The sequence below is a fragment of the Notolepis coatsorum genome (assembly GCF_963971535.1).
Source record: "Notolepis coatsorum genome assembly, chromosome: 8".
Classification (NCBI taxonomy): domain Eukaryota; kingdom Metazoa; phylum Chordata; class Actinopteri; order Aulopiformes; family Paralepididae; genus Notolepis; species Notolepis coatsorum.
The window spans coordinates 130,950,948-131,095,126 of NC_140172.1; the positions used below are offsets into that span (position 1 = coordinate 130,950,948).

The 144,179-nt window shown below is 42.9% G+C and overlaps 2 protein-coding genes across 2 annotated transcripts; one reads left to right on the plus strand and one right to left on the minus strand.

Moving 5' to 3' along the window:
- The first annotated feature begins 38,640 nt into the window (after positions 1–38,640).
- Positions 38,641–108,436, plus strand: LOC311233107 (solute carrier organic anion transporter family member 2B1-like). Its single transcript, XM_084319992.1, has 15 exons — positions 38,641–38,711; positions 52,965–53,088; positions 55,223–55,360; positions 56,675–56,837; positions 56,981–57,193; positions 69,631–69,729; positions 83,024–83,154; positions 85,304–85,403; positions 86,680–86,844; positions 89,042–89,231; positions 89,582–89,729; positions 96,259–96,431; positions 101,790–101,854; positions 104,963–105,083; positions 107,117–108,436. The coding sequence occupies exons 2-15, from the start codon at positions 53,002–53,004 to the stop codon at positions 107,304–107,306; spliced, it is 1,983 nt and encodes a 660-aa protein (XP_084176118.1). The 5' UTR covers positions 38,641–38,711; positions 52,965–53,001; the 3' UTR covers positions 107,307–108,436.
- A 24,841-nt stretch (positions 108,437–133,277) lies between these two features.
- Positions 133,278–134,222, minus strand: LOC311233566 (olfactory receptor 52K1-like; the record flags this gene model as incomplete). The annotated part of the gene is made up of 1 exon (XM_084320532.1): positions 133,278–134,222. The coding sequence occupies one exon, from the start codon at positions 134,220–134,222 to the stop codon at positions 133,278–133,280; it is 945 nt and encodes a 314-aa protein (XP_084176658.1).
- Between the last annotated feature and the right edge of the window lie 9,957 nt (positions 134,223–144,179).

The following is a 144,179-nucleotide window of genomic DNA, read 5'->3' on the forward strand; positions in this document are numbered from 1 at the left end:
AACATAGTCTGGTGGAAACGCACCTCATCGTCCATAATCATCATCCATATAATCCATTTAGTCTTTTTCATAATATCCAATAGTTTGCTCTAGAGCAGGGGTCAGGAACCTTTTTGACTGGGAGAGCCATAAAAGCCAAATATTTCTAAATATATTTCATTGAGAGCCATATAGTATTTTTAACGTATAATAAATTAAATATGTCTTACTTTTAATGCGACTTCTGGTGCTGCATGGTTTTGCTGATGGCCTTGTAATCTGGTTCATACGTGCTGAGGTTGAGCTTCATGCAGGCGTTGAGGCTTCCATCAGTTAAACGTGAGCGTAGGTTGGTCTTAATGTTCCTCATATGCGAGAATGACTGCCCATATGCATATGTAGAGCCAAACATGGTCAATACGGCAATACTCACGCTGCATTGTGTGGTATGTCACAGGAAGCTCGTTCCAAGTTTTAAGAATCAGCTGGTCTTCAGGTTGAAGATTTTAAATGTCTGTCCACTTGTGTTCCCTCGCCAGCTCTGCTCGCTATATCTTCAGCTACAGATACTATTAGCTGTATCTTCAAAACAAATTTCTGTTTACTTTAAAATGACACAGTATTATTAAGAAATATCACAAGTATTAAAAAAAAATTAATTTTTTTTTTTTTTTTTTTTTACTCAAAAATTTCTGGGAGCCATATGCTGTCACCAGAAGAGCCATATATGGCTCGCGAGCCATACGTTCCCGACCCCTGCTCTAGAGCGATCGCCATTGTCGAACGTGTCCTGCTCACTGCTGCTCGCAACCTACTAGTAGAGTCCCTAGTTGTTTGGGGGCTGTGGGGCCACCCACACTAAGCTGGCCCATGCATGTTCATAAGGTAGGCGATATTGCCACCTGGCGGGATGCAATCGTCATTGCAGGTCCAATCCACACTCACAAGGCCCGCGTGAGTGCTTAGTATGAGAAAATCGGGGAAAAAAAGGAAAAGGAAACTAAAAACTAGATATCTCGTGTTTGGCACTCAACGCTTGTATTTGAAACACGAGAAATCTCGTGTTTGGCGCTGAATGAGTTAATACAGTTTCAAAATAAGTTTCCTCTTGTCACCTGGGCCCCAACCCATCATGTCTTCCTGCCCCCTCTCTCCGTCTCTCTGTTTGTCCACTCACCCTTCTTCTCTCCTTCCCGTCAGTTCCTCCTGGGCAGCCTCCAGGCTCTCTTAAATGACGTTTACAGTATGTTCCTTCCTTCGCTCAACAAAGGGTTTAACAAAGGGTGATTCCTGTAGACTAACATGGAAAATGGAATGGAATTTTCACTTTCACACATTGTTTTGATGTTTTATGGCAGCTGCTATCATGATTATAACGGCCAACATGACTAATATCTGTCTATAGATGTAAGTTATCATGCTGTCCTCCCAATATGATTTCTACACTTTGAACCCTTCAAACTGTACATTGAGTACAAGACTGTACCAGTAGCGGCCGGTGTGAATTACACTTGGGTGGTCGCGGGTGGGGGGGGGGGGGGGGGGTGAAGGGGGGCAAGCGGACAGCTCACAGCTGACCAAGTGGACAGCTGACGACATAACGTTACCAGCGTTAAGTCGAGTTACTACACTAGTACACGTATGATCAATGCAATAATGAACACATATATATATATATCTTGTCATTTTAAACAAGTTACCATTCATTCATTCAGCCATTATGCGTCAAATTAACAACAACAGAGAGAGAGCGAGAGAGAGAGAGAGAGAGAGAGAGACCGAATTAACTCACTGTTTACGTGGTCGAGGAGGGCTTGATAAAGTGTATAATTATGTCCACTGTTGTCCCACAGTCCCAGACCGTTGATGTATATCCACTCTGTCCAGACTGCATCCAGCTATTAGCTTGTTAGCACAACACAACAGTACTGTGATGAATGAATGAATGAGTCTGTCTTTGCCCATTTCCGCGTCGAACAGCCTGCAAACTACCTGGCGTTCTATCGCCCTGTTCTAAGACAAACTCTAACCTTAACCAACTTTGAAAGAGTGCCTAAGCTTAACCGTCGAAAGAACTTGCCGTCACGCTCTAAGACAAACTCTAACGTTACCAAACCTACTTCGAACGAAGAGTGGCTAGGCTTTCCCAGTGTAGAAACTGATGTCGGCCAATCAGAGAGCGTCTCCGAGAAATGCGGCTACGGAAATTATTGACGCTGCTTGCTTAGAATGATATAGACCGCTTCAAAACGCGCCCGGTTTCCATCAAAGAACACACAGAGAGAGTTGGAGAACCTTGACCGGCAAATCCATGGTGGACGTGAGTAGAGGGAACATTAACGTTCTGTGTATGATCTGTTTTGGAAGGAGGAACCTGCTGTGTGATACCCCTGCCTGTCTGAGAACCCCCTCAGTGTATGACCCTTGCCTGTCTGACTACCCTCCGCCATGCCTGTACCTGGAATGTCTAATAACCCGTCTCCTGGTCCTCGACCATTCTACGGGTCATCTACGGTTCAGCATGCCCTCAAGGTATGGGACAGGCCCACACACACACACACTGAACAAGACATGGCCACACAAGGAATGTGCAGAGCACAGATAACACAAAGAAGAGATGTACACAGACACACAGACAATACACATATAAAAATGAATACATTTAACCCCTATACACATGCTGCACAAGCACTGAACCACTGTACTAACCTAACACCTCCAGTCACTCACACGTTCGCATCTCACACCTGCTTTGTCCAGTTGTGCTCAGGTATCCAAAATACTTACTGTAGCACCACAAAGCCTCATGATCAAAATCCTCCACACATACTGTACATTCATTCAAATGTTGAACAAATGTTGACCCCCCCCCCCCCCCCCTTTGTTCTGCTACAACAGGATGAAATTTATTTTATTTTATTTTTTGGTCCACTTTTTCTCCTTATTCTCTATTTTTCTCCCATCCCAATTTCATATCGCCAATTCTCCCCTCCCCTGTCTTGAACGTTGCTAGACTATGCCTCCCACTGGTCGGCTGTAGTGAGGATAGAAGCCTTGCATCACGTGTCCCCTCCGATATACGAGGAGGCAGCCTGTCGCATCTTTTCACCAGACAGCGCAGACTCTCAGTGGCGAGGAGTAACGCATGGGAGGCTCACGCTGCCCCCGATACTTCCTGTCTCTGCTGTACAGGCGTCACTCAACCGACCTGTAGGAGTCACTGTCCACAACGTCCAATCCCCACCCATCGACTTTCCACCCGCTACCTCTGCCAATTCAGATAGTATAGTATTCAGATAGACGACTGGCCCAAGCCGCAGGCAATGTTGACTCGGGGAGTCAAGACCGGAGTCTCTTGCATTGGTGACAAGCGCAATCTCCGCTCCACCACCCAGCCGCCACATGAAAAAAATACTTTGAAGTCCAAAGTGAGTGACGCCAATTTGTGGTGGAACCAAACTCATCAATGTCATAGACAGATCTTCACGATCAATACAGGTTTAAGAGTGAAACACATATACAACAGTAACAGTGTATTGCACTACCAAAGCTACCTAGCATGTCCTATACTATATGCTCTGTAAATAACTATGTACAGATACCGAGATGTCACACCATGTTACCTGTTACCTGTTTATTGCACAATGTTGTTTTTATTGGATTCTATTATATGTTGTACCACTGTATTGCACATCGTTGCGGGCAAGACCACCCGCATTTCATTGTTTACTTGTATGCCGTGACAAATAAAACTCTTGACTTGACTTGACTTCTGTCACAACCCGACTCCTTCCCTTTGCCCTGAGACTTGTTGAATATATATTGTAAGGTTTGGCTCTTTCCCCACCACGGGCTTCTTGAAGTACTGTGATGATTGGTCCGCTGCTCTCCCACTCGCTCTGTTCCTTTAAACCACCTCGCTCTGTTTTCATTTGTTTCTGTTAATCATTCAATTCCCCCATTCACACGCTTCTTCCCAGTGACGTCGTCAGAGACGTCGTTGATTGGTTCTCTCCCGTCCGCACGCTTTTCAATCACATTCCCCAGCTGTCACTGCTTGTCAATCAATCAATCCCGTATTATTTATACCCCGTTTCTCCACTCTAGTTTTGTTGGATCGTTTTGATATTTCTCTGTTTGCTCTCTGTGCTTTACCTCCAGGATATTTCCAAGAAGCCTTCCTCTTGGACACCTTTTCCCCGTGGCGACGCGCTCGCTCCGCTGCTGTTCCAGCACTCATTACGCACTACGTCTGGGTGAGTTTTTTACTGACTGTCTTGATCAAATTCCGTTTTCGTGTGTTTCTATAACACTGAAGATTACCACCTTTCACCCAGCGATCGCCTTTTTGTTGTTCTCACTGGGATAATATTTTTGGGACTTTACATCTCCCACTGTGTGTTGTTCACACCGAAGATATTATTCACATTGGATTGTTTTTTGGACTTCACTCTCAGTGTCTATTTTTGCACCGAAGATTCACTTGGGATTGTGTTTTGGAACAGTGCTCACTGTGCGTATTTACACGAAGATATTCACTTGGGATTGTGTTGTGGAACTTTGCTCACTGTGTGTATTTACACGAAGATTTGTTCACTTGGATAACTTTTGTATTTGGGTACAAGTCACCTCTCCTGTTCTCCTGCTCGTTCCACCTGCACCCTTGTTGACTCGCTCCCTCTCTCTCTCTCTCGGTCCCGCAACACTTCGGAGATTCTGCCGAGAGAAGTCTGCAGAGCGGCTCAGACGTCAGCATCTGCTACCCCCTACTACCACCACGGGAGAAGCTGCAGAGCAGCAGAACATTTTCCCCCTTGCTTGTGTACCTGTCTTGTTTGACTTGCCTATTCTGTGCTCATTAATTAGTCTCAATAAACAAGCCCTTGTTTTTGGCAACTCTGAATTCCTACTCTCTTGTGTCGTGCGTTTGGGGTCGGTGTCAAACCATAACATATATAGATACACAAATGTTCTAGAATGTTTGATTATGACAGCATACTGTGACATCACGAATGCTCTAGAATGTTCCATTATGACAGCATACTGTGACATCACAAATGTTCTAGAATGGCTGACTATGACATCATACTGTGACATCACGAATGTTCTAGAAGGTACTATTATGACAAATAATACGGTTCAATGACTTTATCTAAATCCAATCAATATTCCTAATGCCGTTTCAATGTAAGGTTATAAAAATAAACATATAAACATTCATATAATACAATAACCTAAATATATAGCTTTGGCTCCTCTACAATACACTTACCTAGGATTTGACTTGATTCAACAACAAAGCAGTCGGGGCAATGGCAAGCCGAAAACGGTGGAAAGTGTAGTTATTTGAAGTTTGGATTTTTTTTTCTTCGACTGAGGTAGGTAGATTACATTTTTAGAGACTAAAGTACCGAAAAAGGGTACCGTTGGGTACCGGTATCGATTCACAGGTACCGGTACCGTATCGGTTCAAATGTGAACGATAAATAAAGATCAAATCAAATCTAACTGAAGAAGTTATCCCTCTTCTAACAAGAGAGAAAAACGTATAGTTTAGCTTTAAACTATAACGTCATTGCTTATTAGGGATGGGTACCGAATTCGGTACTTTTAAAGGTACTTACCGAAACACATCGGTACTACCGAGTATCGATTCACGTAAGATACCGTAAAAGAAAGACATTTTTTATTTTTTTTTTTTGCACTTTTTTATATTTTTTTTAACCTTTTTTCTTTTCATGTCAACGTTCACACACACAATATACGTATCAGGGCCTACGTTCCACTCTATTGGTTAAAGTTGCTTACTCGTGAGTAGTACGTTCGTTGATAAAGAAAAATAAGGTCCACAGCCGCTCCAGTGTAAAACAAAGATATCCAAATGGTTTATTTCTCTTCCACAGCGAAGTCTTTCTTTACAGAAGTGATCCTAAAGCTATTTTCCTAAATATTCACGTCACTACAAGGTAAGAAAACTGTATTTTCCCCATCTCCAAAATCACAGCCGACTCGACACATGAAAATTCCTCCTCACCTGAAAGCCGTAAATCAACTTGCCGGCTCTTTCCACAGCAAAACGGTTGGCAAGGCACCTTGGTTGAGAGATGCAGGCTTCAATCTATGTTGTTTAGTCTATCTGTTCAGTACTGCTCAGCACTGTTTCAAGATGCACTTCTTCTTCTTCTTATTTGAATTTCCGGCAGTGTAGACGCATCGTGGCGTATTACTGCCCTCCACAATTCTTGCTTCGCCCACACTTGAGAAAGTTTACACTCCTCTTCTTCTTCTTCTCATCTTCAAAACACATTTCTATCGTCTCTGTCTCCTTCTTCTCTGCTCCTCTTGTCATACAATCACTCTCTTGGAGGGCCCCCCCAAGAGGGGGAGCTCTTGAATATATATAGATACACAAATGTTCTAGAATGTTTGATTATGACAGCATACTGTGACACGAATGCTCTAGAATGTTCCATTATGACAGCATACTGTGACATCACAAATGTTCTAGAATGGTTGACTATGACATCATACTGTGACATCACGAATGTTCTAGAAGGTACTATTATGACAAATAATACGGTTCAATGACTTTATCTAAATCCAATCAATATTCCTAATGCCGTTTCAATGTAAGGTTATAAAAATAAACATATAAACATTCATATAATACAATAACCTAAATATATAGCTTTGGCTCCTCTACAATACACTTACCTAGGATTTGACTTGATTCAACAACAAAGCAGTCGGGGCAATGGCAAGCCGAAAACGGTCGAAAGTGTAGTTATTTGAAGTTTGGATATTTTTTTTCCGACTGAGGTAGGTAGATTACATTTTTAGAGACTAAAGTACAGAAAAAGGGTACCGTTGGGTACCGGTATCGATGTACCGGTACCGTGTCGGTTCAAATGTGAACGGTACCCATCCCTATTGCTTATGTCCAGAGATTCCAGCTTTGATAACTAAAGTAATGACACTTGACTTACCTGTTATATTATGTTTAGCCTTTTTAAACATGTCCCTTATCACGCTGTCCACGACCGCGGGACCTTTTATGAAACATTCTGATATTTTCGCGGCACGAGACCACTGCACAAGACCCGCGAAAATATCTCCATAACAGTTAAATACGCCTATACGGGCTAAAGAGTTATGATAATAATAATAAATGTAACGAGTGATCCTAATAAAATGTCTATTCGATTCATGCATGTCTGACTGTTAAACAAGTAACAAATTATGTAAATATGTTGTTAGAATGGTACAAATATTCATCTGGTGACATTCTTCATAGCATTAACACATTTATTGACCCAGAAAATGTATAGTTTGACACCAAAATTGATCTTCTATGTTCAACATTCTAACAACAAACCCTAACCCAACATTCACATTTTTGGCAGTTGTTAGAATGTTCGACACATTTGTACCACATGCACAAACCTGCTTGATTATTGCCCCAAATAGCATGCAAGTTGGACAAAGTGGGTATGTCTGGAAAGAAGAGGCTTGTGGGTACCTATAAAACCAATGTGCACTCTGATATATTCATGTGAATATCCAAGGGACCTTTTGGAAGATGAGCATGGCAGTTTTTTCTAGGCGAAAATTTTACATAATTTTGAATCATTGCCTATTGAAACCCCCTTCCCAACAGTTGGGCTTAATGAAAATGATACCAATAGAAAGCTTAGCTTCTCTAGTTTACAGGGATACCAATACCTTTGTGTTCGCTCAAATATTGAGCCCGCTATGGACCAAGATATTTATTAATGGGCAGAACCTTGATTTTACATGGCGGCCATCTTGAAATCCATCATGATGACGTGGCCCCTACCCCAAAATGAAAGCTATGATGATGAGGAACACGTGGGGAAAATTTGGTGCTTTTGTGCGGCGTGTCCACATCCTTCTCAAATCTGGTGCTAAGCCACCGCACTAATAGTACAAAGTATATGTATGTAGGTTAAATGAGCTTTGACGGGGAGGAGTGCGTCCATCCTGGCCGGACATTCGTTCTCTACAGTAGGTGTGAGATTTAAGCTATTGTTGGGACAGACAAAGGGATTCCTCCACAACACCTATGTTCATTTATTTATTTCTTGAGTCCAGTTCGATGCCTGTCGTGACTCGTGTTTATGGTAAATGAAAACCTGAATGAAAAGGAAGTGCAGCATTTACACAAGAGCGAGTCTCTGATGACAGCAATGACGAGAATATAGACTTGAGCCTGGATGTAGGCCTGTCCCATGATGTCACACACACACACACACACACACGCACACACACACACACACACACACGCACGCACGCACGCACGCACGCACGCACGCACGCACGCACGCACGCACGCACGCACGCACGCACGCACGCACGCACGCACACACACACACACACACACACACACACACACACACACACACACACACACACACACACACACACACACACACACACACACACACACACACACACACACACACACACACACACACACACACACACACACACACACACACACACACAATAATAGTCAGAAAGAAGGACCTTTACATTGGCTACCATCTAGACACATTAGGAAGAAATTAACTTCAGTGTTGAGAAAAGCCAAGTAGGATCATTATTTAGAGCAAATAAATAGCTCATTCTCAAACCCAGGCAGGAAGGCAGTAAACTCAAACCAAATCAAAACCACAAATTCACTGCCTGCCCACCCATATTCATTTTTAATCTTATAATTGCTTAATAAAATCCTGTGCGCTTGCAGAACACTCAGGTATTTGTTTGAGCATGCCTCCACACAAAGCCTTCATGCCCCATTAAAGCCAACCCTTCAAACAAGACAGTCGGGTTAGGGTTAGGGTTTGATCGTGTCACTGTTGTTCTCAGGATTGTACGGTTCTCTGCACCAAACTATAAGAGCACGGGGAACAAATTCAGCTGCATGTCCGTGAAAATAATAGACAATGCTCCAAATGCTACAGTCTCAACTAGTTTTGGTTTTTCAGTAGTTTAAAAGTAGCAAGAGGCATGCAACTAACTTTTCTGTCAGACAACCAGTCAGTGGCGTTGCGTGGGTAAAATAATAGGGGATGCCAAAAAAAAAGTAATAAAAAAAATATATGTTATTAATATGTAATATACTTAAGCCAAGCAGTCACCATGTACAGTATGGCTCGGCGGCCACTGCCAGTCAAACCAAGCAGTCACCATGTACAGTATGGCTCGGCGGCCACTGCCAGTCAAACCAAGCAGTCACCATGTACAGCAGGGGTCAGCAACCTTTTTGACATGGAGTGCCTGTTTGAAATATAGTTGTAACTAGTGTGCCTCAACAATATTCCATGCATCGTAATTTTTTTCTTCTCATAATCAGGTCTTTTTAATGATAATTTTTACATCATTACATCATTATTGTTATTGTTATTATTAACAATATTATTATGATGGTTGTATCAACCCTATATCTGAGTTGGGGGGGGGGGAATGCAATGCAGACAAACAGCTGCATACAGTGCGACCATTTCACTCACATTTGCCCATTCATTTTTGGACACATCACACACCATCGGTGTGTGTACTGTACGTGTGCTGTCATAGCTCCACCTACAGGCCTAATGGAGAACACCAGGAGAACACCAGGATGTGAATGGAGGGTGAATGTGAGGTATATCATGTAAATAAGTTTTGATTGATCGCAAGACTACACTGTAAAAAAATAAATAATAATAAGTTACCAGAACTTAAAAATATTGAGTTCAGTTACTGTGCATTAAGGTTTTCAGTTTTCAATCCATAATAAGTTAACAGAAAAATAAGTACACAACCACATTATTTCAACCTAATAAAACTATGTTTATTGTCATTGTTTTAAGAACACAAGTTGACTTGGTAATACTCACATTTTGAGTAAAAAAATGGCTTTTAACATGTTTAACTATGCAGGCACGCGTGCCTAGGGTTGCCTACCCCTGATGTACAGTATGGCTCGGCGGCGTTACTACTATGAACAAAACAAAGCCAAGAGAACAGTTTTGACTCTTCAAATAAAGTGACTATATTTATTTTTCCAAATAAATATAATTTGAGTCAATCACAAAATTCACAATCCGTCAATGTCATTAACAATGTGTTTCCCTGAACAATGAGTGAACTAAAAACCAACAGGTATTGTGCTTTGTCAGCAGATAAAACATTTGACGCTATAGGAGAGGAGACTGTTGTGGTCTTGGTCCATGAAACAACTATTACTTGGCATTTATAAGACAGCACGCCTCAAAAAGAATTAAATAAACCAAACAAACATCACAGGTACATGTCCAAATTAACCTGGCTACTATGGAGGAATAAGTGACTGCGTATTCGAGCCCCTGGCCCCAAATGTACAGTCTCCTCACCACCGGATGTATATTTCTCTCCCACCCACCCACCCCCTCCTAATGTACAGTCCCCTCCCCATCATATCATATGTATATACTCTGTCAGGATCTATGAGTAACAGTACTGTATATTTGGATACCGCATATGTCACAAATGTATCAGTACTAAATACCTATATGTCCCTATGCCATAAATGTCATGTATATTGTGTATGTCATAAATGTCAATATGAATTGAAAATGGGGGATCCTGATGTAAACAAGACAAACGTATTTCTCTGGTCTGCATCCCCTTAACAATTGTGTCTATTGAGCTGTACTGTATTGTACCCATTCTGCAATCTGTTAATAAAGTTTTCAATCAATCAATTAATCACGTTAGTTAGCATCCAAGCTAGCCATAACGTTAGTAACTTAGCATCCAATCCATGATGGGTTGCAGTAATAAACCATGACCATTCTCCTGATGAATTGAAAATGGGGGACCCTGATGTAAACAAGATGAAAGTCTTTCTCTGGTCTGCATCCCCTTAACAATTGTGTGTATTGAGCTGTACTGTATTGTACCCATTCTGCAATCTGTTAATAAAGTTTTCAATCAATCAATCAATCACGTTAGTTAGCATCCAAGCTAGCCATAATGTTAGTAACTTAGCATCCAAGCTAGAAACTGCTTCTTACCTGGCCAATAAACTGGTCCTCCTTGCTCCTCCTGGACAGATAGATTTGTTAAATCATAATATCCACAGTGTGCTGGTCCTCAGTAAATGTCCCGCCGGCAAAAAATAAGTGGCTAATAAAGTGCTAAATGTTTGATAATAGAATAGAGGATTCTAACGTGCCTGCTCTGTTAATAAAATGTTCAATCAATCAATCAATCCCGCAAGGGGATGACGTTCAGACCTATGGTTCAGACGTTGTCACATGACTCACGTTAGATGCCAGTAATCCCAGTATGTGGATTCTAGAGTACTTTTTCTGCCAGAGGGACCAGTGTTATCATGTGGAAAGTGCTTTAGTAAGCTCGAATCCTATTGGCTAATAATTGGTTTTGGATGCATCACGTGGTGGAAGCTAGGGAAAGACACCCCCCTCCTCCCCTCCTGCCTGAGCTGCAGTGACTGACTGAGCACAGTGACTGCCAGCCTGCCTCAGTGAGTTTGACAGTGTAGAGCAGGGGTGTCAAACTCATTTTCACAGAGGGCCACATCAGCATTATGGTTGCCCTCAAAGGGCCAAAGACCGTATAAATGTTAATGTAATGTAAAATAAATGTAGCTACACATTTACATATTGTTAAACATGGTGTTTCTGTATTTATTACTTATTCAAGTTATACATATTGCATATTCATTTGCATAAATGTAAAAATATATGTTAGCTTATGTTATTTTAACAAATAATTTTAGTTTATCAGAACCCCATATTACTCCACCAATCAATGATCAAACCATTCAAGTAAATAACAAAGAAGAATATCATCAAATACAAGCTATGACATTAAGTTTGTTCAAAACCTTTTTGTCACAGTCAAGAGGGGCAGAACTAACAACTGTGAGCTGCAAAGAACACGTGGGACAGATGTAGCAGATGTTACAAAAACAAATGGCTGCACACAACCTTGCAGAGGCCATACATCCAACTAATGGAAGATAGTTTAATTAACTTTAATTAACAGATTGCAGAATGGGTACAGTACAGTACAGCTCAATACACACAATTGTTAAGGGGATGCAGACCAGAGAAAGACTTTCGACTTGTTTACATCAGGGTCCCCCATTTTCAATTCGTAATGAAATTGCTATTATGTGTCTGCATGAACACACAACTGTAACTGTACTCAAAAATAACAAAATAAGGGTTGTCTCAGTTCACAACTATATTGGTCAAGTTTTGGGTGGGACTTGTTTGCGTCCCTACAGCTTCTTATTCAATTGAGCGAGATGCTCGGTTATGTCACACAGCCAGTTTGCATCTGACAGTTCAGACAATATTTCTTCAACCCTTTGTTACCTATTCCGCCTGGATCTTTTTTGTATTTTGGGCTGTAAAATTGTCAAAGAATGTCTGAGGAGTAAGTGCTTTTGGCTTTTTTCCTTTGTTACCTCAGATGTTCAACATACATGTATGTGTAAGAATGTGTAATAATTAAGGCTGTCAAAGTTAAAGCTTTATTAACGCATTAACCCACAATTATTTTAACACTGCTATTTTTTAACCCAATATTAATGTAAAAAATAAAATATTTTTTTTTCTTTTTTTACCTGAGCTCTTGGGGGGCCACATCAAATGACGTGGCGGGCCGGATTTGGCCCGCGGGCCGTGAGTTTGACACCTATGGTGTAGAGTGAGAAAATTCAAAAAGAAAAAAATTATAACACAGAGATGAAAAATAATGATGTTTGATTATGATTGTAAACTATATATACAAATACATTTTTTGTGTTTTTTTGTTTTCATATTTAATATTTCATATTCATATTTTAATGGGGAAGCCTGGCTTCCCTTGGCTTCCAGGAGGATTCGCCACTGCAACCAGTGGCTTTTAGTTCCAGATTGTCAAAAGCTAATTAGCAGGTAAGTTGAATGCAAGGACTAATTGAACACATAGTGGCTGCTAGTATAACTGACAGACCTTCCAGCCATAGCATATTCACATTTAGCTGTTGCCTAGGTGTTCCTTTGAAACCATGTAAGCATGGATGTATTTTAAGAACATACAGTACTTACTTGTATTGATCTTATTTTTTTTTGATCAAATCTTTTAATTTTTTCCAACATAAAACAAAACATATCACAATACAATAATAACAATAATACACAAAAAGACATCCCAGGACAATAACTTAATACAACAATGACAAGACAATTTCATTTCATTTCAACCTTTATTTAAAATCGTAAGCATCTGAGGTTTCCCTCATTTACAGAAACGACGATTGTACAGTACATAATAAAAACAATATTCACAGAAATTTAAACACCAGAGTAAAACAAATTAAACACGTTTAAAAAATTATTTTAAAATATCAACTAAAACAGTTACAGGTAGTCACACAATGGTCTGAAATCATACATTTAAACATTCCAAGGGAAGGGAGAACCTCCAAAATACTCTCACAATAATTGAGACAGATTGTACAGTGATCATCCTGAGCAGGCACGTGCATACATAGGGGTGAAGGGGTGCCCGGGCACCTGCCTTTTTCATTTCTCATTAGAAAGTGCCCTTTTTATGCCACCCTCTTTTTTTTTCTTTTTTACAGTTGCACATATATATATATACTGCCCTGCCCTTCCAAATGAAAGATGTCACGATAGAATCTAAATATTAGGTAAAGAAAGTGAGAGAAATGCCACCCCTCTCGTAAATAATAGGTCCTTCCAGCCAACATGTAAACCGCGCAGGGCCAGCAGTGCACTGAACAGGAAATTGATATCCAGCTGTTGTTGAGCTCACAGTGCCCTCACACTCGAGTCGAGACCTCTTTTTTTACAGTTACTATTTCAACTAAAACAAAGCAAGAGTACACATCAGGTAAGGTATTTGCCCAACAAAATAAAATGTCGGGTTTGCAGTGCACTGTATATTTTCGTGAAACACGTCGCCAGCCCCTCCCTGTCTGCTGCTGCTAGTGCAGGAAAATCACGCAGCTCTCTCTCTCTCTCTCTCTCTCTCTCTCTCTCTCTCTCTCTCTCTCTCTCTCTCTCTCTCTCTCTCTCTCTCTCTCTCTCTCTCTCTCTCTCTCTCTCTCTCTCTCGCAGCTGTTGGTCTGGAGCGCATATTGTGTTATTAAAGGGACACTATGTAGTTTTGGTGACATCTATCGGTGAAACTGAATGTACCATGATATACTTGTATTCAGTGGTGCGTTATTGAAATCATCTGGGGTGACACGCACCACGTGCACGCGCGCTCCCTGCGCGTGCGCGCGCTCCCGCGAATGCGCATTTAATGTCCCCTCGCTTGGGCACAGACTAAAGACAGTGCCTAATTGCCTCTACGAATGGAATGTAACACGTCTTCACAACAAGGTTAGGTGTGAATGTGTCTGAGAACGTATTTAACACACCTGACGACCGGAGCTATTGATATGCAAATAGCGAGTGAGGTCCCACACCGTGCTACCCCGTGCCATGAACAACGCATGCCTGCTTGTATTAACCCCAAAAATCGGGCTTGCGCGCTGCGCGCGCTCGCATTACATTTACTAATTAATGCCCTTTTATGATTCCGGGCACCTGCCTTTCTAAAGTCTTGTGCACGTCCCTGATCCTGAGCCCCCTCCAACACCACACACAGCAGCCACGATCCCCAACCCTCGAGGACCCCGAGTTCGGCACCCCAGCGAGTCAAAGCATCATGCCTCTTTGACACCACAACCCGCAGAGGCCCCGAACCAGGGCCCACCCCCCACCCCGAGCCCGCGACCATCCGACCCAAAGCCAAAAGGGCCCTTGTATTGATCTTATGAAATTAATAAAGTGTGTGAAATTCTATTTGAAATGTATCTGGCAGTAGCGGCTCGTGGATGCTTCGCCACTAGGGGCGCTATACCAAACATTTTGCAAACATGTACAGTACCACGCAACCGACTCATGGCAAGACGTGAGCGATTCGACTCACGCTCACGGCAATGAATCGGCTCTTATGAACGAGTCGCTCAGCTGTTACTACAACACACAACCAGTCAAATAAAGTATAGTCTAATTCACAACTTGAAACACAATATATAAATAGAAAAGTTAGAAACAAAACTTGCTCTGTCTCCAAACACACGCAGATCTCTCCCTCTCTCCTTCTCTCTCTCACACACAGCGCGACGTGGAATCGATTCGTTACACAATCAGACCTATTATATACCAAGAATAACTTCAGTATGAGTACAGGGCTGTACACATATTTTGCATATTGTTAAACGAGCCAAGGCTAGCTATTAAACTATCGATATGAATCGAAAATCTGGGACCCTGATGTAAACAAGACAAACGTCTTTCTCTGGTCTGCATCCCCTTAACAATTGTGTGTATTGAGCCGTACTGTATTGTACCCATTCTGCAATCTGTTAATAAAGTTCTCATTCATTCATTCATTCAAACATAGACGATATTGAACAAGCCATAATCCACGTATTTTCAATCCAAAAGCGAGAGAGAGAGAGAGACTCACTGTTTAGTTGACACGTCCAGGGCAGGAGGGCTTGCCTTGATAAAGTAGTGTATAATCCACTGTTGATGTATTCCAGACCATTGTCCACTGTGTCCAGACTGCATCCGCCATATAGCTTGTTAGCCAAGTGTTAGCTTGTTAGCAGTTAGCAGCACCACACAACACAAGTACTTCATTCCTTTGTCCATTTCCGCTCGAACAGACTGCAAACTACCTGGCGTTCTATCGCCATGCTCTAAGACAAACTCTAACCTTAACCAACTTTGAAAGAGTGCCTAAGCTTAACAGTCTAAAGAACTTGCAGTCACGGCACGCTCTAAGACAAACAGCTGCCTGCATCTCACAACAACACAACTATCTCTACCACCAACGGACCAACCTAGGAATAAGCTAGAATTGGAACATTAGAAATTGGATTCGGCCAATCAGAGATCGTCTCTGTGAAATTCTGCTACGGAAAAAAATACTGGCGTTGGCCAATCAGAGAGCGTCTCCGCGAAATGCGGCTACAGAAATTCTTGACGCTACTGGCTAGACCGCTTCAAATCGCGCCCGGATTCCAACATAATAGTCATTTTTTTTCCTTTTTTTTTTTTTGATCCACTTTTTTCTCCCATTTTCTATATTTTCTCCCATCCCAATTTCGTATCATCCAATTCAACCCTCCCCTGTCACGAACGCTGTTTCTTGCCTCCCACAAGCCGGCTGCAATGTGGACTAAGTCATACATAGCACAAGTCCCCTCCGGTACTTGAGGTAACAGCAGTCGCATCTTTTCACCTGCGCAGCTCGATCTCTCAGTGTCGAGGAGTAACGCGTGGGAGGCTCACGCTGCCCCCGACACTTCCTGATTCTACTGCGCAGGCGCACCAACCGACTTGTAGGAGTCGCTTGTTCACAACGCCCGATCCCCACCCTTCAGTTTCCCTCCCCGTAATACGGCCAATGTGTATTACTGCGGACGACCAGCTAAACTGAAAACAATGTGGAGAGCTGGATTCGAACACGCGAATCATAATAGTCATATTTCAACGCACAACGCGTTATGCACTGATTGGCTGTGACGGATACAGCGATCAAACTGTGACGCGCACTCAGAGCGCTATCGCGTCTAGCCCGGGCCGAGAAATACGAAAAAATAAAAAAATTTAAAAAACGTGAGTCACTTCCTGCTCAGGAAAACAAGTGTTTTTTTATTTTAGATAATAATGTTATATTGTGCATTGGAAATACAAACATACTTAAAATGAGTAAATATTATTCATTTTAAACATGTTTATATTATTTATAGGGCTATAAAACAAAAAACTAAAAAGTTTTATTTTCTTCTTCTCTGATTTAACAGCAGGTGGGGCGGCGCCCGTGCGCCCCTAGTGGCAGAGCCGCCACTGGTATCTGGTAAAAAACTATGTAAATGCTTGCGCTGAAGCCACATTATGTGGCTGAAACTGCTGTGTTTTAATGTGTAATCTTTGTACATTAATTTGTTTTGTTTCTGCTACTTGTTGTAATGGAGATACATTTCTGACATGGTGTGAACTGTATGTATTTTATTGTCTTTTTTGTATTATGTATAGTGGCTCAAAACTATTTTTAGGGTGGTCTACAAAGTTGTTGTTTTATCTGTATTTGTCAGTTATTTCTTTAATACATGTTTCTAACTCTATATCACTTTTACTATAATACTGTACATGTTTCTAACTCTATATATTACTATTATATAACTCAATATGTCAGTATTACTATAATATATATACATCTATTACTATAATATATATATATTTTTAACCTTTATTTACCCAGGGTAAGTTCGGTGAGCATGGATGATCTTTTTCAGCTACGCCCTGCTTCACATTCACACAGTTCCATTCACACCTGGGAGTTGCCCAGTACAACCACAGTCTGACACCGTTGGCCACTGAGCAACTCCACTGGAGCAGTTGGGGGTTAAGTGCCTTGCTCAAGAACACTTCAGCGGTTGGTGTTAAGGGTATGGGAGAGAGTTATTAATTCACTTCCCCAGCCCAGATTTTTCCTGCCGGTCCGGGGGATCGAACCAGCGACCTTCCGGTCACAAACCCGCTTCTCTAACCTTTAAGCCACCACTGCCCCTGAATATAAAATAATAATAAAACAGTGGAGGGGGCAAACTAGGGGGAAGGAGATCTGAGGAACAATTACTGTAAGTAGAAAGAAAAGAAAAGAAAGAATCAGGCAGTCATTAACTCATTCACTGCCACTAGCTTTCGCCATCTGTGCTGTTTGGGCCCGGGGCCAGCGTTAATGACCATTTTAGCTATGTTTGCAGACCCATTGTGTGTTCTGTATAGCTATGGAGACAATAGTATGGCTCATTTTACAGGCATTGTTCATAGTCCATTACTGCCTAATCAGCTCATTTCTACACACTGTAGTTTGTTACACACTACACGCTAAACAGCGCCCCATTTCCGGAATAATCCAGTCTTTTTCCATAGATCGCGAGATAGGAAGCATTATATACAATAAGCCTGAATCGTTCTGGTTGGTTCCCTGAAACCCCAAATACTCCCAAATCAAAGGTCTATAACATGTACATATGTACCTTCACAAAATCATCATGGGGGGGGGGGGGGGTTGCATTATACCGGTTGCATTCTACCCTCTTTTTCCAATGAGGTTCATTATGGCGAGGGACATTATGGAATGTTTTTGGTGCCACATAGAGCCTGTTGTTGGCTAGTATTACGTCTGCTCTTCATTAATGAGGATAACAGAGACGGAATGTAAGCACAGTCATCATGTTCCACACAGCTTGCTCAGTTTCAGTTACCGGGGAAATCTTAAAGAAAACCCCCTCCCAGGCAATGCCCCCTACTGGAACTTAGGCAGTGTGGCGAAAGTTACCACTTAACTTTGATTAGAAAATACGGGGTCTAATGAGTTGAGGTTGAAATGAAGATGTTCAAACAAATAAATTATTTATCAAGTTTTTCTGAGAATATTGCAATATCAATGATACAATAGTACAAAGGAATTGAGTACAAAGTTTTCCAGTCAAAGAATCTATACTAGCTGATGCATGAGCAGATCTGATTTATCTCTCAATGAACAGAATCTCTTTTCACCTTAAATAACTTAACTCATTGGCTGCCAGCTATTAACCTTATCCTGTGGTAGCTACTGCCACGCTGTAAACGATGTGAGTTAGTCACCTTGTTTGTAGAGCTAAATCTATATTCTATATTATAGCCATGGATACAATACTATAGTCATTTGACATTGAGTTTCTTCCGGTCAAGATGCAAAAAATAGATCATTTTTCCATCCATAAGTTCCCGTGTTATACTGTGGTGAATATAAGTATGGTTTTAGAGCGGTCTAGGGTAATTCATGAAATGCTTAGTTATGGCAATATTCGCCGATTCCATTGTACACGTTGCCATGTCTTGCCTGTATACGCTATTATCCCAAAATCAAATCTAGATCATAGCTATTGTATATGTTCCATCATGAATGCATGAAAGGGGGGCGGGTCGTTTCTGATTATTTGATTGTCAGTAACGGAATTCGCATTGAGCACTAAAAACGGTTATCAGCCGGATCGGTGTAAAAACATTGCAGGATCAAGCTAAAATTGACGTCAAATCGCCCTTACCGGGGAGTAATCCGAAATTAATATTCCAATAGTTTGATCGCCATCTGGTATATCCAATGTCCATTTGCTCTATGGCATAATCCACCATAACATATGGATCGGGCATATTTGACAGGCTTCAATGTAACCGGCAGAACCGTTCGTCTTGCCCCAACAAGGAAAAATGTAACCCGAAACCCATGGCCATCCCACAGCCCAGGATACAATGTTAGAAAGGGTGCTCAATACCGCCGTCTAGCGTGATGCGGCCGGTATTGCACCTAAGCATTCTCAATGCGATTCCCAATATTAACCCTGAGTCAGTGGGCCTGTAATGAATAGAAATATCGAATAAAATAAATAATTATCAAATAACGAGTATACTCGTTGTTGGTGTTCAACGATTGGCGGCCAATAACGAGTATAATCGTTGTTGGCAGTGAATGAGTTAAGATAGATGGTTTGAAAGATAAACAATCTTGTGTAGGATATTCCTTAGGGACTCCTAGGAATGCTTACTGTGTGTATTGTCGTGCACTCTACTTTGCACTCGGCGTGTGTGCTCTTGTCATTTCAGTGTGCCTCTATTTTGGATTCTAAATGTCTATGTATGTGCTTGTTCTGTATCGTTAGTGGCTTAGCTTGGCATCGCCTTCTGCACTATCTCGCGTACGTGCACGCGTACTGAATAAACCACAAATGTACCTCTAATACCAGTATTAGTCTGACCACACCCCTCATCAGCTTACCTTCATAAGCAGGTGTGTGGTCACCTGCTCTCCTCCTTCTCGCTTTCACCACAAGGAAGAGGTGCCTCGGTAGATCCCCACACTTGACACCATGATGGAAGAAATTGGATTAGGAACAGCTTGGGAAACAAGGATACGTTGACATCATATCTTTATTTTCTCTCTCACTATTTTCGAGAAAATACGGCGATATTGTCTTCGTACTGGAGTGTCTAGAAGATGATGATCATTCTACAAACCCTCCACCGGTTTTCGTATTGGGAGCACGCCGCTGCATGCTTCTCAACTGCAGTTCCTTGCTGTGTTTGTTGGGGTGAAACCTGTCAGGCCACAGCTGAACTGTCGGACATGCCGCTGTTGTGAGGAGCGGTGCGTTCCAGGTTGGGTGAGTAGTGTTTGCTGGCGGGCTCCACTTGTCTGTTAGTGCTATGGGGGCTACTAGACAAAGTTTATGGAAACCGGCCCCAGGCTAGGGTCCTTTGTTTAGCCGTCTAGGCGACAGAAGGCCTTGGTCTGGCGACCATTATAGTTTTAACTAGTGGGCCGCGACCATTGACACTGGTGATCCCTGTGTGTTCTGGACGAGTGGATTCTCTCTGTCACCGTGTTAAGACCCCATCTTTCATATCCAAATGAGAGTATTCCTTCACGAGGGGATATGTGCATGTAATGTGCGATAGCGGCAGATTCATGTTCAAAGTCAGCTATACAGGCCAGTTGGTACTGTGCTGATTCCGCCGGACGTGGTAATATCACCGTTGTGAAGCGGTGTTGACGTCTTGTTTTCTCTTTTTTCTTAAAAAGTGAGGAGGGTTCAGAACGGCGGCCTGTCTGGGTGAGTGTTATGTCATTGTTTACATGTTCATAGCTTACGGTTAGCCGGTCGGTGGCCTGGCGCGGGGTAGCTTGGCTTCTCGCGCGCCGCCGGGAGCTCGCTCCTGATCGCGTGCGTCGTAGATCGGCGTCTCGCGAGCGGAAGCAATAGCACCCGAACGGTTGGAGCAGCCGTTAGCTTGATGCTATTCTGTTGAACGTGCTTTGATTTTTAACATGTTTTACACTCTTGACCACGACGTCATCCTTGACAGGGGATGTTCGTCGACCCTGCCTGAGCCTAGACGGGGATTGCGTCAACAAAGAGGACTGTAGCGACTGGTGGAGCGGCGACGCTGCCCGGATCGAACAACACGGGACGGCTGTGTTCTACGGTGGCTTGTGACTGCACTTCGCTGATCTGCGTTCCGGGCAGGTACGGGGTTGGCCAGACCCCATAACACGTCTTCTGGTTTTACCTTGCTAAATGTATTGTGAATAACGGTGTTTTTTTCCCAAAACGTGTGTTGTTGCAATGCATTTGAGATACGTTGCGGGTTGTGTGTGAGCTGTTTTTGTCACTGGCAGTTAGCTTCTCCGTGCAGGTCGTGATGTATTGATCTGGTTGTTGTGTGAGAAACATCATGGTGTTTATGTGTACCGTGTACTCACTACTAAGGCAACTAACCTATGAAGCTATGCTTGGTGACGAGTGAGTAAAAGAATGTTCTTTCTCAGACTGTAATGACAATGAACAGTGAGTTCACACATTAACAGGTTTTCCTGTTTTAACTGGCCGTATTGAGGGTAAAATAGGAGGATTGTGTTTCCCCCCCCGGTTCCTTGGGGACTTTATCACCTCCTATCAGACATGTTGTGCATTAATTGTGTCTTTTGTGTGGTAGGGATACGATGTAACTCTCAGCTTGATTGCTGAGGTTGTGCTAAATCTGCTGGAGAAACTTATTTCCTAAAGGGAAATTGGTTTGGTTGCTGTCATGTGTGCTTAGCAAGGCCTGTGGTCGATACTAATCAAGAATGATGTATTCTCTCATTGTGAAAAAAACGGCGTTCCTCTGTTGAGTGTTTTTGCCATTTTTTGTAGGTGATGATGGGTTGTGTGTGTCATGTGACCTACAACTGGGTTGTACTGGCCACAGAAGCACATGTGTATGTTGGACCGGGGTTCTTAGAGCCCTCTCTATTCTGTGTTTTTCCTTAGTAAAAATCAGATAGCAGGTTAGCTCGTGCGCTGTGTGGAGCTGTGAAACGCTTCATAGAGCTGACTATGACTGTGTCATATTCTCTTTTTGTCGTTACGTCGTATCATGGGTGTGGGGTCGTAAAGGGGTGAACTGGTAACCTTTCCTCTCCCCATTGTTCTGTCGGTCAGGGGTACACCCCCTGTCCTTCAAGGTTCCCGTCACGTGGCGGTTCGGCACGTTACGGGGGGGGGGGGGGGGGGGGGGGGGAGGGAGTTCCTGGTCCCACGGCCTGGTATATTGGGCGTGTGCACCGCAGGAATTCCCCCGCCATAGAGTACGTCACCGTGCGCGTCTCTGTTGGTAGGACTTCCGTGTGCTGTTCAGGTCCATGTGATGGATCTGTTTTCAGGGGGGGTGGTCAGGGCTCCTCCTCACCAAGCGCCTACTCAGGCCTTCTGTGAGTTCGGACTCCTTCTTCCATGTGAGGAAGCCTCCATCAGAGTACAGAGCCTTCCTCCTCAGATTGTCAAAGTGAGTGGACCCTCTAGAAGGGTCCTTTTCTATTGTATGTATATTCGATTCAATTCGTTTATTGAGTGTGTATGGGTTCGGTGCCTCTTCCCCGGAGGCCCTAAAACCAGTTTTTTACATGGCTCAAGGTGCAATATATTCTTTTCAATCTGTACAGCTCGCGTGGGAAGTCTCTCTGGGGATCCCCGTCTCTTTCCTATGGGAGGGTGGTGGGATGTAAAAATGTGAACATTTTTTACCCCGGCTGTGTAGACTGGGATACATACTGTTGATGCTTCCTTCTTTCTATTCCAGAAGTGTTGGAGTTAGGGAGTGTCACACCCCTCTTGTCGTTCCCCTGGGCGCCTTGGGGATTCAATGACAGGTCTAAATAGCCTGTTCATTGATGGGGGTGTGTCCCGACGCACGTATAGTGCTAGCTCGCTGTAAACAGGCGATTGACTGGCACGCCTTAGTTGCTTGTGGTTGAAACAGCGTTTTTATAAAGCAACTGAGATGGGGGTTTTTCCTCTTCCGGCGACCACATCCCATGACCTGGGTGGGTTGTCGACGGATTCTCGTTCATGTCTGGGGGATGATGACGGGATGGATCTGAACATATGTAGTGGGGTCTCACGCCCTTGGGGTGGGCCGCCAGGCGCGGTTCGTCCCGACGTCTGGGTGGCGCCTTCTTTTCATGTTAAGATCAACACGCATATCTGCCCTTCTCCTGGAGTAGGCATGTCGGCGTGGTTAGGGCACGGGACTGGTTCTGGTCACGCTGGTCCAGATCAGTTGAACCCGTTGTCCGCCGGGGATGCAGATCTGCTGTTCTGGTACCCTGAGGGACTTGGGTTTTTTTCAGGGGGAAAAATGCCAGGTCGGTCTGGGTGTCACAGGGTTAAGCGCTATGGAGACCCTGGTTGGGTATGTTTTTACTCAGCACTGTCGTCATGGCTTACAGCCATGCCATTCTGTACGCGCTCAATCTCGTCGGATCTCGGCCGCTACACAGGTTGGTCCTGGTTAGTACTTGGTTGGGAGACCGCCGGGGAATACCGGGTACGGTGTGCTTAGGGGCTGGTTCTCCATTATTTTTCGCTCCTCTCTCACGCATGGCGAAGAGGGGCCTGTGGGGGTGGTTTTTTGACCTCCTCTGGTGACCCTGTGCTTCCCGTACCGCCAGGCCCGGTCCGAAGTGATGTTTGCGACCCGTAGGCCTGGGTTAACCCTTTTTGGAAACTGAAACACTTGTACTGCGGTATAGCCGGTGTATACCCGCAGGTGTGTTTTGGAGTTTTTTCTTGAGGGGTTATAGGAACAACCACCGCATTGGGTAACACCGAGGTGGTTGATTCCCTGGTGTGTTGGAGCAGTGTCAACTCCCGGGTTCACCGGTTGAGGGTGCCCCTGCACGTTCATGACGTCTGCCAATCGTGTCAGCCTTCTCTGCCTCGACCCCTCTGGGTGGGGGTTGTTAAATGGAGGCTTGGTCATGCAACACCGCCAGCTTACGCTCCTTCCGCCGGGGCGGCTGTGTTCAGCTGTCCCCTCTGGCGCCTGTCTCGTCCGCAGTCTCCAGGCTAGGGTTAACAGCCTGTTGCCTGGTTTTTCCCCGGTGCGCTGCCTGCTTCCGTTGGTTAACCTTTTTTGTGTGCTTACGGCCATGCTGACTGCCTATTCTGCAGGGTCAGTGTGCCAGGCGGTGTACTATTGGGGGGACGGGGCCCGCTCGGCTTACGGCCATACCGACCTGAACACGCCCGGTCTCGTCCGATCTCGGAAGCTGGGCAGGTTCTGGCCTGGTTGGTTCCGCCTGGGAATACCAGGTGCAGTAACTGAGGGGCCTTTGTCCGAATACGCTGGCGATGTGGGGGGCGGGGCACTACGTGCCCACCTGGTGGGGTCTTGATGCTGGCATCATGGACTTCTCCGGGCCCCCATTCCAGGGAGTCCAGTCCTTTTGGTGGGTCTGGGTCTTCCTTCGTGCTCCGCTGCTACGGCCTTGCCACGGGGTTGGGTTTGCCCTTGACCCCGTGATTCTGGGGGCAGTAACGAGGTTGTTCCTCCGTTCGTTCCCGGGTGGCATGCGGGTTGTGCGTGTGTGTAGTCGTGGGGTCAAGCCACGGTCTGCTCACCCTGTGCGTTGAGTTGCTTGAGTGCCTCTTCGCACGGTCGGGTCCGTCGCCCTCCCGTGACGTCCCTAATAGGGGGGCTACCCTCCATTAGGGGGGGTCGGGGGGGCTCGGCCCTCCCTGTTCTGATGGTTTTGGGGGGCTGTCAGCGGGGTGTATTTGTCAGCCAAGTGGCTCCGCTTGGCCTCCCTTGTGCAGAAGGCGATGCCAAGCTAAGCCACTAACGATACAGAACGTTAGGTTATGACTATAACCAAGTTCTGTTAGTTAGGGGCGATGCTTGGCATCGGACGCCGCTGCAGCCCTTGTCCTCACCTTGTGGTGAAAGCTTGGGAAGGAGGAGAGCAGGTGACCACACACCTGCTTATGAAGGTAAGCTGATGAGGGGTGTGGTCAGACTAATACTGGTATTAGAGGTACATTTGTGGTTTATTCAGTACGCGTGCACGTACGCGAGATAGTGCAGAAGGCGATGCCAAGCATCGCCCCTAACTAACAGAACTTGGTTATAGTCATAACCTAACGTTCTCGTTCTGTGAGTGTGCGTCCGGCACCTGCAGTTTAGTGTGTAAGGGCAAAGGTCAAGGCAAAGGGTCCTAGAAGGGGCTAAATGTCAACCCTAGGAGAGGGACCATAATGTGAGTGTGTAGATTGTGAAAATAAACGTGTTCATGTGTATGAGCAAATTGTGAATATAATAGAATAGAATAGAAGTACTTTATTGATCCCGAGGAAAATTCAGCACTACAGATCACTCACAGTAAAAATCTAAAATCACGAATAAGAATAAATATAAAATACAGTCATGGATATACATTCTGAGATATGTATATCAATCTAGCCGGTAAAGAGAAAAACATAACTCAGATTACCTGGCCTTTCTCAACCATTTTTGCAAACAGTATTTTAATGAATCATCTTCAGCAGCCAATACAATCGAATCCTTGTACTAGTAAACAAGAACATTAAATACACAACAAAAATACAAGGGGGTTCCATACCATTGTTTTATGTGATTAAAGAACAGCTATCTTTATTAATTATTAATAATGATAATGATAATAATAACAATAACAAGAATTGCAGCCCAAAGTGCTTCACATCAGTGATGCAGAATTCAGAGAATTTACATTAAAATCTAAGCAATGCATATAAAATAGACAGAATAGTTCAGGTTCAGGAAGAGGATTTTCTTCAACATTAAAAAAAAAAAAAGAAAAAAAAAAAAAAAGTGCCTAGCATGAGAAGGTTGCCCTGTCAGACCCGCTGACAAATATTTGCCATGTTGAATCATCAGCAAATAAAGCAGCATTTGTATTGGAAGTGACCACAGCCCTGAGTCTGACACATACACAAGTGGGCGTGCATGTTGGTGTAGAGATGATGGTGTTGCATGTTGGTGTAGAGATGATGGTGTTGCATGTTGGTGTAGAGATGATGGTGTTGCATGTTGGTGTAAGTGGTGTAGAGAGGATGGTGTTGCATGTTGGTGTAGGTGGTGTAGAGAGGATGGTGTTGCATGTTGGTGTAGGTGGTGTAGAGAGGAGGGTGTTGCATGTTGGTGTAGGTGGTGTAGAGAGGAGGGTGTTGCATGTTGGTGTAGGTGGTGTAGAGAGGATGGTGTCTCATGTTAGTGTAGGTGGTGTAGAGAGGATGGTGTTGCATGTTGGTGTAGGTGGTGTAGAGAGGATGGTGTCTCATGTTAGTGTAGGTGGTGTAGAGAGGATGGTGTTGCATGTTGGTGTAGGTGGTGTAGAGAGGATGGTGTCTCATGTTAGTGTAGGTGGTGTAGAGAGGATGGTGTTGCATGTTGGTGTAGGTGTAGAGAGGATGGTGTTGCATGTTGGTGTAGGTGGTGTAGAGAGGAGGGTGTTGCATGTTGGTGTGTAGGTGGTATAGAGAGGATGGTGTTGCATGTTGGTGTAGGTGGTGTAGAGAGGAGGGTGTTGGTGTAGATGTAGAGAGGATGGTGTTGCATGTTGGTGTGTAGGTGGTGTAGAGAGGATGGTGTTGGTGTAGATGGTGTAGAGAGGATGGTGTTGCATGTTGGTGTAGGTGGTGTGTAGAGAGGATGGTGTTGGTGTAGGTGGTGTAGAGAGGATGGTGTCTCATGTTCACATATGTTTCATGTTCATGCCTCTGCTGTGCCTCCAGGATGTGTGTCAGTCACCACCTCTTTGATGCAGTCCCTGGCTTTCACTGAGATTGATGCTCCTTCACCAAACACTAGAGCTCTGTTTCCATCCTCACTGCTCTGCAGAAACAACCAAGGCAGTTCAAGTTGTGTAAATATCGGCTTAGCAGAATTGCAGTGGCTCAGGAAGTATAGCAGTTGTCTGGTAATCGGATGGTTCCTGGTCTGATTCCGACTCAAGCCAGTTTGATATGCAGAATTATATGGATATTCTGAGGGCGACAGAAAAAAGCCCAACAGGAAGATTTGTATCTTCCAGTTGTTTTCCGGGACCAGCAGGGAAAGGGAGTCGACTGCAAAGCTCCCACACCGCGTGCATCCAATTACAGGCTGATCTGCCTGGGAGTAATAAGATATACTAGGAGCGCGCACACACACACACACACACACACACACACACACACACACACACACACACACACACACACACACACACACACACACACACACACACACACACACACACACACACACACACACACACTGACCCGACCAGAAATATCCATGGCTCATGCCACCTGGCGGATATAACCAACGCATACACACACACACACACACACAAACACAGACATATACACAAACACACACACATACACACAAAAACACACGCACACACACGTACACACACAAACACAGACACACAGACACAAATACACAGACACAAACAACACACACAAACACACACACATACATATGTATACACACACGTTTGCATTACTATACCTCTGACGACATATGTTCTGTCTCACATTAATTCACTAACCTCTACATCGAGCCTCAACCTCCCTTACTCAGCCCTAATTATGCAAAGATACTTGTGTAATTCCACAAACGTGAAGACAAGACCAGGCACCTCCTGACCAGCCCTGGTTGCAATTTTCCAATTTAAAAGTTGGTTAGGCCCATAATTACTCCAGGTGCAAATACATGTGGGGAAACCTCTTTGCGTGCAATAAACTAAAATCCAACAACATCCCGCTCACATTTGACCACCACCGAAACATAGGCCTGTTATCAGGAGCCAGCCAGCTATGGTATGTCCCAGGTATGACCAGGTATGTCCCGCAGTGGTCTGATGACGTTGAAGAGGAGCTGGAGCCTGGAGGAGTGTTTCAGAACAACATACTGGGACCTGTTTGAGAGGGTTCACGTGAGGACATGGATCATGGATGGACTGGGACCTGTTTGAGAGGGTTCACGGTGAGGACATGGATGGACTGGGACCTGTTTGAGAGGGTTCACGGTGAGGACATGGATGGACTCTCCCATTGTATTAATTAAGGATTGACTACATCAGGTTCTGTGAGGACTGACTTGGCCAACGGCTGAAGAAATAACATCTGGAAAACTTTAGAACTGTTGGACTCTTTTGGTATCCGTAATCGTACAATCTAATACTCCATGCAAATATGTTACACATTGGTCAGATACAGACCTTGAGTAGAATTAGTTGGGAAAGCCCTGAAGGACGGATCAGTTTGTCTAAAGTAAACAGGACACTCACTTTAGAAACTTAGAGAAGATACTAAAGCAGATTGTGAACCACTTTGGATTGGTTCTGTCGGCCTGACCGCGATAGATGGTGATTGATAAGTTAGGTTGCCATAGGAACCTACTGGGAAGAGGGGTTTATGACCAGCCTCAAACGAGAATCTAAAAAACAGACTCGCTGCTAAAAGCCACATGTAGATTTTCCCTCCATTTTTGGGAGACAAAGAGAAAGGGTGGATATTGGATCAAACGCTGGCATACCCACTAAAAAACATTAATAAAATAGGAGAACCATATCATTGTTAAAGAAATAAGATTCTAGTTAATTTAGAACTAATATTTAAGACTATTACTAGCGGGAAAACCAAGTTAAACAAAATAGTGTGTTTAGAACTTAAAACAGACTGCAAAAGTAGTTTAGCCTACACCTAGAAAAAGGACAAATAAAGTAAGCAATAGATTGGAATATTCAAATACTTCTTATATTAAATTAAGGACTCAATTAGGATAAATCATGTTTAGAACGTACTAGGAACATTTTGTAAAGGCTGAAATAGGAGATTTGGATAAACTAGAAAGTATTATGTAGTTTTTAAGATACCAAAAAGGCTTTAATTAGAAAACTATAATATTAGAGAAATTACTAGAGGGAGGATCTTCTTTCGGACAGAGGTGGCCTCAGGAGTGTTTTGATTGGTTGAGGGTGGGTGTCCTTCATGCAGGGGGGCGCAGGTCTGAAAAGGTTTAAATGTCTGTGCCCGGGGGAACACACACACACACAACAGACACAAGGCAGATGAGGCCAGATGGAGATGATGAAGATGAAGATGACGAGGAGAAATGACCAGAATTGAACGCTGATGAAGGCCCTCTCTGCTCTGCCATGCCAATGATGACTACGACTATGCAAAATGCCAAACGAAGACCAAACCTGCTGAAATAATGATTTTGTAAATATTGGAAACCATCCAGAGAGAGTGTGTATTATGATATTTCAGAGAGCTTCAAGATTACCACCTTCAGGGACTCTTTTTAAATAAAAGCTCTAGTATACCACTCCAACTGGCTTGTGTGGACTCAGATTCTTCTGCACTACACCTGCACCAGACCGGTGGTCGAACCAGACACGTAGCCACTAGCCATAGAAGAAGCAGAGTACTGACCCAAAATATACGACACTCTTAACACATTGGCGACCACGGTTTGCAGTGTAATATGGTTCTGGACGACCAGGGTTTGTCAACAAACCGATGTACTTTCTAACAGCTATATCTATACTTTATAGTATTGCTATCTGTCCATTCTCATTGTCACTTGAGTGCATAAACCATGCCTTCATAATGGCTTAAAGAAAATAAAAATCCATCGGTTGGTTGTCATTTTATAGCGTTGTGAATATAAGCTTTATCGCAGTTTTCGTCTCGTCTTTTTTCTGGGAAGCTAGATATGAGGCTGTTGTATATATACGAATGAAATAAAACAAACTGCTTAGCATCCGGACTATTACAGAGCATCTATGGATGAAATGGGGGAGGCGGGGGACGCCGATTAATATTATTGATTAGCAATACAGTGTGCGTTCAAGTAGCCACATTCAACTGATCGATCGCTTGCGTGTTACAACAATGTCCAATCCGGCTGTAATTTGGGTGAATAGTATCCTACCGTCAGCCCATGTGATCGCCGGCAGCATTTCGTCATTATTCATCGGAATCTGGTAGATCGATATGTCCATTGGCTGATCATAAATCCCATTATTCCAGGCTGAAATCTGCGTTCGGTAACGTGATCAAAGATGGAGGATGTTCGGCTGGGATCCAGGCTCATATGAAACGCCCCTAGACAATAAAAAAAAAAATTCCCATTCGGCCTCAATGATACTGCAGTGGAGCGATGGCGCCCCTAAGAGGATCTGGCCGGTATTGCATGTTTCGGAAATCAAATATGCGGGTAGATCCTGCAAGTCGATCGGGGACGTTAATACCGTTATTAATATGGAATAAAACAATAACAACTTTCCACGAGTTAACTCATGGCTCTGGTCCTCAACGGGTGGAATCAAAACACGAGTTAACTCGTGGCTGGTCCTTAAAGTGTTAATAACTACTGAACACAGACTCAGTGTTATTATTATTGTTTACAATATAGAGCACCGGCATGTCATTTATCCAATCAGGTGCATTCCACGTGGGGGAAATGGGAAATAGGGAGGGGATACATGCCTGCAATATTTAAACAACAACATTCATTTTGGATCTGCAAACATTTAAAAAATTATAACTGAATTAATCAATATTTATTAACTTTTTATTTAAGTAAATAAAATCTCTGTGGATTTACTGTTTTTCTTTTTAATGAATGTTTAAAATGTTATCAATAGCACCTATAATTTTGTTCCATTGTTTATGTTACAATTATTATTATAATTATTTTAGGTAATTTGTGTTAGTGGCAGGTGGGATGGCTGCAAGTGGGAACAATTAAAACACCATTATATAATGCCTTCCAATTCAAGAATAAGACAAATAATTAAAAGGAAAAACAATGAGTGGGATTCTGCCATTTGAGTGGTGTCTTGCAAGCAGAGACCACACTGAGAAGATTGGAATGCTGTGAATGTCTGCTCCTTCTGCGATAATGGCTAAGCCCCTCGCAGGGGCACAGTGTGGGGTGAGAGTGCTACCTCAGCAAGGCTCCTATTATCTTGCAGACTGCAGATGCACAGATGCATTATTTTCTACTCATATTTTATTTTGTCCTGTACCTTCTATCTGATGTGTTTATTCTCTATATTTTCTTTGTCTCTTCTTTTTTTTTTATTATCTTTTTCATCCTTCTTTTTCCGTTTTTCTCTCATCCCAATGTTAGTCGTTATGCCAATTCCCAATCCCCTTCCTGGTCGTTGCGCACTCTACCCCCTACCGTCGTTCCGCAGCCATTTACCATTTACCCAGCCCACCACTTCTTTTCACCTGGCAGCGCGGACTCTCACTGGGAGAGTGTAACGTGTGGAAGGTCACACTACCTCTCTTAGATCCTTCCCTTGCTGTGCAGTCGCCCCGACCGAACTGTAGGAGTCGCTGTTTACAACGACCAGGACCCACCCTCGCCGGGTTTCCCACCCTCTAACACTGTCAATTGTGTTAGTATGGACGGTCGGCCAACCCGGAAGCACCACAGCTGGATTCAATCCCACTGTCTCTGTGGTGGTAGACAGACGCTTAGTCCGCTGCACTACCCGGCCGCCCTTCTTTGTCTCTTCTATTACCCTGCCAGTACCTCCCTTCCCCCGTGCTGCTATGACACCTGAATTTCCCCAAGGGGATCAATAAAGGAAAATCTTATGTTATGTTATGTTATGTTATGTTAGTTATGTTATGTTATGTTATGTTATGTTATGTTATGTTATGTTATGTTATGTTATGTTATCTCATGTTCCAGGAGGCTGTCAATATGGATGTCATACTAGTCCAGCCTGGAGTCTTGGTGTCTATGGTCTCTGATATGTCATAATTTTGTCAATTCACTACAAGCTATGACAAGCTACGACACGCTGTGACCTATCTTGCCTGCAGTTCCTCCCTCTCCTTTAATACCCCGTCTAACCGTGCTCCCTGTTTTGAATATCTGTCATTTCTCAAGTTACCAATGGGTGTTACATGTCAGGTTCACCCCTGTTCCAACTGCAGAGAAGTTTGCAATATACCACACATGCAAAAACAATGCGCACAGACAAACAAATTAATGTTTCTATTGCTGGTCATCTATTTGAAAAATTGCCCCATTTTAGTGATAACAATGAATATGTATATGATATGAACCTTCTCAGTTTGATTTATATCCCTTCTCTCATGGGGTGGTGCACCACCGGAGATGATGGGTTGGATACTTTATTTTTTTTTTTATAAAATTGTCCGCCGAGATTTTAACATGTATTTCATCTTTCTATTTAAATGGGAGAATTCCCTTATGCTTGGAAATCGGCCCACGTCACTCACCTTCATAGGGGATCATTGATAGGGGTGACTTAAATAATTACCGCCCAATATCCAAACTACCTCGTCTGGCAAAAATTATGGAATCCTTGGTAAACAACCAACTCAAGTCTTATCCTTTCAACTCACTCAGTTTTAAACTCGCAACTATCTGGTTTTAGAGCAATTCATAGCACTATTTCAGCTGTTACATTAATTACAAATTACATTATATCTGCATTAGATAATAAGAAGTATTGTGCTGCTCCTTTTGTAAATCTGTCTAAAGTATTTGATCATCCTTTGCTCCTACAAAAATTATGTAATAAGCCCTACTCAGCAAATTAGCACCTTATATCTCAGCTATGTTTCAATGAAATACTGGTCTGCGTGTGACGCGCTCCAGTGGCTGGTTCTTCAGGCCCTATGCCAGGACTGAACTTGGAAAGTTGGAATGTTGATGCAGCTGTTGTCATGGAAACTCTTACAAACGGACCTAAACTATAGAACTTTTGTCTCACTAGGGTGCTTTAGATCTTTAATCAACAACAGAACATTGTCAACTTGTAATTGTTTTCCTTGACATATGTCCCATTGTCTTGTTTATTTGTACTATACTGTTGTGCTTTTGATTGTACAACTGCTTGCCCTTGTTTTACTGTTTACTTTAAATTATTGAATGTTTTGTAATATATGATGCTATCAAGTACCCTCGTCATTGAAAATGAGGGTACCTCTCGATTGACTCCTGAGGTAAAATAAATTAAACACACACACACTCTGAGTTTACAGAGTCACAGTGAAGGTGAGGTTATCTTTCACCGTCGACTAAAGTCACACTTCTTCAATCAATATCTGAAATAAAAATATATATATATAAAAAACACTAACCTACTGTCTTCTATCATGCACTCTTCCTAATATACTAATATGTCTCTACTATGCACTCAACACTGCAGCACTGAAGTTTCAACACTTTGACGAACATTGTTACTCAGCTGAAAGAGTTGTACCCTTCCTGCTGTCTTGGCGTACATAACTTGTAAGTCGCTTTGGATAAAAGCGTTCAGCTAAATTACTAAATGTAATGTAAATGTAAATGTTATGGATTGGTGGTTTGGTGTAAACAGCAAGTAGTACAACAGGAGAGAGTGAAACAGCAGGGCTGGTATCCATCCCTGAGGGGGTTCATGTGTAACCACAGTGTTTAGTGATGTCATGTGGCCTACTGTACTGTGTGGATTCGTTTTCATGTGTGACAAGGGTGCTATAGATCAGTGGTTCTACGGGTCGTGACCCAAAGTGGGGTGGCGGGTAGGTGACAGTGGGATTGCACATTGGCAAATTTTTTTTTTAATAATATAATCGAGGGAAAAACCGACGAGCCCAACTCAGATTGAGTTTTCCACTTGGAAGCTGTTTGTATTTGCCATGTCTCGCCCCTTCATCAACGGAGGCCGACACAGTATTCCAATACACATCTCACTACATCCTGCGCATATATAATCGCGGAGACCACGTCTCGTCTTTTGTGTGTAACTGTGACACTCTCAATGGATAGGTTTGTTGTCAGAAGTGTGGAGAGAGAGAAGAAGCGCGGATTTTCTATAGTAATGTACAGTTTCTTCGTCAAATGTATATACTCTCTTTTTTTAGACTCTTCTTGTATCAAAAACAGTACTTATTTGAAAATCTGGTATGTCATAAATGTATAGATGTAGCAGTACTGTCTATCTGTCATGTATGTCATATATTATGATGAATTGAAAATGGGGGACCCTGATGTAAACAAGACGAAAGGCTTTCTCTGGTCTGCATCCCCTTAACAATTGTGTGTATTGAGCTGTACTGTATTGTACCCATTCTGCAATCTTAATAACATTTTCAATCAATCAATCAATCAATAGATATTCAGCCACTAGATGTCACACTAGAGCACCATTTATCCAATCAGGTGATTTTTTTTTTATGATAAATTAATGAATCAATATATTTTTTTGGAAGGGAAACAATACTTTTATTCCGCACCTTTCTAAACATTTCTGGGGATGTATTTCTTTAAAAAAAATGATGGGATGGAATTGAGGTGGGATGGCTTTAGTCATTTGAGTGGTGTCTTGTAGCAGCTGAGTGGTTAAAACATCAAGACCTGATTTTCCTTGGTTACTGAAAAGATTCGAATGCTGTGATAACCTCGCAGGAGCATGAATGAATGAATGAATGAATGAATGAATGAATTAATGAAAACTTTATTTAACAGATTGCAGAATGGGTACAATACAGTACGGCTCAATACACACAATCGTTAAGGGGATGCAGACCAGAGAAAGACGTGTGTCTTGTTTACATGATCAGGGTCCCCCATTTTCAATTCATAGTGACATTTATGACATACACAACATACATGACATCATGACATTTATGACATAGGGACATACATGACATACAGGTATATAGTACTGTTACATTTGTGATATATACGATATGCAAATATACAGTACTGTTACCCATAGATCCTAACAGAGAATATATACATATGATGGGGAGGAGACTGTACATTAGGAGGGGGTGGGTGGGTGGGAGAAAATATATACATACGGTGGGGAGGAGACTGTCTATTAGGAGGGGGGGGGGGGGGGTTGGACATTTACGGTGGCCAGTTTAGAATTGCAGCCTCCCGTAGGTGCTTTTTAAGAGCGGTTTTGAATGTGGGTAGGGATTCACATCTTTTTACGGCTGTGGGTAGGGCGTTCCACATTGTTGTGGCATAATTGCGAAATGTGTTCAGTCCCTTGTTTGTGATGAATCTGGGTTGCACATGATTTGTGGAACTCCCTCTGGTGTTGTGGGCGTGGTATTCACTGACCTTTGGGAAGTATTTCGACATGTACATGGGTACCTGTGTGGTGCACATGTCAGAGTGTGGGGTGATAGTGCTACCTCAGCAAGTAGTACAATTATCTTGCAGACTGCAGAAACTGCTGTATCTGGTCTCATCCCCGCTAGGCTTGCTAGGTGTTACCAGTGTTACTCTGTGTTCAGGCCTCCACCAAGTACATTCATTGGCCACCGCCCCCACGATACAGTACGTCGCCTCAAGCTTTGCTCGTACAGAAGTATCACCTCAAATACTCATAAGGTCTAACACCTCACCGTTACTCTGACCACCTCCATCACATCTGTCTTCCATGTTTGTATTCACAGAGCGACTCCCGCCAGAGCATAGCGATGACGAATGTCAATCTGGAGTGACGTAAACGTCATGTGAATTCTGATGCGACTGTTCTGACTGACGTTGCATTGCAAAAAATCTGACCTGTACTGTATCTGATTATTTATATATACAATGGACAATAACACCTTTTGTGGCTAAACGTATTTAGGCTTCTGAATGTGCTCTGTATAAGGAATAACACATGACAGTCAATTTATTTTTGTTGACATTGGCGTTTATCAGTTCATAAAATAATTTATTTTTGTTTATTTGTAATTTCTTTCTTTTTTTCACACCCCACCTTCAGTACCTCCATGACCCACTAGGGGGTCACGCCCCACACTTTGGGAAGCACTGGCCCTGGGCTCTGTTACCCATACTGTATGACTCTTAAATCCAGTGGCGAATCCTTGTGGAAGCCAACGGAAGCCATGCCTCCCTATACATTTCATATCAAATTATGAAATATGAAATATGAAAAAAAAAAAAAATGTAAAATATAATTTTTTTTTAATATAGTTTACATTCATTTTCATCTGTGCATCTGTGTTTTTTTTTTTTTTTTTTTTTTTTTTTTTTTAATGTCTCCCTCTTCTCCTTCTCACTCCCTCTAACACACTGTCAGACTGTGCTCACTACTGCAGCTAGTATAGGAGAGAAGCAGTGGGTAGGTCTCTTTCTCCAGGCTTCCAGCATTATAGAGTGAGTCCAAACTCCAAATCCGATCCTAGCCAATCAGATTCGAGCTGACTGCCACTGGGCCACACCCTAAAAGTTTAAAACGGAGCTGGGAGGAAGACGTTCAGCATAATATTCCACCTGGAGGCGGGGCAGGTGCCATATTTTCCCCTCTGCACTCTGAACATTGTATTAACCCGTAACTGTTCCCACGGGCCGAATATTGCCCCGATCCTCGCGAGATTAAATCCACGGGGACCTCTCGGCGTGCCGAAGCTTTTCCTAAATCACTTCCATCATCGAAAACGAGGGGAAAAGGTCGGCTCGCGACCCTGAAAATGTCGCGTGATTTTAGAAACGCTGTATTAAGTGAGCCTATTATGGGATCCACGCGAGCTTTCTATCGTGGAAACATCTGGGCGTCCCGCAACTTTTACTGATTCACATGTAGCCCCTAAAATGCTTAGAAAAGGAAAACAGAAAGCGTGGAATAAACTCGCCGAAACGGAAAAGTGTCCCACGGGCGCGCCGTGATTCCGATCCGCGTGAAAATATTCACGGCCATAGAGGAGACCGTGGGACACCTTTTTGCAACCGAATATGTGTCTCGAATTTGCTCCCACGCGGCGCGCAAAATCGCGCAAGGAAAAATCGGACCAAAAATTAACCAATGCTCCAGCAGTATTAATGACCCTGATGTAAACAAGACAAACGTCTTTCTCTGGTCTGCATCCCCTTATACAATTGTGTGTGAATGAATGAATGAATGAAAACTTTATTAACAGATTGCAGAATGGGTACAGTACAGTACAGCTCAATACATACAATTGTTAAGGGGATGCAGACCAGAGAAAGACTTTCGTCTTGTTTACATCAGGGTCCCCCATTTTCAATTCATCGTAAATGTGTATTGAGCCGTACTGTATTGTACCCATTCTGCAATCTGTTAAATAAATAAAAATAACGTTTGACTGGCCGCCGAGCCATACTGTAGTGTACATGGTGACTGCTTGACTTAAAAAAAAAAAAAAAAATATTAATAAAAATATTGAATAATTTTTTTTTTAATAATTTTTTTTTGGCTTCCCCTGTTATTTTACCCACGCGACGCCACTGCTTAAATCTGTTGCCTATACTCAATTTATACCTACCTACTGCTTTCACTGTCCACAACTGCCCTACACTGTAATCATAGTAATAATAATACACTTAACTACCCACCTCATACTATAGTCTACCCATATATTCTGTATGATAGCATATACAACTGTGCTGTATATACTGCACATTTGCATTTATATATTTATATATATATATATCTGTCTGAATATACCTGCATATAATCCTTATATATACCTATGTATACACCTGCATATAACCCATATAACTCTGTATGATAGCATAATTATACAATAATGCTATATATATCGTGTATATGTAACGGTTGTGACAACGTCACCTCAAACTTTGATGCCCCGAGTGGGAGTCGAACCCCGGTCTCCCACACCGCAGGCAGCAACACAGACCGCTATACCAAGAGGTGAATCCACTTCTAAGTACTGGGTCTATGCGTCTTTTGAGGATGTGAGAGTGAGTTTAACCCATAGCACCGCTACTCACCCCAGCCCTTCTTGACTGCGCTTCATGATACCATCCGTTACACTCACCCTCTCAAACTCACTCCACTCCACCCAAGGCATCCGGGTCAATCTGCACCATTGTAACGGTTGTGACAACGTCACCTTAAACTTCGATGCCCCGAGTGGGAGTTGAACCCCGGTCTCCCACACCGCAGGCAACAACACAGACCCCTATACCAAGAGGTGAATTCACTTCTAAGTACTGGGTCTATGCGTCTTTTGAGGATGTGAGAGTGAGTTTAACCCATAGCACCGCTACTCACCCCAGCCCTTCTTGACTGCGCTTCACGATACCATCCGTTACATATATATATAATATATATTTATTCTCACCATATATATCTATCCACACCTATCTGTACATACCTGCACTGCACATAATCATTTTACATATCTGTAGATACTATATCTATATCTGTACATATCCCTTAACTATACTCTTACTAGTTACGCTGCTAGAGTACAATTTTAACTGTGTACTTCTTCCACTACTGGCTGTTTCACTCTGTCCTGTTGTACTAGTACTGAGTACTAACACTGACCTACTTTCCTTTTCCACAACCTCCATAATGTGTTTACACACCCCCACCACCAATTAAACCACCAATCCATAACCTCACTCTGCTCCTTCCCAGCCGAGTCCTCCCTGAGTCAAATTACTTCGCTGTGACTCCGTGAACTCTGTGTGTGTGTGTGTGTGTGTGTGTGTGTGTGTGTGTGTGTGTGTGTGTGTGTGTGTGCGTGTGTGTGCATGCGCACGTGGGTGCATATATATCCAAATTCCAGTGTTTTTAGGCCTGCCCCCTTCCTAGATCAGTTTATGATACCAGACGCTCACTTGGTGTAGTAAGAGGACTGCACATGGAGTGACTCCACAAGAAGAAATTCCACAACAGCACTGCTGCAGAGCAAGAACAGAGGGGGAGGCAACTAGCAGCTTCCTGTGTCTTGTTCAAGCTACATAGTAAGTCTAACTAAGCCGCTTCAGGTTAAGGGACCTGTTTTTATTTATTTTATATATTTATTTTTAATTTTTATTATTATAATTTTTTTATCAAAATAAATACCTGGACATTAGGAGAACATTTGTTTAAAAAAAACAAAAAAATAACAAACAAATATACAATATATATATATTTCGTATCATTTGGTGATAATACTCGATGTATGTATACAGTACTGAATGGATTGCTGGATGTATGTAAACAGTACTGAATGGATAACTGGATGTATGTATACAGTACTGAATGGATTATTGGATGTATGTATACAGTACTGAATGGATTATTGGATGTATGTATACAGTACGGAATGGATCACTGGATGTGTGTAAACAGTACTGAATGGATCACTGGATGTGTGTAAACAGTACTGAATGGTTTACTGGATGTATGTATACAGTACGGAATGGATCACTGGATGTGTGTAAACAGTACTGAATGGATCACTGGATGTGTGTAAACAGTACTGAATGGTTTACTGGATGTGTGTAAACAGTACTGAATGGATCACTGGATGTGTGTAAACAGTACTGAATGGATAACTGGATGTGTGTAAACAGTACTGAATGGATCACTGGATGTGTGTAAACAGTACTGAATGGATCACTGGATGTGTGTAAACAGTACTGAATGGATCAATGGATGTGTGTAAACAGTACTGAATGGATCACTGGATGTGTGTAAACAGTACTGAATGGATCACTGGATGTGTGTAAACAGTACTGAATGGATCAATGGATGTGTGTAAACAGTACTTCATTAGTCTGTTCATTATACTGTGTATACTGTAATGTTGTACTGCAAACACTTTTGAGTTGTATAAATGTACAAGTTTATGGACCTGTTTTTCAAAAAAAAATTACACCAGAATATTAGGATTGAACGAATTGTTAGTTCCTAATCAATACAACTTCAGATACACACACACACACACACACACACACACACACACACACTTCTCTAGTCAACTATGTGCCTCCTAGAACATTGCGATCATCTACTACTGGTCTATTGAAGGTTCCAAGCCACAGTCTAAGGAAAATCGGGGATGCAGCCTTTGCAAACTATGCACCAAAGTTATGGAACACACTACCTATGGACATTAGGGAAGCTAGATCTCTTAATATTAAAAAAAAAAATAAGCTAAAAACGTATCTCTTCTTCACCATAGCCTTCTAATACACTCTAGCACTATTTTATTCTGTCCATTCTATTGCATAATTTTTCTATATATTCTATTCTACTATTTTATTGCACTGTATTATTTTACTCTGTCTATTACTTTTTATTACAGGTTCAAAACTGTCAGGTATTAAACTGTGTGGGTATCAAACAAGAGGCTTTAAAACTGTAGGACTCAGGCCTAAAACTGCACCCTGAGAGAGGGAACTGCGCCCTGAGAGGGATAGGTTTGCCCTGAGTGGGAGGTTTGAAGGGTCAAAGTGGGTATAAAACAGGAGGGAAGACTGTCAAGTTTTAAACTGTGGATACCAAACAGAGAAGGTAAAGACGACTTTGAACAGTAATCCAGAACTATTTTATTGCACTGTAAAAAAATATATTTTATCTATTCTATTCTACTCTTTTTTTATTTATATATATTTATTTTTTTGCATTTTTACAGCTTTTTCTGGTCACGCAGGACCGATAGAGGAGAGGGAGAACGGGAGGAGATGTGGGGAAGAAATGCGACAAATATCGCCGGGAGCGGGAGGCGAACCCGGGACGCGTCTATTCGAATACCAACAGAGTTGCGCGTTTTGCTAATCTGATTGGCCACTGACGTTTCTGGTCATGTGACATGTGCGCCCAATCGCGTGACGAGCTGTGTCTTTGCCCATTTCCGTGTCGAACAGCCTGCAAACTACCTAACGCCTAGTTTATCACTGGTTAGGTAGTTTATCACTGGTTTGGAATCAGGGCTGGCGTTCTATCGCCATGCTCTAAGACAAACTCTAACCTTAACCAACTTCGAAAGAGTGCCTAAGCTTAACCGTCGAAAGAACTTGCCATCACACAATTGGTGCACATGTCACATGACCAGAAACGTCAGTGGCCAATCAGATTCGCAAAACGCACAACTCCGTTGGTATTCGAATATAGGCACCCGGCAGCGTCTATTCTTTTACCAACCGGTTTGTGCGTTTTGCTAATCTGATTGGCCACGCACGTTTCTGGTCATGTGACATGTGCGCCCAATCGCATGACGAGCAGTGTCTTAGCCCATTTCCGCGTGGAACAGCCTGCAAACGACCTATCGCCTAGTTTATCACTGGTTAAACTTAGGCGACTCTTTCGCAGTTGGTTAAGGTTAGAGTTTGGAATCAGGGCTGGCGTTCTATCGCCATGCTCTAAGACAAACTCTAACCTTAACCAACTTCGAAAGAGCGCTTAAGCTTAACCGTCCAAAGAACTTGCCGTCACACGATTGGGCGCACATGTCACATGACCAGAAACGTCAGTGGCCAATCAGATTCGCAAAACGCACGAACCGTTTGGTAAAAGTAATGACGCCACCCGGCGTGGGTGTGCGAGGCACTATGCGGTGCGCCATGAGGGCACCCAGTCTATTCTACTATTTTATTGCACTGCACTATTTTACTCTGTCTATTTTATCTTACTTTTTTTTTATCATTGTATATTTAAAACTGAATCAAACCATAAACAAGGTGGCCTGTTGGGATGTTAGATCCTAATGTGAAAAACTGTGATTTTATATGTCTGCACTCATTTTATCTTACTTTGAGCTGCAGTTTCTGTATGAAAGGTGCTATACAAATAAAATGTATTATTATTATTATTATTATTATTATTATTATTATTATTATTATTATTATTATTATTATTATTATTATTATTATTATTATTATTATTATTATTATTATTATTATTATTATTATTATTATTATTATTATTATTATTATTATTATTATTATTATTATTATTATTATTATTATTATTATTATTATTATTATTATTATTATTATTATTATTATTATTATTATTATTATTATTATTATTATTATGCTGATTAATGCTGGTGTGATGCTGGTGTGATGCTGGTTTAGTTGGTGGACCAGCATATGGTGACATAATATATATGCATGCTGCCTCTTCAATGCTAAAAAAGCTAGACAGTGTGTACCATGCTTCTCTGCGCTTCATCACTAGTGCCAAAGGGCTTACTCACCATTGTGTGCTTTACCAAATGGTAGGATGGAGGACCTCTCTGTACGTACGGAGAAATCCCACATGTTTGTTTTTATATATAAGGCCATCCTAGGGAAGCTTCCCCTATATATTTCCAATCTAATTAGCTTTGCCTCAGTCTAGCAGCTACCATACCAGGTCCACAAGATGTCTACTAAAAAAATTATAATAATAATAAATAAAAGAGAATACACACTGAACTAGGAAGAACAGCTTTTTCAAGCTTTGCACCTTGGGCATGGAATGGGCTACAGGACCATATCCACTTAGATACCCTGGTGTCTCTCTGCGAATTTAAATCTGTATTACATAACTTCCTACAAGAAGAATGTCGCTGCTTTCTGTAGTCAGGTCCCAACTGCAAAACTGCAAAATTACTGTATTAATCAAATCAAATCAAATCAAATTTATTTATAAGGCCCAACAACACACGTTAATGTCCCCATGGGCCGTACATGTCTTCTTTAAACAAGTCAAGAAGAAAACATAACAATAAGTCAAGAACAGAACAAGAACACCATAAGGTCCAACAAATTTTAAATAAATGCAAATAAATGAAAGAATAAATGAAAGAATGCAAGCACTCCCAGACATACCCCACGCGAAGGTAAGGAAAAACTCACTAAAACCTAACAATAGGGAAAAATGCTCCACAGGCAGTGTGGAGGAGAGAAACCTTAGAAGAGCCATTCAAGGGGGGATCTTCCTTCTTAGATGTCGGTGATAGTGTTGCAGACTAACAGTTGGTAAGCATGCACTCAAGTGTGTAGTGAAACACCGATGAGTGCATGCAATAGCAACTGAACATTTTGAAAGATTAAAGATAGAGCTGATAGCGATACCCTGTGTTACAAAGGATCAGATTAAACCGAATATATATATTTATTGATTGATATATATTGCATAATATTTGTATATCGTTTGATATCCCTTGTATATTCCTTGTACATATACACGGAATATCCCTTTAGCCTAGTACAGACCATAATATTTCATTCTCCTATTGGACAGCGGTCCACAGGCGCCAAGGCCATGCCTCCAAAGTCAGGTTCAAAGTCACCGCCGGGGACATGCCTGGACATGAATGGTATTGCGCAAGGATATGAGATAGGAATAAAGCTGGTACTAGTTTATTCATCTAAGCGTATAAATACGGCGCAGGTGAATACAGAAGTATGTTACCCAATAAGTTGAAGCCTCACCCACGATACTACTGTACGTGCGGTGAAGTATGGCCTGTTTGGCCCCAAATAGAGCATTGAGACCGCATGCGAATTAATAACTGAAGTGTCAGAGTTTGGCGCTATACCGTCGAGTGCAACATATTCTATTAAGTCAGTAATAGTCTATTGGTGTATAGTGTATCGTGCGGCTAAAGTTCTACAGTGACCAGCATCACCAACGTTTTCCTCGTATCAGCTAGAGTGCTTATCCAGGCTGGGCTGCTTTCATGGCGCTTTCACCCGAGGAGCCCTAGACGAGGACCGTGTGGACATGTACACTGGATTATCTACCCGACGACTGCATAGCCCTTTTCGGCTGGATTATATTTGCTTTTGGTCCTGTAATTAATGGAGCGGAGAATCGCCGACGCCCACCAGTGTGTGGGATTTACCCTGTGAGGAGCCACGTCGAGTCTGCCCCTCAGAAGCCTGAGGCAGGCTAGCTTTCTTCCCTGTGGAGCTACAGGCTACGGAGAACAGCTGTATTTGTCTGTGGATCAAGATCTTATTGCACCGTCTCCCGTACTCGGAGTCTCCTTATCATCGTTGACCCAGACTCTATTACCGACAGATCCTCTACCCCTGCTGGCTTACAACCGGGGGGACCCTTCCAGTATCTCCCGCTATATTACTAGTGTACCATAGATATAATTCCCTAAGATTCAGGTTGTATAATTACCTCCTGCGTAACCAGAGAATGGACATTCGTTATTGATTTGCCTACGCACATTCCTTTGCCTTATAAGCGCATTCAAAGTGAAATGGAGAAGTATATTATGTACCTTTTGCTACAATAAATACTTAATTACAACTTTGTGTGGAACCGATTTCATTGTGGGAAGTGTTCATCATTATATATATCATGTACTGTATGGCCAGTAATTAAAGTGCATAAGACGGTAGTGGTTTAATGATACCATACTTATCAATACAGTCAGGGAATTGTACCCCTCAGTTACAATTGGTCCTTCGAGCCGGAGGGTAACTAGCGTAATATTAATATAGTGGTATTAATATTGACATGGCCAATGATGAACACTCCACAAAACGGTTCTCCTAAAATAGATCGCCCGCAGCGTAGACGGCAGACACCTCAGTACTTAGAGGATTACGTTGCCAATATACTACCTAGCTTTCTACAGACGGTAAACGCGGAAAAAGTAGATAGTAAAATTATGTCCGACCCTATCGACCAGGCTACCCCGCCTATAGAGGCCCTAGTGGGTTCTAACGTAACTGACCAAGCTCACGGAGGGGACCAGGAGGGACCTGACATTACTTTACCCCCCGCCAAGACCGAAGAAGTAGTCCCCGGAGAGCTCCAGGATAAAGACAGCCCTCCAGGGATGGAACTCGACCCAATACAAGAAGAGGCGAGCACCCCGGAGATGGATCTCCTCGACTCGCCACAGGAGAACGGATCTCCAACGAGTACTACCAGGAGCGGATCACCTCAACCAGCGTCTTCCCCCAGCGAGGCGGACAAGATGCTGGCACAGGCCTTCCTCGCCAGCCTGGCAGCCTCAACAGAGCGCGATCGACTCCAAGCACAGACGCTTAGTGAGCGCGAACATTCTTCCATGGAAAGAGAACGCCTTCAAGCGCAGCAACGGAGCGACGAAGATCGTATACGTCTAGAGATTAGACGCCTTCAGATGGAAGAGAATATGGGAAGAGACCGGGCCAAAGCCCAGCGCGCCGCCGCCGAAGCCCAGCGCGCCGCTGCCGGTGCCCAAAGAGAAGCAGAGCGCGACCTCGCTCTCACCAAGCGCGAAGCCGAGCGCGACCGATTACAAGCGCAGATAATGGAGCAGCTGATCACCAGGGCAACACCCCCTCCCTCCGCACGGGGCTCCAGGGCCTCGTCAAGACAAGGGTCAAGGGCACCCTCCCCGACCCGATCAAGCGACCCTGAGCCCGACCACCAGAGAGAGCCTATACCCCCCTCCGAACCCCTTCCCCGTCCGGTCCAAGTGAGACCCAGCTACAAGGAAGAAACGGTCTACACCGCGGAGAGGCTAAATAGACGACTACAGGATCTAGATGACCTGCCAGAGGAAGAAGAAGAGGGAGAGGAGGAGAGTCAAGCCCAACAGCAGCACAGTACTCCACAGGACCAGGAGGTCCAGTACAGCCCAGGCTTTACCCCTGCGGCTCTGCGCTACAGACCCCCGACTCAATTCACGGGTGAGCTTGACGCACGACCAGCCCCGAGGAACAGCACCTGGGTACGCGGGCCATGGTATCCAGCAGGTACCAGCCCACCAAGAGGCGTAAGAGGAGACTCGCCTAGGAGGCCTCTCTTCCAACTCTCACCGATGTGCCAGCCATCCATGGCATCATACATTGGCACACCGACGTTCCCGGACTTCACACACGAGAACAGAGCACAGTACACAGAGCTACGAATGTGCTTAGAGACAATGATGTCCGATGTAGCTGCTGAACCGTACAAATATGCTATCCTACTGAAGCACCTCAAGGTGCCCCGAGCGCACAATATAGCGCTGGCCTATGCCACCTCTACTACTAGGGGTGGGAATCATCAGTTTCATCACGATACGATACGATATCGATTCTTTGGACAACGATACGATATTTGCCGATATCACAAAGTCTGCCACGATACGATACGATACGATTCAATTCAGGTGTCTGCGATCGATATGAGGCGATATTATGTGCCCATTTAACACAATCAGTCACATTTAGATCAACTAAAAAAAGGCTACGGAAATATCAATTGATGTATTTATTTTTGAGCTCTTCCAGACATTTAAATGAAAAACAATCTATTGTTTTTAATACAAATAGACCTCCTGTTCACTTTTGTTTTTATATATTGAGCTTTAACACACACACAGACACACACAGACACACACAGACACACACACACACACACACACACACACACACACACACACACACACACACACACACACACACAGTCCCCCACAGCCCCCACCCCTCCTCCTTCCAAGTCCCCTTTCCACTCTCCTGTTCTCTCTCACGGTTAGCTGCTTAGCTTTTAGCAGCCAACGCGACGTTCATTTAGATATTTAACGCGACGTTGGCATAAAGGAATGGCGACGATGCAACGCCTGTTATATGCATTTGACCCGTTGCGGGGAAAAAACTGCACAGACTTATATCGGCTCGCAAAATAGACGCTCTGTAGTGCTTTACAGCAGACGCAAACACTGCTGTAATTTCTACACGGAGTTTCACAATACTGGGCGCCGGCGGATATGACTCGCGGGGATTTTCAAAATAAGAGTATCGCAATATGAATCGATCTTTTTACGTTGCGTCGATCCTATTTGATTATTGATAATAGATCGATATATCGATCTGGATCGATGTATTGTCCCACCCCTATCTACTACCCCATACACCGCGGCTCTAGCAGCACTCGACGATATGGATGCATATGGGACTACGTAATACAAGAGATAAGGCATATTGACCGCCTACCCCCAGCCACAGACAATCGCTCACTAGATGACCTGTCTATCAAGGTACAATCCCTGGTAGGGATGCTGGGGGCGCAAAGAGAAAAGGGTATGCACGAACTGTACGCGAACTCTAATGTCGAGAGGATTTTAGAGAAGCTTCCGCCCGCCCGACAAGAGCGCTTCAGGCGGCAAAGAGACCACCGTGATCCTAACGGTCCCGAGCCATCCCTCCTAGACCTAGCCGACTTCCTGGCGAGAGAAGACAACAGCCTACGGTTGGATACGTTCATGCGGAGCACACCAAGCTCCAGAGAGGGACCTAGGAGAGCAAACGATGGCCGCAGATTGGTGACCGTCATGCACCAATCAGAATCAGTACCGAGCAGCAAGAACCACAGTACCCCCTCGATGAAAGAGAAGTGGAAGATGGTGTGCCCGTACTGCGAAAATGAACACTGGCTGTCACAATGTGACACGTTCAAGAAGATGACCGCCGACGAGGTGAGTCAATGGATAAAGGCCAACCGACGCTGTTACCGATGTGCGCGCAGTCACATGGCAGCCGATTGCCGCTTAAAGAAGAGGTGTAGTCGGTGTGACGGAGCCCACTTAGACGTCCTACACGACAGTAACAGAAGAAAGCCTGCACCCTCAAGCAGCACAAAGGCAAGTGTTATGTACATTGACCCCGCCAGCAGCGGGGGCGCCCGGGTGCTCTTAAAGGTGGTCCGCGTAACATTGAGTTACCAAGACAAGGTCATGGACACTTACGCCGTCCTTGACGACGGGTCAGAGAAGACCCTTCTCCTCGCGTCCGCTGCGGCCCAGCTGGGGCTGCGGGGGAGCGAAAACCAGATGACGATTCGGACAATAAGAAGAGATCTAAAGACGATAAAGGGCGAGAATGTCTCCTTCACTATCGCAGCAAGCGGGCAGCCAGAGAGACGGTATAGGATTACTAACGCTTTCACCAGCCAAGAAATAGGCCTGTCGCAGTACACCTACCCCATCGCCAAGCTGATGGATAAATATGTGCACCTGCGTCAACTACCTATACCGCTCATAGACGGTGCCACCCCGACCCTGCTGATAGGCTCCGACCATGCAGACCTCATCGTCCCGATGGACCGGGTCCACACAGGGCCCAGAGGCTGTCCTGCAGCAGTCGAGACCCGCCTAGGATGGACACTACAAGGCCCCCTCGCTAGGTCCCTTAACCGAACAGCAGCCACTAGCTGCCTCCACTCCAGAGTGACAGAAGAAGACACCACCCTCCTACAGCATGTCGAGAGGCTATGTACACTAGAGACAATGCCCTTTAAGAACGAAAAGAAAGACATTCGTTCCAAGGAAGACATTTACGCTATAGCCCTCCTCGAGCAGGGGACAAAGAGAGTCAAAGTCAACGGAGTGATGAGATACGCAACTCCACTTCTGAGGCGAGAGGGTATGCCTACCTTCCACGCCCCAAAAGAAGCGACGGAGCGGTATCTATTGAACACAGAGCGGCGCCTAGCCAGAGACCCCGCTCAAGAGACTGTGTACCGCGCTGAGATTAACAAGCTAATCACAGCGGGACACATAAAGAAAATTGACATTAAAGAGGCCGATCAGACGACCGAATCATGGTACATGCCGCACCACAAAGTCCACCACAACGGCAAGGATCGTATTGTGTTCAACTGCAGCTACCAGATCGGATCACAAAATCTGAATAAAGAGCTCTTGCCCGGCCCAACACTAGGCCCCTCTCTACTAGGCGTGTTACTACGTTTCCGCCAAGACAAGGTGGCCATCAGCGGCGACATCAAAGGGATGTTCCTGCAGGTGAGACTAGTGGAGGAGGACAAGCCCCTGCTGCGGTTCCTATGGAGAGAGAGGATCGGGGACGAGCAACCAGCCATCTATCAATGGGAAGTCCTCCCTTTCGGAACCACATGCAGCCCATGCTGTGCTACGTTTGCACTGCAAAAACACGTCGCAGAGGACCCAGCAGCTGATGAAGAGGTCCGACAAAGTGTAGGAAATAGTTTCTACGTGGACAACTGTCTGCAAAGCGTCTCGACGCCAGAAGAAGCCGAGGCCCTTCTACTCAAGCTCCGCGCCTCCCTGATCAAAGGCGGCTTTGATCTCAGGCAGTGGGCCAGCAGCGACCCGCAAGTATTGCGCAGCCTCTCCCCCGAGGACAAGGCAGCAAGCAGCGAGACCTGGATGGCGACCATCCCAGGAGAAGCCCAAGAAATGACATTAGGACTAGTCTGGCGCTTCAAAACAGACTCGCTCCATTATAAACACACACCCCTGACCAAGGAGCAGGGAAGGTCGACTGCACTACCGACCACCAGACGGAGTGTATACAGAACACTCGCCAGACAATATGACCCGTTGGGATGTATTCTACCTTACACCACCAGGGCAAAGATGATTGTAAGAGCGTTATGGGACAAGGACCAGGGCTGGGACGACCCCATACCCGAACACCTTGCATCCACATGGAGAGAGTGGGAGACAGAACTCAGCTCAATCCCAGGTGTCAACATACGCCGCAGCTACTTCCCACCCACAGTGAGGCCGGAGACGTGCCAGATGGACCTGCATGTCTTCAGCGACGCCTCCGAAGTAGCCTACGGTTCGGTGGCCTACTTGCGTGCCCGAGAGGAGGGAGGAGAAATACATACTGCTTTCATCCTGGCTCGCTCAAGAATAGCCCCACGCACGCAACAATCTATCCCGCGTCTAGAGCTCTGCGCAGCCCTAGCAGGAGCGCAACTCGCTACGTTGATCCAACGTGAACTCACCATCCCGGTGCAAAGAACAATCTTGTGGTCAGACTCCACGACAGTACTCACATGGATCCGGTCTGATTCGTGCAGATACAAGGTCTTCGTGGGAGTCAGAGTCACAGAGATTCAAGATTTAACAGAAGTAGCAAGCTGGATGTATGTGGACACAAAACACAACCCAGCTGACGTCATCACCCGGGGAATGTCCCTGGATGACCTCACCCGTCACAACCTATACAGTGACGGGCCAGAGTTCCTCAAGCTCCCGGAAGAAGAGTGGCCTACACCCACCCCACGGGCAGCGAGTAAAGAGGAGGCCGAGAACAAGAAATCTATGTTCTGTGGATTGACCACACTCGTCTCCACAGACCCCGACATAGACGATTGCCTCACCCTAGAGAGTGCGCAGCTAAAGACATTCCTGTGGCACCACCCAGAGGTTCAGCTCACTACTGACATTACTGCAGCTGACTACGAAGAAGCAGAACTTCTTCTCCTACAACGAGCCCAGAGAGACTCGTTTCCCGATGAGCTAGACTGTCTACAGGGAGCCAAGCCCGTCCCATCAGACAGCAGATTGCTCCACCTAGCCCCCGAGAGCGACGCCCATGGTCTCATCAGAGTGGGTGGTCGTCTGCGGAGAGCTCCAGACTTACCGGATGACGTCAAGTACCCGATAGTCTTAAACAGCCGACACAAGGTCACAGAGCTGATCATAAAGAAATACGACGAGGATGTGCATCACGCCGGGGCAGAGAGAGTCTTCGCGGAGATCAGACGTCGTTATTGGATACAGCAAGGGAGAGAAGCAGTGCGGCGCTTCCAGCGAACCTGTCTAGACTGTCGTAAATGGCGAGCGCAGCCCAGTATACCCCGGATGGCTGACCTACCTCCCTGTCGCCTCCGACTCGGCGACAAGCCTTTTCACTCCACCGGTATGGACTGTTTCGGCCCGCTGTATGTAAAGAAAGGAAGAGGAACCGAGAAGCGGTGGGGTATTGTATTCAAATGCATGACCACCCGAGCGATGCATATAGAACTCCTTCCAACCATGAGCACAGACTCATTCCTTATGGCCTTCCGAAGATTCACATCGCGGAAAGGCAAACCGTCTATATTATTGTCTGATCACGGGACAAACTTCAAAGGCGGAGAAAGAGAGCTGAGAGAGAGCTTCCAAGCTATTGGCCCAGAACTTAAGACCCACCTCGCTCCATCCCAGATTGACTTCCAGTTTAATCCCCCGAATGCACCTCACTTCGGTGGAACTTGGGAACGAGAAGTACGTTCAATAAAGACAGCCCTGTACGCCGTGCTTGGGGCCCAGACCGTGGCGGAAGAAGTCCTAATGACAGTCCTCACGGAGATCGAGGGAGTATTGAACTCAAAGCCCCTCGGTTACGTCTCAAGTGATGTAGCAGATGTCGACCCAGTCACCCCCAACACACTCTTGATGGGGCGGCTGGACCCCGCGCTACCACAGACAATGTACAGGCCTGAAGAAGCGAACGGCCGAAGAATGTGGAGGTACAGTCAAGTATTGGCTGACAAGTTTTGGAACAGCTTCCTACTCCACTCTCTACCGTCTCTACAGACCCGCCAGAAATGGGTGAAAGAGAGAGACAATTTGACAGAAGGAACAGTCGTCATGATTATCGACCAGTCACTACCCCGAGCTATGTGGCCGGCTGGCCGCGTAAGCAAAGTGATCACCGGTGCCGACGGAAAGGTCCGAGCAGCCGAAGTGCTCGTCCAAGGGCGGATCTACACCCGACCCGTGGCGAGGCTAATAGAGTTGCCAAGGCTCCCAGAGACTATTGATGACGACCATGACCCCATGACTTTGTGAACTGCCCTACCCCTCACAACAGACATTGAGTAGTGGACAGTGCGGTTAATCTGTCTCTGCTTAGCTAATTAGGTGGGACTAATTAGGAGGCGGCTGTTACAAAGGATCAGATTAAACCGAATATATTTATTGATTGATATATATTGCATAATATTTGTATATCGTTTGATATCCCTTGTATATTCCTTGTACATATACACGGAATATCCCTTTAGCCTAGTACAGACCATAATATTTCATTCTCCTATTGGACAGCGGTCCACAGGCGCCAAGGCCATGCCTCCAAAGTCAGGTTCAAAGTCACCGCCGGGGACATGCCTGGACATGAATGGTATTGCGCAAGGATATGAGACAGGAATAAAGCTGGTACTAGTTTATTCATCTAAGCATATAAATACGGCGCAGGTGAATACAGAAGTATGTTACCCAATAAGTTGAAGCCTCACCCACGATACTACGTGCGGTGAAGTATGGCCTGTTTGGCCCCAAATAGAGCATTGAGACCGCATGCGAATTAATAATTAATTATTAATAAATAATTCTATTAAGTCAGTAATAGTCTATTGGTGTATAGTGTATCGTGCGGCTAAAGTTCTACAGTGACCAGCATCACCAACGTTTTCCTCGTATCAGCTAGAGTGCTTATCCAGGCTGGGTTGCTTTCATGGCGCTTTCACCCGAGGAGCCCTAGACGAGGACCGTGTGGACATGTACACTGGATTATCTACCCGACGACTGCATAGCCCTTTTCGGCTGGATTATATTTGCTTTTGGTCCTGTAATTAATGGAGCGGAGAATCGCCGACGCCCACCAGTGTGTGGGATTTACCCTGTGAGGAGCCACGTCGAGTCTGCCCCTCAGAAGCCTGAGGCAGGCTAGCTTTCTTCCCTGTGGAGCTACAGGCTACGGAGAACAGCTGTATTCGTCTGTGGATCAAGATCTTATTGCACCGTCTCCCGTACTCGGAGTCTCCTTATCATCGTTGACCCAGACTCTATTACCGACAGATCCTCTACCCCTGCTGGCTTACAACCGGGGGGACCCTTCCAGTATCTCCCGCTATATTACTAGTGTACCATAGATATAATTCCCTAAGATTCAGGTTGTATAATTACCTCCTGCGTAACCAGAGAATGGACATTCGTTATTGATTTGCCTACGCACATTCCTTTGCCTTATAAGCGCATTCAAAGTGAAATAGAGAAGTATATTATGTACCTTTTGCTACAATAAATACTTAATTACAACTTTGTGTGGAACCGATTTCATTGTGGGAAGTGTTCATCATTATATATATCATGTACTGTATGGCCAGTAATTAAAGTGCATACGACGGTAGTGGTTTAATGATACCATACTTATCAATACAGTCAGGGAATTGTACCCCTCAGTTACACCCTGTATTTTACTGTCATACACTTTTACTATTATGTAGACTATTCTGTTTTGTGTTTTTGTGTTTACATATGATGTATTGTACATTGTATACATGCACTTTTATTATGTTCTTGTGTAATGTACTGCACATTTTATTGCTGTCTGATATATTGCAAATGTTATTGCTGTCATCTTGGCCAGGTCTCCCTTGCAAAAGAGATGTTGTATCTCAATGGGACTTCCTGGTTAAATAAAGGTTAAATAATAATATTGGTAGTATTAGTAGTACTTACTGCAGGATACACATGTACTTTACAGATCTCAGAAAGGACACAAGTCTCTGGGACAGACGGGCATGGCAGCCAACAACCCCAGCCTGAACTCTGACCCCTCCAGGTCAAGGCCTTCAACTAGGCGCAGGAGCCCCTTCAGCAGCATCAAGGTAGGTAATTTCTCATGGACAGTACCTCATAGGTTACTAATAGTCTCACCTATCTTTTTTTTAATCATGAATAATCAGGAAGTTTCATCATTTTAGTTTTTTTCTGATTTGATGATAATTTATTAACATATTTCACATCACATTTCTTGTCAAAATCATCTGACAAAAAGCGTATCTTAACCTGTTAAGCCTTAAGGTCCCCCTATAGGGGGACCCTGCTTTTCTTTATCATAAATCGATCAATAGAGACCGTATTAGATCCCCAATTATCATATAATAGGGTGTCATTGGAAAGCCACACTCATTGGCTACAACCCTGTGCAAAGATTTTCGAGATCGCCAAATGATTGACGGAGCTAGAGCCCCGGGGGTCAGGGGTGGTAATGTGTACTTTTGCGTTCTTTGGGGCACGCCTCACATATCGGCATGTAACTCGAGAACCACTGAACGGATTTTATCCCCTGAAAGGGCAATCGACAGGCAACAAATAGGGCTTTAATTCTATCTATATATTGTATTAAAAGAAATGCACACCCGAGCCACTAGAGGTCGGCAAAGAATCGTCCACATGTGGGCCCTTGGATGTTAAGAGGTCAATGTTTAAAAAAAAAATTGTAGCCAAGAGTAAAGACCATAACCCTATCAAAAACAGTAGTCAAAGTGTATATTTTCATTTTTACCGATGTTTTATATGTTTTATCGGAAATACAAATGTATTGAAAAAATGCTAATTATCAAAAAATTACTAAATCCAGATTCAACCCTGCCATTGGTAAGAGGAGCATTTCCCCTATCCATAGATGTATGATTTGGCGATAATAAGGTCAAGGTCAAGTTCAAGGTCAAATATGAATTTATAATTAAAGTCGATTATCATTAATTACTGTATCTACAAATCCTTGTTTAATCATCTTCCCGCGGTTCATTTGCTTAGATTTTTTGTACACATGATCTCAATAAGGTGGTGAATGAGCTCAGTGAGCATTTTCTCCTACCCGTATACATTTTTTATCATCATCATCAAAATCATAAATCATAATTAATCATAATTAATTTATTCATTACAATTTACAATTTACAGACACAATATTTCTGACACTGGAAATACATACCCCCAGGTCCCTAGATGCATGTAGAAGAACATGCAAATTGACCTTGCAGAAGTGGAGCAATCTTCCATTTACTTAGGCATGTACCTTTAGGCGAAAACGGTCTACAGATTAACAGGTTAAATAGGTTATTAAGCTTTAGGTCTGAGTACATGATGGCATCACCCGATGATCAGTACTGTCTCTACAAAATCTTGTGTTTAATCATCTTCCCTTTATTCTTTTGCTTAGATTTTTTGTACATGTGATCTCAAGGTGCTGAATGAGCTCAGTGGCAATTTTTCATGTCTGGTCATGGTGTTATTCACCGTCAAAAAAAGAAAGAAATAATTATATTCTCCTTTGGTTCATCACAATTTACTCAAGCCTAGTAACAGACACAATATTTCTTACACTGGGAATACATTCCCTGAGATCCATAGATGTCCCTAGATAGTAGATACCAAGAACATGCTACTGGACCTTGTAGAAGTGGAACAATCTTCCATTTACTTAGGTATGTATTTTTAGGCGGATTTTCAGAAAATAGGGCTAGGGCTTAAGAGGTTAAGCCACCAAAAATTAAACATCATTTAGAAACTAAACAAGATACGTTTTCATTTTTATTTCATTGTTTTTTTTTGTTTATTTCATGTTTTTATGAGTACATGAAGGCATTGTGTATTACACAGTTTTAATTATTTTTTTACTATATTTGGTGTGGTTAAAATGTTTTTGTTTGGTTTGTGATTTAATGTCTAAGGAAAAAGCTAGGTCCTGAAGCTAGACCAGTTTAGAACCACAGAACTAAATACACTTACTGTATATGTTTATTTTTGTCTCATCAGGTAGTTGTAAGTAAACACACTTATGCTGATGATCTTTCATGCAGCTACATGTAAAATACCATACAGTCTCAACAGTATAGGAGCTTTTGAACCAGGGGGCGGGGCCTAATGTATTGTCACTTCTGCTGTTAAGTTTTAGAATTCTAAATATATATCACGAGGAAGCATAATATTGACCCACTCCTTCTGTGTCTCCAGTTCTTTGTGTTCTGCCATGGGCTACTGCAGCTGTCCCTGCTGTTGGTGTCTGGCTACTTGAAGAGCTCCATCTCCACCATTGAGAGGCGCTATGGCTTCACCAGCCAGAAGTCTGGCACCATGGCATCCTTTAACGAGGTGGGCCCCTGTCACCTGCCTCACAACTAGCCAGTAAAACCAGTACAACTTTGATCCTGAAGAGATACAGCAGCTGCACTGTTGTTTTAGTCCGTACTCTGTTGTCTATAGCTATCAGACTTACAATGAAAATGTAAAAAATAAATAAATATACAGTAGGCTATGTGGGCTGTGTAGATGGAAAAATAACCAAAATGGTTATGGTGCGTGCACAATGCAAAGCTCAGTGTCTCCCCAGTTTTTGCTAATTTGCGGTAACTTGTTTTAAGTCTGCTCACCCAGAATGGTCTTGCTTTCTTATCAAACACCTGACAATATCTTTTGGACGTTGGATTACAACAATCTGACAATGTTATCAGGGAATCCTCAGCTCCCCGATGGAGGGAGCTGGAGGTTTGTGCATTTATTTATATAAACAAAACTTACATCATTGTGCACAAATAATACCATCATTGTGAGTCACTGCTCTGCTAACGTGGAATATATCCTGATCAAGTGTAGACCTTTCTACCAGCCCAGGGAATTTACAGCTACTGTACCATTGTGACTGTAGCCTACTATATATACGGGAGCATGTCTATGTTCCCCGGGTTATATACCTTCTGATGCTAATGCCAAGCTAGCAATGAAGGGGAGCATGTCTATGTTCCCCGGGTCCTATGTTCCCCGGGTTCTATGTTCCCCGCTTTGATTGATTGATTGATTGAAAATTTTAGACCACCAGCCCTGATTCCAAACTCTAACCTTAACCAGTTCGAAAGAGGGCCTAAGCTTAACCGTTCGAAACAACGCGGACATTAATCATTAATAAAATAATAAAAAATTATAAAATGTTCAATCTATTAATCAATCAAAGCGGGGAACATAGAACCCGGGGAACATAGGACCCGGGGAACATAGGGATGATCCCCAATGAAGCGACTGCATGTGGCCATTAGCAAACAACAAAATTCACACCCAAGTAATAAAGGGAACACGTCAACAAACTAATGTTGCGTAACATTGCTAATGTACATTGCTAAAATTAGCATGCTAGCTAATGGGTCGACCGTAATGCACATTCAGTGCTAGTGACTACTGTAAACGCCAAGTCCTCCCTAGCTTCCTGTTTTTACAGGAAACGCATAAATAAACGCATTCATATGTGGAATCAAATAGCATTACATAAAGATATTTTGTAATATTTTATAGGACAATGTAAACTCAGCCAATAATGTTACGTGATATCAAATATAATCCATGTAATCCATTACTCTGCAACCATGCAGTATGAGTGTGTCAGTGTCTCTTTGTGAGCTTTTCTTCTGTGTGCAGGTGGGGAACACGGTGCTGATAGTGTTTGTGAGTTTCTTTGGGAGCCGTGTTCACCGGCCTCGGTTCATTGGAGGAGGGGCTCTGCTCGCCGGCCTGGCCTCCCTGCTGATGGCCCTGCCGCACTTCCTGGGTGAACCCTACAAGTTCACAGGCAACGTCAGCCGTGAGTCAGCACACACACACACACACACACACACACACACACACACACACACACACACACACACACACACACACACACACACACACACACACACACACACACACACCCAAACTCAACTTCCTGTCTCTGTCCATGCTCTACAGCCACCAGCGACGACCTCTGCCAATCAGAAAACACCTTAAATACGTCATCCAATCAGAGCTGCAGCCAGCAGGAGAGCACCTCCCAGCAGGGGGTCTACCGTCTCCTGCTCCTGGGACAGTTGCTGCTGGGAATTGGTACCGTTCCCATCCAACCCTTCGGAATCTCCTACATTGACGACTACGCCAGCAAAAATAACTCACCTTTATACCTTGGTAAGAGCTCTGACAAAACACTATACACGTGAAATGTGCCATGAAATAAAGAACTGCTCAGTGGTTTATTTGTTCCCCAGGTTACTCTGTAGAGGCAGCTACAAAGACATACAATATTCGCTCAAAAACTGGGCAACAATGGTGAACACTTAAAATGTGCATATTCAACCCACCACGTGGGTATCTTACCACTCACAACTCACGTCAACGTGATCACATTACTGTAGCTAGACATCCGGATTACAGAGGAAGAGGTACAGTACTAGCAAGAGTGAACACTTGAAGAGAACTGCAGGAACCCCTAAAGCAAGGAAGCTCAGTAGCCAACTGCTAACTAGCTACTGCAGCATGCCAGCTGTTTGTCTTGTGCCCCACATGGGCTGTGGAGCAGAACACAGTGGTCAGTAAAGAATAATCAAGTGTCACCTCAGAGATTATTAGCCCAGATCTACCCCACTGTGAGTACATTCATGTTGCTGCATGTAAGTGCAGTATAGGGGCCAACATGTACAGACATAGCCATCATTAAAGTCACACTGCTTTCTGTGCAGCGTTGTTGCTCATCCACAAGGAAGCACCTGAGGAAGCAGAAGCGAAACGCGGTGTGCAATAAAAAAGCTAAAATCTGTCCTGAGGAGTGTGCAGTCCCTTCTTTTGAAGGTATTCTTCTTTTAGCTCTCCACAAGGAAGTATTTGGGTGATCCTGCTATGCTGTGGGATAAATGGAGGGTGGTGTGACTTCTGGACTGATAGTGTATAAAAGTCCATGTATGGCTGCCAACACAAATAGAGGAATCAATTGGAATTCAGATAGCACAGATACTGTAGCAGTCCAAAGGTTGACTACTTTGGTGGTTGATGGGAAGGTAATAAAGAGAAAGTTGTATGTAGAAAACAGAGGAAATAGTAGAAATTCCATTGATAAACCAGTGAAAAGATTGGGTAGGTGGTATAATGAGAAGTTGAATGATTGTGAGATTGGTTAATTTAGTCTATTAGGAAATGGCTAGGGCTCTCACTGCCTATCTATCTACACTTGATAACCCTGGTGATATGCTGCTCTCACTGCCTATCTATCTACACGTTGGGTTGTGGTGGCTGTTAAGAGAATTTGGCTATAGGGCGACAATAATGTGGTCAAGAGGCATGGTTTTTATCTTGAGCCTTAACTGGCGTGGTTTATTATTCACATGGCAGTTACACTACAGCAGGTCTCCTCTTACTGAGAGGCTGGGGGGAAGAGAAAGAAGTGGGAGGAGACACCACTATTTATACTCGCCACCTGGCGGTGTTCCTGAGTGTCTCCGCCTAGAGCGCCCTCTAGTGGAAAGAGTTATATATGCAGTTAGACAGTTACTAGTGTAAACAGTTATATATGCAGTTAGACAGTTACTAACAATCCTACAAAGAACCTCTGCCTTCAACACTTCCACTTAGGGTTTAGCATACTGGATAACTTCTTGGAAAAACATTTTACAAAGGAAATAATATAATCCAAAAACATCAACAGGGTATGACAGTCAATACTTTCACATTAAACATGACCCTTGCAAATCCCTTCAATTTGAATTTGGAACAGGTTTCCTCATAGTGTCTGCTACTCTGTCGTCCGTTGGACAGTAAACCGGTGTCATCCTTTCTTCTCTGATGACAGATCTGATGAGATGATATTTTCTATATTGGCATGTTTACATCTATGTTGACACACTGGGTTCCTAGCAATCACAATGGTTCCCTGGTTGCCCTCATAAACAACAGTGTCCATCATTTTTAACTGATGTTGACAAAATGCCCCTCATCTTCAAAAACCACCTTATCTGGTATAGAGTTTCAAGTTTCAAGTTTCTTTAATAGTTGTCATACAGAAGTACAGAATACTTTCATACAAAATGCTTCTTACTGTTATGCTCCAGAGACTGTGCTAGACAAGATAGTATCAAATAACATAGTATAGCATGTAATTTAGAAGTAGAAAATGAGGTCACAGTGTTCAGTATAGACATATGTACAATGTTCGATGCAGAATAGACGTAACTGAGTTACCATATAATATACAATACTATGCAGTGTACTAATGTACAGTACTATATAGTGCAAAGCAGAAATGGGATGAGGTACAATTTAGGTACAATTTACAGTAAGGTGTACGAGTTGTAGTGCAATCCTTCATCAATAAATATAAAGTGTGGGGAGTGGGTGCTACAGTGTGTTTGTTTAAAGTGGGTGTGTGCTATAAAGTGTGTGGAGTGGGTGCTACAGTGTGTTTGTTTAAAGTGAGTGTGTGCGTGTGGATGTGTGTGCTATGTGCGTTTGATGGTTGTTGTTGTGTAGTGTTCATTGTTCGTTTAGCAGCCTGATGGCCTGGGGATAGAAGCTTCTTCTGAGTCTTTCTGTGCTCGCCTTGAGACTCCGGTATCGCTTGCCTGACCGCAGCAGTTCAAAGAGGCAGTTGTTCGGGTGACTGGAGTCTTTAATGATTCTCTTAGCCTTGCCCCTGCAACGCTTGTTGTAAATGTTCTGGAGGGTGGGGAGCCCCCCTCCAATTGTGCGTTCGGCTGAACGTGTCACTCTTTGTAGTCTGCTTCGGTCTTGTGCAGTGCTATTCCCAAACCAGGAGGTGATGTTGCCAGTCAAGATGCTCTCTATTGTACATGAGTAGAAGTTCTTAAGGATCTTCTGACTGACTTGGAACTTCCTTAGGCGCCTGAGGAAGTAGAGGCGTTGTCGTGCCTTCTTCACAACACTGTCAATGTGTGTGGTCCATGTCAAGTCCTCGGATATGTAGGCTCCGAGGTACTTAAAGCTGTTGACTCTCTCAACCGGTGCCCCGTCGATGCTGAGGGGGCTGTAGTCCTTGACCCCCGACCTCCTGAAGTCCACAATCATCTCCTTTGTTTTGCTGACGTTCAGGGAGAGGCTGTTTTCCTGGCACCATCCCGCCAGGACCTTGACCTCTTCCAGGTAGGCCCTCTCGTCGTTGGCAGAGATCAGGCCCACCACCACTGTGTCGTCAGCAAATTTGATGATTGTATTGCTACTCCGCTGTGCCACACAGTCGTGTGTGTACAGGGAGTAGAGGAGGGGACTCAGAACACAGCCCTGGGGGGCCCCTATGTTGAGGGTGATGGATGAGGAGGTGCAGTTGCCTGCTCTCACCACCTGGTACATTCCAGTACATTCCAATTACCTATTACATATTAAACAATATACTCGTAATTTTATCTCCATCACTTCTAACAGTTGTTCTGGATAAACACATTCATGTATGGTCAGAGCTAGAGCCGTATATTCGGCTTCACTAGTTGATAGTACCATTGTGGGCTGCTTCTTTGTTTTCCAACGAAACCAGTGAGCTGTCTGTATTCAAACTCACACAATATCCTGTATCTTTAAGATAACAAAAAAAACATGTTTGGCTGTAATCCAAATGCTCCTCTATGGGGTCAGCCACATTCTGTGACAATCCACTCTCTACAAACCATTTGTCAGGGCGGGTACACATTGTTAAATAAATGAGGCTACCCACAGCATTTCTGTACATTTTTCAGTTTCTGAGCATCCTACTGATAGTCTAGTATTTGATCACATGGTGTTTCCCTTGATCTACATTCTTACATGTCTAAACGTTTCAGGGTCTTTCCCACATAGTTACATCATTGAGAACATGGTAAGTCATCCACCTCTTTACTTAAACATGGAATTAAACAATCACCTACCTCTGTACTTAAACCTGGGATTAAACATAGGATCCATTTCAGTATTTAGACATGGACTCTAATCAGGTATTTAAACCTGGATTCTACTCCTCCCGTATTTAAACCTAGAGTATCCTCCTCCTGCCTTTAAGCAGTGTAGCCACCCTCCTTCATTATTTAAACATGGAGTACCCTCCTTCAGCCTTTAAGCAATTTGCTACGAACCACACTTTGTATTTGTCGTGGCCTTCAATACCCTCCTGGATTGAATACACCCATCTCCCTCCCACTGTCTGTCTGCCCTCTGGAAACTTGGTTGAATACACCCATTTCCCTCCCACTGTCTGTAGGCCCTCTTTGGGTGACAATGTGACCTCTTTAAAGGTCGGGGTTACCCCACTGACTACCCTGTAGTAGTAATCAACAGGGGTAGGTGTACTGTCCTCCCCGTCACTCCCTTTCCGGGCATAGTCTGTCAGATACTTTGGGGGTTTGTGTTCCCTTGAGGGATACCTCCCACTGCTTGGGGCACTTGACGTCACCCTCGGGTGCTCCTCATCATCGCCCTCTGGGGGTTGCTGACTGTCTGCCTGCACGACCGTACTAAGTACACTGGGTTGATGTGTCTCTGTTTCTACACACCTTACTCTGGAGTCCTGCTCTGGCTCCTCTGTCTGTGTCTCGCTCTCACCTGTTGCATTCCTGACAAACTCGACTAGCATGTGTTTCTGCACTCTCCCGTTACCGGGATGATAAACTAGGAAAGCGGGGCTTCCCTTGTCGTGTCCTACGAAAAATACTTTTACCCCTCTGGGCTTGGGCTTTCCCCTGTCCTGCAGGTACGCATAACACACTGATCCAAATCGGTGCATTCTGGCTAGATTACACTTCTTTCCTGTCAGTCCTGTATACGGGGGGTGGTGCCCGAGTGCTTATTAAAGCACCTGTTTCTGGTGTAAGCGGCTTCTTGCACCGCATAATGCCATAGGCTCTTAGGTAAGTTACTATCTGCTAGCTTACTCCTAGCCATTTCGAAAAGGTTATGCCATTTCCTTTCTGCCACCCCGTTCTGGTGTGGGGGATATGGACATGACGTCTCATGTCTTATCTTATACCTTCTCAACAGTGATTGGAACTCTCTGTTTGTGAACTCGGTTTCGTTGTCGGACCTCAAGCATCCTATGTTACCATAAGGGGCTACGTCTGCCAGGAATCTCTCCGTGGCCTGGGGCGTGTCACTCTTTGCTTTGAGAAAGTAAACAAACACTGCCCCTGTGCACACATCTGTAAAAGACAGTACATATCCAAAGCCTCCTATGGACTCGTTGCTTACTGGGCCGGCTAGGTCCGTGTCAACTAATGCAAGTGGTACCCTTACTCTGTCTGTGGGATTTCTGTATCTCGGTTGAGTAAACTTCCCCGTTTTGCACTCTGCACAATTTTTGTCAGGTCTACGCTTTTCTCCTTCAATGTGCATGCCTTCTGACACTACTTGCAGTTTCAGTAAATCCTCGTAATTACAATGACCCATAAGCTCGTGCCATGTCTGAATATCGTGACTGGCCGTCACGCTACACATATCATTATTATCATTACACTTGTCGTTGTCATTACACTCCGTTTGCAGATAATATACTCTCTGGTACATCTTTATGTCAAACCGTGTACCGTCAGGTTCTACAAGAACATTTTTACCTTTATCGAAGAATACCTTGGCACCGCTTGCAGTAGCAGCTATTACAGAGAATAGTCCTTGTGGGAACGATGGTACGTAGAGAGCGTTCTTTAACGTCACCGTAAGCCGGCGCCCCTTACTGTCCGTGAGGCATACCTGTGCATCTCCTCTCTCTTGCGCCAATCCGTAGGTGCGTCTCCCGTCTGCCAGCTCCATGCTGTGCCTCTCCAGGTGGAAAGTGTCGTCAAAGTTCTTGAACCGACTCCTGTCGTTGATGACATGGGACGACGCACCTGTGTCCACGATCAGTCCCCTTCTCTGGGCTCGCTGCAGCTGGGCCGGTCCGGCGGTGCACGCCGTCCGCGCCCCGAAAGCGCAGTCTTCTTGTCCCGTTATTCTCCGGGCATCATCTCGATCCGTCTCACGTCGACCGTCGCCGCCATCATGTCCGCTGTCGTCATCCTGTCCACAGCCGTCTTCTTGTCCGTAGCCGCCATTTTGTCCGTAGCAGCCATTTTGTCCGTGGCCTCTGTCTCGTCCATGGCCGCCGTCTCGTCCATGGCTGTCATCTTGCCCATGCGCGTATCGCGCACTCTGGTCGTGTTTCTTCATGCACACTCTGTCTGTGTGCCCCGTGGATTTGCAGAAGCTACACCAGACAGTCTTTGTGCAGTCGCCTTTCTCTCCGCATCGCCAACACGCCAGTTCCGTCGTGGTCCTGGTCCTCTCCCCTGGCGTCGCCCTCTCTCCCGCCTCCGCGGCGGCTGGGTCGGTATCTTCTGAGGCCTCGAAGTTCCTTAACTTAGCCTTGAACTGTCCCAACGTCATGTCCGTTGAACCGTGTGTTGCCAGGAGTGTGAACGGTTTGCACAGCTCCGGTAGTCCTCTCATCATCATCGCCATCATGTAAATTACATTACATGTAAATGTAAATTAGCCCATCGCTTGGTGCTTCTCCGGCACTCCTCAATGGCGTCGTGATCTGCTCCGCTCTGTTGACGTATTCGGTCACAGTCTCGGTGGGCCCCTTCCTCAGGGCCGTTAGTGCTATGTAGAGGGCCATGACTCTGGGTCTTCCTCGCCCGATGTAATGCTCTCTCAACACCTCCAGGCTTTCTCGGCCTCTGTCTTTAGTGTCGCGGAATATCAGCCCCAGGCTGGTGTCGTCGAGCAGCGGCGCTAACTCACAGTACGCGTCTGCGTTACGCTGGTTTGATTGATTGATTGAAAAGTTTATTAACAGATTGCAGAATGGGTACAGTACAGTACAGCTCAATACATACAATTGTTAAGGGGATGCAGACCAGAGAAAGACTTTCATCTTGTTTACATCAGGGTCCCCCATTTTCAATTCATCATATGACACACACGACATACAGATAGACAGTACCGCTACATCTATACATTTATGACATACCAGATTTGCAAATACAGTACTGTTTGTGATACAAAAAGTGTCCAGAAAAAGAGTGTATATACATTTGACATATAAACTGTACATTGGAGGAGGTCGGGTAGGTGGGGTGGGGTTGGGTGGGTGGGGCTGTACATTGGAGGTGGGGGGGTTGGGTAGGGGACGACGACAACACTGTACACTGTACATTGGAATACTGACAAAGCCATATACTTGGTCTTTACTGTACAACTGGGTTAGGACATTTGTAGGGGCCAGTTTCGAATTGCAGTCTCCCGTAGGTGTTCTTTGAGAGTGTTTTTGAAAGTGGGTAGTGATTCACATTCCTTTACAGCTTTGGGTAGGGCGTTCCACATTGATGTGGCATAATTGCGAAACGTGTTTAGTCCCTTGTTTGAGCCGAATCTGGGTTTAACATGATTTGTGGAGCTCCCTCTGGTGTTGTGATCGTGGTATTCACTGACCTTTGGGAAGTATTTTGACATGTACATGGGTACCTTGGTCGTGTAGTGTATCTTGTAGACCAGGCCCATTGCAAGTTGCTGTACTCTGTCGTCTACTCTAAGCCATTCTAGGTTGGCAAAGTGGGCAGGGGTGAGGTGGGTTCTAGGAGTCAGGTCAAGCAGTAGTCTGACTAGTTTGTTTTGAGATGTTTGTAATTTGTTTTTTAGTGCCTTTGAGGTGCTTTGGTACCATGAGGTGCAAGCATAGTCATAGTACCCTTGAATGAGTGCTCCTGCCAGAGTCTTCAGGGTATTCTTGTTTACCAGAGAGGAGATCCGGTATAAGAATCGAGTTCGTTGGTTGACTTTTTTTTATTACATTGGATGCCATTTTGTCACAGGAAAGATTAGCCTCTAGGATGGAACCCAGGTAGGTAATTGCATCTTTCCTTGTGACAATATTGTCACCCACTGTAACTCAGAAGCCGTCGGTCTTGCTGAGTTTGTTATTTGAACCGAAGAGAATGGACTCTGTTTTGCCCATGTGTAATGATAGTTTGTTGTCGGCGAGCCATATGCAGATTTTGCCTAGTTCCGAGCTGAGGGTTTTTTCAACCTGTAACTTGTTCTTGTCAGAGACCAGCAGGGCTGAGTCGTCCGCAAACAGGAACAAGTTGCAGTCACAAGCTGACGACATGTCATTTGCATAAATTAGGAACAGTAGTCCAGTTGTCCAGGACTTGCTCTTCCACCGTCAGTTCTCCCGTGGGGGCTGCCAGGATCGTCTCCTTCGTCGTAGGGATGCTCGATATTGGCTTTTTTACCGATACCGATATACCGATATTGTCCAACTCTTAATTTCCGATACCGATATACCGATATCAACCGATACCGATATATGCAGGGTTTCCCCCCCCAAAAATGGAATAATTTCAGGTAATTAACATTACATATCTCTTGTTGTGGAATTAACACAACATTATGCATACTTTTGACAATAATTAAAATCTGAATTTGTTCTTACTTGCTTGCCTGGGTAAATAAAGGTTATAGAAATGTAAAAAAAAAAAAAAAAAAAAAAAAAATACCGATATTTTCCGATATCACATTTTTTTTTTTTAAACTTTGGCCATTCCCCTGGCTCTTTTTTGCGTTTATCGCATTTATTCTGGTCAAGGATGACCGACAGAAACAGGCTGAAGGGGTTCAGATGGGGGGGAAGACACTCTGGGAAAGGCACGGCTGCAGTCCGGGATTCGAACTCGCTAAACCCCAGATCCGTGACGAGCACGGTTGTCCCCGGCGCCGAAATAGCGCTCGAGGTACGTGGTGAGCTACTGGAGCTCCCCTCCGATATCTCATTTTAATGCCGATATCGGCCGATAATATCGGTAGGCCGATAATATCGGACATCCCTAGTCAAGAGGCATGGTTTCTATCTTGAGCCTTAACTGGCGTGGTTTATTATTCACATGGCAGAGCAGTTACACTACAGGTCTCCTCTTACTGAGAGGCTGGGGGGAAGAGAAATAAGTGGGAGGAGACACCACTATTTATACTCGCCACCTGGCGGTGTTCCTGAGTGTCTCCGCCTAGAGCGCCCTCTAGTGGAAACAGTTATATATGCAGTTAGACAGTTACTAGTGTAAACAGTTATATGCAGTTAGACAGTTACTAACAATCCTACACAGAACCTCTGCCTTCAACAGTGGCCATTAGGGGCCATGCAATAGGGTACAGTAGCATCAGCAAAGGGGCACAGGTCTGTTGAAGTTGGCAATGATGTTTGGGGCCATTATGGGGCATGTAATACATTTGTAGTGTGTAATTTCATAGTATAAGTATTTATGTTAATGAGAGTGGGTTTCTTCATTGAGTGGTTATCCTTATCACTAGGACACAAGTATCTTTTGTTTTATTATAATTAATAAATACTTTTATAATTATAATAACTTATAACTCATATATTAACTCATAATTATGACTTCCAGGGGCTGTTGATGTGCTGGCAATTTGTAAATACAGTAAATACGATATTTCCAACTTGCTCTTTAACACATCTTGCGCCAAAAACGAGTTTACTCGTTATTGCCCGCCAATCGAATAGCGCCAACAACGAGTTTACTCGTTTTTATGATCGTTATTTTCTTTATGCGCTATTGGCATTCATAATTCATCCAGGAAGGCTCCGGGAGCCAGCTGGACCCTGTCTGATATTTCAACGCCTCAATACCGCCGCCTGGTAGATTTCGGGCGAGTTGCACTCCACTCTAAACCGGATGTGGCGCTCTGTGCATCGGGGAAAATCCTCCGGCAGAGATATCTTGTAACGTGGATCAAGATACACACTCAAGTGCATGGGATCACTTTCGAGACGCAAGAATCAATATGCTTTTGGCGTTTATTGTGTCATACAAACGGAAAATGGATCTAGCAGATCGACATCAAATAATTGGAAAAAAAATCTCCAGGCGTATCGGCCACAGGTAAGAGGAATCTAACGTTAATTCCAGCTCGATTGTCCATTTATTTCATTGCAATCTATCCGATCAACATATGGTGTCGTACTAAAGAAAGCCGTTAGTGACAATCAAGGAATCATAAACGACCCCCCCCCCCCCTTTCCTTCACGCGTGATGGAGCCTAATGTATAGCGATCATATGTATTTGAATTTTTTAATATAGCGTGTATTGGAACGAAACGCCAATCGATTATGTATAATACGCGTCAGGGCCTATAACGCGCGTTCTAGGAATTACTGCTATACACTCTAAAAACATACTTATATTCACGACGGTACTGGAAAAATATAACGTTCCCACATCCGGAACGATAGATACCCGATGAATGGGCCATAGTAATGTCGATATAGCTATAATATTTAAAAAGTTATAGCCATGCAAAGAAGGTGAGCCACTCCATAGGGTTACAGCACTGGCAGAGAGTGGTATAAGATGGGCATACTGCGTGGCGCAGAATGTGTTAAGGTAGAAAAAAACCACATGGGGTCAAATAACAAACAGAGGAGTCACTCTACTTTCAAATGTTCACATTTGTTCACTAACACAACAAACAGCAGCAATAGTTCTAAGGTTATTGAGTTATCATTTAATAATCATATCTTCTTTATTAGATAATATAATGTGGAGGCAGGGCCGCCTCAGGGGGTGTGCGAGCAGTGCGGTCGCACAGGGCCTCGCGGGAAGGGGGGCCTCGCAAAAAAAAAATAAAAAAAAAATAAAAAAAAAACATTTTTTATTTTTTTTTTTTATTATTTTTTTTTATTTTTTTTTATTATTTTTTTTTTTTTTTGCGAGGCCCCCCTTCCCGCGAGGCCCTTTTTCATCACAGACCTAAAATCTAGTTTTGCTTATATGCTTATATATTTCACATTAGACACGTTTGTAGAATGTGTCTGACTTCCTGGCTCTGCAGACTGCAGTTTTCCGGTTTCTGCGGATTTGCTGCTCTACAGATTTTAGGATAGTGTTTCCGGCCCGTCCGCCGACCGCCGTAATACCAAATAGAAGAAGAAGACACACGAGGTAGAAATTCAGCGCTATTCAGAGGAGCGAGGCGAGTGGATGTCTTTTCAAAAGAAGGAGAAGAGAACTTGTGAGCAGATAAATCTGTTAGGCAGCAATATGCCGAAAGGTGTCCAGTCTGCCGGAAAGTACTCGAAGAAGAAGAAGAAGAAGAAGAATTACACCGTGGGCCAAGTCTCCTTCCAACTTCCATTGGCGCCGGCCGCGCCGCATTCATTGATACTGCGTTATGTGAGTCAACCTATGATTAAATACCCGCCGTGGACCTGTCCTGACCTATCTATCTTTCTCTCTTTCTGGAGCCAAACTGGTCGACTAGTAGCTAATATATAGTACTACTAGTAGCTAACTGTGTGTGCCTGCTGAGAGCACCTGGCTGTATGTAGACAGTAGCCGCATAGCTTGTTAGCTGTTAGCTAACGCAGAAGCAAGCTATGCGGCTACTACATGCAGCCAGGTGCCTGATTGAGCTAACTGTTAGCCAGTTAGCTGTTTAGCGTCAGCTGGGAACGTTCGTTTGATGCTATCAGTTAGCCTTGAGAATAGCAGGCCCTGGCACTCTGACTACGACATCATCTTTGACAGAAGATGTAGTCGGGCCTGCACCATGACAAGGCTCTGGCCATAGCTTTGTCCCGACAGCGAGAGGCCTTTCGTCAACGTGGAGACCTGTGTTCCTCGTGCAGGTAAAATGTCATGACATTACCCCACTCTTCCTTCCTTCCCCTCCCGAATGTTTTGTTAATAACGATGTTTTTTTCCAGGCAAAACATATGCTACTTCACAACATTTGGAGATACGACATGTGCTGTGTGTGAATGGTCGTTTGTGTAGCTTGGGTAGCGTTGGGCCGTTGGCCAAAGCTGTGTGTCACGTGGCCTGGTGTCACAGTACCTGGCTAGCCTATTTAGCTGATGTCGGCCATTGGCTCCTTGCTGCTTTGGTTTCTCTGGTATAGACGCTCTTCTTGTTGGATTGTTGATCTTTGTCCTTTTGAATCTCTCATACATGCTATAGTCTCTCTCTAACACACACACACATGACAAACACACATGTTCTCTCTCTCTCTCTCTCTCTTTCTAACACACACAGTCTGCCTATGGCGGCCTTTCTCGATGGCTAGGCTGTGCTCAAGGATCTTCAGTCACAGTGCTCAGGTATTCTGCCACTGTGTACTCTCTGTTTAGGGCCAAATAGCATTTCAATTTCTTTCCAATGTGTCTCTCTCTCTCTCTCTCTCTCTCTCTGTACACTGTATATTGACTGTAGAACGGGAGCTCTCTCTCGCTCTCTCTTTTGCTATATGTTGACTGTATCATGCCCCGCCTCGGGCAGCGCTATTATTTAAGAATATGTTGACTGTATATAAAAAAAAAAAAAAAAAATATATATATATATATATATATATATATATATATATAATTTTTTTTTTTTTTTTTTACCTTTTGGGGGGGGGGGGGGGGGGGGGCTCGCGTTAAATCTCGCACAGGGCCTCGCATTTCTCCCAGGCGGCCCTGTGTGGAGGGTTAAGCAAAAGGTCACAAGTTATTAGGAACCCAAGATGTTCTAATTACTTAATACGTGTCTTCTTGGGCTGTTGTAGTGCCACCAAATCTGCAGCACTGTTGATGTGTCTCTTGGCTGTGGCTTGTGTTTCTCTACAGGCATTCTCCTGGCAGTGACTTCCATCGGCCCTGCTATCGGCTTCATCATGGGCTCCTTCACACAGCGATTTTACGTGGACATGGACAAGCTATCCCCTGGTGAGTGTAAACGGGCAGAACATATACATGACACTGTTTACATTCCACAAGGACACACAGTGTCATAGATGCAAAGCTAACTAGTCTTAAGCTAAATGGAATGTTATATTGCCACCGCTATATGGCCGCTATAGAGTGGCTAAACATGAGTTCAGTTCAGTTCAGTTCAGTTATTTTTTATTTCGGGCTTTGGACACATACCAACGGTCATTCTATAAATCACCAAACTTTTACCAGCTGCTATTGCAGCATTGTCCAATTGTCCGAAAAGGGCTAGGGAGAAGCACTATAGGCTTGTCGGGCCCTACCCCTGAAGACTTACGTTACATTTTTTTTTATTTTTAATTTTTTTTATTTACATACATACATAGTAGATACATATAGTACACATTTCAGTGCACACATATAGTACACATTACAGTACACATTACAGTATAGTATACCTGCAGTATATAATAGTATATATAATAGTATATAGTACATAATAGTGTATACAGCACATATATAATGTGAGATATACTACATACAATACAATATAGTACCATAATATAATAGTACATACTGCAAATATAGTTCAATATAATATACAAATGAATTATAATATGATTATATAATGTGATATGATATAGCGCACAATACAGTATCATACGTATTTTTTATTTTCACATACACATTATTTTCAAGTTGGTTTTCATCACAGGTTTTTTTAAGTGCAATGGTCCTCTGAGTAACCAGAGTGACTGAATGTTAATTAATGAGTGAGTGAGTGAGTGAGTGAGTGAGTGAGTGAGTGAGTGAGTGAGTGAGTGAGTGAGTGAGTGAGTGAGTGAGTGAGTGAGTGAGTGAGTGAGTGAGTTAGTTAGTGATATTGCCAGTCATAGTGGTGCTTCACATCTAAAAATAAAAATAAGAATACATCTTGTACTAGAAATAGAAAACTAAGCTGTCCAGGGGTGAACATTACATTTACATTTAGTCATTTTAGCTCGTGCTTTTATCCAAAGCAACTTACATGTTAGCAGTAAGGGTCCAACTCTGCCTGCTAAGGGTAAGTGGTATTGTTCATCAAACAGTGTCGAACTTGAGTGTTACACATTGAGTGCATAGTAGTATACTATAGACATATTAGCATGGTAGGTACTAGGTAGTATTATAGACTATTAGCATGGTATGTAGTAGTATAGAGATAGTAGCTAGTTTCTTAACAGCTGGAACAGAGCTGGATTCCCAGCTGTCTGCAAATACCAGAGTGAAGACAACATCATTTCACCTCAAAGCAATATTTCACTTTGGTATATTTATGTTACTTAGCACAACATTTACTTTCGTCACACTTTCCACTCTAGACTAGATAAATATTAGTTTGTAAAGATTGTGTTTTGTCCTTGGGCAGCTGTCCCAAGTCTGTGTTTGTTCTAGTTTTGTCTTATAGGGACCTGCTATCTGGGTAGGTCTTTGTTTTTAGATATGATTTAATATATAATTTATAATTTTATTTGTATAATGTAGGGAGGGAGAAAATGGAGAAAGTGGAACTTTCTGATGAAAATAATCATTATGTTATGTACTTTTGTACAGCTTATTTTCTGGGGACTCCTTGGGGGTCTAGAATAATAAGAAACACTGGGAGACTGGGAGAATGCTGGGAGCCGTGTCCCATTCCTATCATATCATTCCAGCTTGGAGTGCATCCAGTGACCTCTGGGTCTTCCACCTGAAGCAACACAGAGCCGCTCATCTAAAGGTGATAGCGATGATAAAGGGATGAACTGCACAGTTCACAAAGCAAGATTACAGGAGAAGAGGGAGATGAAGGAGAGAAAGAAGAAGAGTTCACAGCAAAATATCACCATCAGGGGGCTCACACTATATCACACTATATCACACTATATCACATTATATCACATTATATCACACTATATCACACTATATCACACTATATCACATTATATCACATTATATCACACTATATCACACTATATCACACTATATCACATTATATCACATTATATCACTTGTCATGTTCTATTCGAACTTGTTTTGGTCATTGCGTTTTCTCCATCTTGTGGACGTTTTGAGTATTGCACTCATTTTCTTTAGCTTGTTCTAGCTTTGATGCTATTGGCTGATTCAGTCATGTGACGCTCCAGAAGGTGTTTTGCCATGAGGTCTGCTCTCAGCTGCAGCTCCTAATTTTCCAGCTCTGTTTGTGCCTTGGAAATTATTGCTTTTTTACAAAATTGTACTTGGAGAGTCAGCTTCTGGATCTCCTTTACTCTTGTTCACTACCTGTTGGTTTATCTACAGACACACTCTGAGGGCGGGATAGTAAAAAAGCATCTTCCCGGCGGGCACTACAGCAACAAGGAAAACAAGGTACTCTGCAAGCTCTCCTCTTCCTTCTGCAGACCCCACACCATACGCTCCACTACGGTTGGCCATCTACATGATGTCACTTAACAGGGAAACTGAAATGGGAAAATCTACAGCTTCTGATGGTGAGCCAGGACAGGACCTCATTCGAAGTTATCAGAACTTCAACATGAAAAGGAACTAGCAGCAACCCTAGCTGAGCTCAAGTTCTTGATGAAGCTATAGAAGCAAGTTCAACACAAAGCAGCAAGAGGGATCTTAATGATGTAGTGAATGTTGCCACTCAGCGTACTCGTGACTACGTGGAACATCACACTCAGTCGCACCTCAGTGTTGAGAAGCCAGTCCTTGAACCTTACACACCATCTCTATTGCCCCTCATCAATGCTGATGTTCAACCAGACAGAGAGCACAGCTTTAACCCTCCCAGCATGCAGGGACATATTTCTGACGGTAGAGCCCCTTACGGCGGGAACAACGACGTATATTGCAGCAACCTCAATGGTCAATGCCAGTACTCCATCAACAACCCACAAGGGACAGTGGTGATCCCATGGCACAACGGCCTGAAAAAGCCTACGCCAAGAGTTCATCATAGCTACCCCGCTCAGTCACTTGGTTTCTTGTCCAACAGAAACACATTTCAGATGCCTTCTGAGGACAGAACCGGTATGGGTGACATTGCAAGATATCTGGTACGGCGTGAGCTCATGAACTCTGGCCTCACGAAGTTCACTGACCACCCTGAAAATTACTGGGTGTGGAAGTCCTCTTTTTGTAATGCAACTGTAGGTCTTAACTTAACTGCCAGTGAGGAACTCGACCTCCTAACAAAGTGGTTAGGGAGCCAGTCTTCAGATCATGTCATGAGGATCCGTGCTGTACATGCCACCAACCCTACAGTATGTCTACACATGGCTTGGGAACGCTTAGAAGAGTGTTACGGCTCTCCTGAAGTGATAGAGAGAGCTCTCTTTGAGAAAGTGGAGAACTTTCCTAAAATCAATCACAAGGATCCTGTAAAACTCAGGGAACTGGGAGATCTGCTAAGAGAGCTACAGGCTGCCAAATCTGAAGGTTATCTGCCTGGGCTCTCATATCTGGACACTGCCAGGGGTGTCAACCCGATTGTTGAGAAGCTGCCATTTGGGCTCCAAGAAAAGTGGCTGGGTCAGGGCTCTCTGTACAAGGAGCAGCACCACGTCTCCTTCCCTCCTTTTGCTTTCTTCACAGACTTCATCTGTAATGAAGCACGCAGACGAAACGACCCTAGCTTTGTTCTCTCAACAGTTCCTACAGGTCAATCAAGCAGCCCCTACAAGTCCTTAACAGGTCCATTCAAGCCCGAACATTCAGAAAAGAGACCAGGGTATGCAGGTCACAAAGGTCACATTTCCACTCACAAAACAGAAGTGTCATCACATCACTCAGCATCTCAGTCAGAGAGTTCAAGTGCCAAGCTGGATGATGTTTCCGCATGAAACCGCATCCTCTGAAAAAGTGCAAGGGCTTTCGAAGTGAATCACTTGAGGATCGCGAGACCTTTCTGAAAGAAAACAATATATGCTTCAGGTGTTGCTCATCTACTACCCACTTCGCAAAGAACTGTAAAGTGGCCTTGACATGCAGTGAATGTGGAAGTGATGGTCATGATACAGCTCTGCACCTCCACCTCCATGGAAAATGAGGGACCCCTCCTTAGAGCATGGCGGGGAGGGTGAAGGAGAAGCCCCCCAAGCGGCTGTCGCCTGGTGTCGTGACCCGGACTGAAATTAGTCTTCGACGGGATACCTTTAATTATTCAGCTGGTTATTCAAATAATGGTATTTTTTCAATACCAGACAGGGAGTGTCATGTTCTATTCGAACTGGTTTTGGTCATTGTAGTTTCCCCCTCTTGTGGACGTTTTGAATATTGCATTCATTTTCTTTAGCTTGTTCTAGTTTTGATGCTATTGGCTGATTCAGTCATGTGACGCTGCCAAGTCAGCTATTTCATTATCCAGAAGGTGTTTTGCCATGAGGTCTGCTCTTAGCTGCAGCTCCTATTTTTCCAGCTCTGTCTGTGCCTCGGAAATTATTGCTTTTTTACAAAATTGTACTTGGAGAACAGACAACAGTAAAAACAATCAACTTTGCTCCAGCTTCTGGATCTCCTTTACTCTTGTTCACTACCTGTTCATTTGTGTACAGACACACACTGAGGGCAGGATATCACACTATATCACACTATATCACATTATATAACACTATATCACATTATATCACATTATATCACACTATATCACATTATATCACACTATATCACACTATATCACATTATATCACACGATATCACATTATATCACACTATATCACACTATATCACATTATATCACACTATATCACATTCACATTATATCACACTATATCACACTATATCACATTATATCACACTATATCACATTATATCACACTATATCACACTATACCAAACTATATCACATTATATCACACTATATCACATTATATAACACTATATCACACTATATCACATTATATCACACTATATCACATTCACATTATATCACACTATATCGCACTATATCACATTATATCACACTATATCACATTATATCACACTATATCACACTATACCAAACTATATCACATTATATCACACTATATCACATTATATAACACTATATCACACTATATCACATTACTGTATATCACACAATATCACACTATATCACATTTAAGGCAAAGAGGGAAATGAGAGAGAGATTAAAGGGTAGAAGGAATCAAAGAAGGATAGACAGGGTGGCTGAGGAGAGGGATTGGGAAAGAAGAGGAACAGCAATAGAAAAAAAGAATGAGAGGAACAAGAAAAACAACAGATAAAGGAAGTAAAGGAGACAGGCCTTCAGACAGCTTGCTTTCTTTTAGATTAGATTAGATTAGAATAGATTAGATTTGATTAAACTGTATTGTCATTGCATTACAAGTACAAACTACAACGGAATGTAGTTAGCATCTAACCTGAGTGCAAAGGAGCAGTGAAGTGCATTTTAATGTACATTATGTATAACATGTGTATAGAATGTAAATGGTATGAAAAAAGCGAAGGTACTGTATAGTACGTACAGTATTTATTTACAATATAAGCAGAGAGTAGGTGGGCTGTCAGTCACCGTGGCTGCTGAGGACAAGTTGAAGATGTACTTGTCAGTCAGAAGGAGAGAGACCAGAGACTGGGAGGGGTCAGGTACTGTAGGTTGAAGTCATCCTGTAGCATCGATAGATGCCTTCAAATCGAGGCTCAAAACCCACTTCTACCTACTAGCCTTTCCCGTTCACTGACTCATGCCCTGTTTTCCTGTGTTTCATGTGTTTGCCTGTGTGCCCTCCCATAAAACAGAGTGTGATTGTTGTCAATATGTATCTATGTGTATCTACCCTCTGTACAGCACTTTGGTTGACACGCGTCATGTGAAATGTGCTATATAAATAAATCTGATTGATTGATTGATTGATCCATCAGCACCAGGGGGGTGCTATACTCTGGGAGGGAGCTTAGCAGCATGTTCAGCTCATCCAGAACATGTTTGTGAGTCAAGTCAAGAGTCAAGAATTTTAAATTTTTTAATTTTTATTGTCCCATCAGCTGGGAAATTTGTCTTGGGCTTACACCCACACTACAGCCACAGACACATACATACAGACATGATGCAACTGACTCCAAACAGAGGAGATAAACAATATAAAAGATACAATAAAGTACCTGCACAGCAGGATGTCTGGCAACACCACATATATATATATAGTAATAATATAACCAAATATCAATTATCGACACTACTCGGTTATTCGATAATTGCCGGCCATTTATCTGGAGGATCTGGAGGGCAATAGAGAACAGCAATGGTGTCTGTCTATGCCTATACTACTACAGTATGTACTATGCTATTATGCCTATACTACTATTATGCTACTATGTCTATACTACTACATTATGTACTATGCTAGTATGCCTATACTACTATTATGCTACTATGTCTATACTACTACATTATGTACTATGCTAGTATGCCTATACTACTATTATGCTACTATGTCTATACTACTACATTATGTACTATGCTAGTATGCCTATACTACTATTATGCTACTATGTCTATACTACTACATTATGTACTATGCTAGTATGCCTATACTACTATTATGCTACTATGTCTATACTACTACATTATGTACTATGCTAGTATGCCTATACTACTATTATGCTACTATGTCTATACTACTACATTATGTACTATGCTAGTATGCCTATACTACTATTATGCTACTATGTCTATACTACTACATTATGTACTATGCTAGTATGCCTATACTACTATTATGCTACTATGTCTATACTACTACATTATGTACTATGCTAGTATGCCTATACTACTATTATGCTACTATGTCTATACTACTACATTATGTACTATGCTAGTATGCCTATACTACTATTATGCTACTATGTCTATACTACTACATTATGTACTATGCTAGTATGCCTATACTACTATTATGCTACTATGTCTATACTACTACATTATGTACTATGCTAGTATGCCTATACTACTATTATGCTACTATGTCTATACTACTACATTATGTACTATGCTAGTATGCCTATACTACTATTATGCTACTATGTCTATACTACTACAGTATGTACTATGCTATTATGCCTATACTACTATTATGCTACTATGTCTATACTACTACATTATGTACTATGCTAGTATGCCTATACTACTATTATGCTACTATGTCTATACTACTACATTATGTACTATGCTAGTATGCCTATACTACTATTATGCTACTATGTCTATACTACTACAGTATGTACTATGCTATTATGCCTATACTACTATTATGCTACTATGTCTATACTACTACAGTATGTACTATGCTAGTATGCCTATACTACTATTATGCTACTATGTCTATACTACTACAGTATGTACTATGCTATTATGCCTATACTACTATTATGCTACTATGTCTACACTACTATGCACTCAAAGTGAAGCACTTCAGAGGTGTACCCTCTTTAGGGTTGGGTACCGGTACCTGGGAATCGATGCCGGTACCCAACGGTACCCTTTTTCCGGTACTTTACTCTCTCTGTAATAACAACAATTCTATTTCAGTTGTAAAAAAAAAAATAAGTCCAAACTTCTCAATTTCAACATTGTTGAAATTCCCCCATTCTCCCATTCCTCACTGTTGAAAACAAAACGTTTCCAGGGTTAGTTTAACTGTCTTGGGACCAGCTTATTTAACGTTAGCAGCTAACGTTAGTTTAGGTTATTACAGTGACTTGGGCATACAGGAATGGCGAGGATGCAAATCATGTTAGACGCATTGGACCCGTTGCTCTCTGAGTTTTCACTGCACATAGAAACAGTGCAACTCGCAAGAGGAGTTGTCACAGTGCTGTTGAATGCAGGGCTGAATAGCTAGATGTCATATGCTTCTAAAATTGAAGGGCTATGCTGGTCTGTGTCTATTATGAAATGACAATTGCGCTCATTGGAATTTCGATTATTTCTTTACCTGGGAAGTTCTTAATCTATCTGCTCTCAAGGTACCGAAATGTGGCACTAATTGATCTAATGTGAATCGATACTCGGTAGTACCAACGTAATTCGTCGGTGCCCTTAAAATTATTGAGTTCGGTACCAAACCCTAACCCTCTTGCTGACTTTTTGTACACCATTTGATAAAAGCGTCAGCTAAATGTAAATGTAATGCAAACCTGTGTATGTTTGTGTATATGTGTGTTTTTGTGTGTCTGTGTGCGTGTTCATGTGTGTGTTTGTGTGCATCAGGGCTTTGATTAATCCAATAAATAAAAATGTAAATACAAATTCTGCTTTATTTGTTGATGATTCAATATGACAAATATTATCAGTCGTTTTTTTTAGTTTTTTTTGTATTTTAATGTACAAAACAACCCAAGAGATTGTTTATTGTTATTTTGGAATCTCATATTTGAGATGGAACAGTAATATGCATATTACAAACACCATTATATTATTATACTTTTATATACGTATAATACGTAATACGTTATTATACGCTTTACCTTAAAAAAATCCTCTTCCTGAACTGATAAGGAATTGGCTCCAGCACCGGTGGAGAACACAATGTAGCCTACTTATACCAGTTTACGTCAGAGTGATTAACCTGAACTGTTTAATTTACATCCACAAAATGAATGTGGCTGAGAGCCAATATGTTGTTCTTAATCTATTGTGTGTGTGTGGGGGGGGGTTCATAGGTTTATCAAAGTCAACAGACTTTTCACCCTGACCTCATTCTGTCGAAGGGGAAATACCAGCAAAAAAAAATAAACAATAGGGAAACCTCCTTTGGGGCTGGCATACCCTTATCTTTTCAACAACAGGCTCTACGTGTCACCAAAAACATTTCATAATGTCAAAGTCATATATAGTTATATATATATTATAGTAATAGTAATATATAGAGTTAGACACATGTATTCAAGTAATATATAGAGTTGTATATATTATAGATATATAGAGTAATATATAGAGTAATATATATTATAGTAATAATGATATGTAGATAATATAATATAATAGTAATATATAGAGTTAGAAACATGTATTCAAGTAATAGTAATATATAGAGTTAGAAACATGTATTATAGTAATAGTAATATAGAGTTAGAAACATGTATTATAGTAATAAACTTGTTGTCCTAATAAACTAACCTACACTGTAACACGCAACACTTTGATGAACATTGTTACTCAGCTGATAGAGTTATACCCTTCTTGCTGTCTTGTCGCACAGAACTTGTAAGTCGCTTTGGATAAAAGCGTCAGCTAAATGACTAAATGTAAATGTAAATGTAAATGTAATATATAGAGTTAGAAACGTGTATTATATTAATAGTTATATAGAGTTAGAAAAATTTATTAAAGTAAGAGTAATATATAGAGTTAGAAACATGTATTAAAGTGTCATTCTGCAAAGAAACAACTGACAAATGCAGACAAAACTAAAATGTGTAGGCCATGCAAAAAATTGAAAAAAAATAAAAAGATAAAAGACATACAATTCAATTCAATTCAAACTTTAATAGGGACTCATGGTCCAGATAAAAAAAAATACATAAACATATAAAATTACACACAACAGTCAAAAATAACATTGTTAAAATACAAAATTTAAATACACATCAATGTCCCACTCCCACAAATAGACAGCTGTGCCAATGTCTCCACATAGATGCGTGGTAACATGTGGCACTGAACCTACTGTCTGTTAAAACCAGAATTATCTCATTTCCAGAGTCATTTAGCAGACAGATTTATACATGAGATTTCTTAGCTTGGAAGGTATTGACACGTGCAGCCATGAGCATTTCACTTGCACTACACCATCTAGGTCTTTTAAGTAATATTCTCATGGCATCATTATAAGCTACTAGGGGCGACAGTGGCTCAGGAGGTAGAGCAGTCGTTTGGTAATCCAGAGGTTCCCGGTTCGATTCCCACTCCTCCCGGGCAGCTTGTCGAAGTGTCCTTGAGCAAGACACTTAACCCCTAATTTCTCCCGATGAGCAGGTTGGCACCTTGCATGGTTGCCTCTGCCATCGGTGAGTGAATGGGTAAAATGTGAGCAACAAATTGTAAAGCGCTTTGGATAAAAGCGCTATATAAATGCAGCCATTTACCATTTACTTGAAGTCTCTTTTTTGTAGCTTGACGACAAGTGTGCAGTATAAAGTGGTGCACAATATGCTCTGAACAGAGACACCTTCACTCCATCTGTAGTACACATACATGTAATGTAATGTAATGTAATGTAAATGTAATGTAAATGTAAACATACTAAACTTGTGTGAGAGTGTGTTCGCTTGTGCATACATCCTGCAGCATTGCCTGTAATCAGGGGTGTAGCTCCAGATTCTGGGCCCCATGAAAGAATGTATTTGTAGGCCCCCAGTGAATGCGAGCGCGCGTAAGCGGGCAAGCGGAAATTTTTTGGCCATTTTTTTATTGATGAAAACGCATAATATGGTTTTTACCTATACATTCAGATCAGCAGTTCAGCACCTGCACTGTTGGTGGGTGAGCCTACTGTAGTAAAGGATGTCGCATTGCGTTCATCTTCAATGAATGGACCAATGCAATAGTCTACCAAAGCCCCCCCTCTCTCTCTATATATCTCACACACACACACACACACACACACACACACACACACACACACACACACACACACACACACACACACACACACACACACACACACACACACACACACACACACACACACACACTTCAGAAAAAAACATAGTATCAATGAGAGCATCAATAATACACCTGAGTGATGTCTAGTAAAAAAAAAAAAATTGGGGGCCCCCCTCAGTGCTGGGCCCTTGGAATCATCCTAAGCTACCCCCCCCCAGCTACGCCCCTGCCTGTAATATATCATCATCATCTGTCATTTGTTCTGTAATAAAATGTCCAATTGACAATTTGAAGTCAGGACATTTTAGACATTTGTCCTCTTTGGATCTACAGATTAAAACAGCACTCTTACTGGCATTGTATTTGATATAATGTTCAACCCCATACACAGAACATTATAGTAAGAAGCTGCTGGAGACCATGCGCTACTTGAACTAAATACCACAAGATCATCTGCATACATAATATGGTTCACTAAAGTATCACCAATCATGCACCCAGTATTACAGGTACTCAGTTGCTCGGACAGACCATCGACATTATAGATTAAAAATAACTGGAGACGAAATTCCCCCCTGTCTGACCTTATTGCTAACCCCAAACGGGGATGAGACACTATTGCCCCATTTTACATGAATAGTCTGGTGGGAATACCAATAAACCAGAATTCTCACAATGTATCCAGGCACCCCTCTTTGACTCAATTTGACAAACAACTTTCTGTGGTTAATAGGGCATGAAGGAGGCATGCTCAAACAAATACCTGAGAATTCTGTAAGAGCACAGATAAGTGAGTCTTTGTGTGCTTAAAGCTGGGGTAGGCAACTTCTGAGAAATAAGATAAGATATTCCTTCCACCCACAGCTTTCTGGTCCTCCATATTTGAGCTCTACTCAGAGCTTGCAGGTCGGGTACTTGAACCATGTCATTTTCTGGGACTTTTTGGTGTTCTCTCTGGGGATTCTTATCTACCAAAAGCACAGTTGAACTGTATTGCTTACTCCTCCCAAGGTGTCTCATTATTTTGAACTGGAAAAACGATCGTCCTCCGGGCGGCTGGGTGGCGCAGCGGACATTGCGCTCGTCACCAACACAAGAGACACCGGGTTTGACTCCGGCTGTCGGCGTTGCCTCCGGCTTGGGCCGGCCGTCATACTAACTCAATTGGCAAGAGTTAGCGGGTGGAAGTCGATGGGTGGTAATCAGGATGTTGTGGACAGCGACTCCTACAGGTCGGTTGGGGACGCCTGCACAGCAGAGACAGGAAATGGCGGGGGTAGTGTGAGCCTCCCACACGTTACACCTCGCCAATGAGAGTCCGCACTGGCAGGTGAAAAGATGTGACAGGCTGCCTCCACATGTATCGGAGGGGACATGTGATGCAGGGCTTCTATCCTCCCTACGACCAGCCTGTGGGGGGCATAAGGGAGCAACGTTCAAGACAGGGGAGGGGAGAATTGGCACGACAAATTGGGATGGGAGAAAAATTGAAAAAGAGGAGAAAAAGTGGATCAAAAAGAAAAACGATCGTCCTCCCTCATTTGATTTGGCAGGTGGATTTATGAAGTTATGTTTGTTTAAAAGTGGAAAAGATAAAATACACATTGCGGGGATCAAGTGGACAATTTTATGTGGTGCGGCAGCTTTTAATTTCTTATGTGGAACGGTTGACTATGTCTCTCACTTCCTGAAATAATGACTTTGTATTGTAATGTAATGTAACGGCTATGTATTGAGAAGTGCTCTGTGAACTGTTTTTCTGTTTTCTTGGTTTTGTTTTATATGTGTGCTTATGTCTGTTACGTCTGTAATGTCTACTGTAACTTTAATAAAAACACATTGACAAAAAAAAAAGATATTCCTTCCGTTCTTGGGAAAATGCCAGTGTCATAGCAGCATGGGGGAGGGGAGGTACAGGTATATGCAGGAATGGAAGAACGAAGAACAGAATGGCATGGAAGAGTTATCAAGAGTGAGATCATCTGTCCATCAGAAATAGAACAACATCAACATCCCTCTTCAAGTATGGCACCTTTAACATTAACACCACAGATATCAACTGGATTCAAGAACCAATAGGGTAGGGTTGGGTACCGAACTCTGTACTTTTTTAGGGTACGGACCGAATTATATCGATACTACCGAGTACGGATTCACGCTAGAACAATCGGTACCACATTTCGGCACATGTTTAGTATAAGAGTGTAATATACTAGACAAGAGGGAGCCCAAGGAGGAACACTTATATCACAGGCTCCTTCTTAGTTATCTGGTTATTTGCTTTATTACTGTAACAGGGTTGTTTGTGTTCACTGTATAGGTATTGCTTTGTAATATGTTGTGATACTGTAATTTCTGACTGTTGGTATTGTCATGTTTATTGTTATCCACACAAATACACAAAAAATATTATTCGCAAATAATTAAAAAAATATTCTTGAATTTCATTCCCCTTATTGTGGTTGAATCTCATCATGTTCTTCTACCCAGATCAGCACTGTAACATCCTTTTGATTTCACTTGATGTCACAGCTCCCATTTTGTGGCGGTCATTTCATCCCTTCTCTGAAACATTGGTTTTGTGACATTTTGGTAGCAAAATGTCGTGAGTGAAGTTATCCTGTTGAGACTCCTGTGTTTCTCTCCTGTTTCCAGACGAGATCCAGCTTGACCCCAAGGACCTGCGGTGGGTAGGAGCCTGGTGGCTGGGCTTCCTGGTGGCAGCCTGCCTGCTCTTCCTCACCTCACTGCCCTACCTCTTCTTCCCCAGACACATGTCCAAAGAGGTGACGTACGATAAGTGAACCAGAAAAGATATTGTCCAGACTGCAATGGCCTCTGTGCTGTTCAGGTATTAAGCAATCATTATATTTGACACGTGTAGGTAAAGAAATAGTAACAGGTTAAAAGCTCAGATTGTAGTTTGAACAACCTTATTTGCAGATTGACATGCTAAATCTACCGTAGGGCACCTTTTTCTTCTCTTTTCACTTAGTTGAAAAACCCTTTGAAGAAGCTAATGGAGAAAGAGGATCTTTGTGTGTGTGTGTGTGTGTGTGTGTGTGTGTGTGTGTGTGTGTGTGTGTGTGTGTGTGTGTGTGTGTGTGTGTGTGTGTGTGTGTGTGTGTGTGTGTGTGTGTGTGTGTGTGTGTGTGTGTGTGTGTGTGTGTGTGTGTGTGTGTGTGTGTGTGTGTGCGTTTACTAGGCTTGCAGGCTAGTAAAATTCCCATCACTACCCATAGTACACACACTAACACACACACACACACACACACACACACACACACACACACACACACACACACACACACACACACACACACACACACACACACACACACACACACACACACACACACACACACACACACACACACACACACACACACACACACACACACACAGGCACATTCTGTGCATTCAGAATGTCTGTGAAAGTGCTTAGAACGAAACCTCATTTGTCATGTCATTTGAGACCAGAGTGCAGCCAAGTTTCAACCACTGATTCTCAACTGGTTTCACAATCAGCTATTTGACACAAACACTCCCTCCCTTTCTCACAGTGCGCCTGCGTCATTTACTGTAAACCTGAATGTGAGGGGAATTGAAGTTAATACCCAATGCACTGTCAGCAATGATTTTGATCACTTTCAATGGCATTCTTCCGGGATTGTCACAGCACACATTACAGCATCATAAAATCAGTAGAGACAGAAGCTAAATCATAGAGAAGAAAGAGGGAGGTGTAAAGGGATGGGATCAATCAAGGAATATCTTATCGTATCTTAGGAGAAGCAGGACAGGTTAGGCAGAAAACCAACTGGGACTCTATACCATCACACTTACCTCTTGTTAACAGTACTGGTACACTGTGCATTGTGTGGTGGGTTAGAGAGAGAGAGAGGGGGGAGGGGGGGGCAGAGGGAGACAGAGAGGGATGGAGAGAGGGAGACAAAGACAAAGAGAGAAATAAGTGGACAGCGGTCAGGACCTTTACATGCCTGGTAAGGGAGAAAGAGAGATCACTGTGGTGTTTACGTCCCAGTGAGAGAGAAAGGATAAAGAGAGAGGGGGGTGAGATAGTGAGGGAGAAGAATCAAGAATCAAGAATCAAGGGGTTTATTTGTCACATACATACCAGGGCATACAGTGAAATGCGGGTGGTCATGCCTGCATCGAAATATACAATAATAAAAATAGGCATAATTTTTTTTATAAATAAATAGGTAAGACACAAGATGTGCATGATAAAAAAATACATGCTAAGTTCCTGAGAAACTGGTTCCTATGTACACTACTATACAATATACAATTTACAATTTTGCGTGCGTGCGTGCGTGCGTGTGTGTGTGTGTTCGTTCCACCCCGACGGGACCGGATCCGGTCCCAAAACGGCATCTGATCATAATTTGTTCCGAGTGTTTAAAATCAAACGTATTCAAGTATTAGCAATAGGTTAAAAGTGCCATTATAGTTTTACCTTCTCGATTTGCTGAAGTCTATTCGAAGACGGCGACCATTCTGAAAATGTTCAACCATGGGAATTGTCGGTTTTTTTGCGGCCATTTTGTCGAGGGCATGCATAGCTGTGGATCAGCGTTGGAATTGGCACAACGACAAAAACAAATTGGGATGGGGAGAAAACAGAGGAAAATCGGAGAAAGAGAGGATACATTTTTCTTTTTACAAAAAGATGCAAAGAAAAATCATAATTCATATTCTCCTTTGTTTCATCACAATTTAAGCAAGCCTAGTAATAGACACAATATTTCTGACACTGTGAATAAAAAATTTAGATGTCCCTAGATACCAAGAATATGCAAATGACCTTTGCGCTATATATGGAACAGTTTATTTTTAAAGGTGTAAAATGTGTTTTCAACCAGCAGTGAAAAGGACTCCACTGTGTTAAGGTCTGTCTCCTTATTTGTCCAGGACAGCGGGGCAGACGAGCCCAGAACAGAGAAGGAACTGGAGGAGGAGAAACACCAGACGGACCTGCTCTCGAAACTCACCCTCACTCAATTCCTCAAAAGTGAGACTCTTGGTTACTGTAACTATGTTACGATAGTGACACAGAGAAAAAGACTTCAGCTCACTTTACTTTTGCCCTTGGACTATATTATGTCAGGGGTTAGTCAGGCAGGGGTGTCAGCAGGTTAGAGAAGCAGCCTTGTGAACGAAATGTCCGCAAGTTCAATTGTGCTTGACTTCTCTTGGTTAGTGAGAACAGCGACATCTACTGGTCAAATAATCTCTGCTTCACAGAGAATGTACACTATCCTGGTCCAGCTGGAACCTGGGCCCATGCTGCCACCTGTGTGTGATATTTTTTCACAGCTCTATTTCAAAAAGAAATCAACCCACTCACTTGCCCTTTTCATGGCCTCTCTCTCTCTTTTCATGGCCTCTCTCTCGCTCTTTTCATTCTCTCTCTCTCTTTTTTCATGCCCCCTCTCTCTCTTTGCATGCTATCTCTTTTTTCATGCTCTCTCTCTTTTCATGGCCTCTCTCTCTTTTCATGCTCTCTCTCTTCATCCTCCCACCACCTCCCTCGTATCCCCTCCCTCGGCTTCTCTCTCTTCTCCTACATTCCCCTCTCCCCTTTTCCTTCACGCGTTCTTCTCTCCTCATCTCACATTTCACGAAACTGCCCTCCCTTTTCCCAAAACTCTAAACACAAAACACTTTTCTCAAGCTACATACACAAAACCTCACATTCTCTTTTCAAAACCAAACTATCACACCAAAACAGACCAATTTCCTTCATGTCTCGCGCCAGTTTACACAATTTTTCCCACGCTGTTCAACTTCTGTCATGTCGTCGTCATCCGATGTCAATTCAATAAAGAGTATCTTATCTCCGTTTCCAATATTTCGATAATAAAACTGGCAGTTTTACACACTTCATTTAGAAAAGCCATTCTCTTTTGCGAGTGAAAAAACGAGTGGTCAGAGTAAAATGCAGATCGGCGTCACATTAAATGCAGGTCGATGTCAACGCCGATCAGCGTTTTGTGTGACACCAGCGGCGCGGACGTCCGTGCATTAGAAAATTGGACCTTCGCACTTGGAGTCCGCTTTGGGTCTGCTTTGGGTCTGCTTTGGGTCTGCTTTGGGTCCGCTTTGGGTCCGCGCGAGTCCGCTCCGTGTACGGTCCGCTCGACTATGGGAGCACCTTAATTCACACTCATCTCTCTTAGTTATTTCATCACAATAGTCAGTTATTCACACTCATCTCTCTTAGTTATTTAATAATCATAGTTAATCACATGCGTGCTCTCTTTCTCCATCTCTCTACCTTCCCTCAGGTTTCCCTCGCATTGCCCTGCGGACGTTGCGTAACCGTCTCTACCTGCTGGTGGTTCTGGCGCAGGTGTTTCTGTCTGCCCTGGTTGCCGGTCTCGCCACCTTCATGGCCAAGTTCATTGAGCGTCAGTTTAGCCAGACGGCCGCCGCCTCCAGCATGTTGATTGGTAAGTGCCTCGATAACTGATGGTCAACATTTTGCATTTGGCACCTGTCCTCCGACCGGCCACGAACCCTCAACCCTCTGCTCACCAGCACCACGGGTTCATGAGTGTTAGATGCCACGGTCTTATCCAGTTCACCACCTGAAAAGGATCTAACTTTCATGAAGAGGGGAAAAATTTACCCAGTTTTAGCGTTTTTATCAAACATTTTTCGACCAAACCACAAGCTCCACGCACATGGATATTTTATTCCATGGATCAATAATGTGCGTGTGTCATCTTAATGCTGACATCACTTCAGGTGCAGGGCAGCGAGGGGCTCTGAGAGTCACACACAGCTAGTGGCACGAAGCAGAGAGCCTTGCTACTACTAGCCGAGGAGTGATGAATGAAAATGTATCTGTTTCACCTAACACTATTGCTCCGTGATCATAGCCATCCATCTCTAAAGCTAACCACTATTTGTAAAAGCCACAACCACGTTACCATATTTGTAATAATTGTGTCGTTGTACATATTGTGTACCGTTAGAAGCTAATGTAGCTTAGCTTAGCTTGGTAGCTATTGTGCTAACAACATGCCCCGACGTCTAGCTTGTTAGCTGGCATGAATGCCCGATTTAAAATGGTTCTCTCCTCTTTGTATACCTTTGTCCTCACAAGTATTCTGCCAGGGAACTTATGGACACGACAATAGTAGTAGTTATAAGGTGTTTGAGCTTGTAACGTTAGTTAGCTCATAGCTGCTACCACGATAGCTATGAGCTAACTAACGTTACAAGCTCAAACACCTTATAACTACTACTATTGTCGTAGTACTACTACTATTAGCACAATAGTAGCCCACTCTGTGCACCGAGTGGGCTACTATTGATCAACATGCAGCGACATGTAGCTTGCATGATGCGTGTGCTGTGCTTTGCCTGCCCCACAGGTCTGAGAAGAGGACCTGCACATGATTTTACTCGTTCCCCAAACTCCTCTACATGCCCCGATCTAAAATGGTTCACGACAGTAGACATAATGCTAACGTTAGCCAGCGCCATATATCCAGTAGTAGTACTATGACCCGGACGGGCATAAGGCATAAGTTGCCTGAAGTGACGTCACGGCCGTGCTAGCGTCTGATAAGCTTTTAGATTTGCTCGTGCATGTTATTCGTGCATGGACCTTTTTAACCCTTTCTGAGTGGCATTTCCGGCATCAAATGGAAAAAAAATTATTAAATTAGATACCAATGATGTAACCTACGCATAATTGCAGAGTAGGGTTTAACCTGCAAGTTGGCCTTTAACTGCGTTTAACTTCAGGGTGAGTTTACACCAAGGAGCAACTACTGTATACTACATGGTGAGTTTACACCAAGGAGCAACTACTACATGGTGAGTTTACACCAAGGAGCAACTACTACAGGGTGAGTTTACACCAAGGGTAATTTACTACAGGGTGAGTTTACACCAAGGGTCAACTACTACATGGTGAGTTTACACCAAGGGTCAACTACTACATGGTTTCAACCTTGTTTTTGGCCCCATATTGATTTGTTACCCCAACTTTTAAAACATGTGTCACACATTGTCAGGGTTTCCCTGTGTATTCTTGGTCAACACAGTCAATTCAAATGATCATTGTATGCATTAAGTAACTACATTATTGTTACCGCATACATAGTAGTTCTGATGCTAACATTATCAATGTTGAGATCTTCTGCACCAAAAGTGCCAAGTTGTGTGGATCTGGGGTAGATGAATAAAACTGAAAGCAGGGAAACTATTCAATGGAATGGCCATATAGTAGCTAATAGCTAATTATTCACAACTCTACCTTCTAGACAACGTGCCTTGTGTGGGAAAGATCATCACTTTCCCTACCGCTGTCTACTAAGTCTGCCTGTTATGGTTGTAAAATGGTTGTATTGCCGTCATAAACCGTTTGCACAGTGCCTATGGCTACAGTGGAGTGCAGCCAACACTGCACAGGCCACCTGCATGGCTCTGCAAGGAGCAGAGTGGACAAGATGTAACAAGCTAGGAGCAGATGGAATGCTGTCACGACAAAGGCTGTGTGTGTGTGTGTGTGTGTGTGTGTGTGTGTGTGTGTGTGTGCGTGCGTGTGCATGCGTGCATGCATGCGTGTGTACGCACTGTACTGTAACGTGTTTCTTTATTGACTGAGTCTCTCTGGCCCCTGTGTTTCCATAGGAGGTGTTGACATCCCACTGGCCGTGCTGGGCATCGTTCTTGGTGGAGCTCTGATGAGGAGAATGCGTCTGTCTGTCCCTGGTGCTGCCAGGATGTGTTCCATTGCCGTTCTGTTCTGTATGATGACTGCCCTGCCGCTGCTTCTCATTGGCTGCTCCACACAGACGGTCGCTGGCATCTTTCCCCCCAGGTAGAGAGAGAAGAGGGGGGGGTGGAGACTTGTTTGAGCTATGTGCCTTGTATGGTGGTTGTTTGTGTCCTGAGGTGGCTTTCAACCAAGTGTATATACAATGTGTGTGTGCATGTGCGTGTGTCTTTAGCAATGATCTATTATTGGACATTGCAGATTGCCTTTGTCCTCTTGTGTTTCTGTTGTGTATTTCTACGCGCGCGCGCGCGCGTGTGTGTGTGCATGTGTGTGTGCCCTTGTGTGTATGGGTGTGCTGAATTAGTGTGCTAACAATGTGTGTGTGTGTGTGTGTGTGTGTGTGTGTGTGTGTGTGTGTGTGTGTGTGTGTGTGTGTGTGTGTGTGTCTTCAGCAAGGGTCCAGTACAGTGCAGTGCAAGTTGTAATTGTCCAGAAGACGCCTTTAATCCTGTATGTGGTTCTGACCGAGTGGAGTTCAGGTCTCCCTGCCACGCCGGGTGCATCACCATGGAGATGGACAGCACCAGCCACAAAGTCCTGGTAAATACCTTGAGGTCACAGTGTTCTATAGTGTTTTATAGTGTTATATAGTGTTTTATAGTGTTCTATAGTGTTTTATAGTGTTTTATAGTGTGATATATAGTGTTCCACAACCGTGGGCATGGAGAACTGTTAGTATTATCTGACTCTTAACCTCTTCCACCCGACGGGATCGGTACTGGTCCCGAAATGACATATGGTCATAAATCAATATTTCCAGACAGGGCTGGACTGGGACCAAAAATCGGCCCTGGCATTTTTGGCCCAGACCGGCCCACCATAATCGGCCGGACACCACCCGACAGTACACCATCCTTGCGGTCCCCTTAAATATGCGTACCTACTGTACTAGTCCGCCAAACCACTACAAAGCTGGGTAGTAAGTGCCATGGACAAGTGGACCAGTGCAAGTGGACCAGTGTACTCACTCACTCTTGGCTGAATCTTGTTTTGGGTGGTGATGTAAAACACCTGCATCATAGCAGGCTCAGGATGGGCAAAGTAGTCTACAGTCTGTTCCTCCCTGTCTCTCTCCTCCACAACCTGGCTTGACTAGACATAAGGAGAGAGATGATTACAATTAACTGGTACATTCAGTTCCAGAATTGTTGGAATTCCCTGACAAAGATGTGCAAAAAGCTGTACAATTTAAACAATACCATACTGGTAATGAGCAAATAGTTGTTTATTCAATGAATGCATGGAGCTGTTCCATCTTATTTCATTTGATACTAACTAAATACAGATTTCAAGTATTCAAATATCAATGATGAATATTGCATACGGTTTACACAGTTAATAGATCACCTTCTTGTTTTATATTCATGTTCAGATAGGAGTAATAGTTAGATCTTTGTATGTGATTTATATGGCAATTAAATCAATGGTGTGCTTGTTTGTCTGGGGAGTTTGACCTACAGTTAATGTGCCTACCATGTGAAGGTGCATGATCAATGGACAGCACAAAAACAATTTGTGTAGGTGGAGACTAGAGCTACCATAGATAGTAATAAGTTATAAGAGTAAGTAATCCATACCATATCCTAATAGTTACCTTATTACCATACTTGGCTGAAAATAAACTTTGCCGCCTGTTGTGAATGTGTTTTTCCCCTGTAGGCTAATGCATAAATAGGCATACATTTTTGCAGTTGAGCCAAAATTTGCAGCTGAGTAGGCTATATGCTGTGTTTTTATGTCTTCCATCGAGGACCACCTTGGAAATAAGTGTTTTAATGAATGCTTTTAGGTGATATCTTCAGGAATACAAATTGGTCAAGATAATTCGTTTTTATGATGTGTTTTTAATTTCCAAATACAAATCTAATCAAATCAAAAAAGCAGTTTTTGCAGTTGAGCTACAGGTATTGTATATTATACAGCCTTTTCATGCATCTTTATCAAGGGAACCCTAATCCTAATGATTTTTTAAATAATATTATGATGATACGATATGGACCTAGTAGTTGGGTCATCTGTGGCACTTCGTTTCTCAATGGATTTGTCATCTAGGAGGGTTAATAAACAAATTTGGCCGGGGTGTATTTTTAAAAAAGGCGGGGAAAATTTGTGAGAGACCAAAATCCAAAATGGCTGCAGTGGAAATTAACTTTTTAATGGTTTGACCTACAATGATGCACAATACATGGTACCAGCCCCCTCTCAGTCATGTACCAGCCAGCCCCCTCTCAGTCATGTACCAGCCAGCCCCCTCTCAGTCATGTACCAGCCTCCTCTCAGTCATGTATACCAGCCCCCTCTCAGTTATGTACCAGCCCCCTCTCAGTCATGTACCAGCCCCCTCTCAGTCCTGTATACCAGCCCCCTCTCAGTCATGTATACCAGCCCCCTCTCAGTCATGTACCAGCCAGCCCCCTCTCAGTCATGTACCAGCCTCCTCTAAGTCATGTATACCAGCCCCCTCTCAGTCCTGTATACCAGCCCCCTCTCAGTCATGTACCAGCCCCCTCTCAGTCATGTATACCAGCCCCCTCTCAGGCATGTACCTGCCCCCTCTCAGTCATGTACAACAGCCCCCTCTCAGTCATGTACCAGCCCCCCTCTCAGTCATGTACCACATCCCCCTCTCAGTCATGTACCAGCCCCCCTCTCAGTCATGTACCAGCCCCCTCTCAGTTATGTACCACATCCCCCTCTCAGTCATGTACCAGCCCCCCTCTCAGTCATGTACCAGCCTCCTCTCAGTCATGTATACCAGCCCCCTCTCAGTCCTGTATACCAGCCCCCTCTCAGTCATGTACCAGCCCCCTCTCAGTCATGTATACCAGCCCCCTCTCAGGCATGTACCAGCCCCCTCTCAGTCATGTACAACAGCCCCCTCTCAGTCATGTACCAGCCCCCCTCTCAGTCATGTACCACATCCCCCTCTCAGTCATGTACCAGCCCCCCTCTCAGTCATGTACCAGCCCCCTCTCAGTTATGTACCAGCCCCCTCTCAGTCATGTACCAGCCCCCTCTCAGTCATGTACCAGCCCCCCTCTCAGTCATGTACCATAGCCCCCTCTCAGTCATGTACCACAGCCCCATCTCAGTCATGTACCACAGCCCCATCTCAGTCATGTATACCAGCCCCCTCTCAGTCATGTACCAGCCCCCTCGCAGTCATGTACAACAGCCCCCTCTCAGTCATATACCAGCCCCCCTCTCAGTCATGTACCACAGCCCCCTCTCAGTCATGTACCAGCACCCTCTCAGTCATGTACCAGCCCCCTCTCAGTCATGTACCAGCCCCCTCTCAGTCATGTACCACAGCCCCCTCTCAGTCATGTACCACAGCCCCCTCTCAATCATGTACCACAGCCCCCTCTCAGTCATGTACCACAGCCCCATCTCAGTCATCTACCAGCCCCTCTCTCAGTCATGTACCACACGACTGGTGGGGGGGGGGGGGGGGGGGGGGTGGTGCTTAGTAAGAGATGTGATTGGGCCAGCCCAGTGTCAGTCAGTACCAATACATGGTACCAGCCCCCTCTCAGTCATGTACCAGCCCCCTCTCAGTCATGTACCAGCCAGCCCCCTCTCAGTCATGTACCAGCCAGCCTCCTCAGTCATGTATACCAGCTCCCTCTCAGTCCTGTATACCAGCCCCCTCTCAGTCATGTACCAGCCCCCTCTCAGTCCTGTATACCAGCCCCCTCTCAGTCATGTACCAGCCCCCTCTGAGTCATGTACCACAGCCCCCTCTCAGTCATGTACTAGCCCCCTCTCAGTCATCTACCAGCCCCCTCTCAGTCCTGTACCAGCCCCCTCTCAGTCATGTACCAGCCCCCTCTCAGTCATATATACCAGCCCCCTCTCAGTCATGTACCAGCCCCCTCTCAGTCATGTACCACAGCCCCCTCTCAATCATGTACCACAGCCCCCTCTCAGTCATGTACCACAGCCCCCTCTCAGTCATGTACCTGCACGACTGGCGGGGGGGTGCTTAGTAAGAGATGTGATTGGGCCAGCCCAGTGTCAGTCACTACCAATGGGCCGCTGTCCCAGCCTAGTAGTGGGCCGCTCATTGAATTTTTTTTAAATAAATATATATAATTTTTTTATCAAATCATAACGGCCCAAAGATGCATCGGCCCACCGGGAAAATGCCCGGTATGCCAGATGGCCAGTCCAGGCCTGTTTCCAGACTGTTCTATAAAACTAGCGATTTTTATTTCAGTATAAACATCATAAACATGTCACAACAGCATTTAGAATGTACAGTATATTATCATCAATACGTTGGTTAGTTTACGAATAAGTTCAAGTATTATATAGATCGATTTTCCTTTTCGGAATGTCTGTATATTCCGCGAGAGGCGACCATTTTGTAAAACCGGGGGAATGGGAATTGTAGTTTTTTTGCTGCCATTTTGGAGCGGTCTTCCAGAGGTCTGGTTCTGGTTCTGTATGAATTATTTCAATAACTGTTATTATTCAGGATAATTCTACCACAAAAGGTAAAGTTTTTGACAAATATTGAAACGCAGTTAGTTTCTCTTCCCTATTGTTAGCATGTAGGAACAATTAGATCTGAAATTAGTTTCAAAACGGTTGCACTGTGGGGAAAATAAAAAAGTACAGTAGATTACAGTAGATTTCAATATCTGTTCTTATGCACGCCTGGTGATACTAAATCCAAATTGAACTCAGGCATTTGAAAGATAATATATGTATATATATATATAAATGTGCGAATTGGCTATAATAAGGTAATTTATAAGCCTGCTATTGTATATTATATAATAATATTTCAAATTGCATTGGTCCGGATGGGAGAATTCAGTACTGTATCTACAGAACCGTCTGTTTAATCATCTTCCCTTTATTTAATTAAATATTAATGTCCATAGATTTTTTTGTACACATGATCTCAAGAAGGTACTGAACGAGATCAGTGTCAGTTTTTAATGTTAGGTCATTATTAGCATGGTGTTATTCACTGTCAAAGATGCAAAGAAAAATCATAATTCATATTCTCCTTTGTTTCATCACAATTTAAGCACGCCTAGTAATAGACACAATATTTCTGACACTGGGAATACATTCACTGAGGTCCATAGATGTCCCTAGATACCAAGAATATGCAAATGGAGAGAGAGAGAGAGAGAGAGAGAGAGAGAGAGAGAGAGAGAGAGAGAGAGAGAGAGAGAGAGAGAGAGAGAGAGAGAGAGAGAGAGAGAGAGAGAGAGAGAGAGAGAGAGAGAGAGAGAGAGAGAGAGAGAGAGAGAGAGAGAGAGAGAGAGGGGGGCAAGCTTTCACTTCTGCATTGATTATTTCACCTAGATGTCTGCAAAGTATGTAGACAAATACTCAGCATCACACACAAACACACGTGCACACTCTTTTTTTCTTACACACTGTTTAAACTTTTCTTTCTCTCCCACACGCACGCACGCGCGCGCACACACACACACACACACACACACACACACACACACACACACACACAGGGTTTTTTCATCCTGGGAATTGGGGGATTCTGTTGAAGTAGCCTTGAGTAAAAACAGATGTGAAACACATGAAGCAGTTAAATAATGTTCTTATGTAAGAAAAACGTGTCAACGGCCAATGATTTAGTAAACACAGCATCCTGGTCGAGCAGGATGTGATTTCTAGTGAGAGGTCCCTGCTGCTTATTTCCAGTCATGCTTTAATACACACATACACACAAAGGCAGTTAGGGGTTAAGGGTGTTGATCAAGGACACTTCAACATGAAGTCGGGAGGAGCCAGAATCAAACCGGGAACCTTCAGATGACCAGACGACCGCTCTACCTCCTGAGCCACTGACACCCCTATTTAAAGATTCTATACATTTACATTACTACATTTAGACTATAATATACTACTACATTTATCCAACATTTATATTATTACTTTTATACTACAACATTTATGCTACTATATTTATATTACAACATTTATGCTACAACATACCGCATTTATATTATTACATTTATACTACTTTAAATAAAATTTGTGTTGAATTTCTTAACCGACATGTACTGTATGTGTGTCAGTGTGTTGGTTCTCTCTCTCTCCAACAGAACTACATGGTGTGTCAGTGTGTTGGTTCTCTCTCTCTCCAACAGAACTACACCGTGTGTCAGTGTGTTGGTTCTCTCTCTCTCCAACAGAACTACACGGTGTGTCAGTGTGTTGGTTCTCTCTCTCTCCAACAGAACTACACCGTGTGTCAGTGTGTTGGTTCTCTCTCTCTCCAACAGAACTACACCGTGTGTCAGTGTGTTGGTTCTCTCTCTCTCTCCAACAGAACTACACCGTGTGTCAGTGTGTTGGTTCTCTCTCTCCAACAGAACTACACCGTGTGTCAGTGTGTTGGTTCTCTCTCTCCAACAGAACTACACGGTGTGTCAGTGTGTTGGTTCTCTCTCTCTCCAACAGAACTACTCTGTGTGTCAGTGTGTTGGTTCTCTCTCTCTCCAACAGAACTACACCGTGTGTCAGTGTGTTGGTTCTCTCTCTCCAACAGAACTACACCGTGTGTCAGTGTGTTGGTTCTCTCTCTCTCCAACAGAACTACACGGTGTGTCAGTGTGTTGGTTCTCTCTCTCTCCAACAGAACTACACGGTGTGTCAGTGTGTTGGTTCTCTCTCTCCAACAGAACTACACCGTGTGTCAGTGTGTTGGTTCTCTCTCTCTCCAACAGAACTACACCGTGTGTCAGTGTGTTGGTTCTCTCTCTCTCCAACAGAACTACACAGTGTGTCAGTGTGTTGGTTCTCTCTCTCTCCAACAGAACTACACCGTGTGTCAGTGTGTTGGTTCTCTCTCTCTCCAACAGAACTACACCATGTGTCAGTGTGTTGGTTCTCTCTCTCCAACAGAACTACACCGTGTGTCAGTGTGTTGGTTCTCTCTCTCTCCAACAGAACTACACCGTGTGTCAGTGTGTTGGTTCTCTCTCTCCAACAGAACTACACCGTGTGTCAGTGTGTTGGTTCTCTCTCTCTCCAACAGAACTACACCGTGTGTCAGTGTGTTGGTTCTCTCTCTCTCCAACAGAACTACACCGTGTGTCAGTGTGTTGGTGGAGACGCTGGAGCGCCAGGCTCTGCGTTACCAGGGACATGTGGAAGCAGCTGCCCCCACCTTCTCCTCCCCTTCATGGTGCTGTCAGGACTCACCTGCTTCATCGCCTCCCTCTCAAAGACGCCCTCCTTCATGATGATTCTCAGGTATGGATGGGTGGATGGATAGAGGGACAGACAGAGAGAGACAAACAAATGGATGGATAGAGAGACAGACAGAGGGACAAACAAATGGATGGATGGATGGATGCTAGATAGAGGGACATACACATAGACAGACATGTGGATGGAAAGAGGGACAGACAGAGAAACAAACAGATGGATGGATGGATGGATAGAGGGACACAGACAGATGAATGGATGGATATAGGGACAGACAGATGGATGGAAAGAGGGACAGGCAGACAGCTTTTTGCAGTGTATAAGAGAGGTCAAACAACAATGTTAAATAGTATGGCTTGGCTATTCCACTGTGGGTTGCGCTGATCCGACGCCTCGCAGGTACAACCTGGGGAGCCACTGCCAAGACCCTTCGGATATCCACCCAAGCCCTGGTCTTCTCGGCAGCAGAGTACTGTGCCCCAGTCTGGAGCAGAAGCCCACATGTTAAAAAAGTTGATGCGGCTACTAACAACGCCCTCCGGATCATCACTGGATGCCTGAAGGCTACACCCGTCTTCCTGCTGCCAGTCCTTGCAGGAATCGCACCAGCTGGCCTACGACGAGAGGCTGCCACTCTCGCCCTAGCAAGGAAGGCAGTGAAGCATGACTGGCACATCCTACACAACACCACAACAACAACAGCACCTATGAGCAGACTCAAGTCTCGCCACCCCTACAACAAGGTGGCACAAGAGATGCTCCGTTCCACCACTGAGGACCTATCCAGAAAGCCTGGAAGAGAGAGTGGGAGAGTGCTGGGCCAACCCGTATCCACCACCACATCTGGGATCCAGGAGATGGCGCCACAGGAGACGATCTTCCACGCCGGCAATGGGTTCTGCTGAACCGTTTAAGATCTGGGGTTGGTCGCTTTAAAGCATCATTAAAGAAGTGGGGCCTGGCAGACAGCGCTGCATGTGAGTGTGGAGACCCTGAGCAGACTGTTGACCACATCCTGACCATCTGCCCCCTATACAAACCACCCTCGGAAGCCAGCCTCTTTGTGGGACCAGAATTAAGGGCATGGCTACAAGATACAGAGTTGGACCTCTGACGTTACACGAAAGAAGAAGAAGTACCTCAGGGAATGGTAGTGGCTATACCACTGTTCCAACTGCAACATTCCTTCAATCTGGAGAGATGTGTCTCAGCACGTCAATAGACCACACACAGGTAGTGGAGCAATACATACACACAACACCACGTGTCTCTCCCTCTCTATCTGTACACCTCAGTTTTGATTTGTGAATATAAACAAGTATCTCTTTAAGCTGAACACCAGAGAGACCGGACTCTGGGTGATGATGTCATCAGAAGACACATCCTGGGGCTGCTCCATAGACAGTGAATAGTGGAACAACTCCTTGGGCACTGACAGTAGCCATGGGGGTCTTACTGGGATGTGGCCTGATATTTAAATAAAACTAATTTGGATGTAATAGATCAAACTAAAATGCTATGAGCCCACACAACCGGTCACTAATTCATTATCAATGACCAACTCCAAAAAATTCAAGTCAATGATGCACTAATTTCCAGCTGAAACGCACACACACACACACACACACACACACACACACACACACATACACACACACTCCTGTTTGCGGACGACTCAGCCCTGCTGGTCTCTGACAAGAACAAGTTACAGGTTGAAAAAGCCCTCAGCTCGGAACTAGGCAAAATCTGCATATGGCTCGCCGACAACAAACTATCATTACACATGGGCAAAACAGAGTCCATACTCTTCGGTTCAAATAACAAACTCAGCAAGACCGACGCCTTCTCGGTTACAGTGGGTGACAATATTGTCACAAGGAAAGATGAAATTACCTACCTAGGTTCCATCCTAGAGGCTAATCTTTCCTGTGACAAAATGGCATCCAATGTAATAAAAAAAGTCAACCAACGAACTCGATTCTTGTACCGGATCTCCTCTCTGGTAAACAAGAATACCCTGAAGACTCTGGCAGGAGCACTCATTCAAGGGTACTACGACTATGCTTGCACCTCATGGTACCAAAGCACCTCAAAGGCACTAAAAAACAAATTACAAACATCTCAAAACAAGCTAGTCAGAGACTACTGCTTGACCTGACTCCTAGAACCCACCTCACCCCGGCCCACTTTGACAACCTAGGATGGCTTAGAGTAGATGACAGAGTACAGCAACTTGCAATGGGCCTGGTCTACAAGATACACTACGCGACCAAGGTACCCATGTACATGTCAAAATACTTCCCAAAGGTCAGTGAATACCACGATCACAACACCAGAGGGAGCTCCACAAATCATGTTAAACCCAGATTCGGCTCAAACAAGGGACTAAACACGTTTCGCAATTATGCCACATCAATGTGGAACGCCCTACCCAAAGCTGTAAAGGAATGTGAATCACTACCCACCTTCAAAAACACTCTCAAAGAACACCTACGGGAGACTGCAATTCGAAACTGGCCCCTACAAATGTCTTAACCCAGTTGTACAGTAAATTACCAAGTATGGCTTTGTCAGTATTCCAATGTACAGTGTACAGTGTGTCCCCCCCCCCTACCCCAACCCCCCCCCCCTCCAATGTACAGCCCCCACCCACCAACCCCACCCCACCCACCCAACCTCCTCCAATGTACAGTTTCTACGTCAAATGTATATAATACACTCTTTTTCTGGACACTTTTTGTATCACAAACAGTACTGTATTTGCAAATCTGATATGTCATAAATGTATAGATGTAGCAGTACTGTCTATCTGTATGTCATGTATGTCATATATGTTATGATGAATTGAAAATGGGGGACCCTGATGTAAACAAGACGAAAGTCTTTCTCTGGTCTGCATCCCCTTAACAATTGTATGTATTGAGCTATACTGTACTGTACCCATTCTGCAATCTGTTAATAAACTTTTCAATCAATCAATCAATCAATCAATCAATCAATCAATCAATCAATCAATCAATCAATCAATCAATCAATCAATCAATCAATCAATCAATTCAATCAATCAATCAATCAAACACACACACACACACACACACACACACACACACACACACACACACACACACACACACATACACACACACACACACACACATAGCATACACACAATCACGGCAAGTCTGGTGGAGAGTATTACCAAATACTATTTACTTTGTCCAGTGTCGGTCATTGATTGTGCACTTTGGTATTTATGGTAACAATATGTGAATGTTAACTGAGGCATTCGTATATGAATAAATAGTTTATAAAGATGTTAGTCAATGTTGTATTTGTACATTTTAAAACATTTACATGTATTTAAGTAATACTTAATAATGCCCTAAGAGTGCTTAATAACCATTAGTTATCCCTAGTAATTATCCATTAATTAATGTTGTTTGTGACCCTTATTGTAAAGTTGAAAACATGTTTCCCTTAAGCAACACTCCATACTTGCATAAGAGTACACTACTGAATAAGCATGATGTGGTTGCAATAGCAGAACGCATTCAGGACATATGACATATACTTGTAATATAAGTTCTGCCCAAAGCATTTGAGCAAACTTTGAGGGCCAGCTATAGCAAGATTGATTGATTGATTGAAAAGTTTATTAACAGATTGCAGAATGGGTACAGTACAGTACAGCTCAATACATACAATTGTCAAGGGGATGCAGACCAGTGAAAGACTTTTGTCTTGTTTACATCAGGGTCCCCCATTTTCAATTCATCATAACATATATGACATACATGACATACAGATAGACAGTACTGCTACATCTATACATTTATGACATATCAGATTTGCAAATACAGTACTGTTTGTGATACAAAAGTGTCCAGAAAAAGAGTGTATACATTTGATGTAGAAACTGTACATTGGAGGAGGTTGGGTGGGTGGGGTGGGGTTGGGTGGGGGCTGTACATTGGAGGTGGGGGGGGGGGGGGTTGGGTAAGGGGGGGGACACTGTACACTGTACATTGTACATTGGAATACTGACAAAGCCATACTTGGTCATTTACTGTGCAACTGGGTTAGGACATTTGTAGGGGCCAGTTTCGAATTGCAGTCTCCCGTAGGTGTTTTTTGAGAGTGTTTTTGAAAGTGGGTAGTGATTCACATTCCTTTACAGCTTTGGGTAGGGCGTTCCACATTGATGTGGCATAATTGCGAAACGTGTTTAGTCCCTTGTTTGAGCCGAATCTGGGTTTAACATGATTTGTGGAGCTCCCTCTGGTGTTGTGATCGTGGTATTCACTGACATTTGGGAAGTATTTTGACATGTACATGGGTACCTTGGTCGCGTAGTGTATCTTGTAGACCAGGCCCATTGCAAGTTGCTGTACTCTGTCGTCTACTCTAAGCCATCCTAGGTTGTCAAAGTGGGCAGGGGTGAGGTGGGTTCTAGGAGTCAGGTCAAGCAGTAGTCTGACTAGCTTGTTTTGAGATGTTTGTAATTTGTTTTTTAGTGCCTTTGAGGTGCTTTGGTACCATGAGGTGCAAGCATAGTCGTAGTACCCTTGAATGAGTGGTCCTGCTAGAGTCTTCAGGGTATTCTTGTTTACCAGAGAGGAAATCCGGTACAAGAATCGAGTTTGTTGGTTGACTTTTTTTATTACATTGGATGCCATTTTGTCACAGGAAAGATTAGCCTCTAGGATGGAACCCAGGTAGGTAATATCTTCTTTCCTTGTGACAATATTGTCACCCACTGTAACCGAGAAGCCGTCGGTCTTGCTGAGTTTGTTATTTGAACCGAAGAGAATGGACTCTGTTTTGCCCATGTGTAATGGGCTGTATGGAATATCAAACATCTGAAAAAGTATCTTTTTTCGGCTTGCTCCAGTGATGCTCTGTACCACATTTTGAATCCAGCAATGGATTCTTGTTTCTGAGTATTACGGTTCAAAGGTTATAGAGCTAAATGTAATGTTTATTGTTATAAAGCCACCATCTGGCCAAATGGCACCATGCACTCCCCTGGGTCAATACACCCGCCGAGTGTGATGTCAATCGGATACTTAGATTACTAGAGGCATTCGTTAACTGTTAATGACTGCATATTACTGTATTAACTAATGGTAATTAATGTACTAATGCAAAGGTTTACCGTATTTATTCAGAATGATGATGCTATTTGACTCTTTTGAACACACTAAAAGAGGAAAGTAGTTGATGCATGTATGAAGGGAAATAATAATGAACAAGACTAGGCAAGTCGACCACAACACTAACGCATGCCTGTTTCAATAATGGAGAGTCAGTCAGATAGGGACATTCACTATTGTAGGCTGGCCTTCTGGGTCATATACACATGTTCAAACATATTATTTCTCTGTCCGTCTGTCTGTCTTGCAGAACTGTACCTCCAGAGGACAAGTCTTTTGCTGTGGGAGTTCAATACATGCTCTTCAGGGTCTTGGGTGAGTAGCGTCAGTCAGACAATCATCCACGGCCACAGAACATGACCTCTGTATTAAATATACTGACCACAAGAACATTACCTCTGTATTAAATATACTGATCACAAGAACATGACCTCTGTATTAAATATACTGATCACAAGAACATGACCTCTGTATTAAATATACTGACCACAAGAACATGACCTCTGTATTAAATATACTGACCACAAGAACATGACCTCTGTATTAAATATACTGACCACAAGAACATGACCTCTGTATTAAATATACTCACCACAAGAACATGACCTCTGTATTAAATATACTGACCACAAGAACATGACCTCTGTATTAAATATACTGATCACAAGAACATGACCTCTGTATTAACTTTTTTTTGCATGTCATTTCAGCCATCTTAATTGTTAGTTTAATTATGCATTGTGTGTTGAGTAATTTTTTTTTATTTTTTTTTATTATTATTGCAAAACAAAAATTATTAAAAGTCAGTACTCAACACACAATGCATAATGAAACATAATAATTGCATAATTGAGTACTGACTTTTAATAATTTTGTTTTGCAATAATAATTGTTTTTGTATGTTTTTTGTGTCGACCTCAAGAAGACTAGCTGGTTGCTATGGCACCAGCTAATGGGGATCCGTAATCAAGTCAAAATCAAATCAAAATCAAATATACTGACCACAAGAACATGACCTCTGTATTAAATATACTGAACCACGGGATGTAAATGAAAGAGATGCCTTGACATGTCTGACCTTGATGTCACCAGGCATTTGACACTATGTGGGAAACATGTATTTAATGAAAACATGTATTTAAGGAAAACATGTATTTAAAGTGAAAGATGTCCTGGTAGCAGCATTCATATTTTATCCTTGAAACCAATGGATCACTGGACAGCAGCAAACCAATACTGTACCTCTGACAGCTTGCAGCTTAAAGATGATAGACTGGTGTCTAGTTTGTAGACACAACGTGTTCGAGCCAATCAGCAATACCCACTGAATCACATGACTGAGTTGCCCTCTACCTGTGTTGAGCTGTGGCGCTAAACAAAAGTACAATGGGGCTCTATGGAGAAACCATGGCACTCTGCTGACTAAAGGTACAACAGGGCTCTATGGAGAAACCATGGCACTCCTTTGACTAAAAGTACAACAGGGCTCTATGGAGAAACCATGGCACTCTGCTGACTAAAAGTACAACAGGGCTCTATGGAGAAACCATGACACTCCTCTGACTAAAAGTACAACAGGGCTCTATGGAGAAACCATGACACTCCCCTGACTAAAAGTACAATGGAGGTCTATGGAGAAACCATGACACTCCCCTGACTAAAAGTTCAACAAAGCTCTATGGAGAAACCATGACACTCCCCTGACTAAAAGTACAATGGAGGTCTATGGAGAAACCATGGCACTCCTCTGACTAAAAGTACAACGGGGCTCTATGGAGAAACCATGGCATGGTTGGGGGGCACATCACCTATTTTCTATAGCCAATGGCAGGAGCAGTGGCTTTACAACTGCGGCATTCATTTATAACTTTAGCAAAAGGCAAACTTATATTATGTTAACAGTTATATCTTGATAGCAGTCCAGACATAATCCCAGACTTGGTTGTAAATTAAATGGGTTGTGAATAATAGGATGTCAGGGTTCAGCAGCGTATCAACAGTAAGACGACAAACTAAAAATCACATTTATGGCTGTATGTAATTAGTAAAGTACTCCAGTGAAACACAATGACTGCAGACTTACATGTTGGTTGTCCTTGTAACAAGAAACTTAACACATGTTTGAAAAACTGTGGAATAATAACAAAATATATGAAGGCTCCATCTGTCTCTCACTATAGTACAAGTCTGACATAAGCAACAGATCTGTCTCTCACTAGTACAAGTTTGATATGAGCCAAAACATCTGTCTCTAACTAGTACAGGTTTGACATAAACAAAATATCTGTCTCTAACTAGTACAGGTTTGACATAAGCAAAAGATCTGTCTCTAACTAGTACAGGTTTGACATAAGCAAAAGATCTGTCTCTAACTAGTACACGTTTGAAATGAGCAAACCAATGGTCAGTATCAGCACACAGTCCTTGCACGGTCCAATGCACCAATATGGCTCTCTGCGCCAGAGTATGCAGCAGGGTGCACATTTCAAACGCTAGATGGCAGCACAAGGACACTTCTCTGCTGTGTGATTTTGTCCCAGAAATGTTGCAACAATGTCCAGGATTAGGTTTCACTATAGAAGGCATACACATGTTTACAGCTTACTCTTTAGGTACACACTGGTTTCAAGTTTTTTGAGGAACACTAACAATACTAGCAAGATGTTTAGATAGTTAAAAGACAAATGCTGACACTTTCTTTTTCTTTAGAAAAGACAAGGCGGTTTTGATCTATCCCAGTCTTAAAATAACCAGCCACTGAATTTCAGTGGCTGGTTATTGAATCCTACAGACGTAGAATTATGAAAGTCTGTTTGAAGTTTGAGTTTCCAGATTAGAACAGTATTTTAAAACCTAGTAATCTAAATATGGTAAATTGAGTGTTGTGTACATTCATAGTTAAAGACAGTAGATGTTGAATACTTTATTATATAAAGATAGTAAATTGAGTGTTAGTTAGTAGAGGTTGAATTAATTCTGGTGATGTATCACATCTGCGTCAGAAGGGTTCAATTATGTGGACAAGAAAAACCGGAGCAGTGGCATTGTGGTATTTTCTATTGAGAATAAGTCAGTGAGAAGGTTCTTTGTAGTGTTGCTTAGTCACTTAGTGGACTGGCTGGTGGCAGCACAGCTTGGGATGCATAAGGTCATGGGTACAAATGCTTTCCCTGTCAAGTGCTACAGTATACTTCAGGAAGCTTTCACTGACACATGGTTCTCTCTCTCCCTCTGTCTCATACTCCCTTTCTCTATCTCTCTCTCCCTCCCTCCCTCCCTCCATCCATCCATCCATCCATCCATCCATCCATCCATCCATCCATCCATCCATCCATCCATCCATCCATCCATCCATCCATCCATCCATCCATCCATCCATCCATCCATCCATCCATCCATCCATCCATCCATCCATCCATCCAGCATTCATGCCAGCCCCGGTGTTGTATGGATTTGCCATAGATAGCACCTGTATCCTGTGGGGAAAGAAATGTGGCAGGAATACTTCCTGTCTCTACTACAACATGGATCTCTTCAGACAGAGGCAAGTCACTCCACACATCAACCTCATGACAGCCTATAACAACTTTTGGACAGATAAATCATATCTATCTATAAATCATATTCCTGGAATTGGTGTCAGTGAAGGCTGCTCTTTAGTGCAGTAACGTAGGCGAGGAGAGGAGAGGCGGAGAGGGGAGCATGCTGTGTGTCTCAGGTTCTGAAATAGGTCTCCAAAGGTACGCGCACGCGATGACAATAATCAATAAACAATTTGACATGCATAACTCATGATGATGATTTAAGACACATTTTCTCTAGGCTTTATAAATTATATTGGGATTCAGGCTCATCCCTATGGTCTACACACTGTTCAGTAAAAGTGATCAGATTGGTTTTCTCTGTATCAAACTGATGGTCTACACACTGATCAGTAAAAGTGATCAGATTGGTTCTCTGTATCAAACTGATGGTCTACACTGTTCAGTAAAAGTTATCAGATTTGTTCTTTGTATCAAACTGATGGTCTACACTGATCAGTAAAAGTGATCAGATTGGTTCTCTGTATCAAACTGATGGTCTACACTGCTCAGTAAAAGTGATCAGATTTGTTCTTTGTATCAAACTGATGGTCTAGGGTGGGCAATTATTTTTCCCGGGGGGCCGAATGAGCAACTGAAAATATGTTGGGGGGCCGGGCCAAAATTCCAAACTCAATTATGCATAATATACATTTTATTTCTATATAAAAAGCAGTAAATGGCATTGTTTTGACCCCTGGTAAGAGTGTATGTTATTATTTGGCAATTAAAAGGTGAGGTTAGCTTTCAAAAATATCATTTATTCAAATAGAATTTATTTCCAAAATGATAAACAAAATGTGAAACATTAATAACAAAGGGCATTTTGAGTTTCATATGCTATTGAAACAAGGATTTTCTTAGCTTTCTAAAGACATCACATCATCTTATAGCAAAAATTAACAAGACATGTCACTGAACTGTGTAAAGAAAAGTGTCCCAGTTTTGTAGCCTTTTTTACTTTACATGCCTATATTAAACATTTAATGTTTTCAGAACTGTGCAAAAAAAAGAAAAAAAATATCAAGTGTCCCATTTCACTTGTTATATTTCCACATTTTAGTGTTCTTCAGTTCTTTTTTTTTCATTCAGTGTGAGAAATCCAGTCTCTGTTGAGCTTTAACAAGTCCATCAAAGTCAGGTTGCATGTCTGAGGTGGAGATGCGAAGTACAGCTGCCAGATGTTCATCAGTGAGAGAGGATCTGTACCTGGACTTGGTAAACGTCATGACTGAGAATGTCTGTTCACATATGTAGGTGGATCCAAAGAGAACCAACATCTTCTGAGCATGTCTTCTAAGCGTATACTGTGCATGTGAACGTTGACATGAAAAAAAAAAAAAGTAAAAAAAAAAAAAAAAAATTATTATCATGTAATCTTTCGCGGGCCGGTCAGAATCATCCCGCGGGCCGTACAATGCCCAGGTCTACACTGTTCAGTAAAAGTGATCAGATTGGTTCTCTGTATCAAACTGATGGTCTACACTGTTCAGTAAAAGTGATCAGATTGGTTCTCTGTATCAAACTGATGGTCTACACTGTTCAGTAAAAGTGAAGCTTTGGACTCTGAATCGGTATCAGCAGTAAAATAATAAATCATGATAAAAGTGTCATTGGTGTATCCCTATTAAAATGTCACTTTAGTAAAGAGTAGGGGCAACAGTGGCTTGGGAGGTAGAGCAGTTGTCTGGTAATCCGGAGGTTCCAGGTTTGATTCCCGCTCATCCCGGGCAGCGTGTCGAAGTGTCCTTGAGCAACACACTTAACCCTTAATTGCTCCCGATGAGCAGGTTGGCACCTTGCATGGTTGCCTCCGCCATCGGTGTGTGAATGTGTGAGTTAATGGGTCAAATGTGAGGAACAAATTGTAAAGCACTTTGGATAAAAGCTGCTATGTAAATGCACCATTTACTAATATACTTCAGTCCTGTTTCCACCTCTGTTTAAATAGTAGACTGCAGTGTTTTCTTCTGAAACAGCTTCTCTGTGCCTCCAGGTTCCTGGGTCTGCAAGGCGTCTTTGTTTGCTTCGCACTCGTCTGTTTCCTGCTGTCTGTGTTGGTCCTCCGCAAGCAGACAGGAAGTCGGGATCAAGGGACAGGAAGTGGAGAATACAAGCTCGTCGAAGGAGGTGAAAAGAGTCCGGATAATGAGGGCTCCAAAGAGCTGCAGAGCATCGCAACCTGAGAGAGCACACCAAGCCGATCACAGGCTTCTCCTTGCTTACTGTAGAGTGGCTTACGTTGTAATGTGAACCTTGGGTCAGAAGGGGTAAGCCACTGGAAGGTAGAGAGAGAGAGAGAGAGAGAGAGAGAGAGACCAATTTTCTGTCATCTGAGCCAAGGCATGTTTGTACTAGTAGCAGCTAGCTAAGACCAGCATTGCCTCTGACAAGTGGTCAAACTTAAAAGAGGGGAGACCTTTGACCTTCCCCTAATCCTAAACTGTGAGCCTGTAGCTGTGTTTCAGTATGGGCCCAATGTGTACAGCAGTATTCTTCCTATATTCATTCAGCAAAGCTGAGCCACAACAGTGAAATAACTACTACCACCACTGCAAGAGAAAATGTGAAATAAAAACAACAACATGCACAAAGTATCCTAATTTACCATAAGCATATAGACTTATTGTATAGAACTTCTACTTTTATCATACAAAGTATCTAAAATACTTCTAAAACCTGCTCTAGTGACAAAAATGACCAACACCTCTGCTGCTACAACATTATAGGAGAAACAATGGTTTATATATTTCTGGCACAGACCTCTAAAAGTCAAGCTTGTTGCTTATTGTATTGCAGCACACATTTAACAACTAAATCCTCTAGTATTAAACTAAATATATTCTTTAACTGAGAAGCCTGAGTCAAATCTAAAACCCAGTCAGGGCTCTGACAGCAGAATCAGAAGCTCTTGTATTTTGTGTCCAGTGTAAGACATGCAGGCATGGATCCAGGCAAGGACATCAGAAATGTCCTTTGGTTTAAAATAGTTTAGCTGTATTTGAGATGTGTTTGATGTTGTCGTATATTTCTAAATGAAAACATGAATAAATGCAAGTGAAAATGTACAAGGTAATGATTAGAAAGACAAAATTGGCTATAGTGAAGCTTGAGAGGGAGATCAGCCCGCACTCAGCCAATGCACCGACAATCTGGAGGGCAAAAGACTGTTTATGATGTTAATGCACATTCCACTGGTTAGCAGCTGTGGTTTAGGCCACCTCCAACTGAAAAAGCGAGGAGATCATTCTCGTTGAAACAGGAACTAAAAACTCAGAATAACCGGTGAGATCATAAAAGGTCATATTTACCCTAAGTAAGGACTTTCAAGTTACAACACGGCAGCTGCTGACTAACCCAGAGGTCAGAAAGGTGACACAGGCTATTTGGAAATATATACTAAAAGATTTAGCAATTTCATAGGTTACATGTAGGCATAAACTATTAGAATAACTTAGTCACAGTAAAGAATAAAAACTCTTAAATATTAGAAGGTAAAACTATACAACTATTGGTCACATTATTTAATCAGTAAATAAGGTGTTCTATTAAAGAACCCAATAGGCACATGGTTTGTTATCTGGGCACTGTTCGAAAAAGTAGTCTGGTTCTTATCTAGACTATGTAAACCTTTTAGTCACAAGCATGATGTTGTATTACTCAGTGAAAAACTACCCTCTCATTAAGTAATGATTAAAGTGTCAGCAGATTCAAACTGTGAAAACCGTTGTCAGAGGACCCAGGAGGTTGTGTCAGCGAAACATGTGATCACAGGACACCCTCAGACAGGTTTCTGCTGGAATGTGGACCAAAATAAGAAAAGCGTATGGACGTGAACAGGCAGGCAGGGTCTCCCCCCCCCCTCTCGCTCTCTGTCTCCCCCTCCCCCTCTCTCTCTCTCTCTCCTCTGATAAAAAGGGCGGATGGCGACTCATTAGACACACGACTCACACCAGAAGGAACCTGGAGAGACACGCCACACACACCCGGTGACACTCAGAGGAGACGGAGAAGGATCCCTGCAGAGCCAAGCCGTGACACAGAGGGACTGAGACCCGATGACAGACGAAATCGCTTCGCATCAGGAGAAGCGCTGACACACCAGAAAGGACCTGAAGACCCAGAGACATGGGGACAGACGATGACAGAGATCGCATCGCAACTGGAGCGCTGAAAACCTCCACCGACAGAGGGAGACTCGCCACTCGACTCGCCACTCAGGCTACTGAAGAGCCGATGACTCAGAGAGCCATTGAGACCAGATGACCGAGCCGAGGTTCATAGCGGACTCCGCCGATACGAAATCAAGCACTCCCTGCCTGATCGGCGAGGAGACCAGGTTGTCTTGACAACCAGACCAGCGAACCACAAGAGAAGCCGCGTGTTGACCATGGACAACCTGAGACAGCGAACAGCACCGAGAGACGACAACAGCCAAATGAAAGAGACAATTAGATTGAACCAAAGAGACGATGTACTGTTTTAATTCCTAAAGCTGTTTTATTAATAAACAACCGCCGCCCGTTGATTTTGACCATATCGTCAGTCTCCTCTTACTTGAAACCGAACATCTGAAAATACCGAAACCAATGCAGAGAGAAGGGTGATATAGAACACTATACGATCAATGAACTTAGATAGAGATACATGAATGAAGAAAAGACACTTCAATGTATCTTTCCAGACACTTACAGAGCTGGACAATCTGACCAAAGAAGTTGATTGTTTTGTTTGTTTTTTATGATGAACTATTTCGTTCTGTCTGCTGCTGCTCTGTTGTCATGTTGTATTGTAATATTGTACTTTATTTGTTGGGGCTTAGTGAATGTACACAAGACAGCCTATATTTTAAAGGGGAATGCCCCACTCTCTCCACAGCTAGACATCTGAGAACCCTCCAATCAGTGATGTAACATCTGGGGCTTCTCCATAGCCAGTGAACGGAGCTCATTTGGGTGTAAGAGCTCACACAAACATTTCATGGCCTCATAAAGTCAAAGTCTCATTCATTGTCTATGGAGTATCCCCAGATCTTACATCCTAGTGATCAGATTGGAGTTATTTTTTCTTCATATTTCTATCTTTAGGAGAGAGTGGTGTGTGTTCAACGCCAATACTGTCTGAACTGTCCTGGGGCACAGGAAGAACATGTGAATTCTTACAATGGGCGACATTCTCCTTTAGAGAGGAAGAGCTCCAATTTACACAATACCAATGTGATTACCTTTGATTGTCACTCTTGTAACTCTTAGACATACTCTCATTGTTTACTTGTGTAATTGTTTAATTACTATAATTTTCCTGGCAGTTAATCTAATTATTATCTGATTATTTGTGGTAAAACCCCCACTGTTTCTTACAGCTCCTTTTACAGTATACATTATATTTGCTAATGTTGCCATTTAATGTACAATTGTGTACTGCTTGTTCACTTTAAAGGGAAACAAGAGATATTGGAATAATTTCACTCTTGTAAATAGTCCGATTTTTTATTCTTGTAAATATTTCTATTTTGTATAAAAAAAATTATTTTGGGATTGTAGTGCTTGTTTGACCTGCAGTACTTGTTAACAATTCTACTTTCTTATTTTCTCCCAGTGGCGGCTCGCCACCGGGGGCGCTAGGGCGCCGACCCACCTGTTAAATGAGAGAAGAAAAAAAAAAAACATTTTTGTTTTTTGTTTTATAGCCCTATAAATAATATAAACATGTTTAAAATGAATAATATTTACTCATTTTAAGTATGTTTGTGTTTCCAATGCACAATATAACTTAATTTTACAAAGATTAATAATAGTTTTCCTGAACAGGAAGTGACGATTCTGTCTGATATAGACCTTTTCATTACGTAGCCGCAGGCATTTCTCCTCGCCGTATTTCTCTCTGGGCTAGGCGCAATTGCGCCTGGAGTGCGCGTGCCCGCAGTGCACTGGTTCATCGCTGTATCCGTCGCAGCCACGCGCTTTGCGTTGAATATGATGTATTATGATGGAACTCGGGCGCTGGTTTGAAACGACCTAGCAAGCAGCCGAGCGTCTAAAAGCTCTCTGATTGGCCGACGCGGTACTTTCCGTAACCGCAGTTTGCAACATGAGTTTATGCTGTTGTTGTGTTGTGTGATGCAGATATTTGTCTTGGAGCGTGATGGCAAGTTCTTTCAACGGTTAGGCTTAGGCACTCTTTCAAAGTTGGTTAAGGTTAGAGTTTGTCTTAGAGCAGGGCGATAGAACACCAGGTAGTTTGCAGGCTGTTCGAGGCGGACATGGACAAAGGAGGGACATGCATGGACAATGGATGGACATCAACACAGGCTGGATGGACAATGCCATGGAGTGGATATACTTTATCAACAAGCCAACAACAAGGTAGATTAGCGATCTTAACTCTAGTTTAATACATGATACGTTGTCTACTGATGCCGCATAATATCAACAGCTGATTCGTTGTAACGTTACAGCTTTCAGCTAACGTTAGCTACTGCTAGCTGTTAGCTCTGTTAGTTTAGCTGGCCACTTTTATAATTACTGCATGGAAACGGAGTAACGTTAACGTTTAAACGTTATGTCGAGGTCATACAATACTACAGTCGACATAAGGTTAACGTTACCCCGTTTCCATGAAGTGTTTAAATAGCAGCAATCTTGTTGAAAATGTAACGTTACTAAAATGCTCTCTCTCTCTCTCTCTCTCTCTCTCTCTCTCTCTCTCTCTCTCTCTCTCTCTCTCTTTCTTTTGGATTGAAAATACGTGGATTATGGCTTGTTCAATATCGTATATGTTTGAATGAATGAATGAACGAAAACTTTATTAACAGATTGCAGAATGGGTACAATACAGTACGGCTCAATACACACAATTGTTAAGGGGATGCAGACCAGAGAAAGACGTTTGTCTTGTTTACATCAGGGTCCCAGATTTTCGATTCATATCGATAGTTTAATAGCTAGCCTTGGCTCGTTTAACAATATGCAAAATATGTGTACAGCCCTGTACTCATACTGAAGTTATTCTTGGTATATAATACGTATATACTAGGTCTGATTGTGTAACGAATCGATTCCACGTCGCGCTGTGTGTGAGAGAGAGAAGGAGAGAGAGGGAGAGATCTGCGTGTGTTTGGAGACGGAGCGAGTTTTGTTTCTAACTTTTCTATTTATATATTGTGTTTCAAGTTGTGAATTAGACTATACTTTATTTGACTGGTTGTGTGTTGTTGTAGTAACAGCTGAGCGACTCGTTCATAAGAGCCGATTCATTGCCGTGAGCGTGAGTCGAATCGCTCACGTCTTGCCATGAGTCGGTTGCGTGGTACTGTACATGTTTGCAAAATGTTTTGGTATAGCGCCCCTAGTGGAGAGAGAACCAGCAGCCGCTACTGTTTTCTCCTCCATGTTTATTGTTGCACCAACGTACCAAAACAACAGTCCCATGTACTGTTCAAACATACTTGGTAATAAACCTGATTCTGATTACAATGCCTGTGAAACTGATTTATCATATGGGTAAAGGTTTTAATTTAAAGCTCTAATAAAGTAATAACTGCAGCAATTGCAGAATTTCAGTAATTGTAAAGTTAAGATAGTTGTTGTTAAATCAAACCTAAAGACAAAATGTATTCGGTGAAGATAATTCCAAATCAAATCAAATAAAATAAATTGTATTTGTAAGGCCCGACAACCAGTGGCGGCCGGTGGGTACTTCGCCACTAGGGGCGCTATAACATTTTGCAAACATGTACAGTACAGTACCACGCAACAGACTCATGGCAAGACGTGAGCGTTTCGACTCACGCTCACGGCAATGAATCGGCTCTTATGAACGAGTCGCTCAGCTGTTACTACAACAACACACAACCAGTCAAATAAAGTATAGTCTAGACTCTAATTCACAACTTGAAACACAATATATAAATAGAAAAGTTAGAAACAAAACTCGCCCGTCTACAAACACAGGCAGATCTCTCCCTCTCTCCTTCTCTCTCTCACACACAGCGCGACGTGGAATCGATTCGTTACACAATCAGACCTATTATATACCAAGAATAACTTCAGTATGAGTACAGGGCTGTACACATATTTTGCATATTGTTAAACGAGCCAAGGCTATATATTAAACTATCGATATGAATCGAAAATCTGGGACCCTGATGTAAACAAGACAAACGTCTTTCTCTGGTCTGCATCCCCTTAACAATTGTGTGTATTGAGCCGTACTGTATTGTACCCATTCTGCAATCTGTTAATAAAGTTCTCATTCATTCATTCATTCAAACATAGACGATATTGAACAAGCCATAATCCACGTATTTTCAATCCGAGAGAGCTGCAGTAGTTAAATCAATGAGCCATCGACATAGTCAGTGTGGTAAGTAACGTTATTATTGCATCCAAGATTGATACACGGCTGGCTAGGCAGTTGGTAGTCATAGTCTTGTGTTATAAAATAAATAAACAATCAGCAATGTCTCGCTTCATGAATGGCCAGCAGTAGCCTAACAGTACTGCTCCTAAAAAAAACTATTTACAAACGTTAACGTTAACCACAGAGAGAGAGAGAGAGAGAGAGAGAGAGAGAGAGAGAGAGAGAGAGAGAGAGAGAGAGAGAGAGAGAGAGAGAGAGAGAGAGAGAGAGAGAGAGAGAGAGAGAGAGAGAGAGAGAGAGACTCACTGTTTAGTTGAAACGTCCAGGGCAGGAGAGCTTGATAAACGTGTATAATCCGCCATATAGCTTGTTAGCCAAGTGTTAGCTCGTTAGCACAACACAAGTACATTCCTTTGTCCATTTCTGCTCGAACAGACTGCAAACTACCTGGCGTTCTATCGCCATGCTCTAAGACAAACTCTCTAACCTTAACCAACTTTGAAAGAGTGCCTAAGCTTAACAGTCTAAAGAACTTGCAGTCACGGCACGCTCTAAGACAAACAACCTAGGACCAACCTAGGAACCAACCTAGGAAGCTAGAAGCTAGAATTGGAACATTAGAAATTGGATTCGGCCAATCAGAGATCGTCTCTGTGAAATTCTGCTACGGAAAAAAATACTGGCGTCGGCCAATCAGAGAGCGTCTCCGCGAAATGCGGCTACAGATATTCTTGACGCTACTGGCTAGACCGCTTCAAATCGCGCCCGGATTCCAACATAATAGTCATATTTCAACGCACAACGCGTTATGCACTGATTGGCTGTGACGGATACAGCGATCAAACTGTGACGCGCACTCAGAGCGCTATCGCGTATAGCCCGGGCCGAGAAATACGAAAAAATAAAAAAAACGTGATGTCACTTCCTGCTCTGGAAAACAAGTGTTTTTTAATTGCGATAATAACGTTATATTGTGCATTGGAAATACAAACATACTTAAAATGAGTAAATATTATTCATTTTAAACATGTTTATATTATTTATAGGGCTATAAAACAAAAAACTAAAAACTTATTTTTCTTGTTCTCTCATATAACCAGGGTAGTTCCTGAGGGGGGGCGGCGCCCGAGCGCCCCTAGTGGCGAGCCGCCACTGCCGACAACACACGTTAATATCCCCATGGGCCGGACACGTCTTCTTTAAACAAGTCAAGAAGAATCATCACGATAAATCAAGAACAAAGCAAAAACCCCATGAAGTCCAAAAAATTTAAAATAAATAAAATAGGGTGGCTGATTGGCGCAGTGGGCAAGGCGCTCGCCTCTAACGCAGAAGACGCTGGGTTCGAGCCCAGCTCTCTGCGTTGCTACCGGCTGGCCGGTCATTCATACTAACACAATTGGCAAGTGTTAGAGGGTGGGAAAGCCGGTGGGTGGGGATTTGATGTTGTGGACAGCGACTCCTACAGGTCGATTTGGTGACGCCGGTGCGACGGAAGCAGGAAGTGACGGGGGCAGCGTGAGCCTCCCATAGTCCCACGCGTTACTCCTCGCCAGTTCGAGCTGCTGCGGTGAAAAGATGCGACAGGCTGCCTCCTCGTGTACCGGAGGGGACACGTGATGCAAGGCTTCTGTCCTCACTACAACCGACCTGTGGGAGGCATAGTCTAGCAACATTCAAGACAGGGGAGGGAAGAATTGGATATATGAAATTGGGATGGGAGAAAAATACAAAATGGGGATAAAAAGTGGATAAAAATGTTTTTTTATAATAAATGAGTGCAACACTCTCAGACATACCCCACGTGAAGGTAAGGAAACACTCACTAAAACCTAGCAATAGGAAAAAATGCACCACAGGCAATGTGGAGGAGAGAAACCTTAGAAGGGCTGTTCAAGGGGGGATCTCCCTTCTTAGATGTTGTGATAGTAGTGTTGCAATAAAACAGGCAAAACAGTTGGTAAGCATGCACACATACGTGTAATGAAACACAAATAAGCATGCAATAGCAATTGAACATTTTGAAAGATTGAAAATAGAGCTGATGGCGAATCAATTTGAGGTATGGGGGCGGCGTAGAGAGGGTCGTATCCTCCCGGTCATCATCACGGGATGTCCACCAATCCGGTCATCACGAGACAGCCACTCACAGGGAGACGGGACAGGCGTTAGACAGTTTGCGTGATTGTGATGGGCGGACATAGCAATAGATACATGTGGTAAGCATATATGTGAATAGAATAGATATATGTCACAGTACATTTCGCAGAGTACATTTTACTCAAACTGAGTACATTTTACTCAAACTGAGTAAAATTTTACTCAGTTTGAGTAAAATTTACTCTGCGAAATTTACTGTAGTAATTATGTGAATAGAATAGAAGTACTTAACCCAGCAATGAACTCAACGTCTAAACCACGTTGACAGACCACGGACAGAAGACAGTATGAAGCTGATCCATGGTTTCGGTGGTCCACATAACCAGTGTGGGGGTAGAACAGTCACTGCAATCTTGGCCAACACCCCGAGACATCCACCACCATGGTCAACACTACGAGACAACCACTCAGAGAGATTCCAGATTGGGGCTTTAAATTATTCAGGGGCTCCTACTGTATGTCAATTAATCTATAATCTATAACCAAAGCCTATTTTTATGACTCTTCTAATCTTAGAAGAAATACAAAAGGCCTGCAGCAATTAACTGATCTTGGCATATATGCAGGGACCCTCATATCAGTGAATGTATTCTCTCAGTAACAAAATTTAAATATAATATAATATTTTCAGTGACCTGAATATGGGGACATACAGTTCTGTAATTAACTTGTGTAAAGTTAGTTATATTTCGCTAATAGCTTACGCTTTGCTCTATTGGAACTGTCCCTTTAATCATATTCTAAAATAAAAATGTTCACCAAGTGTACGACCTGCCCGCCTGCCTGACCACTCCCACATCCGCTCCTACATAAGCGGGGTCATGGCCACACCACAGCTCCTTCCCTATTTTCACCACCGAAGCCTGTGTATAGCACCGCTTTAAGTTGAGTGTTAAAGTAGTTCGTTTAGTTATAGGAGCTGTGTTGGCATTGTCTTTTGTTTCTCCCTCTCTCACTAATTTACGGGAGAAAGAAAGGACAATGTCGTCACCACCGGAGAGTCTAGAAGATGATGATCATTCTGACCTCCACCGGTGCTTCGCATTGGGGCGCGCGTCGCTGAGCAGTTCTCCCGCCGGCGTTGTGCTCCAGCTGTGCAGCTGGATACTATGCCGCGAGAGGCGGTCAGCTGAGAGAGCTGACGGTCTCTCGGGCGGGTGGTGTTTTGCGACGCGAGCCTCAGATGTGTCAATTGTGCGGGGGCAACTGCGCAGCTTGCGTAAGGTCGGCTCCAAGCAAGAATCCCTTCGCGGTATGGAGGAGGTTCTTGTTTGATGCCCCACGATAAAACAGTGCTCCTCCTCAGAGAGTTCGTAGCTTTGTTTTCCTGGGGCCGTGATTCCGGGTCTGGGGTTCAAGTCCCCGGTCTCTGAAGACGGATGCCCTCTGCCACCGCGCTGGCCCCGCTTTTCAAGACGAAAGCTCCCGGCATGGAGGATGCGAGCTTGGTGTTTCATTATGAGAATATCTCCGAGCTCAAGACAGCTGCAGCCCGCATACAACAGAGCTTGCTGCCGATGCCGCTGTATCTGGTAACACCGTTCTGTGAGAGGGACGTGTGTTGCCTTCCCCCTTTTTTTTGGATAAAAAGGAGAGACAGTCGGCTGTCTGAAGTGTTTGGCCTGTATCGCTATTCCTCACGTTACACAGCTTCAGTCGTAGCCGCTTTAGCTTGCTACTGCGTTAGCTGGTGGCTATCGATAGCCGATAAGAGCTAGCTGTTAGCCAGTTAGCTGTTAGGCTAAGCCGTTAGCTTGCTGCTGCATTAAGGCTGGAAACGTTAGCTTGATGCTAACCGTCAGCCTGGAGTTAGCTGTTAGCTTGTGCTAAACCGTTGGCGTTAGCCGTGGGGAAGTAGCGGGCCCTGAGCACTCTGACTTGGCGTCATCTCTGGCAGAAGATGTCGACGGCCTGCACCATGACCGGCCGCAGGATGTGGGCAAAATGCCGGAGCGAGGCTCCAGCCGTCGCCACTTTTTTTTTTATATTTCTTTATTGCAGGAAAAATAATTTGTACATTTACAATTGTCAACATTGTACATTTTCCATCTTTTTTCTTTTTTTCCCTTTCATTTCCCCTTCCCCTCCCTCATACCCACCCCATCCCCCCCACAGGGGTTGTCGAAAACACATCCGCAAAATATTCAAACATACAGCATAGATGCTACTGGGAAAGAAAAACAAAAAACAATAATAATATCAATCAGACCCATCTGTATTATGCACAAATATTTAGATAAAAAGAGGTAAAGAAAGAACTAAAAACACAAAAAGAAAACTCTCTAGCACGGCTGTGGCTGTGGAAGAAAGTCATCAATGAGATTATTTCACTCTTTCCCCCACCCCTGCCTATAGTATTGTGGTAATTCTTGAGTAGTTTGATCTTCTGCAGCTGTGTCCCCCGTTCCCCTCTCCCTCCCCCAGTTACCCACCCAGCCCCCGGGGGTCTCATTCACACCCATACATACCAGGACAGGGAAGGGGGGGGGGATTAGAAAATAGGAATAAAATAATAATAAAAGATAAGGAAGTGCAGTTAGATGTGTAAAGCTCTATCCTTTCTAAGTCTCTTCATTGATAGTCAGGGTAACGATGTGTTGCAGAAATGGTTGCCAGGTCACATGGAATGTTTCAAGGGAGCCCTTTAGGGAGAATCTGATTCGCTCAAGCTTAATGCAATGTAGTATCTCATGTATCCATCTGTTGTGAGTGGGTGGGGAAGGGTGTATCCATTTAAAGAGAATAAGTCTCCTAGCGAGGAGGGTAGTGAACGCCACAACTCGTTTTGCAGCCCTAGATGCGATCGAAGGGGTATTCGGGATACCGAAAAAGGCAGTGAGTGGATCAGGGTCTAACGTCACACCCAGGACCCTACTCAGTGTATCAAATATTGCAGGTCCAAAACATGTGCATATAATCGGCTGGAGATTGTTTACATCTATTACACGCATCCGTTCTATCCGGGTATATCTTTGCTAACCTCGCATTGGTGTAGTGAACCCTGTGCAGGATCCTACACTGCAGCAAATTGTGTCTTGCACATATAGAGGAAGTGTGTACAAGGTCTAATATATGATCCCATTGTTCATCTGTAATGATAATTCCCAGATCTTCGTCCCATTTGGCTTTTAGGGAGTCTAAGCAAGTTGGGTTCATCCAAAATATTTTATCATATATAATTGAGACGAGCCCTTTCCGCCCGGTACAGAGCGATAGGAGAGGGTCAGTCCTAGAGTCTGGAGGACGGCCAGGGAATTGTGGGAATTGGTTCTGAACAAAATGTCTGATCTGAAAAAAACGGAAAAGGTGGGAATTTGGGAGACAATTTTTTTTGATAATTCTGCAAACGACGAGAACACACCTCCGGAGTAGAGGTCATTAATGGTTAGCAAACCTTTGTTCGCCCAGCTTCTGAATACAGGATCAGAACAGGACGGTAAGAATAGGTGATTGCGAGAGATTGGAGCTAGCCCCGACGGAGCGTGTAGACCAAATTGTTTCCTAAACTGATTCCAGATTTTCAAAGTATCCATTACAATTTGGTTCCGAGCCACCTGTTTAATAGGGATCGAAATGGGTAGTTGGGATGTTGCCACAGACCAGAGTGAGTACTTTGAAGAGGAGACTTCCATCCGAGCCCATTGGGGTTGGTCTTCTTCCTCCCTCCTGGTCCTCCAGTAAAGGAGTTTGTTTATATTACATGCCCAGTAGTAATAGCGAAGATTGGGCAAAGCCAGCAGAGGATGGAAATTTTTTGCGAAGAGCTCTGTCGGTAATTTGGCCATAAAAATTCCTAGATATGTGAATCCTTCCGTGGCTCTTTTAAAGGGGAAAAGCGATTGAGGAAGCCGTTCCGCAGATGCATTAACAGGTAAATATTCACTTTTCTGGAGATTAAGTTTGTACCCAGAGAGCTGCCTATGTTGTTCTAGAATATCCAGGATAACAGGGATGGACGATGACGGATTGGAGACATAAAGTAGGATATCGTTGGCATACAATGAGAGTTTATGAACCAGGCCGAACCTCTCAATCCCCTCAAATCTGTCCTCACTGCGAAGCCATATGGCTAAAGGTTCTGCGGCGAGCGCATAGAGCAAGGGAGAAAGCGGGCATCCTTGACGAGTGCCGCGATAAAGCGCAAACTGGCCCCACTTGGTACCATTCACATTAACCGAGGCCACCGGGGATGAGTATAGGAGTTTTATCCATGAAATAAAACCCGGTCCCAAACCGAATTTCTCAAGTGTATGGAACAGGTACCTCCATTCCACTCTGTCAAACGCTTTCTCAGCATCCAGGGAGAGTACCATTTCTGGTGCGCCAGTCGTGGTTGTGAAAAGGATATTTAACAGCCTTCTGGTGTTAAAGAAGGATTGCCTATCCATGATGAAACCCGTCTGATCCGGGTCTATCAGGAACGGGACCACCTTCTGAAGACGGCACGAAAGGACCTTAGCCAATATTTTACAATCCACATTAAGGAGGGAGATTGGTCTGTAACTGCTACAAAAGAGAGGGTCTTTACCTTTTTTGAGCAGCAGGGACAGTGACGCCTCTGACAGCGTGGGCGGCATTTGGCCCTTTAGAAGGGAGTCGTTATATACTCTCAGTAGAAAAGGAGCAACCAACACGGAGTAGGTTTTATAAAATTACACAGAGTAGGTTTTATAAAATTAGCCGTCGCCACTTCTGGCCCCACCAGTAAGGGCCTTGTCAACATGGTGGACCAGCCTTTTGTTGCGGCCATTCATCCTGCGTCGACGGGTCAGGTAGGATACACTATGCCCCACTCCCCCCCCCCCTGAATGTTTTGGTTAATAACAGTGTTTTTTGTTAACAAAACATGTGTTACCTCACTGCATTTTGGGGGATACGACGTGTGCTATGTGAACTCCAGCTACAAATGCTGGGGGCGCTTCTTGCTTGGAGTGTTGTGCAGTTTTATTTGAAAATTGTTGGTCACTATTGTGTATAGCTTAGCAAGGCTTGTAGCTAGCTAGCACTTGGCCAAGAATTATGCCCTTCTCTCTGCTTAAAAACAGCATTCTTCTTACGTGAGTAAAAGTGAACTGGGATTTTTATTGTATGATGAGAAGTTGTATGTGTGTTTCATGTAACGTTTAGGTAAACGTAGCATTGAGTCCACAACTGGTCTGGGTGTTACAGTTAGCCTACAGAGTTGTACATAGTGGCATATGACCAAGGGCCTTGAGTCCCTCTCTTTAACTTGATATTTTTTTCTTTGCTTAAGGGTAATGATAAAAATAACGGGTGGCAAGTTTTTCACACATAAGCCAGAGCCGTGGATAAAGCCAGTTTTTTTACACAAACGAGGTTATCGGCTGTGGCTGGCGTGCATGATGTAAAGTTTTTACTCTACAGGTAAGTATGTGCTTTCATCTGGCGTGCCATGTAACTGGTGTCACGGCTCTGCTTTCTTCTGGCGTTGTATCAGGGGTGAGGTGGTGAGGGGGTGGATAAAATAAACCTCCCCCCTCCCTTACGAAACTGATTGGCCGAGAGGTTGTGCCTTTCTACCTATCAGTCTCCCTGTCAAGGGCGTTCTCTCTCTCATCACGGGGGGGGGGGGTTTCCTGTCTCCCACACCCAATCAGGATAGGTGGGACACAGGTTTCCCCCGGCCATTTGAAAACGTCACAGGCGCTTTTTCTTGCTGGCCAAGAGGCATGTCCGTGAGTTACAGGGCCTGTAATACAGACCGCTGTCATTGTAAAGGATAGGTGATGCAATGCAGTAAGACAATTTGTCTTCTACTCTGCTCCCTACCAGTAGTGTATATTGGGTCAGAGCCTCCTCTTCAGGGAGTTTCAGAGCCTCCTCCTCAGGGAGTTTCAGAGCCTCCTCTGAGTTTTCAGAACCTCCCTCTCAGTGAGAGAGCCTCCTCAGAGTTTCAGAGCCTCCTCCTCAGAGAGTCTTAGTCCAATTGTTACATGAACCTTTTTCAATTGTTTTACTCACGTTGTGGTCTCTCTGGGGGAATCGCTGTCTTCTCCTCTTACATGAAGCGCAGAATTGACACGGTTTTTATTCCCAGGCTCGAGAGGCCATTGAAGTACAAGTGCGTTTTCTTATTGGCCAAGAGACATGTCCGTGAGTTACAGGGCCTGTGCTACAGACCGCTGTCATTGTAAAGGATAGGTGATGCAATGCAGTAGAGACAATTGTCTTCTACTCTGCTCCTTACCAGTAGTGTATATTGGGTCAGAGCCTCCTCCTCAGGGAATTTCAGAGCCTCCTCCTCAGGGAGTTTTAGAGCCTCCTCTGAGTTTCAGAACCTCCCTCTCAGTGAGGGAGCCTCCTCAGAGTTTCAGAGCCTCCCCCTCAGAGAGTCTTAGTCCAATGTGTTACATGAACCTTTTTCAATTGTTTACTCACTTCGAGGTCTCTCTGGGAAAACCGCTGTCTTCCCCTCTTACATAAAGAGCAGAATAGACGCGGTTGCTATTCCCAGGCTTGTCATGTGAGGACCCGTGTCTGTGTCTTTTGTAGACCGGCTCCCTGCTGCTCGTCCCAGACAGCAAGGGGAAACGTTGTGAGGCTCTTTCTTGTTAGAAATTCGCTGTCACTGTTCTTGGGTTCTTTGCGAGCATATACGCTGTTTTATGAATCAGCGTATGGTCTTACGAGACTGATCAGCGCTGGCCCAGGGTGTTTTTTCAATGATTGAATATGCTTTGAGGGTCCGGCGCGCCTTGGTTGCCCAACATCATAAAAACTGCGTTTTTTTATGCGGTCGGCTGGGAAGGAGATTTTTGTCTCTACCGAGCGCCAGTGCACTAGGTTAGACTCGACGGCTCGCGTACATCTCCGGGGAGAGATGACGGAGTAGAACAAACATTGGCAGGGGGGTTCACGCCTTTGGGTGGGCCACCAAGAGCAGTGCGTGCGCGTACTGACCGTCTTGGTGGCGCCCTCTGTGATGTTTTGGATCGACACGCGTACCTACCCCCCTCTTAGGACTGGGGGCGGCGGCGTGACTAGGGCACAAGACTGGTCCTGGTCACGCTGGGCGAGATCAAAGTTTACATCTAACTCCTGCAGTATGTTTGCGATTGTTGTTTGCTGTAAACATAGGATTGGGTCTTATTTAATATCTATGAATGTAAACGACTTTTGGTCCACACCTTTGCATGGATCAGTCATATTCGGTATAGGGAGGTGTAATGGTTACATCATTGCTGTTTCCGTCCGGTCCAACATCTTGAAAACGCAATGTATTTTCCCATTGCCCATTTCTAAATCATCTCGTTTAAAACAAATGAAAAGCATGAACATTTGCATGGTGTACCTTTCTGTGCATATTCGTCCACAATCTATTCAACGTGAAAATATTTGCAATTAATCATAATTTTTTTTTTATCGCCACATTTTATTTCAACCAAAAATGCTTAAACAATAATGTTAGTGATAGGAACTCATTTTGTGCAAAAATTTAAAGCTTTTCAATGTTCATGAGGCAGAATTGTTACAATAGCCGATAATCCATTTCCCCAATGACACATCCATATAATATGTGGACCTTGCGGGCGGTCCAAAGTGACGTCAGACTACACCTCCCAATTAGGGTGACCAAATCCATATGATCCAAATGCAGGACAGCGTGTCGATTTTGCGGGACATTTGTTGGGACAGTAATGAATATGTATACAATAATCATGTTTACATAATGTATTAATTTTGATCAAAATATAAGCATTTAATGTATTAAAAACACAATAGTGTTGTGTATTAATTGCTTATTATACTCATAATCACTGTATAGAAGAATACCACAATCCAACATGCTGTTAAATTACCTACCGACTCCTAGAGGTTATATGGCTATAGAGTTAAGATACATGAACCCTGTGATCTCTCTTGTAATGTGATACTGAAGTGCATACATGTATTCAGGGCTTGACATTAACTTTTTGGCTCACTAGCCACTGTGGCTAGTGGTTTTCCAAAGTCACTAGCCACTCAGCATTTTCACCAGCCAAAAATCCCTGCACTCGCGCCCCAACCCAAAAAGTTATAAATATAGGTCATTGGACAATGTAACTGCAAGCATTTGTTTGGACATATGATTTTATTTGAACAGAAACATCTAAAATAACATCTAATCCAAAATGTCAGTAGTGTGGTGTGTGCTAAAATAATATCTAATCCAAAGTGTCAGTAGTGTGGTGTGTGATAAAATAACATCTAATCCAATAACATCTGTCCCCACCCGAACATCCCACCCGCCCAGACAATTACAAACTTAATTAATTAAATTGTAGAGCACTGTGATATAAAGTGTTACCAATATTTGCTTCGATGTCTAGTCTATTCAGTGTGTGTGTGTGTGTGTGTGTGAGAGAGAGAGAGAGAGAGAGAGAGAGAGAGAGAGAGAGAGAGAGAGAGAGAGAGAGAGAGAGAGAGAGAGAGAGAGAGAGAGAGAGAGAGAGAGAGAGAGAGAGAGAGAGAGAGAGAGAGAGAGAGAGAGAGAGAGAGAGATCTGGGGCAGCTGTCCATGGTGCTGAATATTTGTGACGGGGCTGTGTGTTAGGGGCTGTGTGTTAGTCTGGAGCCCGTATGCTTCTTAATGTTAAATGAATGTGGCTAGCTAACAAACACCGTAATATTAGTTTAATAATACACGTTACATAATACATGTTAGTTTGTCTAATACTTACTCGCACATCCACAAATAGTCGGTGAAGGGTCTTCCTTTCTTCCCGATTGTGTGAATGTTGCGGAACAGCAGCTTCAACTTGTCCATCTGAGCTGATTTCATTGAGACCTGTGATCTGACCGCAACACTCTCCTCTAACAGACCAGTCTTCGCCCGCTTGGTAGCTAGAGTATGTATGTGGCCGTTTGATATTTCATGATCCTTTACCGTGTCTAATTTTAAATGGGTTGTGCCAATAACAAACGACAAGCTTTTGGACTTGTCAGTGCCAGACGCAGGGTATGGGGTAGACCTCGCATACAGTCACGTCATCCCCCAATAACCAATAACCAATAGCCAATAACAGCTTGCATATATACCGGTAGACAGTACCTGGCGCGAGCTGTTTATTGCAGCACAACTTGAGCGACCGGAAATAAACAGCTCGCGCCAGGTATATATAATGCGCTTGTGCTTGTTAGACTATAGGCTATGTTACATAACGTCACATATGTAGTACTTGCGGTGCGTGCATTAGTGCATGTTTTGGGGATTAATGAGAGGACAAAAACAATAATTATTAATAATAATATTAATAATTTTTTTGTGCTGGACACTTATTGAAATGCGGGACAATATTCTTCTCTTGTGGCATGCGGGACAGAGGGCTGAAATGCGGGACTGTCCCGCACAAATCGGGACGTTTGGTCACCCTACTCCCAATACCTCCTAGTCCTACTGTAGATGCTCAATATATCACCACACATATACAGTACATGCTGTTCATAATATGTAGACTATAATTATGTGAATACAGGCCCTAAATTATGGCATGAATTAATTTAAACTCAATAGTTCATCAAGGAGGCATTGGGCCTCATTCACCAATACTCTCTTAACTCTCTCTTATATTTTTCTTATTTTTCTTAACTCTCTGTTAAGAGAAAAATAAGAAAAGCCACCACTGCATTCATCAACCCCAGGGGCGGCTGACTGATTAGGGATATTTGTGCGTCACCCTCTCTGCCACAGGCGATTTTATAAAATAAAAAATTACATAATATTTTTACAAAATAATGATGATGTATGATAAATATAATAATAATTAAAAAAATCCTGCCTCTGAATATCATAGTCGAATCAGCCGCAGCATCTAATTTTGTTCTGGAATGAATCTCAGAATCACTGTCTGACACTCCATGGGCGACTTCTCTCTGGTTGCCGATCGCCCCTCAGTCCTCTTGTTCATTCATGTGTTGGCATTTTAATTTTTTTAACACCACGACCTCCAATGCATTTCTATGGGTTGTTTTAGTTCGTCATACATAAGTCACACTAGGCTGAGTGTGTGGCATTCGTTTGACATCACGTCTGGAATCACGCCAACCAGGAAATAACTAACGCTAATAGTTGTTGACTTGTTGTCGTCGTTGAAAAATTTATAATAATCACAAGATTACATTCAGTGCTCGATCTAACTAAATGGATTTATGGAGACACATTTAAAGAAAGTTCAAGCTTCTCGAAGGGTTAGCAAGACACGCGACGGCTCTTCCAATTCATACGCGATGTTCTACCGGCAGCAAAAAAAGTGAGTCTCAGCCTCTGCGTTATGATATTATGATATGAAAATGTAATTGTAGTGCTGTCAGACCCGGATACGGGTTGTCTTTTCTCTTTATTTTCTTCTCTGAGTGCTTCGTTTACATTTTAAAATCACAAAGATTTTCTTCTGGGGGACAATGCCCACAAACCCCTACAGGGGTTTGGTTTACAAACATGTCACCTTTTTCACCCCTTAACTCAATCAGTGCCAGCTACTGTATTAGACGGGGCCCATCGTAGCAATGCCACACTTTAAAAGATAGGAGTGTGGCACCTTGTTTGTAGAGCTATAACTATATTCTATATTATAGCCATGTATCCAATGTCATTGACAGTATGAACCTTCCGTTCAATATGCCATAAAGAAATATTTTTTTCATCAATACGTTCCCGTTTTATACCGTGATGAATATGAGTGTTATATCGGAATGATCTGGGATAATTCCTGCAAAGCTATTTATAAGGCGCTAAGCTAATATTTGGCGTTTCGGCCCTACACAAGCTAGAGTTAAAAATCCAAATGCATTTGATCTGTATTATGTTTGACCATGAATGCATGAAAGGGGCGGGGGAAGTCGTTTCTGATTATTGATTACCAGTACCGACATTAGTATTGAATGCTAAAAACGCTAATCAGCTGGATCGGTATGAAAACATTGCACAATCAAGCCAGAATTTTACGTCAGATATTCCTTACCTGTGGCCGGGAGTATTCCAAAAATAATATTCCAATTGTTTGATCGCCATCTGGTACATCCAATGTCGATTAGGGCCACGGCATAATCAATCACAGCATATGCATCGGATGTCCCGTAGACGTTTGGATGCGACCGATTGAACCTATGCCTTGCTGTCTAGTAAAAATCTGCGCCCGGAGACCTTACAGTGTAACACAAGCGTCTGGGACAGGGTTTACTGCAGCTCGATACCGCCACCTGGGAGAATCTGGCCGGTACTGCACCCTCTGCGTTGCAGTAGGGCTTCTAACGGCAGCATACGGGTCCCTAGCATTAAATAGGATATTAAAATCAGAAAAAAAAGAAAAATTAACCAAACACGTAATATTACGTGGTCTGGCACCCAATGGTTGTCGGGCAATCACGCAGTGGTGACATTTCAGTAAAAACCAAGGTATGGCGAGGAGGGAGGGGGGGGGGGGGGGTAGGGTTTTTTTGAGGTGTGTGTTCAACAGAATGTAGTATCACAAAAAGTATGGGTTACTGAATGCTGAACTGCAGTGCAATAATCACTAAGCCATTGTAAGACCTTACCTGTGTCCCTGTATCACTTGTCTCTGCTGCCCTTTGATTAAAAAACGTCTGTATGTCCATTTTCCTTTTTTTGGGCATATTTCAGTTAGTCACAGTAAAAGTCACCTAGTGAGATAATTGACAATATCAAAACATGCTAGGGCTGTACTGAATAGTTCGAAGCTTCGTTCATAATGTTGACATTCAAATTCTAAATCAAGATAACAAATATTTCATTAAAAATATAATATATAAATTTTTTTTTTTAATTTTTTTTTTAATTTGCCAAGGTGCCATACCTTGCCATACCAAAACGACGCTCCTGCAATCACATAATATTACGTGGGTGGCACTGATTGAGTTAACAGTTTGGAGGTCTGGTTATATACTGTAGTTACTGAAACTGATTGAATATGGCACCGCCCCACCTAGAATATTTTTCACCAGCCGCCACTGATCAACCCGTTCTTATCGTCCAAATCTGTTCATACCCAGGTGTGTTGAATGATGAATCCCACTCATTCTTAAACTGAAATGCACGTTCTCGTTCATTGAATTTGCATACAGATACGCCCCACCAGCGTAAGGCGAGGTTCGGTATTGCACTGCACCATGCTGATCCATTCAACAGGTAGCGTTCAAGCGATTTGCGACTGATCTCAAAATGAGATTAGATTAAAATGTATTGTTATTATACAGCACAAGTACAATACACCATCCAACCAGAGTGGATAAATAAATGCTCCATCAATAAATAAATGCGTGGAGAAACAGCTTGGTGAGGCAGCCTCAGCGCACAAGCGCGCGCACACACGCGCGTGTGCGTGCGAAATGAATCGCTTGTCAATAGCCAATTGCTCAGTCTTGACATTACTAAATGAGATGTTGTAGTGGGCACTTACATGGACTGGACATAATCCACCTACACTGTCACTTTAAGGACACGGGGCATTGTGGGTAGCTAGAGCGGCCATATTAACGCTTTGCTTGGTTTGTTGTGGTATGCATGCTATGCTAATAAATGACGCACACTGATGTGGGGTCAAAGAAACTCAACTCTCTCTGGTCGTGATTTCCCACTACCTACATTGGTGACCCTGATGTTCTTGGACGCTTTCAAGAATGATTGAACAATAGAACAGGCAGTCGCGCTGAAACTTATGGAAGCAGCAGTCGCGCTGAAATTGCCAGAGTCCTGGGAAACACAAGCTACTGCATAGTTTGTGCAGGCGGAGGCACAGTTTGCAATAAAGAAAATAACGGAGGATGACACAAAGTACTATCACGTTGTCGCTGTGCTGGGGACTAACACGGCAGCCAGAGTGGTGAGTCTACTCACCAACCCTCCGGCGCACGGCAAATATGGCACGCTGAAGGCACACTTGTTAAAGTGTTTTGAACTGTCTGAGGTGGAACGAGCTAACCGGCTGTTTTCATTGCAAGGTCTGGGCGACAGTAAACCGTCCGAGCTTATGGATAGGATGCTGGATTTGATGGGAGAGCATGAGCCCAACCACTTTCTCTTCAGACAGCTGTTCTTACGCCCAGCCCACTTTCTCGTCCTCCACCAGCAAGCACGGTGTGGAGCATCACATCGCTACGGCAGGTGCGCCAGTCTACTCCCGGGCTCGACGCCTAGATCCTGCCAAGCTGGCCGTTGCCAAGGCAGAGTTTTCCAACATGGAGAACCTGGGTATTATCCGTTCGTTCTGACCCCTTCACATTGTCCCCAAGGCTGCCGGCGGGTGGCGCTTGTGTGGCGATTACTGCCGCCTTAACGAGGCGGAGCTAATGATGCTAATGATGGAGCATCACCGTCGGTTGTGTGATAGTAAAGGGCTAACCTTCTGTCGTGTGGCAGTGAAAGGGTTAAGAACAAAATAACAGGAAATCTGTTCCTATATCACTTCGTGAATGAGGCCCATTGCTTTTTTTTTAAAGACACCATTCCACTATTGGTCCTCAAAATTAATGGAAGTACATGAGGAGCCTGACAGTGGTCACTGCTTACTTGTAGATGACTTTAGAAAGAGGTACTGTAAGACTGCTGATTGTTGGTCTACTAAAGTGAAATATCCCTTTAACCCTCCAGTCACCCTTCAAAAAACCCACTACCTGTCTCCCTAGTGAACGAAACTGCAATCTCAGTAAAAACATATATTTTTCATGTATTGTTAAATTTTCATGAATATCATTATTAACTCCAGTCCTCACCATACATATCAAATATTTATTCATTTTCAGGATTTTAACCATTTCTTAAATTAGGGTTAGGGGGTTAGGGTTAGGGTTACCCTAACCCTAACCTGTTCATTTCTGCGACTAGGGTGAAAGGTGTGACACTTATGTTCCACACGCTTAATAGTGATTTTTGAAGAAAAAAAAAACATGGATTATTGTAATGTGAGTCCAAGATGTGATATTAAGCTACTTTTTTTGGCATATACTGTACATCAAATCTTGCCATTTTGCCTGAAGGTAGCTGTTTGACGGCCTTACCTTTAAGTCCCTAATTGGAATAACAAACCATGAAATGTGTGTGTCACCTCTACTGCGTTCTGTTCAGTTATATGTCAGACTGTCCTCGCTGTAACTGACATGACTTTTATAACTGTATGTTGACATTTGTAATTCTAGCCTGTTATCTGTAAGGAGGCACAGATACAAATTCAGGTATCAGAACCTGAACTGGTATTTACAGTGAAAATACTATCAGTGCTGTCTCACTGTGGTGCTAGGATATAGCATTTACTGTACTCTTGGACAGAATACTCAAGTATCCCGGAAATATGACGTTATTAGTGTGCATGTACTGTAGGCACTCAATATAAGGCAATTATATACAGTCAAAAGAAATATAGTGTGACTATATATAACAAATTATGTCACACCTCTTAGAATTATTATGTAATTTATGCTAAGTGGTGTGACATCATTTGTAGGAGACATAATTATATTTTTATCTCTCGCAACATCTCTCACGATTTTTTTTCTTCTTCAGGGAATCATTTTAGTTTGTATTGTTCAGTATTCTTGAAATTAAATTACATTCAAATTGCTAGACTATGGATATCAGAAGTGTCAACAATTTAAAAACTGTGCATTATGTAGAAAGTAATGCACACAGTTATAGTGTGTGAAGTACACATTATTGATAAAAGTTATGATATAATTATGCTGCCGCATTTGGATGGTGATTGTAGGAATATTGTTGGAATTAAGATCAAATAGCTAGACTATGGATATCAGAATTGTCAATAATTACAAAACTGCATTATGTAGAAAGTAATGCATGAGGTTACAGTGTGTGAGCTACACATTTTTGATAAAAGTTATGATATAATTATGCTGCAACATTTGGATGGTGATTGTAGAATATGATATTAGCTGGACCTAAAGTGACTGGGTGACTCCTCAATTGATAGGAATATCTTTCAATAGGATCTGATGATACAGAAAACAATATAGAAATACACATGGTAAAAACAGTGGCAAGAAGCATGTATTTTTAGAGATCCCCCAAAATTCACAAATCCTGTTTTCATCATGTCTTATTGAGAGGAGCCAACCTCCCCATTGCTCCACTGTAGTTTGCACGCTGGATTTATAAGCGAACTATATGTTACAGCATATGAATTTACCACAACATATATGAGTTTCATATCAAAACACATTAATAGCCATTGCCATGCTTAGTTTTATCTCATAAGTTGTTGCTGTAATTTTTGTGTGTATACACCATTTTGTTACACAGATTCAATGCAAAATGTAAACAGTTTTGACCACTTGAGAATTGATAAACATGGTCAGAAATCCCTCCAAAATACCACGATTGGATGGCGAGGACTTCTGCTCTGAAAATGGCTTTGAAACCCCACTTATTGTCAGTAAACCTAGGAAGGCCACATATCATCTCAATGCCCTAGCATCTCTAGTTTGTGGTTGTAAAGTTTAATCTGTGATTATCCTAATAGGTCAGTTAATGCTAAAAGAAAATGGTCTCACTACCTTGACATGGCTACTATGAGGACTAACATCATCACACATGAACACAGTTTGACTCGTTGGATCCACAAGAGTCTCTGCTTTCCAGCCATGCAATTCCAAGACTGGTTGAACTCGTGTCCATAGAACCCATTTCCATTCACATATCTTGCGGTGAAATGTCAATGGACCCCTTTGAAGATTGCAGTGTCATTTTAGGTAGTAAAGGCCTGAACCACACACTCATAGTAGCTGATGAGGCGTTCAGAGGGAGGCACCAATATGTCTTTAAGCAGCCGGGGAATCATGATTGAGTTGCCAACGATGTCATTGATTGGCAGGTTACAGAAAAGTAAATACATTGGCTCGTGCAGGCTCCTTTCAAACCAAACCAGAACTACAATGCCCACATTAGTGATCAAGATGAATATATAGGAGAACATGAAGAAAAAGAAGACGGGGTACATGGATGTCTCTGTGATCTTTAGTCCCTCAAGCTGGAGTGTGAAGCTGTTGTAGGTGTAGTTTTCCATCTACCTGGAAGAGGGGAATATGAGAAGACATAATAAAGAGATGTTACACATCTAAGTCTAAATAACCTTGACACAATATATGCACTATGACACATCAGCCATTTAAACATTGTCAATTATCTAACTATTATATTATACTACATTTATTTTGTTGAGTAAATAACGTTTTCCTTACCCCTCAATTATCCACTGCAGCGTTTGGAATACAGTATGAACCGTAACGGCATACATTGAGTACAACTCAAAAATAAAAAAGAAACTCTAAGAAAGAAAGTTTGTGGTTATTACCTTAAGCCTCTGATTCCTCTATACTCAGTATTTGCGTTGCTGTCTGTGCAGTGCTCTACCAATTGCCAACATTTCCATTCACATATCTTGAGGTGAAAATGTCAATGGACCCCTTTGAAGATTGCAGTGTAATTTTAGCCTACCTTTGGATATTTATTTTGCCCCCTTCCCGACAAGCTAGCATGACATGCTTGATACCAATAGATTTCTGTGCTCGTCTAGTTTATGATCGCACTAGCGCGCTAGATCCTGCAAAAGATGGCTAATCAACTGTCGGCCTAAAGGGCATTTTAAGGTTTGGCACTACAGTAGCAACATGATTTACAGTACAGCATCGCAAGCTTCCCCAATTTCTGAATGCAACAGACCTGTGGGGTGGGAGGTTGATTTGATTGACATTTGATTAATATAATAAAGTACCTATGCTTTGGAGGGCACGGTATAAAATAAAAATGTATTGGACTTCATGAGTCATGAAGTATATCACTGTAAAAAAAAGAAATCACGGGAAATTCACTGTATTATTTTACATATTACTTTTGTTTTTCTACTTTAAGTGTAAATGCCATACAAATACAGTAAATTACCTTTTATCAAAATATTAACCATTAAATAAAGGTTGTAATCTGTAAATGTATTTCATTTTACTGTAATTTGACAGTAAGTATTTGGCAACCGTTGCTGCCAGACATTTACCGTTTTTTTTTACCGTTTTCTTTTTTACAGTGTAAATAAGTTTTCCAGGAAGAGAAAACATTGGATTTCTTCAAAATAAGAAGGAAATAATTTTTGTAAATCTTTTGGCACATGGTGATACATGAGAACTAGCTGCAGACAAAAGGGGTAAAAGAGAAGAAAAACATTTGTCATTGTATGGCGTCTTTAAAGAAACAGTACAATGACGTTAATTCAGTTAGAACAAGCTTATTGTGGAATGTTAATGTTAGGAATTGTTTCAGCTTCAAATGTATCAATTGATTTGTAATAACTGTTTTAGTGCACCCTGTCTGAGCACAGCCAACTGTCATTGAAAATACATGTCAAGTTAGTATATTATCAAGTTAGTACGTTTTCAAGTGTAACAAATTCATGGGACCAGTGTGATCAGATGCTACGGGAGATTAGCATGTGCTAGCAGGTCACACTTGCTGTGGATGTTTTTGAACCACTAAGATTAACTAACTTGTATAGCTAGTCTCATTACATGTTTGTGGACTAGCTATCTTATCTTCCCCTATTCAATGGTAGCACCTCCCCTTAAGATTTGTTGGCCAAATAAAAGCGATACAGTATTTTTTCATATAAGTGGGATACATATTACAGTGACGGCAACACTTTTTTGGACTGGAATACATTTGAAAAGAATCTGCGCATTTCTTTGGACTGCACCCCATAGATAATGGGATTGAGACTGCCAGGAATTATGTGAAAGAGTATGGCAGAGAGCTTCCTATAATCTGAATACTGGGGGAAGCGATGGAGAGCGATGATGAGCATTCCACTGAAAAGCATTATCAGGTAAACAAACAGATGAGTGCTGCAGGTCTTCAGGGCTTTACTGTTCAAAGAATTGCTGTTACTAATCAGGCAGACAGCTGTGATCTTAGTGTAAGTGAGAGTCACGCTGCCTATAGAGGCAGTGAACAGAACCACAGTGAATGTGAGACCATAAACATTATTGATGAACACACTATCACAGGACAGCTTGAACAATGAGGCATTGTCACAGAACGGGTTTGATATCAGAGTTCTGCATCTGTTCAGTCTTAGAGTTAACCCAAGCAAGATGGCCACAAAACCAAAGGCTACTCCCCAAGCGGACACAGTCAACTTGATCACCATTTTGTTACTCATGATGGTAGCATAGTGCAAGGGATTGCAGATGGCGATATACCTGTCAAAGGCCATGATCATGAGTACTGTATGTGAGGTAGTGCCGAACATATGTGTAGTAAAGGCCTGAACCACACACTCATAGTAGCTGATGAGGCGTTCAGAGGGAGGCAACAAGATGTCTGAAAGCAGCCGGGGAATCATGATTGAGTTGCCAATGATGTCATTGATTGGCAGGTTACAGAAAAGTAAATACATTGGCTCGTGCAGGCTCCTTTCAAACCAAACCAGAAGTACAATGCCCACATTAGTGATCAAGATGAATATATAGGAGAACATGAAGAAAAAGAAGACGGGGTACATGGATGTCTCTGTGATCTTTAGTCCCTCAAGCTGGAGTGTGAAGCTGTTGTAGGTGTAGTTTTCCATCCACCTGGAAGAGGGGAATATGAGAAGACATAATAAAGAGATGTTACACATTTAAGTCTAAATAACCTTGACACAATATATGCACTATGACACATCAGCAATTTAAACATTGTCAATTATCTAACTATTATATTATACTACGTTTATTTTGTTGAGTAAATAACGTTTTCCTTACCCCTCAATTATCCACTGCAGTGTTTGGAATACAGGAACCGTAACAGCATATATTGAGTACAACTCAAAATAAAAAAGAAACTCTAAGAAATTAGGTTTGTGGTTATTATACCTTAAGCTTCTGATTCCTCTATATTCAGTATTTGCGTTGCTGTCTGTGCAGTGCTCTACCAATTGTCAACTGTTTGATTGCTTCCTCTGACTCAATGAATATAAATAATGATCTGGGGATGCAGTCATCTTCACGTCAGAAAACATGTGATACAACAGGAAGTCAACCTACTGTACAAGTCATGGAAACTGTCAGAAGTACATGAAATGTTTGTGTCAAGAAAACTCAATTGTTTCTCAGGTCTGGGCTATTTTGTGATTGTGACCCACATAAATTAAATACTTAAACTCAAAGGACGCTTGTTTGAATTGGAAATTAAATAGTTACATTTGTTGATGTTTTTAATTGGTTCAGTTTTGTTTCACATAAATATCCCTAAAACGACAGCTCAGGGATATTTTGGATTCACCCCGACCACCACCACCACAGATCTCGGCAATGAACCTGATAACTCCAATCGTTTTTATTTGAAACTTTTCAAATTTGCTGTGCACGTTCATGACCCCTTGAGTAAGAGCCCTATTGGTTTCAAATAAGTGCATCTCATGATCCAATAGTCACACAATCATGAACATTCTATGAGATGTGGCTACTGGGGGAGAACACATTTCTTACAAAACTAAAAATGTGAACTACTCAACAGCTTGTCAGACCATTGACATTTGGAATGTGTATATTGTATGTGATGTGTATATTGTGATATCCTTCTAATGTTATCAATATGTATTATTTAGATTATTTAGAGGACCTCCACATCTAATCAATTTATTGACTATTATTTATTGGTAAACAGGAAGTGAAGTCTCACTTAAAGCTTTGTCGGATTTGCCCCAAACTTCACAAATATGTTAATGTGAATTACACCACATGGTCACACAAAAAAGTTAACTACTGAACGGCTTGTCTGATGATGATATTTCTAATTTGTTGTTATTTTGTGATCGTTTTTAACACATTGACTGCCAGACCCGAGATATCTCGGGTTAACTCGCCATGCGTTGGGCGCCAGACCCGAGATATCTTGGGTTTTGGTCGTTTTTTCTTTTACAGGTACGCATGGTCTGAGCTGTGCGTAGATACGCACAAAGTCAAGCACACGTTCAAATTGATAAGTCCCACACTTTGCTTAGAAGTGATCGTACGCACCATTGATAAATGAGGGCCCTGGTCTAGAAACATATAGGTTCCCAAATCTGGCTTGATAAGAGATCCCTTTGGAAGGTCTTAATAACATCGGTATGGGGTCCTTACATAGCCAAAAAACTATGAATATAAACATTTGCTTAGTAAAGGTTGTTAACAGAACTCACTTTAGGACAATAATGTGGTCAAGAGGCATGGTTTCTATCTTGTGCCTGAACTGGCGTGGCTTCTTTTATTCACATATAAGCAGCAGTTGTACAACTCTTCTCTCTTTGAGAGACGTTGGAGGAGAGAACGAAAGGGGTGGGCACCTTTCCTTTTATAGTTGCCCTAAGGTAGAATACCTGGGTGGCTACGCCCAGAGCGCCCTCCAGTGGGGACAGATATATATGCACCAAGGCAATCACTGGTGGAGACAATTGTCTACACAGGTAAACAGTTACTAGTGTAATGTGTAAGAGTCATATGTACAGTTAGACAGTTACTAACAATCCTATACAGAGTCTCTTATCTCAACAAAGGTGATTTTATGAATCAACATTTTCTTTGCATTGAATATTGGTGGATAATATCAACAGTTCTATTATTAATATTATACTATTATACATGACTTTTTCTTGGCAACAGATACAAAAATATTATTATCTTTTTTTGTATCTGTTGTTGCCAAGAAGAATTCATGGAAAGTTGCTCTATATATATATTTTTTTTAAATGGTTGTGAATCGGAAAATAGTATGTAATACTATTAATAGTAATAGTAACAGAAGGTTTCTATCTGACAGCAGCCAGTTACAAATTAAATATTATTCACATTAAATAAAATGCGTTATCTGCAACAACACTGTACTGCCCCTGGCACACACACACACACGCACGCACGCACGCACGCACGCGCACGCGCGCACGCACACACACACACACACACACACACACACACACACACACACACGTATATTATATATATGTATATAATATATTATACAGTATATATACAGTATTATATGCATACTAGTAAAAGACAGTACAAATGTTAGTAATTTTTTCTTTTTCCTTCTTCTTCATTTCAGATATTGATATAGTGTGTTTTTAGTCGATGACAGAAAATTGGGTGGGTTTCGGCTGTCCTGACTGTGATGGGAAGTTCGTTCCACCAATGTGGAGCAAGGACCGAGAATAGCTGATGACCCCCTCCAGAGCTCGGATAGGAGTGGGTCTGAGGCGCCCTGAAGATGTAGAGCGGAGGGGTCTTGAAGGTGTGTAGTTAGTTAGAGACCATTAACCAGAGGTAGGTGGGAGCCGTTCCCCTTGATGCATGGTATGTCAGATCAAGGACCTTGATTGCGGATTTGTGAGGCGATGGGACCTGCAGCACTCATCCCTTCAGCGGGGTAACGTGGGCTGACTTTGGTAGGTTGGAGATCAGGCGGGCCGCTGCATTCTGTATAGTTGAAGTGACTTGGTGGCGGTAGCCGGTAAACCAGCTAGCAGTGCATTGCAGTAGTCGAGGTGAGAGGAGAGGCCGGCAGGTGAAGTAGCTCCACTTTGCTTAGGTTCCGTTTGAGGTGATTGGTCATCATCCAGGCAGAGTCAGGAGGGGATCTTTAATAAACTAGGGAAAAGGCCTTAAAAGATCATACGTATTAAAATACAATGTCAACCTTTTAGCAGTTACTTTACGTGTGTTTACTTTGTTTATTTTCAGAATTCGTTTTTACTTAAAGAATCCTGCAAGCACTTTTCTTTTCTTTTGATGAATACTAATGTTAGGCCTAAAGTTTAAAGAAGCAGGCTTGTGACCGAAAGGTCACCATTTCGATCCCCCGGACTGGCAGGAAAACTCTGGGTAAGAAAGTGAATGAATAACGCTCTCCCGTCTCTCAATATTAACTGCTGAAGTGCACTTGAGCACTTACATGTAACCCCCAACTGCTCCAGTGGAGTTGCTCAGTGGTCAACGGTGGCCTCAAACTACTCATAACCACAAACTGCCCCAAACTACCCATAACCACCTCAAACCATACCCCAAATCATACCACAAACTGCCCAAAACTACCCCAAACCATACCCCAAAGTGCACAAAATACCCTAAGCTCTCCCAAACCATACACCAAACTGCAAAGCATTCCTTTGATGGCTGACAGCTGATAATAATAATAATAATTACTTGCATTTATATAGCGCTTTTCTAGACACTCAAAGTGCTTTACAATGTAGGGTGGAAATTGCCTCTTTCGCCACCACTGATGGCAACGCCTGGTGCCTGATTGGCTGTAGTGGAGCATGGCCACCATGATCATTTAAGGTAGAGACCAGAAGTTAAGTGTAACACACGGTGAGATATAAGGTTTCAAAGGGTGGGCGACACTGCCACCTAGCAGGATGCGGCTGGTATTGCACTTTGGCAATCTCAGAATCCTTTCCTATGGCAACACCGAGGTCAGTGGATGAATAAAAATATCGAATAAAAGAAAAAACTACCAAAACCCGAGATATCTCTGGTCTGGCGCCCAACACATGGCGAGTTAACCCGAGATATCTCGGGTATGGCAGTCAATGTGTTAAAAACGATCCCAAAATAACAACAAATTAGAAATGTCATCATCATCAGACAAGCCGTTAAGGAGTAGTTAATATTTTTGTGTGACCATGTGGTGCAATTCACATTAATATATTTGTGAAGTTTGGGGCAAATCAGACACAGCTTTAAGTGAGACTTCACTTCCTGTTTACCAATAAATAATAATCAATAAATTGATTGGATGTGGAGGTCCTATAAATAATCTAAATAATACATATTGATAATATCAGAAGGATATCATTCACAATAATACACATCACATACAGTATACACATTCCAAATGTCATAATGGTCTGACAAGCTATAAAATAGAATGTAAATGTATATGTAATTCAGGCGGTAGCTTGTATAGTATTGTATCTAATATCATACATAGAAATGTACATTCTATTTTATGAACTGAGCCAAAACTTTGCCCTGTGTATGAGTTTGTTTAGGTATGGTTTGGTGTAGTTTCTGTACTTTGTGCAGTTTGAGGTATGGTTTGGGGTACTTTGTGACACTTTGGGGAATGGTTTGGGGTACTTTGTGACACTTTGGGGAATGGTGTGTGGTACTTTGTGACACTGGGGAATGGTTTGGGGTACTTTGTGACACTTTGGGGAATGGTTGGGGTACTTTGTGACACTTTGGAGAATGGTTTGTGGTACTTTGTGACACTTTGGGGAATGTGGTACTTTGTGACACTTTGGGCAATGGTTTGGGGTACTTTGTGACACTGGAGAATGGTGTGTGGTACTTTGTGACACTTTGGGCAATGGTTTGGGGTACTTTGTGAAGTTTGTGGTTTACAGTGGAGACTCGTTATTAGAGGCACGTGGGGCACAGCGCCACCGCGTCTAGTTTTCTGCTAACACGCGCATTTTTCCGCGATCTGATTGGCCACTGACGTTTCTGGTCATGTGACATCTGCGCCAATCGCGTGACGCCTGTTTCTATCACTGGTTAAGCTTAGGCACTCTTTCGAAGTTGGTTAAGGTTAGAGTTTGTCTTAGAGCAGGGCGATAGAACACCAGCCCTGATTCCAAACTCTAACCTTAACCAACTTCGAAAGAGTCGCCTAAGCTTATCCAGTGATAGAACTAGGCGTTCGGTAGTTTGCAGGCTGTTAGAGGCTGAAATAGGCGCAGATGTCACATGACCAGAAACGTCAGTGGCCAATCAGATCGCGAAAAAATGCAAGTGCGTTGGCAGAAAACTAGACGCAGCCCCACCAGGTATTCCCACCAGGTGTTGGTACTTTGGGTACTTTCCAGTTTGAGGTAGTCTAGTATGGTTTGGGGGAGTTTGAGGGACTTTGGGGTTTGGTTTGTGGTACTTTGTGGTAGTTTGGGGCACTTTGGGGTACAGTTTGGTGTACTTTGTGGTATGAATTGGGGTACTTTGCAATACTTTGGGGAAGTCTGGGAAGGTTTGTGGTATGGATTTGAGATACTTTGGAGTAAGGAAAGATGAAATTACCTACCTGGGTTCCATCCTAGAGGCTAATCTCTCCTGTGACAAAATGGCATCCAATGTAATAAAAAAAAGTCAACCAACGAACTCGATTCTTGTACCGGATCGCCTCTCTGGTAAACAAGAATACCCTGAAGACTCTGGCAGGAGCACTCATTCAAGGGTACTACGACTATGCTTGCACCTCATGGTACCAAAGCACCTCAAAGGCGCTAAAAACAAAATTACAAACATCTCAAAACAAACTGGTCAGACTACTGCTTGACCTTACTCCTAGAACCCACCTCACCCCTGCCCACTTTGACAACCTAGGATGGCTTAGAGTAGACGACAGAGTACAGCAACTTGCAATGGGCCTGGTCTACAAGATACACTACACGACCAAGGTACCCATGTACATGTCAAAATACTTCCCAAAGGTCAGTGAATACCACGATCACAACACCAGAGGGAGCTCCACAAATCATGTTAAACCCAGATTCGGCTCAAACAAGGGACTAAACACGTTTCGCAATTATGCCACATCAATGTGGAACGCCCTACCCAAAACTGTAAAGGAATGTGAATCACTACCCACTTTCAAAACCACTCTCAAGGGACACCTACGGGAGACTGCAATTCGAAACTGGCCCCTGTAAATGTCTTAACCCAACCCCCTCCAATGTACAGTAATTTACCTAGTATGGTTTTGTCAATATTCCAATGTACAATTGTGCTTGTTTGTACAGTGTGTGTCCCCCCCCCCCCCCCAATGTACAGTTTTGCTTGTTTATACAGTGTTTCTCCCCCCCCCCCCCCAACCACCTCTAATGTAAATTACCCAGTATGGTTGTCAATATCCCAATGTACCCAACCCCCCCCACCCAACCTCCTCCAATGTACAGTTTCTACGTCAAATGTATATACTCCCTTTTCTTGACTCTTTTTGTATCACAAACAGTACAGTATTTGCAAATCTGGTATGTCATAAATGTATAGATGTAGCAGTACTGTCTATCTGTATGTCATATATGTCCTGATGAATTGAAAATGGGGGACCCTGATGTAAACAAGACGAAAGTCTTTCTCTGGTCTGCATCCCCTTAACAATTGTGTGTATTGAGCTGTACTGTATTGTACCCATTCTGCAATCTGTTAATAAAGTTTTCAATCAATCAATGGTGCTGTCGTTTCTGGGCAGTTTGGGGTATGGTTTGTGGTTTGGGGTACTTTGGGTCTGGATTTCACCCATTCCAACCAAATCAAATCAAATCAAATAACATTTATTTGTAAGGCCCAACAACACACGTTAATGTCCCCATGGGCCGGACACGTCTTCTTTAAACAAGTCAAGAAGAAATCACAATAAATGAAAAACAAAGACCAAAACACCAGGAAATCCAAAATAGAATGTAAAATAAATAAATAAAATTAATGCAACACGCAAAGGTAGATATGATGTAGATATCCATCAATGGCATGCAATCAAACAATTATCTTTTATTAGTATCATTTTCTTTTTACCTGTATTCAAGTGGCAAAACTGTGACTAAGATATTTGATCATGAACATTTACTGTTTAATTATTATTAATCTGTTTGTTGCTTGATGAAAAGCTCAGGAGACCACAATGCCCCCAACGACAGCTCTTTCATCACTCCTTGCCTCACCACACCACTCTTTGGAACAACATAACTCTTTTAGCAACTGAAGTCCCCATGCTGAGTGGTAATGTGCCAGCTTATTCTAACAGCCGCTTCATTAATGAACTCTCCTGTGAGCTGGTTTGAACACAAACACATATTAACAGTTTCTGATGGTAATTAGCCCCCAGGGAGCCAGAGAATGTCCAGGTAATGGATGTTTATCAAGATGACATGATAGCACTGATTACGGCAGGTGCTAATGACAGCCCCTGGGATGTAAAGACATAATGTGCTCCACAGTACAAGACTCGACCTGGTGATTTCCCATAATGACGTAACCACCAAGTTTACCGAGGTAGCCTATTCTTTTAAAACTATTCACTGGCCAAATGCTAGCAAACTTTTGCTATGACTGGTTCCAAATTAACGCAATGTCCTGGGTTTGATTCCAGTAGTGATGTGACGTTCGTGAACGATCCGATTCTTTTGAACGATCCGATTCTTTTGAACGGCTCTTTGGTATGAACAAAGGGAGCCAAGCCATACTTGGCTGGAGTGGTTATTTTTATCGTTCATTGTGCCCATTTCACTGCCTGCCCTAAATCCATTCCCTTTATATGAACACAAGTGGATCTTGTTGTTATGAATCTTAATGTCACATGCACTTTATGGTTCACACTCAACAGTTGTTATGAATCTAGTAAATTCGAAGGGGAATGGATTTTGGGCACCGGTACAATCTCATGTCCCCTTTTGCCTTCTATAACGTGATAAGGATATATAAGCAGTTTTGTTTACTATAATAATGAATCTGGGACGTTTTCAGGGACAGGATATGGTCATGGACAGACTGTCTCCGAAAATCTGGGATGTCTCGTCACCTTTATATATAGGCCTATATTTTTTCATTCAAACTTATGTTGGATATCATACATTTGAACGATTTGAGGCTTTCTTTCCAGGGGCTTTACATATAACTTTAAAACTCTGTGGATAAACCAAAGGTTTTGATTTAAGGCTTATAAACCAAGTAACCCCCACCCCCTAAAAACAGCTCTTGGAAAGGAACAGAGCCAAAGGATCCGGCTCCTTTCAAAGAGCCGTAATTCCCATCACTAGAGCCCTCGACTTACATTGCATGTCGTCTACTCAGTACAGGGGTTCCCAAACTTTTCAGGCCGGGGCCCAGAAAATAAGGCGTCAGAGAGCCGCGGCCCAATGCACATCGTCTGGCTTTTTTTTTTTTTTTTTTTTTTGCCAGGCGACCGATTTTTTAAGCCAAATATCACTTCAATCCTATTAAGTTAGTTCAAGTTAGTTATTCATTTATATGTGCTATTTATGAGAGGGCTAACTTGTTGCAAAATAATAATGATAATAATAATAGCCTCATTAAAATACTATTGTTGCTTCGGTTGTTTTCAGCGTTTTATGTGCATAATCTGTTATTTAGTTTGAAATGTTCGTTGAAATAAGTAGATTTTTCGTTTTTGTTTATTTATTAAGTTAATATAAAACCATATAGTCACATTTTAGAATACAATAGAATAGAATTTTAGAATACAACTAGAAACACTGTCCTGGCCTGCTTCTAAGTTCAGAAGCCTGACAAAAAAAATTAAATAAAAAAATAAAAAATAAAAAATAAAAAAATAAAAAATAAAACAAATGTTTTTTTTTTTTTTTTTTTTTTTTTAATCATCTCGCGGCCCATCCGTGGCTGCTCGCGGCCCACCTTTGGGTCGCTACCCCGACTTTGGGAACCACTCTACTCTGTCTCTTTCATCCATGTTTCCTGGCACTCTTAACTGTGGTATACATTACCCTCCATATAAATGTGTATTTTCTGGGTGGGTTCTGGTGGGTTAACAGCATGTGGCCTGAAAATACACTCTTTATGACTCCATAGTACTTCCCAGAGGGCAGCATTACATTCATAAAAAGGAGGACATCAATGAGGGAATTGGGAGAGTGAAAAAAGAAGTCCGGTCGCTGTTGTTCTCTCTACAGGGACCGCTGCCCGTGGAGCCATTAATAGAATCCACCGTTTCACCTCTAATTCTATTATCTCTTGGTCACTGGCAGCACTATTAAGCCTGTGGACTGCTCATTACACGCCAGCCATGCAAGTACCACACACATTGATCCATTCTTATAAACACACACACAATACACATGCTGAGTGACCATTATGCACCTTTGCATAATAATATAAACACACACACATAAATACACAAAGGGTGAATATACAGTAGAACTATAAACGAAGGAATCTCTTGTCAACCCAAAGGAGTGCAGTAGTGTTGAGTGTGAAGTTGAGGGGGTCTTGAGAATCAATCAGCGGTTCTCGCGAATGCTGCAATGGCAATCAGGCAATCAGCCCATCAAAATGGGCACACGCTTTAATGTTGCATGATCATGTATACATTTATTATGTATTATTATTTTGTTTTAAGTTTAAAATAATATCAACATTATCTGGCCATCCTCAGTAAATACTATCAAACTCCTCTGACCTCATCTGACCTTTCCAAAGACCAGAGATGGGATGTGCACTGCACGCACACACACACACAAAGGGAGAATGGCTGATAGCAGACTTAATGATTTTAGAACATTTCAGATAATGAAATTAAATGTTTATATCATCAACTATCCAGTTAGTATTTATAGTGTAACGTTTGGCTACTTTAAATCATTGAACGTAGAGCGAGAGGGAGAGAGAGGGAGTATATACGAACAGCCAATAAATGTGAAGTTATCTTTGAACCTCGGTTGTCAAGCCTTGTAAATATAACCCCCCCCCCCCCCCCCCCCCCCTTTCCTCACTAATGGAACTGGTGTCGTGGAGTCACTCCGCTGTGAGCG

What these genes read in the sequence shown, in the direction of transcription:
- LOC311233107 (XM_084319992.1), top strand. Translation starts at nt 53,002, where the DNA reads ATGGCAGCCAACAACCCCAGCCTGAACTCTGACCCCTCCAGGTCAAGG. An exon ending in TCCTTCATGATGATTCTCAG is followed by an intron (nt 96,432 to 101,789) that starts GTATGGATGGGT and finishes TCTGTCTTGCAG; the next exon opens with AACTGTACCTCCAGAGGACA. An exon ending in ATGGATCTCTTCAGACAGAG is followed by an intron (nt 105,084 to 107,116) that starts GCAAGTCACTCC and finishes CTGTGCCTCCAG; the next exon opens with GTTCCTGGGTCTGCAAGGCG.